This window comes from Equus quagga, chromosome 7 (genome assembly GCF_021613505.1).
Source record: "Equus quagga isolate Etosha38 chromosome 7, UCLA_HA_Equagga_1.0, whole genome shotgun sequence".
Taxonomy (NCBI): domain Eukaryota; kingdom Metazoa; phylum Chordata; class Mammalia; order Perissodactyla; family Equidae; genus Equus; species Equus quagga.
Genome location: NC_060273.1, coordinates 82,774,466 through 82,896,361, shown reverse-complemented (window position 1 = coordinate 82,896,361; position 121,896 = coordinate 82,774,466). Strand labels below are relative to the sequence as shown.

Genomic DNA, 121,896 nt, shown 5'->3' with positions numbered 1-121,896 from the left:
AGCCTCCTTTTCATTAATCCTAAATCTCCTTAATCCTCTGTCCTATTGGCTTTTCATGCACCTTCAAATTGTGTATGGAGGGTATGGAGAGAAGTTAATGAAGGAAAGGTTTGCTATTACACAGCTGGGGGTGAGGGAGGGAGGTAACCAAATGATGACTGTAGTGACCAACTCTAGAACTGTGGGCTCTTTCATCCATGTAGTTCATTGTCTCAGATCTTCCTGGACCCAAAGGCACTTAAGAATTTACTATACAAAACCATGGCAACCTACTTGGAATATAAGAATCATCCATAGGGTCAGATTGATGATGCATCTTTCTGTCTAACAATCTCTCTTTGAAGGGCACAAGGGGACTATGATTACTCCACTAGAATTGTATAACTCAAATAATAATGGCTACCACTTTCAAGTGCTTGCTGTGCACCAGGCTCTGTGCTTATCACCTTACATCTCATTTAATCCACGTAACTCTATATAATTTCATCCCCATTTTACACATGAAGAAACTGAACTTTACATAACTGACTGATCATATACTATTATAAATATTGGAGCCAGGATTAACTACATGGCCAAAAACCCCAGGTTCTTCTTTTTCTTTTTTTTTTTTTCCTGAGGAAGATTAGCCCTGAACTAACATCTGTGTCAATCTTCCTCTGTTTTGCATGTGGGTCCTGCCACAGCATGGCCGCCTATTAATGGTATAGGTTCACACAGGGGAACTGAACCCCAGCCAACTAGGGGGCACTGAACTTAACCACTAGGCCATGGGCAGACCCCCAGGTTCTTTTTAATGTTGTTGTATTTACCAATGGCTCGAATAACTATCTTTGAAATCTATTTCCATGTTTTCAACCTCTTAAAATAAGTTTGAAAGCTGCACTCTGCACTGATTTAGCACTGGTGGCTGCTCAAAACTTGCTTTATTTGACTTTAGGAGGCCCTCCCCACTAAAATACTCCGCTGACAAGGAGAGTAATCCTTTTCATTCCCTTCCAGAATTTTCTCTTAGATTCCCCCTCTGTCCCTTTGTTAGAGAATGCAGAGTCCTGTCCCCTAGTAGGACACTTCCCCTCCTCATCCATGCCTTCTTCATTTTAGGCCCTTTCCTAACTTTAGGGTCACGGTGACTCCATCTCCTCCAGGACTCCGCCTGGGGCTGGTTTCGGGAGGGAGAGAGTGCCCTGCAGGTGAGATAGCTAAAACCAACCGCCAACAAAAAATCCTGTCCTGAGTAGACAGGTAGGGGTAGGGTTTCCAGATGATAGCAAATAAAGTTACAGTACACTCAGTTAAATCGGAATTTCGGTAAGTCTCTTACAGTAAAAAATTATTGGTTGTTTATGTGAAATTCAGATTTAACTGGGCATCCTGTATTTCATCCAACAACCCTAGGTAGGGTAGCACGGGTATGGCGCCGGATTCAAGATTTGCACCTGCACGGGGCACCTGCGAGACCAGGCGGCTTCTGGGCCCTTCTGGCCCGTGAATGCAGCGCAGGGCGGGTGCAGCGTGCCGCCAGCAGCCAGGCCCCGACTCGCGCGTGAAGAAAGACGGCCACAGGCCTCTGCTGGAGCACTGCCCAGGGTTTGGAGTCAGGAAACTAAAAAAGCCACCCGAGATGAAAGGCGCCCATCTCCTAGAGCCCCGAGCCCTGCGGCGCACGCCAAGGGCCACAGGCCACAGGCAGGCTGCCCGACTCCAAAATGGCGCCCGCAGCGGCTGCCAGCTGCCAAGATGGCGGCGCGGGGCCGCGCGCGCGCTCCCGGGCTCCCCTCCCCCAGCCTTTTCCCGGCTGGGAGCGCGACTCGTCTCACCGTGCGCCGGTTGTCCTTCGGCCTGGGCAGGGGTCCCGGCGGCCGCAGCCCGTGCCATGTGGCTCCTCGGCTGGTGGCAGGTCCTGTTATGGGTGCTGGCGCCTCCTGCCCGCGGCCTGGAGGGTGAGTGCGGGCTGGGGCCGGGGCCGTGGCCGGGGCGGCGAGCGGCGGTGCTGGGAATGCGGGGCGAGGCGGAGGTCGGCACGGGAGACGCTCTTTTACCTGCGCGAAGGGCCGGGATGCGCGCCTGACGCCCCCTGCTGCGCCTCTCCCGGCGTGGTCCCGACCGCTTTCCCCGCTGTGGTCTCCCGTCCGGGTCTGGGGTGGGGGACGGCAGAACAGGGAGCCCCAGAGGTGACCGGGCCACGTTCAGGTCCCCACAGCAGGCACTGTCGGGCAGGAGTGACCGTGTATTAGCGCTACTGAGGCATACCCTCAGATGGCGAGCATTTCATTATTAATGGTAATAATCATAAGGAATAACCAACAGTTGTGGTGTCTTTTCTGGGGTCCAGGAACTGTGCATAGTGCTTTCCATCATTATCTCATCTAGTCCTCCACCGACCCTGTGAGAAAGGTTTCATTAGCATTTCCATTTTACAGATGGAGATGCTGAGCTCTGGGAGGCTACCCCATCCGCCCAAGTTTGCACTCCTGGTAAATGGCAGAGCCTGTCTCTCTGACTGCAGAGGCCACACTTTACTCTGCACCCTGCTGGACACTTTCTTAAGAGGCCCACACTTGCTCAGATGCCTGGATAGACAGATAAGAAAAACACAGGAGACTCCGAGGGTAACCAGCTGCCTGCCAGGGCAGGCTCTCAGGGTCAGGCTCTCAGGGTCCCCTCAGGTGGAGAAGGCAGTCACCCTGGAGGCACAGCTGAGTGCAGGGGTGGAGGCCTTACTCATTGCTCGTTCGCCCACTCCTCACAGTCCTATTAAAGTTCAAACCCTTTGGCCTTGCTTGTCATTCAGAACCCAACAGGAATTTCCAGGCAGGTCTTTCCTTTTCCTGGGGTGTCCGGGAAGGAGGCAGGGCAATTGCCTTGCTTAGCAGGGAGACGGGTGAGCAGTAGTAACAGTTATCATTGATGAATGCACTCAATGTGCGCCATGGGCTATGCTTAGTGCTTCATGAGCATCATCTTATTTAATCTTTAAATGCTTAGGAAGTAGATGTTGTTATTGTCTTTGTTTTATAGATGAGTAATCTGAGACTCAGAGTCAATGTCTTTTGCCACAGTCATACAGCCAGAAGTTGAGGAGCCACGATTCAAGCCCGTGTCTGCCTGACTTCACAGTTGAACCTCTGTCTGCACTTCTCTGTCACTGCACTTAACCCCCAGCCTGAGAGAGGGGACAGCATGTGCTGGATATCTTCTGTTTGTCTCCTAGATCATTCTCCAGCCTTCTCCACCCTGCTCTGTGCCCTAGGTGGCTGCCTTGTATGGAATAACAACTGCTTCTCCTGTCTTCTGGCTTCTGTTGGCTTGGAGTGAGGGGAGAGTAAGGTCAGGGTATTGATTTCCTCAGCTCTCTCCCTCAGGGATATCACAGGTTGGCTGTGCCCCTCACCTGAAAGTCACAGCTTCTAGAAGGCTTTCCTAGCTGTTTCAAGGTCCTGTGACTGCTTCTGCCTCTGGACTCTTAGGGTCTGTGAGTGGTAACTGGCCCTCCCTCTGCTGTTGCTGGCCCTGGGGTTCCTTACCATTGCTTTTGGTTTCTCTACACCCAGGCCACATGTTGGTTGTCCCTTTATTAAACTGTCTTCAAATTGCCCAAGTTGAATGTGCCGTCTGTTTCCTGGCAGAACCCTGGCTGATTCAGGGGACTTGCTTATTGTTGCAGTCAATGTGAGCCCACCTGGCAATCAGGGTCACATTCATGCAGACCCCAGGAGAACACGAGCCGTGGGTGGGTCATGGGTCATCATGGTCAGGCCGTGGGTCATGGGGTGAGGACAGAGGAACCTTCACCAGCTGGTTACTTTTCAGGGTGGTTGAAAAGCCAAGAATTTTTTCCTGCAGAAGATACCCCTGGCAGATTAGCAACTGGAGGTGGCAGTGCTGTCCAGGTATCAAGAAACGGGAGCCACCTCTTGGCTTTAACACCTCCGTGCCATCTTTGCTAGCCAGTCAGCTAGCAGGTTCTTACTGTGCAGTCATCATATACCATATGCTCTGCTGGGCACTGGGGGTACAGTGGTAAGTGAGACAGGGAAACAGGCCCACCCTCCTATCTGATGGGGAAGGTAGGCATTAAATGACTACAAATAATTAAGTAAATTACAAGAGTGGCAGAGATGCTTCAGGGAGAGTCCGAGGACATTATTGGATGCTATATTGGGAGACCCTACTGTGTGAGGGTAAAGGAAGTTGAAGTTCACCTTACAGAGGTGAAGTTTAGGGTAAGATCTGAAGGCTGAGTTGGATTAGCCAGAAGAAGAGGGGGTGGAGGGCCTTCCTGGCAGAGAAACAGCCCTTGGGACAACTCTAAATTAGGTGGAGGAGAGTGTGAGTGATCCAGGACCAGAAATGTCTGGTGGCACCAGTTGAGGGTGTGGAGAGGGGCCACATCACGTGCGGCCTGGTACCCAGGCAACAGAATGCACACTTAGTCACAGGGCAGGAGGAAGACGTTGAAAGGTTTTTATCAAGGGAGTGACATGATCAGATTTGCCTTTAACTTTCAATTCCACTTGGGTTGCTGTGTGGAGTAGTGTCCAGAGGTGGGAGAGAAGGCCATCCAGGCAGACCAGTAAGGTGGCTACAGCAATTGTCCAGGTGAGAAATGGCTGTGGCCTGGACTAAAGGTGTGAATGGGGATGGGAGCAGTGGATGGATCCAGAATGTATTTAACAGAGGAATTAATAGGACTTAGTTATGGTGCCTGTTCATCTCTTTGAATTGTAAACATCAGTCGTTATCATGATCATCATCGCTGCAGCCATTTATGGAGTGCTTACTGTGTGCCAGGGACGGTATATATACGTCTTTTCTCATTCAGTCTTCGCAGTAGCTCTGTGGATTTCTGCATTTTGGTGGTATTTTCTTCATTTGTTAGATGAGCATACTGAGTGTTTCCTATGGAAAGTATCAGTTGCTCCCCCTCCAACCCCTGGCTGTTTTGGGTCCTTCCCCCTTTGACTCCCCTGCCACAGAAGCCATTGTGAAAAAAAACCTGTGGCTGGCAGAGAGCCCTCTGAGAAAAACTGGAAGGGTATGAAGGAGCTAACCTAGCCTGAGGCTCCCTGGCAGAGTTGGCATGGTGCCCCACTCTTGTTTCAAAACATCTTCCTTGCTACCAGTAAGGCAATAATTTTCGCTTTGTCCCTGGCCAGACTGTAATCAGCTGGTTTAGGTTAAGAAGCAATCTCTTTGGAAAGGTGCGTTACCATGGGAGGGTTCAGTGGGTCTCACATAGGAGGTCATTTCTATCTTACTGTGGAGTAATTCAGTGTTTCCTTTCTTCCCGTTACCCAAAAGAGAACAGTGGTACCTGACAGTGCATGAGTTTTTTGTTCCTACTCTGTACTGTGTACTTAAATATCTTCACAGGAGAGAAAAACAACACTCCTCGACTTAAAATGCCAGCTCTTGGCATGACTCAGACTCTCTTTAAATTTTCTGTGGGGGACATCTATCCATTTTTACATGAGGGTAATCAGAGAGAACCAGATTCTAATCTGTGCCCTGGTTTTTTTCTCCTGAGATTCTTTCAGGGTGTTGGCATTCTCCATTTGCTTATTGGACCTAGAATGTTGATTAGATTCAGAGAGAGCAGATCTCTGTGGAGCTGGGGCATTTGGGAGTTTGGGCCTCCAAACCTGGCACCCTTTGTTCTTCTCCAGACTTTCAGCCTCTCTGGCTTCATTTCCTGCTCTGTCTTGTGGACGATGCAGCGAACATGTTTGGGTTTTTTTCTGGTTACACAAGCAGTACATGCTCATCAACCAAACACCTACAGAAAGACTGCCAGTGTGACCCCACCCCCACCAAATTGGAGAGCTCCTTGCCCAGGTGCCCCGCCCCTTCTCTAGGTTGTAGACATGGAAGTGCTCGACCCTCTTGCTGTCCACGCCCTGTGCTCTGGAGCCTGTCTAACCTATATTGTCGCCTCTCCTCCTTGTGCACTTTCCCATTGCTTTTTATATCCTTAAATTTCACGTATGTCCTAAAAACTGAAATGGAGACCTCTCTTAACCTCTTGCCTGCCCATAGCCACTAGCCCATCTTTCTTGTCCTCTTCATAGCTGGAATTTCAGAAAGAATAGTGTATATTTATCCATGTAGTTACTATTTCTGGTGCTCTTCACTCTTTTGTGTGGATCCATATTTCCATCTGGTCTCATTTTTCTTCTGCCTGAAGGAGTTCCTTTAAGGTTCTTGTCGTGTGGGTCTGCTCGTGATGAATTCTTTCAGCTTTTGTGTGTCTGAAAAATTATTTATTTTGCCTTTGTTTTTGAAAGGTATTTTTGTTGGGTATAGAATTCTAGGTTTATAGTTTTTTCCTTTCAGTACTTTAAAGATGCTGCTCTTCTTACTTGCGTTGTTTCCAACGAGAAATCTGCTGTCATCTTATCTTTGTTTCTCTGTACATAGCGTGTCTTTATTCTCTGGTTGCTTTTCTTTTTTTGTAAAGATTGGCTCCTGAGCTAACAACTGTTGCCAATCTTCCTTTTTTTTTCTTCTGCTTTTTCTTCCGAAATCCTCCCAGTACATAGTTGTGTATTTCAGTTATGGGTCCTTCTAGTTGTGGCACGTGGGATCCCGCCTCAGCATGGCCTGGTGAGTGGTGCCAGGTCCATGTGCAGGATCTGAACTACGAAACACTGGGCCGCCACAGCAGAGCATGCAAACTTAACCACTCAGCCATGGGGCCAGCCCCTCTGGCTGCTTTTAGGATTTTTATTTTGTCACTGGTTTTGATCATTTTGATTATGATGTGTGTTGGTGTAGTTCATTGAGCTTGGGGTTTGTTGAGCTTCTTGGATCTGTGGATTTGTAGTTTTCATCAAGTTTGTAAAGTTTTCAGTTATTTTTTCTTCCAATACTTTTTCTGTCCCTTCTACTCTTTTCTCTCTTTCAAGTACTCCAATTATCTGTTTGTTAGGCCATTTGAAATTGTCCCACAGCTCACTGATGTTCTTAAGTTTCGGATTCTTTTTTTCACTGTGTGTTTCATTTTGGATAGGTTCAAAATGCTTTCAAGTTCACTACTCCTTTCTTCTGCAATATCTAATCTGCCATTAGTCCCATCCAGTGCAGTTTTCACCTCAGACATTATAGTTTTATTTGCTAGAAGTATGATTTGGGTCTTTTTAATTGAGATATAATTGACCTGTAACATTATAGTAGTTTCAGGTGTACCACATAATGATTCAATATTTGTGTACGTTACAAAATGATTACCACAATAAGTCTACTTAATGTCCATCACCATACATAGTTATAAAATTTTTTTTCTTGTGATGAGAACTTCTAAGGTGTACTCTCTTAGCAACTTTCAAATATATGATTCAGTATTAACTATAGTCACTGTGCTGTACATTTCATCCCCCTGGCTTACTTATTTTATAACTGGAAGTTTGTACTTTTTGATCACCTTCACACATTTTGCCCACTCTCACCCTCTACCTCTGGCAACCACTGATCTGTTCTCTGTATCTGTGAGCTTGCTTTTTTTTTTTTTTAGATTTCACATATAAGTGAGATCATATGATATTTTTCTGACTTATTTCACTTAGCATAATGCCCTCAAGGTCTATCCACATGGTTGCAAATGGCAAGATTTCCTTCTTCATGGCCAAATAATATTCCATTGTGTGTGTGTGTGTGTGTGTGTGTGTGTGTGTGTGTATTTCTTTATCTATTCATCCATTGATGGACACTTAGGTTGCTTCCATATCTTGGCTATTGTAAATAATGCTGCAGTGAACATGGGGTGCATATATCATTTTCAGTTAGTTTTTGTTTTTTTCTAAAGATTGGCACCTGAGCTAACAACTGTTGCCAATCTTTTTTTTTTTCCTGCTTTTTCTCCCCAAATCCCCCCAGCACATAATTATATATTTTAGTTGTGGGTCCTTCTAGTTGTGGCGTGTGGGATGCCACCTCAGTGTGGCCTAATGAGCAGTGCCACGTCTGTGCCCAGGATCTGAACCGGCGAAACCCTGGGCTGCCAAAGCGGAGTGTGTGAACTTAACCACTTGGCCATGGGGCTGGCCTCCTGAGTTAGTACTTTTATTTTCTTTGGATGTATACCCAGGAGTGGAATTGCTGGATCATATGGTAGTTCTATTTTTACTTTTTTGAGGTGACTCCATAATGTTTTCATAGTGGCTGCACCAATTTATATTCCCACCAAGAGTGCACAAGGGTTCCCTTTTCTCCACATCCTTGCCACCGCTTGTTATTTCTTGTCTTTTTGATGATAGCCATTCTGACAGGTATGAGGTTATATCTCATTGCAAATTGATTTTGACTTGGGTCTTATTTTATATCTTATGTCTCTATATCTACTTAAATTTTTGAACATATGTAATATGGTTATAAATACTGTTTTAATATCCTCATCTTATAATTCTGACATCTGTGCAAGTTCTGGGTCAGTTTTAATTGATGGATTATTCTCATTATGGATCATATTTTCCTGCTTCTTTGCATGCCTGGTAATCTTTGATTGGATGCCAGACATAAATTTTGCCTTGTTGAGTGCTGGATATTTTAGTATTCCTATAACTATTCTTGAGCTTTATTCTGGGATACAGTTAAGTTGCTTGAACATGGTTGGATCCTTGTTTTTAAGGTTTGCTAGATGGGAGCAGAGCTCTGTCTACTATAGGGTTAATTGTGCCCCACTACTGAAAGAAGTCCCTTATGTGTACTCTCCCTAGTGCCCCGTGAATTATGAGGTTTTCCAGTCTAGCTGGTGGGAACAGGGACTGTTCCTAGCTCTGTGTGCGCGTTGGGTACTGTTGCATCTAATCCTTTTGGGTGGTTCTTTCCCCCCTTTGGGTAGTTTACTCACGTGTGTATGCTGACCCGTGTACTCGCGGGGTCCGCTGTAGATCTCCAGAGTCCTGTCTCTGCAGCTCTCCTGTCTCCAGTATTCTCTTCTGCCAGCTCTAGCTTTCTCGGTCTCCTTGGACCCTGAGCTCCATCTCCTCGACTTGAGGAGTCTGCTGGGCTCTGCCTGGGTCCCCCTCCCTGAGCCATGGTGGGAACTCCCTCAGGCAGTAAGCTGGAGAGCAATTTTAGGGCTCTCTTCATTTGCTTCCTGTTTCTCAGGGATCGCTGTCCATTGGTGCCTGATAGTCTCCTGAAACTGTTGTTTCCTATATTTGGCTGTTTTGAGGTTGTTTGAGGAGGGAGGGTAAATATGGTCGCTGCTAGTCCATGTTAGCCAGGAGCATAATTCCAGGGAATAGTTTTCGATTTCTGAATGAATCTGCACATCTCTATGGGGATATTCTTTGAGACCTTATAAAATGTGCCTACCTTAGGAAGCTCCCAGACCCTTCCCCAACTTTGAAGCCAGTTGGTCATTCACATGCTGGTGTCATGCTCTTGGCGTGGCAGAGCTCACTGCACAGCTGGTGGCTCCTCCCACAGTGAGCTTGTCTGAGTGCAGCTGGGCTCATTTGTTTCCTCTCGTCTGTGCTTGGCGCAGAGTCTGGCAGCTGGTGTTGAGTTAATGAGAGTTGGAGGGCAGAAGTCGTTGTTACAGAGTAGAGATTGCTGAGTGGACGTATGCGACTGCCCCAGACTCTTCCCTTACCTGAGTATTTTGCCCAAGCCCTGTCTCGTGGCTGCAAAGTGGAAGGGAAGTCTCCCTGCTGCCGCCCCAGCAGTGCTCAGTGCACCCCCAGCACTCCCAAGGGAAGTAGCCCAAGGGCCGTGGGAAGGAGAGCAGAGTCCAGCTGTAGAGGCCGCCTCAGGAAGGAGCTACTTCATGGCTTGAGCAGTGTTCCTCAGGCGGCGTGGCCCAGCAACCCTTAGGTATTGTGGGGGGAGGGTAAGGTCCCTTCTAGAGAGCAGTCAGAGGCCTCCGCTCCTAGACCTGGCTCTGCCGCTTACTAGCTTGTGTGCCCTTGGGCATTAGCTGAACCTCCCTCTGCCTCAGCTTGGTCATCTATTAAATGGGAGTGATACCCCTTGTCCTGCCCATCTCACAGAGCTATTAGAATGTGTGTAAAGATAGTTTGCCATGGTAAAATCTTCCATAAAGCCATCATTATTTTCTTGGATATTCTGATCAAACAAACAAAATTGTTGAAGTGTGTTTGGATTATATTTTCCCAATTGGATCTGCACTGGGATGTTTTTGTCTATAATCCATATACAAGCAGTGAGTTTTGCATAAAGCTCTGTATTTGTCCACTTATTTACTTGGAATTCATTAATCTAGTACCTCTTTGTGACCTTCTTCATGACCTGGAGAATGGCGGGTGGCTCTCTGATAGTTTAATTAATGGAAAGGGTAACTTTTTTTCTCTGTGGGGGAAAATTTCGTATATGAGGAGAACTATAATTTCTTCGGGGATCACTTATTTTGAAGTCAAATATGTCTGTGAACATGCTGGCATGTTTTAGTTGCAGAGGAGAGTGGTCACTTATGGTCAGAGGAGCAGCCTGCTCACCCTCTCCAGGTGGGGTCTGTGTACATGAGTGAGGAGGAGCCTTCACGTGGCCCGATGGGCCAAGACACATCCGCAGAAGAGGCTGACGCAGTGCTGGGGCTGGACACCGATGGTGACCACATGGCGATGTTGTCTGTGATTCCCGGGGAGGCCGAGGACAAACTGAGCTCAGAGTCCAGTGGCGGAACCTGCAGGGCTGGAGGGGAGGAGGACTCGCGGTGCAGCCTTGGAGAGAGCGTCTTCTCTCTGGACAGCACTGGGGCAGGCTTTCCTGAGAGAGAAGAGGAGTATTACACAGAGCCAGAGGGGGCGGAATCGGACCCAGCCCCACCAGAGGACTCCAATAACACCGAAAGTCTGAAGTCCCCAAAGGTGAACTGCGAGGAGAGAAATGTGACGGGATTAGAAAATTTCACCCTGAAAATTTTAAATATGTCACAGGTAAGAAAAAATTTCTTAGTCCTTTCCAGCACACTGATTTACGATTTAATATTCTATCAACTTTCAAATGGAGGGTCATAATCTTTATCGTATTGTAAGCATTTAATGGCTGCATCAGTGAAAATTGACTTTGCTCTCTGTGATGTTTGCAGGGAAAGGAGGCAATATAACTAGCGTCGATTATGCTTTTTTAGGTGCCTTAAACCTAGTCATCCTTGGGCTAATCTTACCACCAAGTCTCATAAAAATCCCAGTAGACAGATAGGTGCTTGGCCTCAGAATCAGCATTTTTCTTCTTCCAAATGAGATATTTATTATGGAGGCAACTTAAAAACGCCTGAATTACTAAAATTGTAATCTAGTATTGTTTCTACCAGGAATGCCCATGGGATATGTTATACTGACGAAAAGTTTCTTTTGTCCAAAGAGTGTGAATTCAGCGTTTACTCTGGAGTGAAAGCTTAGACAATTGTCCCAAATCCAGCCATGCTTTTCCAGCTAGTTCTATAAATGGGGATTCCAAAGAGAATACTGGGATAATGATTGACAGTGTCTGTAGGATTGTTAAGCCGGCTAGCAGGATGAATGCAGGCTGCTTATGTAAGAGAAGAAATCCTTGCTCTGAAAGCTGTGATTGCTTATCTTAGACGAGGGCACATGTGGTACGTTGAGTGCACGTAGCCCCTCCAAGAGCAGGGGTCAGTGCTGGCCTCACACCCTCCCCTCAGTGCCGGGTAAACTCTGTGCCTCAGCTCTGCAGGACCGTTTCACGGGTGTCACAAACATGAGCAGAGGAGAGCAGTCTAAGCAGGCTGGGTTAGGGTGGTGGCAGGGGTGGTGCACCCTTGAATTGAACTAACTTTTGGCCAAATACATTGATCCAACTGCTTAGTACAGACTTGGATCTGCCGATGGTAGTTTGGGCCTGAGATAACAGTGCTTTACTAATGCCATTAGACTGTGTGAGATGCACAATTGAAAGGTTGGGACAGTGGCCTGTACCCTGTGAGTACTTAGTATTTGAATTGATGAATTAGGAAAAATACTAAAATTGCCCTATATTAATATTAAGAAAGCTTAGAGGCAGGCTTATAACTTGTCATTTGACAGTACTTTTCTGCCGATTCATGGATTCATATGGCTCTAAATCCAAAAGGTTCTTAAGGGGGTAGACTGCAGTCTCCTCCTAGCCCTGCCCCACCTCCTCCCCCTGGAGGCAGCAGTGTTTCCTGTTTCTTGGGTATCCTTCCAGAAAAACGTGCATGCACATTTACTGCTGACTTAACACTTGTTTCTTTTACCACAGGACCTTATGGATTTTCTAAACCCAAATGGTAGTGACTGCACACTAGTCCTCTTTTACACCCCTTGGTGCCGCTTTTCTGCCAGTTTGGCCCCTCATTTTAATTCTCTGCCCCGGGCATTTCCAGCTCTTCATTTTTTGGCCTTGGATGCATCTCAGCACAGCAGGTATCGTCCCTTAGTGGGATTTGCGTTTCTTCCTTTTGGATTGCTGGTTGTAGTTATTTGAAGTTGTAATCAGCTCAGTTAGACGTGGAGGAGGGAGGCGTGAGCTTTGAAATGGAATCGAAGGAAGGGAAAGGCAGGTGTGAGTAGTGAGGATTGTCGGACTCCCACGGAGCTGCTGGCCTCGCTTTTTGGAGGCCACCTGCAGAAGAAAGACTGTTCTCTGCATGGTGGAATGTAAAGGTGGCTCCATCTGATGGCAGGGGAGTGGCTAGAGGACTTTTTAGGGTCCTGGCCGGACTGAATTAGCAAAATTAGTATCACAAGTAGGATCTTCCTGTGGAACTTCATCTATAGTTTAGGTCCCCACCCCGGCAGCCTAACCCTTGGCACTCCCAGTCTGTGTCTACTTAGGATTTCTTTCTTTCCTTCTTTTATTTTTTTCTTTCTTTCCTCTTGCTTATATTTATCCTTGCATGCATGTTCCGTAGCAGACAATCAATAAATTAATTTAATGAATTAACTTAGCCCTTTAGAATGACATTACCCTTGTTTTCTTTCTTTATATTGTTCACTGGGCTTTTATCTTTTTCGCATGTTCACTAAGATACGTTACAAAGAACTCTGTTCAGATGTTAGATGTTTCCCGTAGGTGCTATGGCTGTGCCTGGGTTCTATACTGTGTGCTCCCCTCCTCCTCTAAATCAAATGCTCCTTAGCAGGTCACAAGGTGATTGTGTGTGAATAAATTTGGAAAGTCTGGAAGATGGTCAAGTTGGTGGTAAAAATGAGTAAAGCTTTACTGATTTCTGCTCCACTGATTGTCAGTGTGGGTAGTGTAACTGCTGATGTTTACATGAAATTGTTTATGAAGAAAGAAATTGCCCAGCAAGTTAGTAATTCTCTTAAGGGCTTCAGGGAAGTATCTAAGTGGCCTGGCCCAAGGGAACAGACGGATTGGAAGGACAGTCCAGGTCAATATCCAGCTTTGACTGGACCATCCACTGCCCCCAAGCCGGCAGGGCTGGCTCCCAGCACCTGCTCAGTACTCTAGGGTTTTGGATCTGGTGCTGTCCCCGCTCCCCCAGCCTCCCCCCATTCCCTGCAGGCTTTGAGCATCTGCTTCATTGCTTCTTCCTCCCCATGCATCCTTCTCAGTGCCTGCTGTGGGGCCTTAATTGTGGAGGATAGAGGATACTTGTTCTTATTATGTGGCTGGGACATGTGTTTACCTCATTTGTTAATATTTAAGTTACATCTTGTTTACAAAAGATAAAATCCTGATTATCCAATATTACCATTTTACTAATGGAGGAAACTGAGCCTCAAAGAGGTTAAGTAATCTGGACAAAGGTCACACAGCTGGGTGAGTGGCAGAACGGAGGCTTGAACACGGAGTGTTGGGTGCTTATACCACTGCTCTGTATTATGTAAGGTGAAACAGTTCTGCTCAGGTTATGTTACTTCTCAATCATCCTGCCCTAACTGTGGACTTCCTGCTGTGTTTGTTAGATCATAGATGTCCCAAACCGATTGCTTACCGAAAGTTGAATCTTAGATGAAGGATGGAGATGGGCATTCTGGAGAGTTTGAAATTTCTTCTGTCAAGTAAATTGACATAGTGTACTTTGTTCATGAATTAGAATTTTCTGGTCTGATCCATTTTGGCAGGAACTTAAATAGTGGAATAATTGTGTCATGGGTAGTTCCATATTGTAATAGAAAGCAGCTCAGCAGAACAGGAATGCCCTCAACCATGACCCATAAGGAAAGAGGTCAGAAACAACTACAAGCATATAGTTGGAGTATCAGAAACTCTGTAGGTCACATGAAACTTATGTTAGCTCATTTATTTCCATCCATTCTGATATGGTAATTGTGTGAGAAAGCCCACTGTTAATTCAGGTTTTCTCATGGATTTCTTTTTCTCATAGCCTTTCTACCAGGTTTGGCACTGTAGCTGTTCCTAACATCTTGTTATTTCAAGGAGCTAAACCAATGGCTAGATTTAATCATACAGACAGAACATTGGAAACGCTGAAAATCTTCATTTTTAACCAGACAGGTATGTAGAAACAATACGCTGTAGACGACGTTTTATTGCTGGGGGTCTGTGCCTTCTGGGGGGTTCCGGTCTGCTGTTATCCATAAGTGAAGGGTTCAAGATTAGCTTTGAGATGTAAAACTTCTTTTCTAATGAACTCTTGTGATCCTGTTAAATGCCTGTCAATCAGTGGCAAGCTTAACATGAATAGGTAATTTTAATATGATTATAGATAAGTTTTCTAAAAAAAAACTTTATTGAGAGATAATTCTCATACCATACACCTGTAGATAACTTTTTATATACAATTTTAAGTATATTTACATGAAAATATGCATTAACCATTAGTGTCCTAGGTGATGAATTTTCACAAAGTGAACAGCTTGGGTAACCAGTACTCAGATCCTGAAAGAGAACATCACTACCCCTCCTTCAGCACTACTGCTCCTGCCCTCACGGATAACCACCATCTCGACTCCTAACACCATAGCCTAGTGTTACCTGAATTTGAACTTCATATTATTGGAGATGTACAGTATGGATTCTTTCATGTCTGGCTTACTTCACTCACCATTATGTTTGTGGGATTCATCTGCATTGTTGCGTGTGGTTGTGTTTTGTTCATTTTTGTTGCTCTGTAGTGTTCCATTTATTAATCCATTTGCAGGTGCTATTTTAATTCCTTAATATTTGCCAAAACATACGGCCTTATTTTTTATTCCATAAAAGTTTGAGCACTGTATATTGAAGAAATTTCCTTCATTGGTAAAGTTCATTCCGCAAAAGCTTCAGCACCTCAATTATGAGCACCCCACTTCTTCCTGAAGTACATTCACTGGAAATAAATACAAATTATAACATACCTTCCACATATGTTAAGTTGTATGTAATTACTTAAACGTAACACTAAAGAACCAAGACCTGAGTGACCTCATAGGAGTGAAAGGCTTGTTCCTAGGTGGTGAGCTATTCCAGGTCTTATACCAGACCCTGATTGCCATTCAGTTGATATGGAGAGAGGGAGTCATTTTCATCAATGCCCTAAGAAAACCTAGAAGACAAGTGACATCTAGGAGTCACCGCATCTTTGGCAATCACTGATCCCAGTAGTGGCTCATTGTGCTAACAATCCTGTCAGTACATTGTTTTAAAGCATTTTAAATTTAGCATTACTTAACCTGTGAAAATGTTCTGTAGACTCTTGAGAGAAATTTTACTAATTATGTGTTGAACTTTGGTCTCAAAAGAGAATAAAAGACAACTCTTACGATGCACTGACTTAAGACCCCTCTGATGGGTTCACAGAAATTCCAGTGTTTTAGCTTTGAACAGCTGAATGGATTCCTGTTCCTTTGATGTGGTGGGGAGAAAGGCAAGTTACAAATTACACCGACAGGCATGTGAAACTCATCCCAAATATCCTAGTGGTGGTGTTTATTTCAAGACTGCACATCATTTTGCATACCATGCAAAATACTTCAGAAAGATCTGTAGCTGCTGTGTTTTCTATCTGATTTGAAACAACTGATTTCTCTTTCAGGTATAGAAGCCAAGAAAAATGTGGTAGTCACTCAAGCTGATCGAATAGGCCCTCTTCCCAGCACTCTGATGAAAAGTGTGGACTGGTTGCTTGTATTTTCCTTATTCTTTTTAATTAGTTTTATTATGTATGCTACCATTCGAACTGAGAGTATTCGGTGGCTGATTCCAGGACAAGAGCAGGAACACGCGGAGCAGTGATGGACTGAAAGGAGTTGGAAAGAGGGATTTCAGTCCTTCATTTCAGAAAATACTGCAGTTTCATGCATTTTCTCCAGTGAAGTGTTGACTTACAACGTCAGTCAGATTAAAAGAATCATGCATTTGAACTGCTGAATGTGTAAAAACATTATAAACTGGTGTTTTAACTAGTATTGCCATAAGCAAATGGGAAAATATTCCATAGAACTTCCCATTCTTGTCTTTACTACTGGAACAGAATCCGATGTCTTAGGGGAGTCATCCAGGTGCAATGTGAAGATGCGTTCTGCTGGAATAGTGAGTAGAATGGCAACATACTGACTTTATAGAAGGCAGAAATAGGACTTCCAGATTCTAGTTTTAGAGTACTCTGGATTCCATATCTATGTCTAAGAGGTTGGTTTTCTGTTCATTTGCAATTTCTCTCTCTGAGTCTGTAAGCAGGAAAGTGTTCTGTTGTGGGAAGAATAACTAGAATTGATAAATGTGACCTTACAAGTAGCAACTGATGGGAAAATAAAAAAGTCAAATACTTTGGTGTTTGTAATCTCCAGTTTCACTGAAGGCATTTGCAGTGGTTTAAGAAGTTGTTTCTGGGTAAGGCAGATGTTAGGAGAAAGTAAATGTTACCATCATAACTAAAGCTTATTTAGTATCAGTTCTATACTAAAGCGTAACTTAAATTTTAGTCATAGTTCTCTAACCAGCATGCATTAATTAAAACTTAAAATATTCTTTAGCACTGTGCTAGGTTTAGTGAGAGCTAAAAGAAATATAAAATATTGTTCTTGCCTACAAGTTGACTCTAATCTAGTTTAGGACACATGTAGGACAGAGACAATAGTAATTCATACATACTTTTTGAAAAGCTGTTTCTAAAAGATCTTTTAAATTCAGATAGAAGACATATGACTACATAATAATGTTGCTTTTATACTGATTGTTTCCAGTGTTTTGGATAGAATAGCTCATTTCATAAGGCACCCTAAATTCTATGGAAATAGGACCTTAAATGAGTCTCCTTCTCAGAGTGTTTTATTGGATAGGAGTTTACAACTTTATGTGTCATGTTGTGGACGGCTGTGGCTGGAATACTCACTAGCGGGAGGGGACCATGGCTCAAAACAGTACCATTATTTCCATTTTACAGATGAACAAAGTGAGGCATAGAGAGGTTAAATAACTTGCCCAGGTTACACGCATAGTAAAAGTTGATGAAGATGGGATTTTGAAACTTCACATGTATCTATACTTACAAGAAAAAAACCCTCCAGTAATTCCATCTCTTATAATAATAACTAACATTTGAGTATTACTATGTGTGTGCCAGGTACTGTTTTAAATGCTTTACATATAGTTTTTCATGAACTGGTACTATAGCCCTGAGATTGACACTACTATTAAATATCTCATTTTACAGAAGAGTAAATGAGGCCCCAAATAACTTGTTCTTGGTAATGCAGCTTCCGGTAGTGGGATCCAGCTTCAAACCTAAGCATTCTCTGGAGCCCCTATGTGGGATGGTACCCTGCTCTGCTTCTATGCCTGAGTGACCATTGTATGTATTTCCCTCTAGTCTTCCTCCTGTTTCCCATAATTGTAGTTATAATTAGCACCTTGGTTTTTTTTGCTTAATAAATGATAAATATTTCACTGGTGCTAATAGTTTTCCTAACCATGGCTACATAATAGGTCTTTGAGTAGGTTTAGCATTACTTTACCTAACCTGTCTTCTTCTGCTGGGTTTATGCTTATATATAGTCTCCTGTCCTTGGGGGCAGATTCCCAGAGTGGGAGTTATCCTATCAAAGATACAGGCATTTTCATGACCTTTGATGTCTAATGGGACCCTACTTTAGTCTGGGGGAGGAGGAAAAGCTTCCAGGATGACCAACAGATCGGTGGCTTTGCTTCTAACACTTACCTGAGACAAGCTACATGGGGTTCCCCTGGAGGGAAACTGGAGCAGGGTTGTTGCCTCCAGGAAAGGTTCAAGTGAGATGGTTACCCGGGAAGCACTGGTGCTGAAGGAGAGGGAAGTAGAAGGGAGAAGGAAGTGGTCCAAGACCGGCTAAACCACCCCAAGCCCAGCATGGTGTCTATTGAGCAGAACACCAAGCAAAACACTGCCGCAGCAGTATGCAATGGGGGGGGGGGGGGGGGGGGTGGGGTCGGGGGGACACCTTCAACTACATAGAGGATAGCAAAGGTCATCACAATGCCAGCCACCAGGGCCAACTACTGCCCACTAATTCTTTTTATTTTTTTCCCCTGCTTTTTTTCCCCAAATCCCCCCAGTACATTGTTGTGTATTTCAGTTGTGGATCCTTCTAGATGTGGCATGTGGGACGCTGCCTCAGCGTGGCCTGATGAGTGGTGCCATGTCCACGCCCAGGATCTGAACCAGCGAAACCCTGGGCTGCGGAAGCAGAGCACGCCTCCACCACGGGGCCGGCCCAGCCCACTACTTCTTGATATCAGAGCCACCAAAGAAAACAACAGTCAAGAACTGGATGGAACAGCATTTTTATTCACAGAGAAGAGACAGAGCAAGATCAGCTCGAATAGTGTGCATCAGTCCCTCATGGCTAGCGGGTGCTCCCTGGCAGCCAAAGGCCTATGAGTGTCCCTCTAGCAGGACCCCTCCCCCTCCCCCATGGAGTCTGAAATACTGAAAGGGAGGGCGTGCCCCAGGGCTAATGACAGACATGCTTAAGCAGAACAAAGGAGCACACACTGAGTCTGAAACAGGGAAGGATATCCCCATACAAGGTGATAAGCCTGGTACAGGCTGTGAGGGCTCTTTGTCTATTGGTAAGGAAGTGTTCCAGGCCCAAAGCCCATTCTTATGTGGCTGGGCAGGGCTTGAAAGACTGAGCAGGAGACTGCTCTTCCCAACGGTGTCCACTACAGAGGACATGCCCAGTAAATCTTTGCTAAGGGATTTAAATCCTATTAATTGGAGAGCAGCATGTGAAGCTCTCCCTATCCCCTAAGGTGGACATCACTTCCCCTGGGCCTTACTAGCATCCTGCTGCTGGTGCTTTCAAGACTAGAGCTGAGATGCCACAGTATCATACAGTGGATTTAGGGAAGGAAAACAATGAAAGTAAACTTACTGAAAATGATGAGGGGTCTCTAACTTGTTACTTCACACTTACCAGTTCATTTTTCAGTTCTCACTTTGATGAGCAAGTTTGCAGAGCATTTCTCATGATCATATACACCCAACGTAAATATTGGAAATACTACCTTTAATTCCACCCCTAGTCTCTGTTCACCTGAGGCATCAGGCAAAGGAAACTAGAGCATCTTAGATAAATGCCTTGAGACCAGGGACATCTAATCAGGGTCTCTAGTGAGATTTCTCCCCTGAGTTTTGTCATGTGAGCAAAAGGGAAGAAGGTGGGTTGGGCCATAAGTCCGAATTTTAGGCTATTTTGAGGTAGGTTTTATTTTTTTCAATCCATATGGGAAATAAAACTGCTAACAACTAAGTTGAACTAAATTCTCTCTCTTAAATATTCTCAAGTGTCCTGCTATGTCCTCTGCAAAAATGGTTATATTATTAATTTGGCTAAACTACTTAGTAAAAAAAATAAGTGTATATACTAAAAATCAGAGAATTATACACTTCAAAGGGTAAATTTTATGTGAATTACATCTCAAGAAAAAAGGCAAAAGTAATGAGAATATTAATACACACATATAAAAGAATACCTCTCTTCTCCAAAAAAGTGATGAGAAAACTTATCCAAATCTGTCCACATGTATCTCCGGAGTGCCTACTGTTGGCTGCGCCTGTGCTTTTTAGAAAGCACTGACCTAGGTATTCCAGATGCTCTTACACAGGCAAATGCAGATGAGCCAGCTTGCCCAAAGCCTTGACAGCTAGGTAATGACACATTAGAGCTTACATTCGAACCCACGACTCCCTGACTTACAACCCCCTGATCTGAGTCACTATGGGTCACTGCCCCCCCGAGAGCAGAGAAGGAAATGGTCCCCAAGCATCCACCGGCAACGCAACAATTCCAGCCCCTGTCCTCGACATCCTCCGCCGGCGCAGACGGTTCGCCCCACCGCCCGGGAAGGAGCCCAGCACAGTTAGACCGTCCGCGAGCCTGCGGCAACCCGAGGATCAACATCGAGGCGCAGAACCGTAGGTCAAGCCTAAGCGCCGAGAGCACCCTAGCGTCCCGCCGGCCGGCCTACCACCCCAGCCCGAGCGGAAACCCGCACACGCGCGGGGATAGCGCGGAAGCGGCGCAGAGCTGGATCTGAGAGCGGCGGGGGCCGGCGGGGGCCGGCGGGGGCCTGCGGGGGCCTGCGGGGGCCTGCCACACCTCGCCCGCCCGGCTGCCCGCAGAGTTGGCGACCATCAATGCTGCTGGGGGCCTTCCGGGGACGGGCTGTCCTGGGTCTGCGCGGTAGGGCTGGGCCGTGCGGGGCAGCCGGGCCGGCGGCTGGGAGCTGGCCGCATGGCCCCCGGCTCGGGACCGGCCCCGCGGACAGGTGGCCGGGGCGGCGGGCAGGCAGCGCGCCGGGCAGCCCTCGGCCGGCGGCCATGGCGGCGGCGCTGGGAGCGCGAGGGGCGACGCGGCTCTTGTTGGCGGCACTGCGAGGCCGGAGCCCGAGCCTCGCGGCCATGGTGAGTGCCCAGGGCCCGCGGTGCGGGAGGAGGGCGAGGCTCCGCGGCGCCGACTGAGGGGCGCGAGGCGCCGGCAGGTCCCGAAGTGGGCCCGGCTTTCGGCCTCGGACTCTGGGCAGTCACGTTTTGGGCACCGGGCACTTGCCCACGCGCTGGCCGGAGACCGGGGTGTCCGCAGCATCTTCCGGTTTCCCTTGGCTTAAAAGCCCCTCGTAGTCTACGAAATTGCCAACCGGAAAACAAACGAGGACGAGATTTGTTAAAAAAAAAAAAAAGTAATCATGAAAAGTAATTATAAAAGTATTTGATGCTTAGGGTCACTTGATGTGACTAGAGGTGCTGTTCGGTCCTCTAGATTGTACGCTCGCTGAGAGCAGGGACCGTCTCCGTCGCGGGGCGCTCGCTATAAACCAGGTGACTGAATGTTGAGTTAACTGATTTGTTTTGGTGTTAACTTTTGGAGGAATTATTAATAAATTATCTTTTTTGGTGACACATGTCTTCTTTCCTCTTCTGAGGCGCGTTCGGTCAGTTTTCCTGTTTTACAAATCAGTATATTGGGGCCAATGAACTTGAGGGAAAGTTTTAGCACGCAGCGCCATCTAGTGGGAAGATGGTGCATTAAACTCACCGTTTCATTTTCCTAAGGTGCAGCAAAGGCCCATTTGGCAGTTTGAAATTCTTTAATAGAGGAAATTTAAAATAGTTCGATGAAGGAGTAAGATAAACACTCTGCTTCGTGGCCATTAAGGTGAGAACACAAGTGCTTACTGTCACCTAGGTGTGTCCCAAGGTGTGCCACTACCCACGGTTCTGGTGATCAAGTAAAATTATGGGGTTTGGGGAGGAATGAGCAAATACGTGATTGGAGTGGCTGCCATGTGCCAGGCTCTATGCTGAGTGCCCGCCTTCACATTCAAGATCCCTTTAAGCCTTTGAAAAAATCTCAGCAGGTAGATATTGGAATATCCCCACTATGGACATGAGGAGGCTCAGTGATTTTTCAGCATCCCACAGCTAAAAGTAACAAAGCTAGGTCTTGAATCAACTTTACTATCTCCAAATCCTCTGCTTTTGCCTGTCCCTCCCCCTAACTCCCACAGAAAAAAAATTAAACCCACCACAAAGTGTTGTGCAGAGGGTGTATCCCCAAGGGAACCTTTTGTGTTATGTAGCTGAACTGGCTCCGTTTCACTGTCCTGGACACAATCCCTGTTTCTGGGCAGATGTCTTTGATGAGCACAGAGTGACCTCCTTGGGGATGTGGATTGCAGAGGAAAACAGCCCAGCACATTCTACAGACTCCAGGTGACTGCTGCATTACCCACAGCACAGTTAATAGTTTTCTTTGCAACTGCTCAGTGTGGACACAGATGATTCCATTTCTTTCCCAAAATACTGTGAATTGACTTAAAATATTTAAGTGTTTGATAAGAATTTTAGACTATTTCCTATAATAGGTGTTTGTGTGAAATTTTTCAGAACCATCATTGTAAAACTAGTAACAGGTATTTTGTTTCTTAATAGTAAATGGTTTTTGATAACAAGCCTTTAATATTTTTATTTAATTAAGAGGTATTTTCATTTTTCTCTTTTGTTAGTTGTGGGGAAGGGTAGCTGACCTAGCAAGGAAGAGAAACTAGAAAATTGGTTCATTACATTTTTTTCCCCTCTTCATAGAATAAGTTGTCTTTAAGTTTACTTATTTTGCCCTCTTAATTACATTAATGTCAGTGATACAAGGGTTTAGGATTTCTGAAGTGGGAGTGGGTTGTAGTGTCATGGTGGAGGATTCACCTCAGCCCCTGCTTGCTCTTTGATGAGAGGCCCTCATGTTAGTTCAGTCTTTCTGGGCGACAGTCCCTCTCTCACCTGAGCCTACAGTAGCCCTGCAAAGAGGTAAGGCAGGAGGTGTTGGTTGGCATTTATGCTGGAATAAGAACGAAGCTCTTCTCACTTTTACTAGAGTGTCCTTCTTTCTCTGACCATGACGTTTAGAGTTCTTTCAGTTAAAAAGCAAATAGCGTGGGAAATGTGGGCCTGTTAACAAACAGAACTCTGGATTTGTGAATTTTATCACCAGAGGGAGTAGGAACAAGGTGGACGGTGCACACAGTGCTCTGGCCAGACTGTGGAGGGAGTGTGTCTTACTGGGACCCTGAGAAAACTCACTGCACTAAGGCAAGGGCTTTTCACCTGTAGTCTAGAGAGGCTGTGGACCCCCAGAAGTTGTTATACAAAATCCTATGTAAATGTGCATTTGTTTTTCCTTTCTGGGGATTGGTTTTCATCAGATCTGAAAGGGTACAGTGAACTCACATAGTTAAGACTCATGTGAGGAAGCAGTGAAGGCCACTAAGGTGGTGCAGGACCTTCCGAAGAGCAGTAGGCCAGGCGCTTAGAGCCCTGAGTTCTAATCCTGGTCCTGCCAGTGGACTTTCAGGGATTCCTGGGGTGGGTGTGTTTACTTCAGTTTCTCAAGTCCTAGAATGCTGGCCATTGGTAATGGTCATTGGTAAGAACGGCCAGTGGTGGTGATAAATCTCAGTTGTATGGATAATAAACCAGAGAAACTGAATTGTGAAGTCTGAGGCAGTGGTGAGGGCTGGCGAGGCAACATACCAGGGAGGCAGCTTATTTTGTACAGAGCTAACAGTGTTTGTGTGTATTTTTTGAGAAATTTGTATTTTGAGAACAAAGGAACCAAAGATGGTTGGAAATTGTTGCTTTTAAGACTTTTTCCCTGCATCTCTACATAACGTAAAGAACTGTAAGTTTGTTTGAGTTTAACTAAACCTCTACATTTCAGATATTAAGTGTGATGTTTCCATAGTCAGCAGACGCTCACCGGTTGACAGCAGAGGAGAGGACCCAAGTTATACTTGATCTTAAAGCAGCAGGATGGTCGGAATTAAGTGAGAGAGATGCCATCTACAAAGAGTTTTCCTTCAAAAATTTTAATCAGGTAATTATTACATGTTCTTGCTAATGCCATAGTCTATTTTTGTCACCTTAGGCTGTAACTCTTTCTAATACTACTGGTTGTCTGGTCCCGTGTGGATCCAGGATCCAAATCCTCTCTTCCTCAAGAATTCAGTGATAGGGGCCAGCCTAGTGGTGCAGCGGTTAAGTTTGCACATTCCGCTTTGTCAGCCCAGGGTTCGCCAGTTCAGATCCCGGGTGCGGACATGGCACTGCTGGGCAAGCCATGCTGTGGTAGGCGTCCCACATATAAAGCAGAGAAAGATGGGCATGGATGTTAGCTCAGGGCCAGTCTTCCTCAGCAAAAAGAGGAGGATTGGCAGCAGTTAGCTCAGGGCTAATCTTCCTCAAAAAATGAGGAAAGAATTCAGTGATAGGTACTCCATGCTTTTTGACAGGTGCTGCCTCCACTGGGTGATTCTCAGCTCCAGGGGAAGGGGATGGTTTGTATGATTTGGAAAATCAAATTCTGAAACCACTATTGCTTTGATTTGGTGTTGGTTAGGATATTTAGTTCCTTTTCAAATTCTAAATACATTCAAATGGAGTGTGAGCTTGTGTGTTTATCAGAAGGGGGCATGTATAAAACGGTTGAGAAACATACACCTGCTTGACTGATTTCCTCTACTTTTCTTAGATGGTTGTTGAGTTTTCTTTCTCCCTGTAGTTGTATGTCTGTCTCCAAATCATCTCCCAAGGTGCACCCTCTTCTCTGATTGGCTCATTTTCCCCAAGCCGCATAGCCCAATTGAAGCTTTGCTTAAAAGCTGACCTCCCCCTTGGACACTCAGCCGTAACAAGGTAACTGTTGCACTAGGGCCCCACCTTGTTTAGAGAGTCATCTCTGATGACTTCCCCTTCAGTTCTTACTCCATTGCATTTATGTAAGGTCAGTGCTTTTGACTATTTCACGTTTGTTCAGTTAGTTTGGCAATCCTCTGGACAGATTTATTGTTTTTATTTATATTAGGTGTCAGCATCTAGAAGGCAGAGACCGTGTTTGCTTAAATAACTCTCTATTGTACTTAACAGTTCTGGGTACAAAACCGGCATTTGATAAATGCAGACATTGATTACAGTGTTTGCTAGTTTCTGGAAGGGTGTGTGAGGACCAGATTTCCACCAGAGAAACTTCTGACATGTTTTCCTAGTAAATGCCGTTGGCTCCGCTGAGCTGCATGCCCTGTTCTGCTCTCCGTCCATCTGGCTGCCAGCCTTCCACCGTGAGGCTCCAGATTCTGAGGAAAGTGGACCATGCCGACTCCCTGGCCCTGCTGCCCCATGTGCTCGACAGCTCTTGTCAGGGGCTTAGCACTCCGTGGCTGGTGGCAGGGAATCCCATTGGTACAGTAAGCTTGTGTATAAGCTCTAGGTAGCATTTTCCAAGCTTATTAAAATTCTTACATGTGTACAGCCTGACTTCTTTAAGCCTGGGCTAATTTATTGGGCTTGAACATGTGGCTTAAAGTACTTGAGTAGTGTTGCCTTAGGCTCTGCCCATGAGTCAGTCCTTCAGCCCCTCTCTAACCTTGTGCTTAGGGTGACTTTTGGAAATGGAAGGGAAGGGAAGCTGTACCGGGCATCCTTGATTAATTGTAACATTATTCACCAGGACATTTAATTAACTTGACTTTTTTTTTTTTTCCTTCACTGGCTTTTAGGAGAAAGAGGCAGATGATAAAATCAGCGGATGTCAGGGAATGTATCAGAGAACCAGCACTGAGATTGTGTGCTGGGATCAGTTTTCCAGCCAGGCTCGTATGACTTCTGCCTGTACATAACCTGTAATGGCAACTGAGTCATGACAACTGTCAGTGCCCACCAGCCAAAGACCACCAGGAACATACCAGTAGTTGAATAAGCTGGGGTTATTGTTTGTTGCAGCAAGTGAGAACGGACACCATAGGGAACTATGGGCATCTCAGGGAGACAGTGTTAGAAAGACTTATTACAGGATTTGGACAGGATTTGGTAATTTTGGAGGGTTTTTAAGGAATTAGGGTTTTGCTCTGGATTGGATGCTGTCAGAAAATGAGTAATTCTATAATTCAGTATTTTAATAAATACTACCTATAGGGAAAATAGACTACAGTGGGGCCAAAGCTGAAATTGATAAAGAAGCAATAGTCACTTGTTAGCCAGGAGTGGGATATGTATAGTATTTTATGTTTTGGGCAGTGTTCATGTTTTGTCTGTGTTCAGTTATCATTACAGAGTGGTCTTAGTTCTGTCTTAATCCGTCATGGTCACAGAGTGGCCTTGTCTGATGTTTATGTACAACATCAAGGCCCAGGAGTGAGTGCCAGGCCAGCTCCTAGTAACACCAAGCCCTAGTTGGCAGTCCCAGGCCAGCTTCCATGTGCCAGGGGCTGCTTTTCTCTTTCTTACAACTGATCTATGCAGTGGTGACCCTCTGCCAGTGACAGGGCCTCACTTAGCTTTCATTTAGGACAGAAAGTCTGTTGTTTTTTATTATAAAACAGTCATATAAAACATTAAAATATGATGTAAATAAAAACAATTTCCCATTTTAACTACTTTCATCTTTTGTCTATTCTCTTCTAGTCTTTCTTGATTAGGTATAGTTTGTTTATTTATTTATTTATTTTGAGGAAGATTAGCCCTGAGCTAACTCCTGCCAATCCTCCTCTTTTTGCTGAGGAGGCCTGGCCCTGAGCTAACATCTGTGCCCATCTTCCTCTGCTTTATATGTGGGATGCCTACCACAGCATGGCTTGCCAGGCAGTGCCATGTCTGCACCTGGGATCCGAACTGGCGAACCCCAGGCTACCAAAGTGGAACTTGTGCACTTAACCACTGTGCCGCCAGGCTGGCCCCTGATTAGGTATAGTTTATTCACAATGTGGCGATTGTACATGCAGTTAAAATTTTTTTTTTTTAAAGATTTTACTTTTTCCTTTTTCTCCCCAAAGCCCCCTGGTACATGGTTGTATATTCTTCATTGTGGGTCCTTCTAGTTGTGGCATGTGGGATGCTGCCTCAGCATGGTTTGATGAGCAGTGCCATGTCCGCGCCCAGGATTGGAACCAACAAAACACTGGGCCGCCTGCAGCGGAGCGCGCGAACTTAACCACTCGGCCACGGGGTCAGCCCCCTGCAGTTAAAATTTTTAAAAATTAATTTTTACTGTAAAAGTAATATTAACTCAAAAAAATATTAAGCATCTTCTCTGTGCCAGTTAGTATTCTAAGCTCATGTTGCTCCCCTTCTAGTGGTGAAGATAGACAATAAACAAATGAATAGATAATAGAATTTGGGGTAGTGATAAGTGCCATAGAGAGGAATAAACTGGGATATTGGAATGGAGAGTAATGGAGGGGTGAGCACACTATTTAAGATGGATTGGTCTGGAAAGGCCTCCCTGGGGAGGGGACATCTGAGGCCTGAATAATGTGAAGGAGCTCAGCATGTGAAGACCCAAAGGAAGAGCATTCCAGGAGGAGAGAACAGCAAGTACAAAATTCCTGGGATGCGAATGATCTTAGCATGATTGAGGAGGAGCCAGAAGGCCAGTGTTCTGGAATGGTCAGGAAGGAGAAGAGACTGGTAGGAGACGAGGCTGAAGAGAGGGAGGGGCCAGAGCACTGGAACTTTGTGGGCATGGTGAGGAGTTTGGATTTTGTCCTATGAAGGAAAGCTATTGGAGAATTTCAAGCAGAGAAATGCCATGATTTGGTTTATGTTCTAAAAAGATCACCCTGGCTGTTCTGCTGTGAACTGATGGTAGGAGGCAAGAGTGGAAGCACACAGAGTATATAGGGTGCTGTTGCAGTAGGCTAGTCAAAAGATGATGGGAGACTATGGAGGTAGCAGTAGAGTAGAGAGAAATGTAGGATTCCTCATATATTTGAAGATAGAACAATCAAGACTTGCTGTTAGATTGGGTGTGGGGGAAGGGAAGGTAAAGGATGATCCCAAAATTTTGGTTCAAGCTATAAGGTGAAGGGTGATACACTGGTATCATTTACTGAGTTGGGGGACATGGGGTGGAGGGTGGGGTAGGGAATTAACAATCCTGTTTTGGATATGTCAAGTTTGAGATACTTATTAGTCACTCAAATGGTGATATCAAGTCAGCAGTTGGCTATATGAGGTTTGAGCTCAGGCTGGAGATGTCAGTTTGAGAGTTGTCAGGGGATAATTGGGAGAGCACAGTCCTGGATCATCAAGAGAATGCAGGGAAGAATGGACAGATGGAGGCACAGGGTAGGGTATGTCCATTGTAATAGGAAAGAAGGCAGAGTATATGCATATAGATGCAGGTAGGTTGCTGCATTTGTCCAGAGAAGAGGAGATAATTCTCTTCTGATTGCTTCTATTTTTTTAGTGAGGTCATCAATTGAGAATGAGTAGGTCTGGAGGGAGGAGTGTTGGAGATCTGGGAAGATAGGAAAAGGAGTGGAATAGTCATCTTGGAGATAGAGACTAAGACAGTGAACTAACCAGAGAAATGTGGCCGGTTGCTGAGCAGTTCTCAGAGTCACTGGAGATTTATGGTCAAACCTTTGAAGTGGAGATTTTGTGTTTTGTCCAGCCATGTTTAGGGGCTTAGGCACAGGCTTGAAGTAGGTGCAGAGTTGGGCTTAACAAGGGCTGAACTTTTGCTAAATGAGTGCAATGGATAAACAGAGGGGCAAGGGAAATAAGGTCGTGTGTAGGAGAGGGAGTAACACCACGGTAAGCTGGTAAGGAGGGAAGTGCAGCTGTGATGTGGGGGATGGAGAGTGAAGAGTGGGAGTATGGTTAATATAATCTTTTTGGAGGGCAATTGGGCAGTGTCTGTCAACTTTTAAAATGCACATACCCATTCTCCTAATCTAGAAGTTTATCTTCTAGATATAGTCCTGAATGTATGCAAAATGGATATGTGAAGATGTTCCTTATAGCCCGGTGGGCCTACAATTTTTTATTGTGTGCAGGCATTTCCAGGTGCATGTGCACATCTTGGTAAGATCTTGCTGCAACCCTGCTGTTAGTGGGAGTTAGGGAAGACCCTCTGTGCAGCATGTGCTCCTGGCAGTGGCAGCACCTTTCCTGGCCTCAACTCTATAAACTGGAGGGAGCCACCATCAGAACTGGTCCCCTCTCTCCCTTAAGAGAGTTCAGCCCACACTGGGTGTTACATATATTTTTTTTCAGTCTTTGCTGAACATATAGGTAAAAAATACATTCTGTTTTGTTTGCTCAATAGGTTATGAACATTTTTCAGTTCTTTTTTTCCTGAAGATTTGCCTTGAGCTAACATCTGCTTCCAATCTTCCTCTTTTTGTATATGAGCCACTACCACAGCATGGCTACTGACAGACGAGTGGTGTAGGTCTGTGCCCAGGAACTGAATCCAGCCCGCCAAAGTGGAGTGTGCTGAACTTAACCACTAGGCCACCAGGGCTGGCCTCGTTTTTCAGTTCTTTATGTAGTCTTTTCATTTTACTTTAATCTTCAGGAGTAAGATTACATTTGGTTTGCTGTTACAGATTTTAAATGGTTTGCTTATGTAGAGTGTGTGAAATAGTATCACAAGTTTGCTTTAGAATTAATTTTTTTTGTTACTATAGAAAATGAACCATATATTTTAGAAACATTTTCAGTGACCCTGGATGAAAAACCTATTTCTCAAAGCTTTGGGTTATTCTAGGTTTTACTATAATCATAAATAGCCAGCAAAATACATTTGAACTTTTTTTTCTCTTAGAGGTTTTATTCCAAGATATGGTTAGTGCCAAATAGTCCACATTCATTTGATAGCTCAGATGGGTGCAAATACTTACAGATTATAAATGCAAAAATTCCCAAGGGATTCTAACAGCATAGGTGGATGCTGTGGCCATAGGTTTTGGTTGCTGTTGGTCCACTGTCTCTCCTTGGTGGTGGATGGCACTGACCTGCAGTGTGCTGTGGGTTGGTGGGCCGTGCGATGCTGATGGTGAGTCTCGGTGAGCAGTCAGAGCCTGGCAGTGCCAGGACCCGAGGCAGGAAGTGTCCACACTGGGAGTGCTGTGATTCTGGCAGGGTGGGGTCGGCATTTGTAAAGGAGTTTTTGTTTTTTTCTGTTCATGAAGACATAAAGAGGGAGAGATCTCTAAGTGACGTATAAACTTATTTGTAGGTGTTTGGCAACTGCGGAGTGACTGCATTAAAAGAATAAAATGCCAGTTAGAAATGTGAGTGTGACCATACTATAAAGATAAATTTTGTTAGGTATTGTCATATATAGGGACAAGTGGGAAGCTTACAAAATCAGGAAAGTTTTAGCTTTGGAAGTAGGTGTAGCAGGTGAGGCTTTGGAACCCAGGAAACAGCTGCTCCAGATGCCAGCAGGTGGAGCTCTGCAGGGCAGGAGCCCAGACTGGCCAGGCAGTGACACAACCCTCTGGGAAGGCTGTCCCCATTCTCTCACTGCTGGATACTGGGACTACCCTTGTTCAGCATGGAAACAAACTTAGTATCAGGAATAAGTAGGCAGTGGTGGTAGGGCACCTGCCCTGGTTTGGTACCTTTTGGGTGAATGAAGAATTCTGGGTAGTGGATGTAAGGAGTTTCCAATTGGCGATGGAGAGCACTTTTGACTCAGGAGAAAGGGACAGAGCTTTGTGGGAAAGAACTGTAGTTCCTGCATTCCTGGAGGAGCTCCTGTACCTTGTCTCTGCTTCCTTAGGCGGGGCATTCGATTTTGTTAGATTAAATCCTATGAACTGGCTGATATTCAGCCAGTTTTGACCTATAGAAATGGCGCTTTTACATGGTTCAGTCTAATAGCTTGTCAAAATGTAGCATCTCATGCAGGGCAAGGTACAAACTTTATTTTTTCTACATCTTGTTCATCACATTTTGGTTGCTGTAGCTGCTGCCATTAAAAGGATTCTGGAGCTGGAGTGGGGAGTGGGGAGGGGCCTTCTGAATGGCCTAGGCCGTGGTGGTGGTGGTGGGGTTCTGTGCATCTAACAGCAATAGTACCATACGTGAGTTTGGGGTTTGTGAAATGTTTCCCTTCCTATGCCTGGAGCTCCTGCTGTAGAGCAGTTGAAAGTTACTGTTGCTTACTTAGTTTATAAAAATGTTTTATTGAGGAATTTGATAATAGGCTTATGGTTAACATTTTGAAACACTTAGTGAAGTCAAGGCTTGATGATACCAGAAGAAAGACAACTGTTCGTGAAAATCTTAACAGTCCTCTGTGGGATATGGGCCTCAGCAGCTGTTACTGTGAACGAATCAGTTCAAGTTTTATTGTTTATTGTCATGCACCAAAATTTGGTGCACATCAAAGTTATGAGTCAGTAATGCAATAATATGAATGTCACTTCTGAGCACGCTTGAAAGCAGATACTTACTCTGCTGTTGAGGGTAGGGAAGCCGTCCCAGAGAGGATGTTCCCAAAGCTGAGGCTAATGCACGTGTGTCTCGGAGCCAGGTAGTGAAAATTTGTTTGGTTATCACACACAGTAGCTTGTGCTTAATATGTGCTCACTGATGGGCTTTGTAACCACAGCCAAGTGGAAACCTGAGGAAGTGTCCGTAGTTGTCATTGGAATGGGTAGTAGACACTCACATTTTAGCCAACTGTACCTAAAATTTGAGAAGCGAATAAAAGTATCTGTGTGGTGTATTCGTGTTGGTGTTCACTTTGGAGTCATCCTGGAGTTCCAGGGAGCCCTGGGCAGGACCATCCTGATGTTGTCAGGTGGTACCAGGCACATCAGTGTTGGTGTCCACCAGGGTAGGGAAATGAGAGCGTAAAATGTTATCATTTGGAGTCTTGCTTCTGCTGTTTATGTCATACAATAGGTTTAGACCTGATGTGTATTCGTAAAAACACGTGCAATAGATAGACGAGGGGAAATGTAAAACAGGTGTCAAAATACAAATATGACACCACGCTGCAGTGTGAAAATGCTATGGTCATTACACCGTCCTTTAATAAAAATGGAGTTTTAACTGCATCGTTTTTTCTTAGTCGTATAGTAAATCTTCTGTTTACAGAACTTAACCTGAGTATTTTGTGAAAGTCAAACAGCCAAGAAATATAATTTCCTCAACAGTCTTTGTCTTGCCCTTATACAGATGGCGTAAAATCAGGTGTGTAAAAAATAAAAAGCAGTTTGGGCTGACGTGAAAGGTATTTCAGATTTATGCTTTGCAGATGATATTGGTATGATTAATGCATTCATTGCTTTTTTTTATTGCTTTTCACAGATAATGTACATGATGCATGGAAAATGTTGTGGGTTTAAATCTTTGCCAGGTTTAGACTGTGAATATCAACAGATGTTATCATATAAGTACTATAATCATTATAAAGTAAAAAATTTGTCATGAAATGCATTGACATAAATTTCATTTATGTAAATTGCTTTCATTAGTACAAAACCTTAGTGTAGCTGTTAGGGTTTGTGAAGCACTTTAGATGAGATTAACGTGGTATAATGTGGTCACAAATGGGTTGCTTTAAATTTAACTGACAAGAAAATAACACTCAAAAGTTAGGAAATTACTGAGGCATTTGTTTTCAGCCTGCATTGCTGGTACCGCTTAAATAGGCTGAATATGAATTAATAGCAATGGACTGCTGGCTCAATAATTACAGAAAATAATTTAAAGGAGACCTTAAATAATAACTTACAAGTATTTTAGTCTTGCTCTTTCTGTTGTGTTTCTGTTTTTCTTTCGTATGCCAGCCCATTGCTTTAGTACAGCCATTATCAATAGTGTTCAGGTTTGCACAGCAAGAGTTTTGTCAATAGAGTTTTGGTGCATTAGGGTCGTGACATATAAACTTGCATTAGGCTGTTTCAAAATATGGAAATTGGGTGCCTCATGGAGCAGCCTTATCAGCTAGTCAACTCTTCTTAGGGGCAAAGACAATGCTGCACTCACCTTTCTGTGGCCGGGTGGTGACCAGTTGCCCTCCACCCTCAGGAGGGATTTGGCCCACCAGTGTGGACAGGTGGGTGAGGGTCTTCTTCCCTGGCTCTGTGCTCTCTGTGTTCTGCTCTTTTTTCTACATCCTTTTAAACAAAACAAAGCAGTACATCCTCTCCCCTGTTTTGCAGATAACCATCATATTGCCCTTCTGATCCAGGCTGGAATGAACCATTTTAACTAGTTCATTGAATTTTACAGAAGGACACTGAACCAGACTGAGATCATGGGATTGCTTGTGGTCACACTGGGTCATGCTACAGTTAGTGGGGGCCAAACTCACATCTCTGGTTCCTACAGCAACATTTTTAGATCCTACTGTGATACAGAAAGATGTTTTTGTTTTTTTTCTAGGAACTATCTTGTTTTCCGAGGACTACCTCTTGTATTACTTTTCTACCTTAAATGGATTTGACAATACTTCCCTGCGAAAGGGACTATTGACCAGCTAAAACAAAGTACTTATTTAGGAGTGACTCAGGTATCACTGTTGAGCAATCAGAGGTCATTTAATTGTATCATTAACATCAATCCTATCAAAGCAGCAAATGCTGCTAATGAGTGGTTGCTCCTGTGCTCTCAGCCAGCAAGGCAGAGTTGTGGCCTTCTACCATATCAATTCATCAAACTGACTTCAAATGCCCTTTCCTCGCTATTGCAGCCCTGGCTGTGGACATGTCCTGGGCACCTGGAGCAGACCTAGTCGGGGCTGGGAGCCACATGGTCTCCCCACTGAGAGCCGGAGAGCCTAGCTCTTGTGGGATCACTGAGCACAGTGAGGTTCTTAAGCTGGTAACCCCTGAGAGGCTAGCACTGCTCTGGGCTGAAGGAAGGAGGAAAATTCAAAAGAAGTACATGAATCCATTTCTGCCCAGAAGAGCTCCCAGTTTTCTTGGGGGTGGTGGCACATCTGAATTGTACAAGATAGTTGATTTTTTAAATTTCCATGTTAATTAGGCACTAAAATGTGAAGTACTAATAAGCTGAAGGAGGTGTACTCCAGGATGACTGCCTGGAGAAGGGGAGTTTTGAGTTAATCTTCAAAGGTCTGAGGGGTTTTTTGAGGGAAGCTGCTGAGGGAGGGGTCAGCAGATGGCATAGGTCAAGGACAGGGCCAAAGAGGGCACATTTTATTTGTAATGTGTTGGGGAAATGAGGGCCCTAAGATTGTTTCAGTGAGCTGGGCTAAAGATTGGCAGGGAGGGTCCTTGTGGTGCTCTCTCCCTGGGTTTAACATTGCCTCAGGCTTAGAGTATCTGAAAGCAAACTCTTGTCTCTCTTTCCTCCAACTTGCTTGCTTCTCTCAGCAGTACCATCATCCTCTAAACACCCATATCTGAAACTGAAGAATTATCTTGGTGATCAGTCACTAAGAACTGGTCAGTCTTCCTGTAGGGTCTTTCACTAGGACTGTGCTTCTGGTCTGGGTGTACCTTCCCTCCCCCTAGAGTTCCTACGGGAGCTTCCTGACAGCCTTTTCCCTCCAGGCCCTCTCTGCCTTCACTGGCCTGCATGCCACTTTGTTGGGACCAAGTTGGTCTCTGCTCAGAAAAATCCCAGTTCCTTCTTATAAGACATCATCTTCTCAGAGGTTTTCAAAGCTGCCCACAATCCGACCATAATCCTACCTCATTACTTCTCTGTAAAAGGCCTCTTTACTCTATTAGATATTAGAAGTGTGAGATACCTGAGAGGTCACCTAGTCATGCCCCTCACTGAAGAAGTGGGGAAACTGAGGTTCAGATAGGGGGAGCACAAAATATTAGTGGCAATGCTGGAACTGGAGCCAAGACCTTTAGCATCTCGTTTCAGTTCTTTTCTACCTTTGTTCAAGCTGTTCTTCTCCCTCCTATGCTCCACCCCACCTGTCCAAGCTGCATTGGTCCACATCCCATTCACTTCTAGAAAGTTATTCCTGACTTATGCACTCAACACTAATAAACAACTACTGCGCACTTACTGTAGGCTAGGCACCGTGCTAGACACTTGGGGTGTAAGTGGTGAGCAAAGCAGCTATTTTCCTGGAGCTTATAGTATAGTAGGGAAGGGAGAGCATAAGCAAAGAAAACAATGAACATGTGATTGCAAATTATGATAAGTGCTATGAAGGAAAATCCTAATAGTTAATGTTTAATGAACACTTAAACTTTGGGCCGGGCACTATATTGTAAGGACTTTACATGTATTTGTTCATTTAATCGTCACAAAACCCTGTGAAATAGAGAAGCGTCCTCATTTTCCAGGTGAGGAAACTGAGGTTTAGATGAAGTGACTTGCCCAAGGACCCACAGTTAGTAAGCAGTGGAGTCAGGTTTCCAACCCAGTTAATCCCTACCATTTACCAGCAGGGGTGCTGCCTCTCCAACAGAAAAGTGTTGTGATAGAGAATAAGCTGACACATTTTCTTTGTCCATTGAGGCATTTTATTTGCACGTATTTATTACACGTCTAGGAAAAGAATCCCAGGATTTTCCCCTCTGTTTTTGTCCTGCTTCTTCATGGTCCATGATGCCACCTGAGGTTGTCAGTACAAGAAACCAAAGAAACCAATAGGCGCAGGTTACTCTCCTGTTCTTCTACATCTTTGAGTTGCACATCAAATCTGGGGCTGATCACCCCAGCTTTTTTAACCTGCCTGTGAGGTTCACAACAATTTCCCCAGCTTTGTGATTATCAGTGATTTCAAATTTGCCAATGTAACCATGCTTAATCATTGCAGTTGCAAACCGGACGATGACTTTGGGGCACAACCTAATAAGAATCTGGCATTTGCCACTCTTTTCTGCATTGTTGATGCTCTTGGGAACATCAGCCAGGACATTCATGCGCACCATTATGGCGGCACGGAAAGATGGCACGAAGAGGACATGAGGGGCGAGCGCTCGGTGTTACGGGAAGCAGAGGGCTATTGCGAGACTTTCTAAGGACCAACCAGGAAAAAAAAAAAAGACTGCCTTGTGGAAGGATGTGGGTGAAGGGCTGATGCATTTTCTTGAAAAGACCAATCAGGGGACTTAGAGGATGGAGTGAAGGCTGGATGGGGGCAGAAGTCGCAGGGGGAGAACAGTCAGGAGGCTATTGTGTTCATCCGGGTGAGACATCATCACTAGGGTGGACACAGCAGGAGATTGTAAACTGGGGCAGTGATAGCGGGGAAGCAGAGAGGTATACAGGTTGCAGCCGTATTTAGGAGTTTGTGTGAGCAGGAACCAGTGGAACCACACCTAACTCTTATAGAAAATGCATACATAAACAGAAAAAAAAAAAGTTTTAGGCAGGAGTGTTGATGGAAGAAGAGCAGGGGGTGTTAAGAATGACCTTCAGATTTAGGACCTGAGGACCTGGGTGATGGGAAGTGCCATTTACTGAGCTGGGGAAGTGTGGGATGCAGAGACCAAGATTTCTGGTTTGGACATTTATGTTAAGTGTGAGTTGCTGTGAGACATCCAAATGTCAACTTCAAGAAGGTAGTTTTATGCCTGAGTTAGGAACTCAGAGTAGAGGTCTGGGTTGTAGATAACAGGGGAGCCATAGAGGTGTATGGAAAAAAGCCAAGGTAGCAGATGAGATTACTCAGGCAGAAATTGTAGTGTGAGAAGAGAAGAGGGCTCAGAACTCAGTCCACTTTGTGGTTGGATAGAAGAGGAGGAGCTGACAGAAGACTGAGAAAGACTTGGTAGTGAAATAGGAAGAAAATCAGGCCAGTGTTGTATCACAGAATCCAAAAGAAGATGGTGTTTTAAAAAGGAGGGAAGAATTGATTCTGCTGAGATGCCAAGTAAAATGAGTACCAAAGGATGCCCACTGGATTAAGCAGCATGGAGGTCATCAATGACCACAGCGAGGATGGTTTGAGTAGGGTGGGGGTGCAGGCCAGCCTGGAGAGGAAGTGGAGCTCTTGTGCCTTATACTGATCTTTGTACCAACATACATTAGTCTCTTGTCTATTCTTTCCATTTAGAATTCAGCCCTTGGGTTATCTTGTTTGTGGTGTCCTTTCAGCCGTGTTGATACTGAACCTGTGAACATTAGAGCTAGAGGGGATGAGGCACCTGAGCCCTAGGGATGAAGTGGTTTGCCCAAGTTAAGAATGAACCAGTGGCAGAATTAGGCTGTGACTAAGTACAGCTCAGATCATGCAACAGAGAATTGTAACTACCTTTGTCTCTTTCCATCTAAGATATAAGACCTTGAGGGCAGAGACTGGTTTTGTGCATGTGTACCTCCCCCGCAGTACCCAGCCCAGTGTTACCTGGGTATATGTTGAATACATCAAGTCTCTTGATTGAGTTCAGTGTAGGTGATCCTAGTCAGTGCCCTTAGCCCAGGGGAACATAATGTTTTTCATCTTTTTGTCTCCTATAGGTTATGACCTAAAACCGTTTCTCACCAGGGACTTTTCTTCTCCCTCATTTCCTTAGTCCTGCACACAGATGGTTCCTAACAGGACCTGCTTGTTTGGCTGCTAAGTTGCTGTGCATGATGGGATGACCCGAGTGCCCTGGTGCACTTCCCAGAAGAATAGCATTGATGATGCCTTTGTTCTGCAGGCAGTTTTAAAGTAGCAGAGAAGGAAATGGGCCACTTGTGGCACCTCTAGTAAGTTGTCTAGTAAGTAATTAATGAGAGACTGAGGTTGGCATTTACTCAGTATTTTGGCTCCATAACTTCAGCCACCCACAACCAGGCTTTTGTGAATTTTGGTGTCCTGAGGGACCATGGCACAGTCTTCCAAGACTCTACAAAGTATCACAGTGGGAGACTGCCATGGGCCTGTTTACCTGCTATTGATTACGCACTCATTTCTGTTTCAAGACAGTTCTGTTAATTGTGGATGCTTTTTTTTTTCCTTTCCTTTTCTGTGACCACTGGTTTAGCACCCTTTGCTGGTTTTGTGTTTGTGTGTGTGTGTGTGTGTGTGTGTGAGGAAGATTCATCCTGAGCTTATATCTGTGCCAGTCTTCCTCTATTTTTTGTATGTGGGATGCCTCCACAGTGTGGCTGATGAATGGAATAAGTCTGCACCCAGGATCTGAACCTGTGAACCCCAGGTCGCCGAAGCAGAGCATGCCGAACTTTACTCAGCCATGACATGGGCCCTACTGACTGTTTTTTTAATCATAACTTGGTGGTATTCTAGATAGAGAAGTATAACAATTTATTGGATACATGTTTTAGAAATTATTTTTAGAAATTTTGATGTAAAAATGTTGCTTTAAGGTCATTCTGCATACAGGTAACTCTTAAAGTTGCATTATTTACCTGAAATGCAGCCAAATCAGTTTTCTTTGTCACAGTTTGGAGAGTCACAAAGTATTTTATGAACTAATGAGTGTAATAGTGTCTACTAGGCATTAGTAGCTCATTGTTAGGTGACCTGTGAAGTAACAGAGGTGGTTTCATTGAGGCGTCCCAGCAGCCTTGCAAGGTTAGGTGTTAGTAACCCAGTTTGCTAATGGTGGAAACCGGGGAGTTAAGGACTGCTCAAACTTACAGAGGAAGCAGGTGGCGGGCTGTCCTTCCAAGGCCAGCCTTCCTGCCCTAGGGCCACAGCTCCTCTTCTCTAACCCAAGCCTGTTTTGAAGGGTTGTGGGATAATTTGGGATGCAGATTGCAGTTCTATTGAGGAATGTCCCAGATCTTTGAATGAACAACTCTGTTTAAAACTGAGTCTGTTTCTTTGTTCTGTTTAGCAAAAAAATGTTTATTTTGGAGGGCTTAAAGGAGGCTACATGTTCTTTGCATATTTTGAAGAAAAGGGTAGCCGCTACTGATAGGAATTTGACCTGTAAATTGCTACATGGTTCCCCATGCCCTGCCCCTGAAAGCATTAGTTTATAATACTTGATTGATCAGTTATTTGTCCTAAGTCAATTACAGATTGGAAGTCAACTTCTATTTGGAGGGGGAAGTCACTTCCAGATAGAAAGTCTGCAAAGAGCAGCTAAAAATCTTTACTTGGCAAATCAGAACTCTGCATAGAGAAGATAAATGTGTCCTGCATTGAGAGACCCCAGCTTTCTGAGCTTCTAACCATACGGCTGTGGATACAGATGTGTAGAAGAGAGGGTGATTGTAATTCTGAATGTCTTAAAGTATGATTCTGTTATGTGAGCTTGAGAATGAGTCTCTTCCATCTTCCTATTTGTTTAAAACTGCAAGCTTTAAATAGAAAGGTTTAACGTTTACGGATTACTCATACCCCACAGAGATCAGCTAGGCTTCTCACTCTTATGGGAATGATGGCACCATGTTAAATTTGTGTGGTATGTTTAACTTGTTAATAAATACAACAGTTTTTTTCCTGATTGCATAATATATTTTATAATTTGGAAAACGCAGAGAAGTACAAGGAAGAAAAATATCCCTGTAATCTTTCTCCTATTTAAAAAACAATGTGTGTGTATGTATATATGTTTGGGGTCATATTGTAGATGTTTTTTGCTCAGTTGCTTTTTTCACTTCATGTATGGTGAACATTTTTCCCTGTCAGTAAAATATTCTACTTCATGATTTTTAATGGTGGAATATATATAGTACTCCATTGAACAGAAAGACCGTATTTAATTTAACCAATAACATTTCTACAGTAACTAACCGTCTCCACAGACAAGGCTTTGTGAGCCTACCTTTTCTCCATATAAATGCTGTCGGTTGATCATAAACGTATCAAGGAGTCATACCAGGTTCTTTTTGCTAAAGATACTCAGGATCTTGATGCCCACTGAGATCAGGCGTAGATCCAGTTACTTTTTAAAAGAAAGTAAATAGAAATCATCACCCAGATTGAATTGATCTGTTGAAGCTAAAAAATCAAGCCCTTCAGCTACTTGAGAAGGTCAGAAGGAAAATATTATGTTATAGGGTTTTGTAACTACTGTTCTCGCAGCTTAGTGCAATGGTGGAGGGAATATTTTCATAGAAATGTTTCTCTTTTGGAGATTTTTTCAGATAAAAAAGGCTCGTTTAATTCGGGAAGAGTTATTTCATAGGAAATTAAATCTTTGTAAATCCTCTATCACATTTCCACACTTGCCAGTTCTCTGGCAAATGATGGCTTTCGAATGGTTCAGGAAAGGTTTCTTAAAAGGAAATAATTGTATGTTTTATGCATATTAATCTTTTTATTTTTGGATTGGATAGGTAAGAGAAACTTGTGTTTTCTCTTTGTATTTGTCTGTGGGTGATATGCCAGTTCTCAAACTCAGAATGGTAATTACTTGTACGGATTTTTAAAAAATTTCACCTGGTGAGAATGTTTTCTTGGGTGTGATGAATGACTCCAAAGAACTTTAAAAACATAACTGGTGATGTTGGCCAGGCGCTGGAGAGTTGTTGCTGCATAGAGATCAGTAATTGTTACATCTTGGTTTGGTATGCTTGGTAGTGTCTAATCATGTCATGTGCTTGGGAACCATGAAAGAATTTTCTTTTCAAGTCTTAGTGCATCATTTTTTCCGACATTGATCAAAGGTTGGAAAACTAGTATTATATACGTAGCCAGGGTATTCATAACTGTCTTACATTCCTAATCTTTTGGCTATTTGGTTGAAATATATCTACGCCTCTTAAATATTGAAAGCATAATATCCTTTAACCTACAACTGCAGAGTTAAAATGAATTTTATGTGAAATATTTAGTTGTGGACCACATCTTCAGCTTTTTATATGCCACAGTGGTCTTGTTTTTTTCCCTTCCATTGTCTGATAGTGAGGTCATTTTCAGTCCTCTGAGAAATTCTATTCCCAGCCAGATGCGGCTCATATATTAAAAGTAGCACCTGTGGCTAATATCACAGCAGCTTACCATAAATTTACATGGTAACTAGGATTATATCTGTCAAGACTGTTAAAAAACATCTAGATTTAATTTGATTTCCAGTATTGTAGAAGCTATCCAACATTTTGCTTCATAACTATATTTTAAAAGTTAAAAATCACTCCATTGTTAAGTTTTATAGCACTCCTAGTGCCCATTAAGTTGATTTGTTCAATGGAGGTCAGAGTAAAGCAACTTGGCTACATTAAGATCGGAAACCAACCCATTTGTGACAAATTTAGTCCTTTCGTGTGAATCTTCTCAACGTCTCTGCACTGATTGGATTCAGGTGTAGCTTATGTCAGTAGCATTTAACCTCAAAAGAATGAGCAGTGTGATTGGGTTGTTGTAAATTATGGAACATTTTGCCTTTGCTTGTTTAAACGTAGCTGTTGACTCTGCTGCCCATGCCTGACTGCTCCACTGCATCTGCCTGTAAATGAATAGTTTGGTTTTAAAGACATCTTGGAAAATTGGAGAACGTGCCCTCGCCCCTTTCCCTCCTTTATGTGACCCTTCCTAAACTGTTTTATTCCCCATTATCCTTTGAGTCATCTCCCACATGTTATGATTTGCACACCTGCAGTTATAAAATTATTTTTCGGTGTCATTATATCATGTTGTTCACCAACTTTCCAGCATTTATGAATACAATAATGATTCACCATAAATCCAAATAATTTACAAGTTACAGAGACTCTGCTCTTACAAATAAGAATTGAATGATTAATTTCTTTGATGTCCTCCCATTTGAACATGAGTCCCTAAAAAGAAACTGGTAACATATTTCTTTTTATATATGAAAAATAACTCACAGTCCAGAACTGAATTAAAGTATAAGTTCAACCTTCTGGATATTTAGTATTTTAAGACATGTCAGCAAATATAAGCCAATTAAGAAATAAGCAACATTTCTTTTGTAATCAGTAGGTGTAATTGCCTTAGCCAATAACCTTGCTCCTGAATGAGAGAATCATAAGTGTTGGCAGTGAGGGTGGGGCAGCATGTAGCACTTCAGCACAGAGTCCATAACCCTGAGTGTGCACACCCACCTTAAGTTGGAACTCAGTGTGGAGGTGCTTTTTGCTCTCTTCATTATCTTTCTGGAGGGAAGTTCATAAGCTTATTTGAGCCTGAGCCTCACCCAGGACGTGGAATGGAAGCCAAAAATTAATATGTTGAAAAGGTTATGGTGATGGAAAAACCAATTAGGAGTGAGGCTAAAATGATAGACATTCAGTGTGTTACCAAGTGAAATTAATCACATAACAGTATAACAAGTTCTTTAATGACCAGTTTGGAGGCTTGTGAAATATTTTTTTGTGAACTGTGACATCTCTTTATTTGTGTATCTAGGATAAATGTAGCTCCTAGGGTAACTTAGGTGGCCCTCTTGTGCATCAGGATTGCTGTTGCAATTTCTCCTTGGACATCTGTGGAAAGGAGGGGTGAGAATATACGGTGGGCGTGCCTAGCACCTGTCTTGCACAGCCCTTCCTGATGACTTCCTTCTCTCCCTCCTTTACTTTCCAGGTCTTCATGGTTGACCTTTCTGCCCTCTCCCACTACACTGTAAGCTCCTTGAGGGACAGGGATGGACTGTGTCCCAGGGCCTAGAGTCCTAGAAGATGCTTGGTACAGAGCGGGAGATTGGTATAAATGTTTATATCTCATACTTTTGGGGGCAGACCGTTAGGAAGATTCTGAAACTTCCAAATACATTAAAGATTTCAGATCCTGTATGGAAAGCAAAAACATAAGAAATTGATAACTTGTTCTGCTGACCACGATTCTTTTTCTCCTTAGTCTTCCACTGCAGTTAGGAGCACATGTGATTTTGTTTCTAAAGGTGTCAGGTGACCTTCTGAAGGGGGTAGGAATCATGAGATTGCTCACGATGACGCTCTCCTTGCCATGTAGCCACCTTCAGGATCCCTGGATTTAGCCTACAAAGGACCCAGGAGCTGCATCTGCCCAATGGCCGAAGACACAACCTTAGAAGGCCGATTTTGAGAATAGAAATGAAACTTATTTTAGAAGACCTGCTTATTTTCAGAGAGAAGTATATTATTTTCCCTTGACTCAGAAATGAGTTAAATCCTAAAATAATCATTAAAGTGCACAGTGCCAGCTTTTATCACTCATTAATGCCATATTACTTTAAGTGGTTCAGAAATGGGAGAAATGGCTAATTTAAAGCCAAACGGACCAATTTTATAGCACTAAATATGTATAAAGTACTTTTGCATGCATTGCTTATGAGGCAATATTTAGCTTGTTCTTTCATAAGTAACATCTCGTGTTGAAAAATGAAAACTGGTATTAACTGCATTTTTATTTAGAATTTTGTTTTAAGCCATACAAAATAGTGTTGTGTAATTGGTTTTTCAGATTATAATATATGAGTGAAGTGTATATTTCTTCTAATGAAATCCTCATTTGGCAAATGTTGACTGTCATAATATAGTTGCTGTTGAATGAACAAAGATACTCATTTTACATGAAAAATTGTTTCATTGGTTATATCAACAAACACTTTTTAAATACATGCAACTTTCCCTTCACTAAATTATTAAAAATAAGTTTTATTTTAAAAGTAAGAAACTTTGTTGTAATGAGACCGTGTTATAAATCTAGTATTGTGATATTCTGGGGCTATAATTAAGAATGAGTTCTGCTAGTAAATGTCGGGAAGAGGCGAAGAAGAAAGTTACAATACATTGCCTATTTACAAATTAACCATTACCTGCCAAAAGCACATCAGACCCACACAGCGGACATCCGCTAATCCAGTGGTTAGCCGTTCCGGGCTCTAATGCACACTGTTTTACACGTTAACGGTTTTGAAGTTCCAGGCCAAAGCTGACCTTTCACATGTGCTCCGTTCACAGTAGGAATCTCCACTCACTGCTTCCTGTCAGAATGGATTATGGTGACACAGCCCAGGGCTCACTTTGGCTACAATTAAGTTTTTGATCAGAATTATTTCGTTCACAAACAATCACATTTGTTAAAATGTTACATCTGCCCTGAAAACCACTGGCAGCCTCTCAGTTTGTCAGTGCGATGTGAATGTAATTCTTCATTTGTTTTTCATAAAATGGCAAACCATCTTATATATGTTATTTAATTTTTTTTCTTTTGCTGGTTTCTGCCTTTCATTTCATTGGGTTTGGAAGGAAACTATGTCTTGAAATTAGTATGAATCTGCTCGTAAACTTTGGGAATTTGAATGGAATTGTCTTTGGTGCAGAACAAAATTATCCATTTGAGCCAAGACTCAAATATTATTCCCCAAAATTGTTAGCGGTGGTTGTGTTTCTCACACGAGGAAATGTTTTAACTTTGTGAGTTTAGGGGTTCCAGGTTTTGATCCTTAGTCTGTAGTTCCCGTAATCTCCATGCCTGCGACATCGCTGCCTTTTGGTATTTGTCATAAAGCACGTCTCAGGGTCCATCACTATGGCCATGGACTTTGGGTGTCAGAAGTGAAACCAGCAGTGGTGTTATTAGCCTTGCCTCTCTTGGTTCTTTGACCAGCTTTTAAAAGTCAGTTTCTCACTAAGAAGTGGCAGCAGCAATATACTAAAGAAGCTCTTTCTCTGAATAACCATTTTGTGTCTATAACATGGTGTGGTATCAGAGGACCTTTTGAGTTTTATAGCTGATTTCCACTATCTGTTGAGTGTTGTCACCCTTTTGTGAACCCTCCCACTTTGGAGAAAAGACTGTTTATGTGGTGGTTTTGTGTGTTGGGGGGGCACTTTGGGAGCACAGGATTAGAGGTTGGATTAGAGTTTGACTTAGAATGGAAGTTAACCTTTGACTTAATTTTGTGTGAGTAGAGGCTGGGAAGCTGGTGGTGAGGGAGTGTTGGGGAGCGGGGGGAGGAGTAGCCTTAGGAGGTTGTGAAGTTAGGAATGCTTGAATGCTATCTGAAATTGAAGCATTAGGTTGAGAAATTTTAATTACTTTTTAAATATATATATATTTAGAATGCTGTTAAAGAAATTTATTACCAGCTTTTAAAAAATTGCATTAAAACCCAAACCATTTCCCATTTGTTTTGACGTAACTAAAGTCATTTATTACTAACTTATAAAATTATAAGTGGCAAAAGAGAGGTGTTGCACCAAAAAACTCTTTATTTAGCTATAATTTTTTAAGCTTTTTAATAAAGTAGGGCCTCCCTATACTTCTAAAATCCAAAGGCTTTACTTAAATGGAGTAATATAAATATTGGCTGTATTAATTTAACCTTCATTTTCTCCATTGTCAGATTTGTGAGCAGATTTTTCTTAAATTAAATTCATTATCGTACGTGTGTTTTTAGCCTTTTAAGAATATCATATTTGGAATATACCTGACAATATTTACTGTTTAAAGGAAATATATTGAAAGAAAATACCAAATAGTATTGAATTTCTAGAGAAAACACCAATCTGGGACCTTCCAAAAGTAGGCATACATAAGTTTCTTTTAGCTGTCATTATTTCAGTACTGCCCTGCCTTCTTAGAAAGTGGTACGCAGGCAGAAGGTGGCCAGACAGAATTTGTCACTTTATTACAAGCTTATGTTAATGTAGCCATTGATTTACTCATATTCGGATTTTTTTTTTTTTTTGATTCTGTATCCGTAACCTGTTGTGCCCATGTAATATATGTGGGACGTCTGCTGGGTCATAGGAAACTTCATGATCTTTGAAAGGGGCTTTACTGAAATCTGAGGGAATCAGGAGGAAGAGTGATACAGACTCAACCCAGTCTATGCAAAAAAACAGAGACTACTAAAATTCTGTGCAGCATCCACCGTCACAATCTCCAGGCCTAAAACCTTCAGTGCATCTCAGGAAGGCAAAAGATGAAACACATAAGGTTCGAAAGTGCTCTTTCTGAAAGGCTGAGACAGACATTTGTGACTTGGGGGTCTGCTCTCACAATATGTGAAACTGAAAGATAAATTGGACACTTAACTACCTTAAAGTTTTACTGGAGCTTGTAAAAACACTTCTGAGACCCCTAATACGTCATTTATGCCAGACAGAGAACTCTAGATTTTTTCCTAACTACCATGAAAAAAACAAACCCTCGCTTCCTAAACAATATGATTGCTGGCTTAGGGAGACCCCAGTCTGTGCTATGAGAAGAATTTTATTTTTTTTAAATCACTGGGGAACACAGCACTTATCTCCTTATGCTGGTCATCAAGCCACACATTGGGAGGAACCCTGCCATCATTGGTCCACCCTCTCCCGTCATGTGAGGAAGCCAAGGCTGAGGCAGGGAGTGACTATCCAAGGTGGGGGTGCTAGGCCTGGACCCCAAGCACGCTTTCCTTTCTTGGTCTTTCTGTATCACAGGGCTATTCAGGCACTTTTCCATAACATTCTGCATGGGCCCAGAGAAACTTAAAGTGGAAGTAGAACACCTCTTTTGTGAAGAGGATGAATTCAAACTGAAAATTGTCAGGCTTGCTTTTCTGAGCCTTAGAGATTTGGGCCAGGTAACTGCTGCAGTCCCTGCCAGTTCCAACCCTGTTGGTCTCGTGAGGCATCGCTCTCTGGATTGTGCATTGCTTTCAGAAACACCCTCGATTTTTATTTAATTTATTTATTATTGAGTGCATAATAGTTTACGACATTGTGAAATTTCAATTGTACATTATTATTTGTCAGTCACCATATATATGTGCCCCTTCACCCTTTGTGCCCACCCCCAGCCCCCTTCCCCCTGGTCACCACTGAACCGTTCTCTTTGTGTGTTTGTTTATCTTCCACATGTGAGTGAAATCATTTGGTGTTTGCCTTTCTCTGTCTGGCTTATTTCACTTAACGTAATACCCTCCAGGTCCATTCATGTTGGTGCGAAAGGGAAAATTTTGTCTTTTTTATGGCTGAGTAGTATTCCATTGCATATATATACCACATCTTCGTTTTTTTTTCTGAGGAAGATTAGCCCTGAGCTAACTACTGCCAATCCTCCTCTTTTTGCTGAGGAAGACTGGCCCTGAGCTAACAGCCATGCCCATCTTCCTCTAGTTTATACATGGGACGCCTACCACAGCATCGCTTTTGCCATGTGGTGCCATGTCCGCACCTGGGATCTGAACTGGCGGACCCTGGGCCGCTGAGAAGTGGAATGTGCAAACTTAACCACTGCGCCACTGGGCCAGCCCCTACCACGTCTTCTTTATCCAATCATAAGTCGATAGGCACTTGGGTTGCTCCCATGTCTTGGCTATTGTGAATAATGCTGCAACGAACATAGGGGTGCATAAGTCTCTTTGAATTGTTGCTTTCAAGTTCTTTGGATAGATACCCGGTAGTGGGAAAGCTGGGTCATATGGTATTTCTACTTTTAGGTTTTTTTTTTTCTTTTTATTAAGATTATGATAGTTTACAACCTTGTGAAATTTCAGTTGTACATTATTGTCAGTCTATTTTTAGTTTTTGAGAAACCTCCATACTGTTTTGCAGAGTGGCTGCACCAGTTTGCATTCCCGTCAGCAGTGTATGAGGGTTCTCTCTTCTCCACACCCTCTCCAACATTTGTTATTTTTGCTCTTAGTGATTATAGCCGTTTTAACGGGTGTAAGGTGATATCTTAGTGTAGTTTTGATTTGCATTTCCCTGATGATTAGTGATGTTGAACATCTTTTCATTTGCCTATTGGCTGTCTGTATATCTTATTTGGAGAGATGTCTGTACATATCCTCTGCCCATTTTTTGATCGAGCTGTTTGTTTTTTTGTGGTTCAGTTGTGTGAGTTCTTTACATGTTATGGAGATTAACCCCTTGTCAGATAGATGATTTGCAAATATTTTCTCCCAATTGGTGGATTGTCGTTTTGTTTTGATCCTGGTTTCTTTTGCCTTGCCGAAGCTCTTTAGTCTGATGAAGTCCCACTTGTTTTTTTTTTTTTTCTTTTGTTTCTCTTGTCTGAGAAGACATGGTATTTGAAAAGATCCTTTTAAGGTCGATGTCAAAGAGTGTACTACCTATATTTTCTTCCAGGAGTTTTATGGTTTCAGGTCTTACCTTCAAGTCTTTGATTCATTTTGAGTTTATTTTTGGGGATGGTGTAAGATAATGGTCTACTTACATTCTTTTGCATGTGGCTGTCCAGTTTTCCCAACACCATTTATTGAAGAGACTATCTTTTCTCCATTGTATATTCTTAGCATCTTTGTCGAAGATTAGCTGTTCACAGATGTGTGGTTTTATTTCTGGGCTTTCAGGTCTGTTCCATTGATCTGTGTGCCTGTTTTTGTACCAGTACCATGCTGTTTTAATTACTATAGCTTTGGAGTATATTTTGAAGTCAGGGATTGTGATGCCTCTGGCTTTGTTCTTTTTTCTCAAGATTGCTTTAGCTATACGGGGTCTTTTGTTACCCCATATGAATTTTAGAATTCTTTGTTCTATTTCTATGAAGAATGTTGTTGGGATTCTGATTGGGATTGCATTGAATCTGTAGATTGCCTTGGGTAATATGGACATTTTAACTGTGTTTATTCTTCCAATCCCTGTGCATGGAATATCTTTCCATTTCTTATGTCATCATCGATTTCTTTCAGTAATGTCTTATAGTTTTCATTGTATAGGTCTTTCACCTCCTTGGTTAAATTTATTCCTAGATATTTTATTCTTTTTGTTGTGATTATAAATGAGATTGTATTCTTTAATTCTCTTTCTGTTCGTTTGTTATTAGAGTATAGAAATGGAACAGACTTTTGTAAGTTGATTTTGTACCCTGCAACTTTACTGTAGTTGTTGATTATTTCTGAAAGTTTTTCCCTGGATTCTTTAGCCACCCTCAATTTATTTTTGACCTCATGCCCACTCCCCATATTCACAGCTCATCATATTTTTTGTTTTATTATAATCTTGGATTTGCAACTAACTGGTCATAATTCTCAAGGTTTCAATGAAGAATACATCTCAGAACACCAGGGTAGGCATGGCCCCCAAGTTCGCACTAGGTGCTGGAGGAAGATTAGGGAGACCAAGAGGGTAATGGAGACTTTGACCTCCTTATGAAACTCTACCAATAACGTAATTTTGAAAACTTAAGATGCAGATCATCTCAGAGCAGTACTCTGTTCTCTAAGCACTAAAGACGGAAATACATAAAGCTCTTTTGCCTCCTGACTCATTGGCCTTCTCACAGCCCCTCAGTGAGTGGTCCTGTCCTGGACAAATAGGAGAGCTGAGTGTGAAAGCTGGGTGACAGTCGTACGTGTGGGCTGGAAGAAGTACTTGAGGCTAGGAACTTGAGTCGCAGAGAAGTCTACTCTGGGGATCTTTCCACAGGGCACACTGCCTGCCGCTGGCAGATTTGATGGCAGCGTCCCTGCCATTTCAAGTTTGGTGGCTGGAGTATTTGTTCTAACAGGTACAGTTGTCATGGTTTTGGCACAGCAGACTGTTCACACCTGAACTAACTGGTTGCTTTAATAGGTGCTCAGCTAAAGAGGACTTTATCATATTGTCTCATGTTTTCTCTGGGCGTTGAAAAAAAGGATTTGAGAAAACGACTTCTCTTTTTCCCTTCCCTAACCCCCTGATTATACAATTGCTCTTCTAATTTTGCCCCTGAAACTCTGCAATGTGTTACTGGTAGAGAATTCTAAGAATCTCTATGGTCAGAAAGTCTGGCTTAGAAAAGATATATTTGGTATACGTGTTTCTCTTCTACATGATTGAACCATTTACATGAAATAGTTTCTAAAAGAAAAAATTACCATTCTCTGTGAGATTGTGCAGCTTCTAAAAATAGGTAAGGAAGACCAGGAGCCACATGGGAAATGAGTAAGGTGTTTTATTGTTATGAGAAGATTCAGAATACACAATAAATGAATATAATCATGACAGTTGTGGATAAAAGGGCACAGGGAGAAAATAAAAACAAAATACGTAATAGTTTTTTTCTTTTTTTTCTAAACCCTCTGTAATGCTTTATTTTTCTCCTATTAAATTTTTAAAATAAAAATTACAGTAAACTTATTTTTGCTATAATTAGCTTTAGGTAAAAGAAAGAAATGAGAAAAGTTTAATCTCACATCAGGGATTTGTCCGAAACACACACATGGAGAGTTTGGAGTTGGACATAATTGGATGCGAATCCCAGCCTCACTTTTCGTGAGGGCGGGTGACTTTGGGCACATCACTGCCCATCTGGAGCCTCATTCTCTCCTCTGATGTGGGAGTGATCAGCCTGTTCCAGGGCTTGTGTGAGTGCCTGGCCTGGAGTTATTTTGTAAATGCCTGTTGTGTTCTCCTCTTTCCTTCTTTGTCTACACAACTCAACAATGAGAATCAGCGGTATTTCAGGCACTTAGATACACTAAGATCCATAGTCAGCAAGAATCAGTTATGTTCAGAAGGTGTTACTTAATCAGAAAAGAGTCTACGCAGGTGTTTCCATGTAAAGGATAAAATAATTTATAGTCGATACTGAAATAATCAGAAAGTAATCAGAGATATCCTGTTCCTTGTGCCTGCTCGATGATGATGCTATTATTAGCTAGTATTCTTTTTTATTGAACATTACTGTGTGTATGAGGGCACTGTGCTATGTGATTGGCACACATCATCTCCTCATACCCAGGTGGGATTCTCAACCCAGCTGGGTCAGGCAGCTTGCTCAAGGTCTGGGTCTAGAGCTCAGGTTTTAGATTCCTAGACTTATTCTCTTCCCATCTCATTGTACAGCTTCTGATATAGGAAATGTATTTTAAACATGTTCTGTTCTTTTGCAAATAAAATAAAGTTTGAGTAAATTAACCACATTTTATCCATTCCTCTATTGATGGACTTTTAGATTCTTTCTGATGTTCATTATTACTGTCAGCTCTGTAGCAAGCATTCTTGTATCTCCTTTTGTACAGGTGTGAGAGTTTCCTTAGGGTATAGATCTAAAAATGGAATTGCTGGGATAACTTTGGTATATAGATTAATAAAAAATGAAGGTTAAGAATTATGAGAAAGTGAGGGTTTGAAGACAGTCACATTGTAGCCCAGTGATAAGGCCCTTTGTCATCAGAGAATCTCTGCTTATGCATGAGGCCATAGTAACCCATGGTGACCTAAGCCCCCGTGACTTCAGAGCTATGTGACCTGATTTTGAAGTGGTTCTGGAAATCTGGGAAAGTATACATAAGGTGCAAAAATCGTGGAAACATGAATTAGCAAATAGGGCCTCATTCCAGGCTGTGAATGCTTTAGGGCAAAAAAGACCCGCTTTTTACCAAAATTCACTGTTGATAGCACTAACTTGGATGTTCAATAATTCTGCAGATTTGTGATCTAATACCTGAAATTTTTACAAATGTGCATAGTGTTAAGTTCAAATCCAAGTTACTAAACGTCTATTTCCTGAAAAAAGATACTCCAAAATGATATTTTCCCAAGCCAAAGTTTCCAGATTGTGACAGAAATGTAACTACTTGCTGTCTTCATTCCTGTACAGATACACACGGACTGAAAAATGATGCTGGTCAAGTTAGCTTAGGTTCTGCCCATTCTGGGACTGGTAGACTTGAGTTAGGATGTTGAGTGTGGACTTGAGTGGAGCTGGGGTTGGGATGCCTAGTATCTGCTAGTCCTGCCTCATCCAACTGTGTTTTAGTAATTTCATTGCTTTCAGTGGAGGCATCCTATTTTACCCTGGTCTTTTTGGGCAAAGATAATTATATATATTTGCCTGGGTAAGCAAATCGATAAACTTGTAATAAAGTGTATCAGACCATTTCTTTGGCAAGACCAACCAGAACAGCTTGTGAAGCAGAGCCGTTTCCAATGGAGCATGAAAAGCTTTGAAAATTTTCAGTAATAGCAGAAAGCAGTATTTGAAACCACCCTTAAACAATTGTTTGTTTTTCTCTTCTCCAACCAAGTTTATAAAAATTTGGTCAGACAGGCGTTTTGTTTTGATTTAAAATATTTTTAGTGAATTGTTATCTGCTGAATGCACATGTGTTCCTGCACTTTTTCTTTCGTGATTGAAACTTTAAACCTTTCCTTTAGGTCCTCCTAAAAACTTCCCTCGGCCCAGTAAGGTTTGCATATGTGAGGAGGAGGAAGGGATTTGGACCCTGGAGAAACCTCGCAATTTGAAATCTGCCCATGCAGTAGTGTACCAGAGATGGCTGTGGGTAGTGCCGTATGGGCTCTTTGTCTTTCTCTTCTACCAAGATCCCTTGCCCCCAAAAGAGGGTGGTTAATTTGGGCGTTTCAGTTTGGTTAATCAGATCATAAGTGCCTGTGAGCATGGCAAGAGGCATGATTGAAGCATTTATAAAAATTTGGCTCATGGTAAGCCCCATAATTTGTTTTAAAGAATTACCTCTTCAGTGACATTAAAAAAAAAAAACCCAAAAGATTGTGGTTTATAACACCACACCTGGTCCAGATTGTGCTGGATGAATCCATATTTGCCTTGCTGTAAATGATTTTGAGGGTGGAATTCTTGGATTGTTTTCTGTCTTGTAAGCCCTTGACATTGTACTGGTACCTGTGTGCGCACAAGCCTCTTGACATGGGAAAGGCCAGCTCAGCCTCCCACTGAAATGCAGGTTGGCTGCATTTATTCTGCATGTTCCTAGAATGAGGAAATGATATGACAATAAACAGAAATGCCCTTGCTGAAGAGAGAAGGGAAGCTGGTGTTTATCTGGTCAGGTGGTTTAGATTAGCCGTGATGCGGCTCTGTATTATGTTACTTTAAATCATTGTGTCCCAACAGGACATAAATTATGAAGATTGTTACAGTATGTTTCATCCTATGTAAGATCAACAAATTGGAATAATTTTTTTATAGGAAAATCACAGTGCTTTTGGCAAGGCTATTGAAGCCTTTAATTTGACTTGAGTATTTCTCAAATATTATTGCCTAATATATGAAGTATGATTTGCATAAGGTATGAAATAATAAACTTTTAAAAACAAAAGGGAAGAATTTCTCTTTAGCAGTTGCATCAAATGGCAGTGCACTCCCGCTCCATCAATATCTACACGCTTTCTTTGTCCCCGTGTTTTAGAGCCAGTTGCATTCTTTTCCTCTGATGGGATTGTAAGCGAGCTCTGCAGGCCTTGGTGCAGAGATGAAGCTTTGCTGCGTGCTGCCTGCCCATCAGCCCTCACCTGCACAGAGGAGGTGACTGCTCTGGTGGAACTGGATGGGAGCCTGCTCCAAGGAGGAGAAAACAAACTTTCCTGTTTATGTATGTTCACGAAAACAAACCATTTTTTTTTCTTTCAGGACTTTGTGAATTATTTAAAAAAAAAAAATCCAAACCAAAAAAACCCTACTTGATCAACAGCTGAAGTTAAGGTAATTTACATAGGAATATTTCAAAAAGAATGCATTTAAGTAAGCGTTTATTCTTTTTAATGTTTCCTCTATTCATTACTGTTTTCTGAGTTATTAGCCTTATTTGTGAATTTTTAACACAGAGACTTACAGTCTTTCATCTGTATTCAGGATGCGACTAAGTTTATTTGGCCACATAGAGCAACTTTCCTAGATTAAAAGAAAATGGCCTAACATTACTTTGTGTAAGAGTCAAGCAAATTGGAAGCTTTTCAGTGTCCACAGTAGCACATTTTCCGTGCAAAGCACTCCGCATGTTTTTGTGAGACCTCCTCAGACTCCCCGTGAAGTTCAGAAGTCGTAGAGCCTCCGATTTGCAGACTAGGAGAGGTGAGAGAGATCCAGGATTCGCTCAAGGCCACAGAGTGCGACAGAGCTGGGATTAGAACTTTTCAGGATGTGTTGACACGCCCGCCAGACCTTGTGAGTCTTTTGATACTAAAAAAATAGTAAGTGCTAAGCTTATTTTACTCTCGGTGTGCCTCAAGCCCTGAGATTTAAAAAAAATTCTTTAGTAATACCATTTAAAACACAAAAACAAGCAAGTCCCTAGTTTCAGTCTATAAGGGTAAGAATAGATCTGTCTTTAAGCCTCATCATAACAGGTTGAGGATGAATTCTGAATATATTTGTGGTTTGCGTCAGCCTAGTGTCTGAAAACTGACAGGTTCAGGGACCTTTCCAAGTTCACAACCTGTGTGTGCACTTTGAAATAAATAAATACAGACGACTTGCGAGATGGTCTCTTTCTGCACCGGGCTTCTTCTGGATTGGCACCGTTGTCTGAGAAGTGGGTCTGGCAGCCTGTTTTCTTCTAGTGATGCATTGCAGCCGTCTATCACTGGAGGTCCTCTGCGGAATTATCAGGATGTCCGACCAGGCTTGAATATTTGGGTGATGTATTTTTCTTGCAGAAAATATTGGCAAATGTTGCCAAAACCGTACTTAAAAACTCTTAAAAGCCGAATTGATTCCTTTTAAAAGTAAGTAAAAGAAAGGATAAGCATGAATTTGTTGATATTGTGCAGACCGTTTTATACCATCAGATATTTTGTGATGTGAAGTGCGATGAGCTTCTGTTTTACAAAATGTGTACTGTTTGCAGAAAATGTATTTACTGTGCCATTAAGCCAAATTAGGTGTTGTTTTGTTTCTTGAAAATATTTTTTGAGTGCCCCTTTCCTATGCTGGGGGAGTGGCGTTCTTTCTGCCCTGAGAGCTCGTCCTCTTCCTCTGTCCTTTTGGTTATTGGTACTGGATCTTGACTTTCAGTTTAATTTAACATGTCCCAATTTGAACAGAAGCTTTTTCTCTCTTTCTTTCTCTTTTTAAAATTAAGTGCATGTAGATTCTTTTTATTATAATGATAGAGCAAGACAGTTTCATGTCAGATATAAACTGGAATTATATAGGGTAAGTAGCAGCTTCTCTTAAAAGGAGGCAGTTGACTATAAAGAAGAAAAAGGTAGGGAGTAGATTGCCGTTTTCCATATTATTCAATTTTTAAAATGTATTTGGAAAAAAAATATATTTGGCCAGATATTCCATATACCTCAGTGGTTTGAATGCATCAAGTTGAAGCCTAGGGATATTTTTCTATATAGATTTGAGTTTTTATAAATCTTCTAAGAATGACAATACCAAGGAGTTTAAATTGTAATTCTTAAAGGGTTGCTAAAACAAAACAAGCAGAAAACTTTGATAGTCTTTGCCATACCTTTCACCTCATAAGACTTTGGAAAGCTAATGAATACAGATTATCAGCAGATTAGGAAGGAAAACCCCCAACAAGACTTTTCTGAGGCAACTGCATGGCCATAATGAACAGCCCCAGTGACCAGCGTGGCATCAGAAGTTATCTTCACATTAGGGAACTCCAGGTAAATGGCTTCTCCGGTGGATTCCTCCCAGGGTGATTTTGAAACCAGTGTTTCAGTCTGCTTTAGGGAGAAAGGATGGATAGAAAACTGACAAAATGTGCTGATTCCAAGAGAGCAAAACTGAAGGATTGTAAAAATTCTAGAAGGAGCTAATCAGACTGAGCCGTTGGTCTGCCTAGTAGTAGCTGATGATGATATGGGGAAATATAGTCTAAAGTTATGTGCAGAGGAATTTGGAAATGAGGAGTGTCTTTTCGGGGAAGAAACATTCTCGGCTTGTGATCGTTTTGGCCAGAATGTCTTTTTGGCACACAGAAGCTGTGTGAGAGCTATCTAGTCAGAGAACTTGCACTCAAATGGAACAGAAGGGAAGGGCTCTTTTTAAAATTGTGGGTAGAGGTGTTTATGTTGGTTAAACTCTGCTGCCTGGAGAAGAGTGGGTTTATACTAGTAGATTTCTAGCAAAGCGTAATCTTTCTAGCCTGGAAATTCAGGAGGAATTTACTAATGAAATGATAAATCCTAATTCTGCAGAGGAAAACTGTTTTGCATCTTGCTTTTTCATTTGACAGTATGTGTTGAAGGTGGTAGCCAGGCCTGGTGGTCTGGTGGTTAAGTTTCGGTGCTCTTGTGCCGTAGCGCAGGTTCCTTTCCCAGTCAGGGAAGCACACCACGCTTCTGTCAGTTGTCACATTGTGGTAACTGCTTGTTGCTGTGATGCTGAAAGCTATGCCACTGGTATTTCAAATACCAGCAGGATCCCCCATGGTGGATAGGTTTCAGTGGAGCTTTCAGACTAAGATGGACCTGGCTACCTTCTTCCAAAAAAATTGGCCATGAAAACCCTGTGAATAGCAGCAGAGCCTTGTCTGGTATAGTGCTGGAAGATGAGAGGATGGTGCAAAAAGACCAGGCGGGGTTCCACTCTGCTCTACACAGAGTCGCTAGGAGTCAGAATCGACTCCATGGCACTAACAACAAATTGAAGGTGGCACTGTGAATTAGCTAAAAGAGCTGCCTTATTTTTCCGAATGGCTGGTTAGGATATTATGGTAATTGCCAAAAATGGTGACTTTTCCCTTTTTTACAGGCTTTAAAATGTTATGTTTCTGTGAATACAGCTTTTAAAGGTAATGTTTAGAAGTGAGCATGCTATCTCACAGGTGGGGTACTTATCACCACTAGCCTGAAGGGGCACTCATTCAGCCTAGGGTACTGTAGAGCAGGCTGCTCTTTCAGTAGCTTGTGGACATTGTCTCAAGTGCCTGGGGAAGCCAGTTTTAATTTCAGAGTTGGATATTCTTGGCCTGAGTTATTGGAAATGTGCTCTGCAGTGGATCAAGTAGAAGGCAGGTAGACTAGTGGCTCAGGATTGGTGGGGGTTGTGTCTGCCCATAGACACACACGCTGGACTGCCTAGGGAATGGTCCTCAGGGATAGCCTTTAGTCTGGCTTCTTGGGGAGACATGAGTCACCTGCTTGGCTCAGATGCTCACCAGCAGATTGCCGGTTTCACTGGAAATCTTTTTATGAGGATACCCACTTAGAGAAACAGTTTTAAATGTTTTTGGTTTTCTTAGCCTTGCAGAGGTGAATTTCTTTGGCCTTCTGAAAGATTTAGAAAGCAATTCTTCCTCTCCAGGCCATAGACACTATAATATTAAAGTATTGATGATGAGAATATTCACTAGCATTAACTGAGTGCCTAATAGAATGCCCCGCATACTGTAAAGGATGTTACGTGAATTATCCCCTTCTTACATACGAGGAAACTGAGGCTACTTTAAATGTTAAATAATTTCTCTGAGGTCATATAACTAGTGAATAGCAGAGCTAGGACTGGAACCTAAGTCTCTGACCCTAAGGTCTCTGCAGTTATGCTCAAAATACTGGTGGCACTTTGGAGGAAAAAAACATGGATCAAATACATCTTTGGATGGGTGTGTTCCTCACATTTCTCATGTTGCTAGTCGAGAATTTCTTCTGTTGCCTACAAATTAAGATCTGATGTTCCCTTTGCAGTGGATAGAACAGTTAACAGTGTTTTCCACAAAAACGTCATGGTGAGATATGTAATCATATTCTGGGGCAAAGAACGCCTTTCCTTGGTGCACCAAGCAATGTTTATGTGATTGATCAGTCACTAACACCAAGAGAAGGTCTTGTCCTATGACATGTGCGTGCTTGGCAATGATCTTGCTGTGCATTTTGCTTAATAATTTTCATTATTTTTAATTAAAGTTGAAGAAGTGCAGACTCTAGCTGAAATTAAGGTAGGTTGTGTTGCCGGAATCTGGTAATTACTTTAATTGATCACAAGATAGTTTCCTTGATCACCAATTAGACTAAATTGCCGATCATGTTTCAAGACGTGAAGAAATGCCCAAACTGATTTATGTAATAGTGTTTTCATTTCTAATCAGACATAAATATCATTTCCTTCCATAGCAATTGTGTTTTATAAAAGAAGGGTTATGGGCCTACAAACATAAAGGTGATTCATAAACAATAGAGTTCTAATTCATTGAATTAGTAAAGGAAGTATTTAGAGGCTTAATGGAGATTGTACTGGGGAAATTACTTTGGAGTTGCTGGTGCTCATTTTCTTAGTGGGAGATATGTTCTTTTTTAGTGCATAATTAAAATAGTCTATAATCAAAATATAAAAGGCAGCTGATTTAAAGAACATATATCAAAGAGAATTGCTCTGAATAATGAAAGATTCATACTGTAAATATGTGCTAGAAGTTAAGTCTTAGGACTTTAATAAATCATACATGTTATTTGGACTGAAGCTGCGTTTTAAATTCAGGGTGCTGTTAAACATTTCACAGATTGATACAAGATTTTTGTTTTGGTTTCATGCTGCATCTGATAGTCTTTCATATTTTCATGGAATAAAATGAAACAAAAGGAACTTTAAGAAAAATTAGAGTTCCCAAAGAATACTTGATTTGGGGTTCATGGAAAAGTCTTTTAATTGCTGATCGTTTGGAGATTTCCAAATGACAAACTTCATTGGCCCAATTTGCTGTGATTGTAATGCTTACATTCCTTAAAATGGCAGAGTGACTTAAAAAGTCATACTTCATCATGCATTCATTGACTTGTTCATAAAATGTTTGTAATTTGCAATAGGGGAAAGACTGAAACTATTATCAGCCATTATATGTTATTTGTTGGCCATATGTTTGTTTGAAATGGCCGTGGCTCAACAGAACATGGCTCATAGACAAACTATGCTGTAAATTGGCACTAAAAATCCACCTAAACAGGTAGGCATATGTTAAGAAGTTAACATGAGCCAAAATATTTTAATATGAACCAGGTTACATACATTGTAGCATCCCAGCTCCCTTTACAGTGAGAGCTTCATTTGCATAGCTTCTTCATTTTTCCCCAAACTAGGTTTTAAAAATAGATCAGGTATATACCTGGTATAAAATTCAAAAGGTACCAAAGAGTATGGTAAGTCTCCTCTTGTTCCTGATTCTCAACCACCCGTTTCCCCGTCTTCCCCCTCCATCACGCACTATTACCAGTTCCCATATATCGTTCCAGAGACATTAGTGTTTCTTTTCTTTCCTTTTTATGCAGTTCATAGACTATTATGCATTTATTTTTTCATTTAGTAATGTATCTTGGAAGTATTTTTATGTCAGAGGACAGATAGTTTCCTCATTCTTCTTAATAGCTGTATAGTATTCCAGTGTATAAATGTACTATAATCTATTTGATGGACATTTGGCTGTTTCAGTCTATGTTTATTACAAGCCAGGCTGTGTGACCATTCTTGTAATTTATGTATGAGTATGTCTGCAGGACAGATTCTTGTCTGCAGACAGAATTGTTTGGCTAAAAATTGTTTGGGCTAAAGCATGTCCTTTTTTTTCCTAAGGGCATAGACATTTTAAATTTTTATAAAGATTTTATTTTTTTCCTTTCTCTCCACAAAGCCCCCTGGTACATAGTTGTATATTCTTCGTTGTGGGTCCTGCTAGTTGTGGCATGTGGGACGCTGCCTCAGCATGGCTTGATGAGCAGTGCCATGTCTGCGCCCAGGATTGGAACCAACAAAACACTGGGCTGCCTGCAGCGGAGTGCGCAAGCTTAACCACTCGGCCACGGGGCCAGCCCCTAGACATTTTAAATTTTTTAAAAAAATTATTTATTTAATTTTTTTCATGTTTTAAAAAAATTTTGTTTTATTTTATTTTTTTGAGGAAGATTAGCCCTGAGCTAACATCCACCACCAGTCCTCCTCTATTTTTGTTGAGGAACATTGGCCCTGAGCTAACATCTGTGCCCATCTTCCTCTACTTTGTATGTGGGATGCCTGCCACAGCATGGCTTGATGAGTGGTGCTAGGTCTGCACCTGGGATCTGAACCAGCAAACTCTGAGCTGCCAAAGCAGAGCGTGTGAACTTAACCACTACACCGCTGGGCCGGCCCCTAGATGTTTTAAATTTTGATAGATATTGTCAAATTGCCTTCCATAATGATTATATCAATTTATATTCACCAACAATGTTGAGTGCCTTTTCTCCTATATCTTCACCCACTTCTTGATCTTTGCCAAACTGATAGGTTTAACTTAGTTTTTTTCCCTCAGCTTTATTGAGATATAATTGACATGTAACTCAGTTTTGGTTTGTGCTTCGCTTATCATGTATGAGATTGAGCAGTTTTTATGTTTAAGAACCATTTGATTTCTTTTGTTTTTCTTTTGCTCGTTTAAAAAAATTGGTTGTTTAGTCTTTTTTTATTAATTTGTATGAGTTCTGTATATGCTAAGGAAATATGTATTGCAAATACAGTTTGTTGTTTGTCTTTTAATTTTGTTGGTTTTTATTGCCATACAGAAAAAAAATGAATGTAATAAGATTTATCTACTTTTTAGCAGTGGTTTAAAGTTTTCTGCATATAAAATTTGTATGTTGTTAATTTTACTCCTAGATAATTTTTCGTGCCATTTTAGATGGGATCTTTTCTTCCAATATATTTTCTAATTAGATGTTTGTATAAGAGGGCTGTTGACTCTTTTTGGCTTGTTTGTTTTATTCTTGACTTTAATGGGAATACTTCTAGTGCTTCCCTGTTAAGAATGATGTCAGCTTTTGGACTGAGAATATATTCTATCATATTAAGGAGGGGTCTATATATTCCTATTTCATTAGGAGCTTTAATACATAATAAATATTAAATTTATCTAATATCTTTTTAGGACTTATGGAAGTCATTATGTAATTTTTCTCTTTTGATTTATTAATATGGTAAATTATGTTAATATATTCTTTAATGTTGAGCCATCCTTGCATTCTTAGAATAAATCCTATTTGCTCATAGTCTTTTGTTCTTTCAATATGTTTTGTTTATAATATTTCAGTTAATATGAGATCAGTCTATAGTTTCATTATTATATGCTATCTCTGTGGGAATATAGCATATAATATGATATGCTGTATTATATGATCATTTATATGATCATATAATAGCTTATAAAAATGATTTGGAAATGTCCTTCTTTTTCTGTGCTCTGAAACAGTTTAATTAGTATTAGAATTAACTGTTCCTTAAAGGTTTGGTAGAATTCCTCTGTGAAATGACTGGGAATTGTTATTTTTTGGTGTCACTCTTAGACAGATTTCTCTTTTATAGTCATTTAATTATTTAGATTTTTTTCTCTTCTGGGGTCAATTTTGATAATTTTTATTTCTCAGAGAACTATTTCACCTATGTTTTAAAATTTATTTGTATAAACTTCGGTAAAAATTTTGTTTGTATGTTTTATATGTATTTGTAGTTACTTCCTCCTTCTCATTTCCTTTTTTCTTTATCTGTACTTTCCCTACCTTTTTGTTTGCTTGTTTTTAGGTGAAGTAACCAATTTTCTATTATGTTATTTTTTCATATAACCTGCTTTTGAATTTATTAATTCTACCATTTGTCTCTTTCCTAATTCATTTACTTCTGCTTTTCTCTTTATTTATATTCATTCCTGCTTCCTCTCTAAGTTTATTTTGTTATTATTTATTTACCTGCTTGATTAGATGCTTAATTTATTTATTTTTATTCTTTCAAGTTTATTAGTTTAAGGTAATTTATTTAAAGATTTTGTTTACTCTGATTATTGCTTAGATGTATCCTATATGTAGTCTTACATTATTAATTTCTATTCAGTTTCAGTTCTGATTTCTTCTTTGACCCAAGAGTTTTAAAAGAAGGATTTAAAAAAATTTCCAGGTAGTACTTCTTGTTCCTTTTGTGTCTTAGTTTGTTTTAAGTTTTATCAGAGAATGTTGTCAATACTGTTTCTAGTTTTTGGAATTTATTGAGATTTTCTTTGTGGGCTACTATATGTTCAATTTCTGTGAATGTTCCATAGTTATTTTAAAAGCAATAGTCTCAGTTTTTATGATTTAAACTATATCAATTAGATCTACCTTTTAAATTATGTAGTCCATAAGTTAAATTTAAGCAGTCCATATTGTTACTTTTGTTTGCTGTCATGGGTTAAGAGATATGAATTAAAGTCTCCAACGACAAATGTTTCTATTTGTCCTATATTTCTTGTCATTTCTGCCTCATTGATTTTGTCGCTATGTTATTTGTAGTATAGATAGTCACAGTTATTCAGTCTTCATTATCATATACTTTATAATTGTAAATTGCCATATGATTTCATTTTTTTGTTGAGGAAGATTGTCCCTGAGCTAACATCTGTTGCCAATCTTCCTCTTTTTGCTTGAGGAAGATTCACGCTGAGCTAACATCTGTGCCAGTCTTCCTCTGTTTTATATGTGGGTTGCCACCAGAGCATGGCCTCTGACAAGTGGTGTAGGTCTGCCCCTGGGAACCAAACTCAGGCCGCCAAAGTGGAGCACGCTGAACTTAACCACTAGAACATGGGGCTGGCCTCTCATGAATTCTTTTAGGAAATTTTTACATTTGTCTGTGTCCTTTTATTTCTGGTGTTTGAGTTTTGCTTTGTGATTCCACTGGAAAGTTTTCTCTTCTTTTAATTGGTTGGATTTTCTTTACATTTCTTGACATTTATTGATTGTCTTAAAAACTAAGACAGAACCACTATAATTTTTTCTCCCTTAATTTAAATCATTATATGGATTGTGTTTTCTTTGCTTCATTTTAATTGTGTTTCCTCTTACTTAATTGTGACAGTTTCTATTTTTATCTTGGTTCTTTTTGTGGATACCATTATACCTATAATTTTTACATAGTAAACTTAACCCTCTCTTTCTTTACATAGGATCTGTGGCCTCTCCACTAAGCAATATTGAAATTATACTTTTGCTTTTTCCTACTCTCCCTTCACCATACAATTTTAATTATTATTTTTTGTTCTAGTGCTTATGTTTTAGACCTTTAAATATACTTGTATCTCTAACATTTATCTTTCAGCTTGCAAAGATTTTTTACTTTCATCTACCTTTCCCATTTATTTCCCTTTCTCTTTCAACCCATTTAATAGTGTATAACATTTACATTACATTCTGTAACTATAATCCCTGCAATTGTTTTAAATGTATTCCTAGAGCTGAATGAATTTGTTGCTCCTTACAGTATCTTTGGTATAGTTTCACCATTCACTTTTTAGTTACTTGTGTTTCATCCTTTAATAGTTTCCTCAAAAAGGATGAATGGAAATTATTCCCTGAGTTATTGCACATTTATGTCTGTTGCATTAATTTTGAACAATAGTTTAGCTGGGTATAAAATTGTTTGCACCTTCATTTCCTAAAGTATTTATAGGCATTGCTCCTCTGACTTCTATGTTGAATGTTGGTATGTGGAAGTTTGAAATCCAGCCACATTCTTTTCATCCTTATAGGTGAATTGATTTTTTGACTCGATGCCAAAAGGATTTTTTTATCTTCAAAGTTCACTAACTTTACTAGGATAAACCATCGGTAACCATGTGTATACATGGTTGAATTCGTACAATCTATAGATTTAAATATTTTATTTCTGGAAACTTTTCTTGAATTACATCTCAAATTTTTTTCTGTTGTTCTCTTATTGACAACAATTATCTGTATGTTAGATCTACTTTGTCTTCTATATTTATTATTTTCTAATTCTTATAAACTTTTCTTGACTTCTACTTAATTTTGCCCATTTTCTCAGTGTTGTCCTCTAAGCTTCTTACTGGGTTGTTAGTGGTGTCTGTTCTCCCTTAGGCTGTTTCCAGCTTTCTTTGATGGAATGGTTTTAGAAAGCCTGTACTTTTAGCTAGCTTAAGGCCTTTAGATTCCAACTGGCATCCTGGTAACAAGTAGCTAGGGCTGCAAAAATAAATCTTTGAAAGAAGAGATGGATGCTTTTCACCATCTGCCAAATTTGCTGTTTAGTCATATTTCTTCTTTTTTATATTCCAGATAATTGAAATTCCCCTTTGAAGTTTTGGTTTTTCCCTTTCCTATCCACTTACGTAACTTCCTTGCAGAAATTCTTTTGCTTTAATTTGAATGTGTAGTTATGGATATTTTTAATTTGTGGATTTAAAAATAAATATTTTGGGGATTATTTAGTTCTGTTATATGGAAAAAGGATTATGGAATTGTCTCCTTGCTCCCACAGAAGACTGAGTGTTCTTTCCTTAAGGAAGAATTAGGAGTAAATCCTGTGTAAGTGGTTTTCAGACTTTGCAATATTTTATTAAGTGCAAATATTAGGTGACAGTTGAAGAGAAATGTGTAAAGCCTAGGCAGATACTGATTTGGAGGGTCTTTGGGTGTGTTCCTTTTTTTTTTTTTTTAACCTTCTGTGTAGATATGGTAGATGCTTTTCCTTTGATCAGTATACTGCTTAGGATGTGTGTATTCTCTTTTAAGTCTTATCTGTGATGGAATAGATTTTGATACTATGCTGGTAGTCAAAGATTTGAGGAGCACTTCTGACCATGTTCAGATCATCCACTTGATCTATTTGGGTCTTGGGAAATGGTAAGGGATTCTAAGCATCACTTTAGACCTTTTAGGATAACATGGCTCAAAGAAATTGTGGCCACAGGGTTAAGAACTTGGGCAGTGACTGACTGTGGCCACAGGGTTAAGAACTTGGGCAGTGACTGACTGTGCCCACTTAATTTCTTGTTATTGGGCTGTTTTCCCCACTGTGCATCGTGGTGTTACCCAACAGCATATTATCTATTTGTTTGGTATACGTGTGTGGGTCTCTCTTCATGGCACATGGGAAAAGGAAAAGGCCATTCTTCCGGGAGACACAATTGGAATCTTAGGTTCTCAAGGCTGTGGGAGGGCTTTTCACCTGTCATTAGGTTTTGTAAGGGTTATCCAGAAGCAGTAGTGGTAGCAGGATGTGCCATTATTGATCTCTGACTCTGTGCCAAGTGCTGTGCTTAGTGCTTTTATATCCCCATCTCATTTTTTTATTAGAATGATTACATGAACTCTTTATTATTATCTCCACTTTACTGATAAGAAAACTAAGGCTCAGAGTTAAGTCACATGACAGTTAAATAGTAGAGTTGGGATTTGAGTCCAGGACTTGTAAGCTCTAAAGCCCATGCCCTTAATGACTGTATGACTGTCTCTCAGGGGTGGCGATTAGTCTTGTAAGTCTTCTACAGCTGAACAAGAATAGGGCATCGTAGGGAAATAGAGTAAAAATTCTCATTATATATCATTTAATATAGGTTTACTCTGTGTTTGAATAATTAAAACAGATTTTCACATTTGATTTGTCCCTTCCCCTCATAATGTAGAGAATCAGATTATGAAATGAGAAGGGTGTGGGAGTGAATATTGTTTTCCCACTGATAATTCCTTACATGGTTAAATGGATTTTGCTTGAATTTCCTTCCTTTTCCTAACAGGGAAAACCTTCAGGCCTTAAATGTCAAAATGGAAATCTTTATCCTGAATAAAATTGGTTCTGAGATAGGAACCATTATGAATGACATAGAATCGTTTAAAATGGCATCTTCCATATTTCTCACTGTTAACTTGAAATGCGCTCTTATGTCATTTAGTGATCCAAAAAATATAGCAAAACTAACATCAGATTGGTCTTTCTAGATAGGAGTGATGAAGTTAAATCTTTATTTACATGCTGTAATGGGTATTGTCCTGTGAGGTCCACTGTAATGTTCTAAGTAATGTACCATTACCTTAGAGTTTTACCAAGTATTTCTGCTTTCAGGACATGATAGAGACAGACTCTCCTATTGTTTGCAATTACCCTCAAAAAAATTTGAAAGCAAGCAAAAAAAAAAATGTTTTTTCCCCTCTCAGGACAAGTTTGCCTTCTGCTAAACAAAATTAGGTTTGTCCTTTCCCTGTGGTATGAAGACAGAGCCCTGCAGGGCCACACTTGGGCCTGTGGCTGGGTCTGCAGCCCTCTGCCCTGCAGCGAGGCGCTTTCTGCTTGGAATGATGGTGCTGGGCAGTAGCAAGAAGACCCTGAGCAGGCAACCCAGTCTTTCCTATTTCACTCTAAATGTCAATGAAATAGTCTTTCATCCCGTCCTGTCCTGCCTGGGAGACGGGAAGGGGAAGGTGTTCATTTCTGCCAGTGCTTTTGCTTAAGATACACTCAGAAGACATTTTTCCATAGTCTTGTGGTTGATACCTTAGTTAGCAACCCAATCACTAAAAACAAAAGGAGCAGCGCTGCAAGAAAAGTGGCTCCTAAGGTCAGGGCCAGGTAGTGAGACCCAGGGCACTTGGTTGAAGGGAAATTATTCTTGGGCTATTTTAGAGAGTCTCGTCCTGAGGACAATTAAAGAGTCCAGACAGGTCACTGGGTGAGACCAATTTCCTGGTTTGTTTATTTGAGCCTGATTGTTTTTCACCATCGAACAGCAGGTCATAATCCTGCTATACTGTTACCCAGCTCTGCAGAGAGCACTCCCATTCGTATTTGGTTTCTCCAGGCTTCCCTAAGGATCCTCGCCCTGTCTTTCCCTGGTTGCATTGCTCTGGTGTCTCTCAGTTCCAGGGCAGAGGGCAGTGTCAGTAATCACTTTCGACTTCATCTCATGCAGGCGTTTGGCTTTATGTCCCGAGTTGCTCTACAAGCAGAGAAGATGAATCATCACCCAGAATGGTTCAATGTGTACAACAAGGTAACTAAAGTGCCTTATTTTGGGATCATGTTAATTATGGAGTTTAAAAAACATCTTTTTTCCTCTCTTCTTTATCATCCCGTGCAGCTAAGTGTCCTTGTGTTTAGGAAAGTATTCTCTGATATTTCCTTTCAGAATCCCTGTATATTATTGCACATTAGTAATAGATTTTCAGATCTGCTCAAGAGAACAGTGACCAGACTCTTTACTTTCATGCTTGTCTTCTGCTGAAACCAATATGAGAAAGTTGGGCCAAAGTAGGCGCCTGAATTAAACTTGAATATCAGCTGTGCAGATAAATTTTTAAGCCCTCTTAAGCTAAATTATTGAAAGAAATGGTCGCAAATAAGAAAGATATGACCTTATTTATCTCATTGAAATAAATTTGCTCAAGAACTGTGCTTTAAATAATAACTATTAAATTCTGTATCCTCAGGGGGAACTGACCTTACTTAAGACAAAGAGCAGACTAAAAAGACTTCAGCAAGTAGTTTCAAGGGGGCACAGTGAGAAGAGTCTTCAAAAAAAGTGTCACCGCTCCAAAAAAGTGCCCTTGCCTTTATGGTCATGCCATTTGGGATGTCTTATCATCTAGGTTTCTGTGGGCTTCTGTTTTCTCTTTGAAAAAAGAGAAAATTTCATGATATTCTTGTGGTTTATTGGAATAATTCGGAGCATGCAGGTACAAGGCTAAACTTTCTTCCCCCTAGTTGTCTCTCCTTGCCTGTAATTTTGCCTTTGCTTTTTAATCGATTTGTCAGGAAGCAACGGTCTGTTCCTCCACACCCGCCCGCACCCCTCTTCCCTCATTTGGAGATGGGCTTTTTTAACATGGTTGCTAAGATATTACATTTGATAGCTTAGTTTTTCTCAGTGGCCTGAAAATAGTTGGGGTAATTAAAGTAATGGGAGTTAAAATGGAACCTCAGTCTGTTTTTTTTTTTCCAAGAGACAAGATTTGAGATTCTGGCAGCTGAATTGCCCTTCATATGAGAGAACCCTTTTATCCCTGGGCGGCTGCCGGGTCCAGCCTGCAGCAGACTGTGCCCCTGGAGTTTACTGGGTTTTGGAAATGCTGTGCTTCCTCATAATGTAGTATTTTCTAAATCAATTAATCTCCCCAATTCTCAAATATGAATGTTGAATAATAGATTGATTTCTGAACCACCAAAGGAGAATACCATGAATTACAGCTCAGGGTTTTAAAAACTGCTTCTCTCTTTCTTAGGTCCAGATAACTCTCACCTCGCATGACTGTGGTGGACTGACCAAAAGAGATGTGAAACTGGCCAAGTTTATTGAAAAAGCAGCTGCTTCTGTGTGATTTCTTTCAGAATGCGTATAAATCTTATACACATCTTAGCTGCAATGTATTTTGATGGCAATTTACATGGACAAATTAAGTTGTAAATTCAGTTCAGCCTTTGAACTATCGCATTTTATAAAATCAGTGCTTAAATACAGAATAATTTAAACTGAGCCTGAGGTGTTTTTCATTATATCTAATCGCATACAGGTAATAAGGTAAACCAACCGAGGTAATTATATTAATAGTATTCAGAAAGAGAAATAGCATTCTTAAAAACCAAAAATTGCGATGGAGAGTGTTCACACTTTTATAACCTAGAAATTCAAGTGATTATAGTGACTTTACAAATGCGTTGTGTTGGAGAATAGTTATAAGGTAGAAAAAGAATGATGAACTCAGTGAGTAAAGGGTTTTAACCATGTATAAAAGTTCTTATGAAGCTAAAGTTGATTTGGATTTTAGCTACTATTAATTAAGTAGTTAATTAGATTACAAAAGTCACAAAATTGGATGAGCTATCTTGTGTTTTATCCTTACTTTTCAGACAAGGAGCTGAAGGAGAGGACAAGTGTCTTGTCCATGGTTTCCAGCAAGGTGGGGCCATATAAGGATTCACTGTCACAGTGACCAACTTGCCAGGTCATTATTTGACTTACTGAGTTGAGGAGAAACCAAGGGTTCTTTTTTCTGACATTTGCATATTGTGACCCCTGAGCTGAGGGTCTCTAGCCACTAAGCTGGAAGCTACTTGGGTATTATCCAGGAGTAGGCTCTGTTTACATCGTGTGTCGCTGACAGGAGTAAAATGAAATATAAGGTAATCTATTATTTAAAAATTACAGTAACAGTAGTTCTTTGAAGGAACTCAGGAATGTACTTATTAATGAGATTAGAATGTATATTAAAAGAACATGTATATCCATCCAAGGGACATGTGTTAATCCCTTAAAGCATTATTGTGGTAGGATTTAACAGGGATCGTCTTTGTAACCCACTTTACTTTAGAGGCAAGAAAAATCACTCCATGTTACAACAAGCAAACCTCCCTCTCCACCCCACTCCCCGCCCCTCCCCCAGCCCGGCCCCCAGTCTGAGCTCTCTAAAGCCAGTTCTTGGCTGGGTCTGTTGGCCTGGGAAAAGCAGGTATGGTCAGTTTGCCCTGTGGGTATGGAGTATGCAGGGAGGGAAGAGAGAGAAAAGCCACCCAGGCTCTGATGGCTGCTGGGAGAAGGCATTAGGGGCATATGACCAAAGAGGCAGTAGGAGTATAGGAGGAGCTGATCCCTGAGGGAGAGAATGTAGAGTGAGAAGATGAGGCTAAAGATGGAGTCTTGGGGACATTAATCAAAGTGATTCTTAAAGCTTTGCTGTTGATGATTTTAAGTGGAAAAATTGAGTAAATAAGATGTCGTTTTCCAAGTCAGGATATTGGTTGCCTAAAGAGTATTTTCTTACCAGGAATGGCCATATACACTTGTTTTAGAACATCAGGGACAGCAGAGGTGGTGGGGTGGTTACACCCTTGTCTTATGGCCCAAGAACTTAAGTTTCCAGGAATTTGACCAATTTCACCACTAAACGTTAAATTCAACATAGGGCTACCCAGATCCCTCTATCTTGCTTTGTCTTGAGAGCTAAAGAGTTTAGGAAAAGGAGAGTGAGGAGAATATATTAATCCTAGGAACTGAACAAAGCAAAAATCCCTATTTATCGTGTACTTAAAACATTTCTACCACATGGGCTCTCCCTGACATTTTATTTAGGGGTTCATATTTGCGCATTCCTTGCCCCCCAGTTAGCCAGTGCTGGGCATGGGGAACCTTCTCTGCTCCTCCTGTTTCTTGTCTTCTAGCACCATGCTTATCAAAATCTTTCCTTGTCCTTCCAGGTGTTTCCAGTGCTGTGCCCTGGATGTGTGCTTTTGCTCTTAGAACCCCAGAGAACTTTCCTTTCCCCTCTTCTACGACCCTTAGCTTATTCTAGCACATTATTAAGGGCCTTTGTCTGTCAGATGGGGGCACTTCTTGAAGAAGGAAGGGCTTTTGTCTGGCCTATTGCTGGTGTCTCCCAGCTTTAGCCAGGAGCTTCATAATTGCTGGTGCTCATAACTCTTGCTTAACTGAGGTGCTCAGTCTCCTTGGGGAGAGAGGATCTTTGGATAGACCAGCTGGGGAGCTCTCCCCTCAGGGGCCTGCAGGCTAGTAACGTACTGGAATGTCCAGGAGTGATCTCATAAAGCACGGATTCTCTTCGTGGACGCTGCCCTGCGGCCTCTCGGATTCTGGACGCCCAGGAAATCCCTAAGCAGAGATTTTCTGTTAGATGATAAAAGCAAGGAATAAAACTTGAAAATTAGGAAAATGTCTCAACTCTTTCATCACCAGAACCACAAGAGAGCCATTACTAATTTGCTGTCAGATAATGCATCGGTGATGTTCTGTGGGAGTTGCAGGAAATTGCAGTAAATATTCTCTTTTTCTATTGCTTGTTAAGAAATGTACAAATCGCAGTTTGGGGGCAGGGTGCCAGCGTTCTCTTAGCTTCCTCCCAAAGGGTTCATCCACTTCCAAAAATGAGGTGCATGTCCTTGATAATCTAGTTTCTCTGACTCATGAGGTTGGTGAAGCCTCAGCCAAACAGTTTGCTTCTTCAGCTTTTATGTCATGATGCCTAGTTGAGTCAAACACTCAGACATGCTGTTATTTGACCTGTAGACTGAGTTGACTCCATTTTGTCCTTTTGTATTAGCTACTGTGTTACATAATTTGAAGGCTTTTTTTTTTTGATAGTAGATCCCACCTTAAATCAGATAATGAAAATTTTACCTCTGGTTTTAATGGATTATAAAAGCATATACATTCTGTATTTTTTTACTGTTATGAGAATATGTTCATTTGTTACATGTAATGGGAAAAAAGTTATACATACTCTGAGGAAAACTGCAAAACACAAATAAATAAAAATAAACAGGAAAAAGAATCACCTCTAACCTCACCATCCATAGGCAGACAGTATCGACATTTTGACCTATTTTCTGCTGAATTTTTTTCTACCTCTGTTTGCACAGTTGGGATAATTTTGAGTTGAAAATTTTATATCTTGTTTTTGTGTTTTGCTCTCCAGTGGGTCATAAAACATTTTTCTAAATCATGAAAGAGGCATGGGTATATTTTAGTGTCTATATAATGTTCCGTAAGATAGATATGCCATAATTTACTTAACCAGTCCTTTTTGTTAGACTTTTAAATTGTTTCCATTCTCACTACTGTAAATAATCTAGGGTAAACATATTTAGCTAAAGTCTCTGTTTGCATTTCAGATTGTATTCTCTTGGGGTAGATTCCTTGAGTCAGAGGATATGAACAGTTCTAAGGCTTTTCAGAAAAATTGGTCAATTTACATTCCCCTGGCAGTTTATGAGAATGCCCTGTCACACTACACTTATGTCAGCATTAAATATTATCATGTTTAAGCTTTTGCTAATTTTATAAGCAAAAATAATGATTTTACTTAATTTTCATCTCCTTGATTCATACTGCTACTGAACATTTTGGGGGAAGTTCATTGCTCTTTATGTGTGTTTCATGAGTTGACTATGTGTGTGCCCATTTTTTCTTAGAGTGTTCAGTTTTTTGTTGTTGTTTTTTTTTTTTTTAAGGAAGATTAGCCCTGAGCTAACTACTGCCAATCCTCCTCTTTTTGCTGAGGAAGACTGGCCCTGAGCTAACATCCATGCCCATCTTCCTCTACTTTATACATGGGACGCGTACCACAGCATGGCTTTTGCCAAGCAGTGCCATGTCCGCACCCAGGATCTGAACTGGCAAACCCCAGGCCGCTGAGAAGCGGAACATACAAACTTAACCACTGTGCCACCGGGCTGGCCCTGAGTGTTCAGTTTTTTATCATTGATTTGTAAGAACTTGTATGGGTGATTATTTGACTATTACAAGTTTTTGCTACTAGACTGACAATATAGTCATGTGCTACATAACGATATTTCATTCAGTGATGGACTGCATATATGACGGTGGTCCCATAAGATTAGCACCACACAGCCTAGGTGTGTAATAGGTTATACCACCTAGGTTTGGGTAAGTATTGTAGGGGAGGAGGAAATCCACCCTTCTAGTTTCTTCTAGCGGATCTAAGGATCAAGTTGACATGAGACAGATGAACAGGAGAAAAACAAAAGTTTAATAACATGTATACATCAGAGAAACCCAGGAAAACTGAGTAACTTGCCAAAATGACTGAAGCCCTGACCTTTATACCATCCTCAGTTAAAGACAAAAGAAGATGTTGGGGGTGAGGAGGGTCAGAGACTTCAAAGGGAAGGAAGGTAATTCACAGGTAGGTGAAAAGGAGAAAATGTTTGGAAAACAAGTGTTCGGCCACACAGAAACAGAAGAACACAGAGGGGAGCCCAACAAACAGGCTCTTCTAGGTTCCTCCCTGTCTGCCACCTAGTTCATGTTATACTAAAGTGATAGGTCACTTCCTGAGACAGGTTTTTTAAAAATCTTAATTCTTTTAGGCAGTTAAGGGAAAGGTAAAAAAGCAAACTTTCTGGCTCTTTGTTTCTTAAAAATAATCAGCCTAAAATAATTCTCATGTTAAAGAGATATGTTTTAGGGTGGCAAATTTTGTTCCTTTTCAGTACACTCTGTGATGTTTGCACAATGATGAAATTGCTTAGGGCTGCATTTCTCAGAATGTATCTCTGTCATTAATGACGCATGACTGTATTTAGTTTTGCTCATGTGATATCCCCAGTGGCTACTGTATTGCCCAGCATGTAGTAGTCACTCAATAAAAATTTGTTGAATGAGTAAATGACTTGAATGATAGTCACTCAAAAATTTCTTGAATGAGTAACTGAAGATGATGCTTTGTTTTACATGAGAAGGAGTGGTGACCATTCTTTTTCAGAGGTCTAGGGAGAAGGAACTGAGTAAACCGGTGGGAACAGACCATCAGTGATCACCATACATATTTCAGTGGTCATTCAGTTAGCATTTCATTGCAATTTTAAAGTATATGTATGTTCAGAGAAGGGGGAAAGCAGACTTTAGTTGCTACAAAAAAAAAAAATGCATTGTTTGGGGAGGAAGCTATAGGGAATATAGCTGTGTTGTAAAATACTCATACTTCTTATTCAACTTTTTGACAGGAGGAAAGATACTGAGTGTCAGGAATTTGTGAAGAGAGTCATAATGAGCCATCTCTTTAAGATAATTATGATTAGCACTGTCTCACTGAATGCCTTTTTTATGGTCTTGTGGACTGATTATAAAACAAGATACAAATTGTTCAGACTTTTTGAGGTAAGTAGACAAAATGGGTCCATTTTCTTCTGTTTCCCCTGTTTTATTTCTGAAAATGTTATAAGATTTTCAGGGCATTTTGTTCAAGACAATTTTCTGTAGAAAAATTCTAAGGGCTTTTAAAATATACTTTTAAAATCTGAGAAGATGGCAGCAGCAGTAGCAGCGGTGACATGGTTTTTTTCATTTTCCTGAGTCCGCTCTTAAAAAAAGACAGCAACCAGATAGAAAACCAAAAACTTGTGGGCAGCGGTTGCATCAAAACTAGTTAACAAGATCTCCTTACTAAGAGCCACAACTGCTTAGTGTTAGCCTCTGTGGGAGAGGAAGCAAAAGGAAGTCAATAGGGATTCACTGGAAAGTACGATGGGCTGACGTGAGAAAAGCCGTTGATGTGAGGAGGGTGTTGCCTGATACTAGGTTAGTGCAAGAGGTTCCTGGTAATTTCTGAAGAGGCTAGAATAGTCCAGACCCTAGGAACTTTCAAAACTGACCAGCTAGGGCTCCCTTCAAGGATGAGCCCCCACACTTAGCAGAAATACTGGAAGTGGAATAAAGATTGAGCAGGTTAGAGACCCAGAGATGAAGGAAGAGAAGGTGCAGATAAAATTAGAGAAGGGAAACAGAACCAGGAAACCTAAAAAATCAAGCTACTGGATTTTAAAACATGACACAAAAAACAGAAGAGGGAGCTATGTGAAGTTAGAACCACACTTTCTAAAAGTTCAGGAAAACTAATTTCAAATAAAAAAGTACAATAGAAAAAGCCTGAGGTAAAATTCTATATAAAATTCTCATAAGAAAAAAGAGAATAAAGTGGCGAATAATATCCCTGTAGATAATGAAAGCCCACTACAAAGATATGTCCAATAAACAGATAAAAACTGTGGCATATTATTTCACACAAGGTAAATGTTTAAGAAAATGATACAAGATAGGAAAGAACAGAAGTGAGATGACAAAACTTAGGAAAGAATTAGAAATAAAAGAAAAATCATTTCAAAAATGAAGACTAGACTAAGAGCAATTAAATACAACAGATAATACCTTAAGAGAAATATAGTATTAAATGAGGAAATCTTTAAAAATTAATAAGAAATGAAGAGATAAAAAGGATTCAAGAGAAAATGATAAACATTGAAGATGAGGAAAAAAGATCCAACATAAGGATAATAGGAGTCCCTGAATTTGAAACAAAAACAAAGGAACAGAACAAACACTAAAATCTATAATCTAAGAAAAGTTACCTGAAATAAAAGTATTGAAATGATATCTTGAAAGAGCACACATTGCATACCTGATAATGTGGACTTAGAACAATAAACGCCAAGACGAGTTCTGGTAAAATGATTAGACTTTAAAGGAAAGAGGGATGAAGGAAACTGTAAGCATCTAGGCAAAGTGGCTTATGAGAAAAAGAAAATTAGTTGTTATCAGACTTTGCTATGGAAATGCTGTATGCTGAAAGAAAATGGGGTAACCTATTTAAGCTACTTAAGGAAAGAAAATGTGAACCAAGAATTCTAGATCCAGCAAAACTCACTTTCAAGATAAAGGGCACAGAGAAACTGTCATCAATGCTAAAAAACTTGGGTAATATTGTTCCCATGAGCCCTTTTTAGGAATCTAGTGAAGAATAAGTTTCAGCTGACCAAAATGACTACAGAAACATCAGCATTAGGACGGTGGTAGTATTAAAAATATAATTATTTGTAGAACTAACACTAATTGTGGGTTAACAAGGAGAGAATATAGCATGTAATGAATATATTCTCTGACAATGAAGATATAGTATGACTGAAAAATGGGGGAGAATGGGTAAAGTCAAGGAAAAAAGTTTTTAAGCCATTTTCAGAAATCAATGCAGTGGTGATATTATTAGTTGTGTAATTCTGAGACTATTGTGTGTAATACAGGATAAAGCGGATGGGTAATTATGGGACAGTTTAATTCTGTTCTTCTCTGTGTGCTTGGGAATCAGGATACTCATGGAAGAAAGGAGATACAGATGTAATAAAGAAAAAGTTAAGTAAAAACCCTGTAGTTATGCATTTAAGTCAGAAGTATCAATAAACTACTAAGATGTTTTTATCTTTATCCGTTGAAAGACCTAGAACATTGACCAACTCAGCAGTTATCCATCATTAATGTTTATAATGTTGAAATGTCATTTCTCACTAAAAGAAACTAGAGATTCTTGGAGACATGGCTTATTGCAGATCTAGGGCAGAAAATATACCAGATAAGCCAGGAATATCTTCTCATACACATAGCAAGGAAGCTATCAAAGATTGGGGTCATGTGAAAAGGACTCAGGAGACAACTTGAAGAGGCTCCTACTGGCCAAAGATGGGCCAATTTCAGCTTCAATAAGGACAATAATTACAATGGATTGAAACTCATAAAATAATCCATAAGTTTATAATGATGCCAAAAAATGATACTAACTGGTCACTTTTGGAGGGTGATAAGGAAGTAATTCTTTATCTCAAAATCTGCTAAATTAAAGGAAAGAATAAAGCATTACTGACCTTTCTTATATGAACTGTATTACTGAGTAACCACACAGTAGGTAAGGGGAAACATCTCTATAGAAGTGTCCCAGTCAATAAATGAAAAATAAATGATAGAATGTCACATTTTTCAACCCCCAATGAATTAATGGATCTAAGCACTGAGTATCAGCGGCTGCTACCATCATAAAAAGAATGACAACCAGACATTTTGTGCCTTCTGTGAAAGAACAGAACCTGTAATCTTGCCAAAGGGATCAAACCTGAATCTGATCAAGTCTTTGGATCCAGCTGCTTATTTCTAGGAAATAGAGGAACATGCTGAGCTGCACCATGTGTGTGCAGTTAACAGTATTCAGACTGGAAAAAATCTGCTCATCAAACTGCCTGGGTTTTCAACAAATAAGTTTTAAGGAAAGAAAAAAAAGAAATGGGAGACTTAAAAGACATATCAAAAACATGTTATAAAAGTGCAAGGTGGGGGCCAGCCTGGTGGTGTAGCGGTTAAGTTCACATGCTTTGCTTTGGTTGCCTGGGGTTCATGGGTTTAGATCCCATGCGCGGACCTGCACGCTGCTCATCAAGTCATGATGTGGTGGTGTCCCACATACAAAATAGAGGAAGATTGGCAACAAATGTTAGCTAGTTCTAGGGATGCATACATGGGTTTCTATCTTTAGAGAAATATAAGGAAGTGATTACTATGAAAATCAGGGTAGTGGTTAATTTTGAAGAAAGGGAGGGGGTTGTGATTGGGATAGGGCACATGGAGGGGCTTCTAGGATAGCTCACAAAGTCCTCCTTCTTGACCTAGGTGGTATTCACAGGGATGTTGGCCTTGTAACAATTCGTTAGGCTATATATTTGTTCATGTGGTTCCATATGTGTATTTTATTGTACAATGAAAAGGTTTAAGATGAACTCTGTCTTCATTTACCATAAATAAAAAAATTCCTTCTTGGTGGTGAAAAGGTTTAGCATCAACATAATGTGTGTCAGAGCTGGTGCAGATGGTGGAATACCCTAATCAATTCCTGAAATGTGCAAGGTCTGCTTGGCACCGCTTCTGTGAACATGTTGGTATGGCAGTGTATTCCATACCAGCATTCCACAGAGTTTGGTTATGGACTGTAAAATATCATGTTGGGTATAGGACTTGGTAGGAATCAGGGAAAGAGATGGGTTGAGAAATCTGAAGCTTCTGATTGCCCTCCAGAGGCTATATGGGTCCCTAAACATGCCTTCTGTAGGGACCCTGGTTTGCAAGCCTGGGGAAAGTTCTGTGCTGTGGAAAGGATGCAGACTTTAGTGTCATGCAGATTTGAGTTCAAGCTGCAGTTCTACCTTCTTACTAGCTGTGAGAATTTGGGCAAGTTATTTAACATCTATGTAATTCAGCTGCAGCATTTGTAAAATGATGTTATTAATACATACCTTACAGAGTGGCTGTGAGTGTATATTTTCATTATGAGTGGTGTCAGTGCCCCTTGTTGACTATGAAACTCTGAGAAATTATTAACACTTGTGGGGATCCCAATGAAGGTACCTGAGAAGGCCCTGATCTCTCACCTCCAGCTAACCTCGAGGCTCTGTGCATGCAAGAAATGGAGGCTAAGGCAGACTTGTAAACTAATGGAGTATTAAATGCATGTCCCAACACGCACAGCCCTTGGCAAAGGCTGGCAGGCTATTGGTTTCAGGCATTTAAGGAAATATCTGTGTAATCATTAACAGACCATTAAGCTACCTGAGCAGAACCTTTGGTGGCCACACATGACAAAGAATACCAACTTTACAGAATTTGTTCAGGAAAATCACTTAAAAAAAAAGAAAGAATGGCAACAACAACAAAATCCTGGGTTAGGGGAGGGGGATGAGGATCTAATTTCCAGAGTTCCAATGTTATATAATTTAAAATGTCTAGTTTTCAACAAAAAAAATTCATAGACATTCAAAGAAACAAGAACATATGGCCCCTACACACACACAAAAAGCAATCGATAGAAATGGGCTCTGAGGAAGCCTATCTGTTGGACTCACGAGACAGAGATTTTAAACCAGCTATTATCACTATGTTCAAAGAACTAAAGAACTAAAGGAAAGTATGAGAGCAGTGTCTCACCAAATAGAGAATATGAATAAAGAGATAGAAATTATTAAAAAGAGCCAAAGAGAAGTTCTGTAGTTGAAAAGTACAATAATTGGAATGGAAAATTCACTAGAGGAATTCAGTAGCAGATTTGAGGAAGAAAGACTTGATGAACAGGAAGATAGGCCAATTGAGATTCTTCAGTGTGAGAAAAAGAAAGAAAAAAGAATAAATAAAAATAAATAGAGACTTGTGGGATACCACCAAACATATAAATATGCATGTAAGAGATGTCTCAGAAGGAGAGAAGAGAGAGGACAGAAGGAATATGTGGAGATATAATAGCCAAAATCTCCTCAAATTTGATGAAAAACATTAATCTGCACATCCAAGAAGATCAATGAACTCTAAGTAGGATAAACTCAGAGAGCCACACCTAGACACAACATAACCAAACTCTGGAAAGACAGAGAATTTGAGAGTACCAATAGGAAAGCGATTCACCACATACAAGGGATTGTCAATGAAATTAACAGCTCATTTCTCATCAGAAACGACAGGGGCCAGAAGGCAGTGGGATGTCACATTCAGAGTACTGAAAGAAAAAAAGACTGTTAACCAAGAATTTTATGTCCAGAAAAATTATCCTTAATAAATGAAGGAGAGGAGTGATGTCAGTGAAAATGGGAGAGTAGGTAGCTACAAGGGTTAATTCACCCACAGAAACACCTAAGAAACAGGCAAAAACTATCAGAACTCTGGAAAATAGCCAAAGGTTTACAGCAACTGAGGGAACACTGAATCAAGAAAGGGCAATTCTAAAAAGATAGGAAAGTTTTGCAGTAATTTTACTTGCCTTTGACGCACCCCCCTCCCCAGAATGGTGATGGTCCTGAAGAAAGCAGCCTGCATTCCCAGTATGGGGCCCTGGTCCCTGGGTCCAGAAGCAGCAAAGCAGACCTTGTTCTTAAAAAATTGTGTTTTTCTATTTTGACCTCTCTGAGGGCTGCCTGAAGGACTGATGCAAGGCTATTGCCTTTGTTTTGCCTAACTTGGAACTTTCTCAAGGCAGAAATGTGGCTATGCAGAGGGCATTTCTCAAAAACACTGAAAGGCAAGTGAATCACCCACTGCCACCTGGGGCAAAAAACTAACAGTTGAGGCAAACAATAGAGATGTTGAAAGCCTGGGAGGAAAAGCCAGGGAGAGGGGTTCTTTGGAAAATGAGGGCACTGAAAAGATCTCATGTATGTGGGCAGATTTAGAAAGCAATATATGCCCAGGACAGGACACATTCTTAGAAAAGACCTGAGAAGATCACAAGCTTTCACATCTGACTGATCTTTAGGCTCAGTGCAAGCAGGAAGCAAAGGCTAAGGTAGGGTTGTCAGTGGTCTGGCCAAACATCGAAAGAATTCTCCAACACAGAGCCACTCTCCAAAGACTCAGAGAGTTTTTCTTTTTTCTTTTCTCCTTCTCTCCCTCCCTCCCTCCCCTCCTTCCTTATTTTTGCCTGAGGCTTTTAGGAAAATGTTTGTCAAAACGCTAGCTGACCAACAGCTAAAGGAAAAGAGACTTCAGAGACCACACTTGACAAAGAATACAGTCTTTACAAAACAATTTTTAAAAGTCACTATACAAACAAACAACTACTACCCACCGAAAGCAACAAAAACAAACCCTGAGGAGAAGGAAGAATCTGATTCCCAGAGTTACCACATTGTCATATTTAAAATGTCCAGTTTTCAAAAAAAAATATTATGAAGTATGCAAAGAAACAAGAGAGTATGGCTTTTACACAGGAGAAATGAACAGAAACTGTCCCTGAGGAAGCATAGACATTGGAATTACTAGGCAAGACTTTAAGTCAACTGTGTTAAAATGCTCAGAGAGCTAAAGAAAACCAGATGATCAATGTCTTAACAAATAGAGAATATCAATAAAGTGATAGAAATTCTAAAAAGGAACCAAACAGGTATTCTGGAGCTGAAAATACAATAATGAAAATGAAAAATTCACTAGAGGGTTCAAGAGAAGTTTTGAGCAGGCAGAAGAAATCATCATTAACTTGAAGACAGATCAATTGAACCTATTCAGTCTGAAGAGCAGAAAGAAAAAAGAATGAAGAAAAATAAAGAGTCCAAGAGACCTGTGAGACACCATTAAGTATATCAACATAACCATAATAGGAGTTCTAGAAGGAGAGAGGAGAAAGGAAGAGGCCGAAAGAACATTTGAAGAAATAATGGCCCCAAACACCCCAAATTTGATAAAGAATATACACATCAAAGAATCTCAGTGAACTCATAAAAATAAGGAACACAAAGAGATCCACACTGAGACACATTGTAATCAAGCTGTCATGAGCCAAAGACAAAGAAGAGAGAATCGAAAACAGCAAGAAAGAAGCAACTTGTCACATGCAAGGAAGCCTCAGTAAGATTAACAGCTGATTTCTTCTCATAAACTGTAGATAACGGAAGGCAGTGAAATGACATAGTTAAAGTACTGAAAGAAAATTACTGTCAACCAAGAATCCTATATCCAGCAAAAAACTACCCTTCAAAAATGAAGGAGAAATTAAGATATTCCCAGATAAACAAAAGCTGGAGTCTGCTACTAGTAGACCCGCATTACAGGAAATGCTAAAGCTAGTCTTTTAGGTGGAAATTAGACTAGGTAGTAACTTGAAGTAATATGAATAAATAAACAACACTGATAAAAGTAACTAGCTAGGTAAATATAAAAGCCAATACTATTGTATTTTTTGTTTGTAATTCCTTTTTTTCTATATAGTTTAAAATACAAATGCATAAAACAATAATTATAGATGGTTAATGGGCATCCAATGAATGTCTAAAGATATGTTTTGTGACAACAAAGGGGGAGGGATGTAGCTGTTTAGGGGCAGAATTTTTATATAGTATTGAAGCTAAGGTTGTATTAATTAAACATAGATTATTATAAATTTAAGAGGTTGATTGTAATCCCAAGGGTAAACACCAAGAAAATAACTAGAAAATATACAGAAAAAGAAATGAGAAAGAAATCAAAATGGTACACTACAAAAAAATCAAACGCAAAAGAAAGTAATGGAAGAATGGAGGAACAAAAAAAGTGTGACATATAGAAAAGAAATAGCAAAATGGCAGAAGTATTTTCTTCCTTATCATTAATTACTTTAAATGTAAATGGATTAAACTCTCCAATTAAGACAGAATGGATTATTTAAAAAAATCCAAATATTTGCTGTCTACAAGAGATTCACTTTAGATCCCAAACTACTAATACATTGAAAGTGAAAAAATGGAAAAAGATATTCCATGCAAATAGAAACTAAAAGAGAGATTGGGTGGCTATACTAATATCAGACAAAATAGATATTAGGGCTAAAACTGTTACAAGGACATTGTATATTGACAAAGGGTCATCAAGAAGATATAATAGTTTTTGTCAATGGCAGAAGAGCATTCTCCAGGATACACTATATGTTAGGCCACATAACAAGTCTCAACAAATTAAAAAATATTGGAATCATACAAAGTATCTTCTCCAACAATAATGGGATGAAACTAGAAATCAATAACAGTAGGAAAATTGGAAAATTTTCAAATATATGGAAATTAAACAACACACTCTTCAACAATCAAAGAAGGAATCACAAGGGAGATTAGAAAATAGTTTAAGATAAATGAAAATGAAAATACAACATAATAAAACTTATTGGATGCAGCAGAAACAGTGCTCAGAGGGAAATTTATACTTATAAATGCCTGCATTAGAAAAAAAGAAAGATCTCAATAATCTAACTTTGTGCATTAAGGAACTAGAAAAAGAAGGGTGAACTAAACCCAAAGTATATCAGAAGGAAGGAAATAAAAAAGATTAGAGTAAGATAAGCAAAATAGAGAATAGAGAAGCAATAGTGAAAATCAAGAAAATCAAAATTTTGTTCTTTGAAAAGATCAACAAAATTGTCAAGCCTTTAGCTAGACTAAGAAAAATAAGAGAAGACTCAAATTATTAATAACAGAAATGGAAGTTGGGACATTACTACTGACCTTTATGGCAATAAAAAGTGTTGTAGGAGACTACTATGAACAATTGTATGCCAACAAACTAGATAACCTAGATAAAATGGACAAGTTCCTAGAATCATACCAACTACCAAACCGACTCAGGAAGAAATAGAAAACAGACCTATTGGAACAGACCTATAACAAGAGATTGAATCACTAATCAAAAACCTCCCAATAAAGAAATGCCCAGGATGAGATGTCTTTACTAGTTAATTCTACCTTGCCTTTATTTATTTTTTAAAAGATTTTATTTTTCTTTTTTCTCCCCAAAGCCCCCCAGTACATACTTGTGTATTTTTAGTTGTGGGTCCTTCTAGTTGTGGCATGTGGGATGCTGCTCAGCATGGTTTGCTGAGCGGTGCCATGTCCATGTCCAGGATCTGAACCAGTGATACCCTGGGCCGCCAAAGCAGAGTGCATGAACTTAACCACTCAGCCATGGGGCTGGCCCCTCTACCTTGCCTTTAAAGAATAATGAACAACAATCCTTCTCAAACTCTTTCAAAAAATAGAAGAGGAGGGAATACTTCTGAACTCATTCCATGAGGCCCAGCATTACCCTGACACCAAAGCCAGACAAAGACATCACAAGAAAAGAAAACCACAGATAAGTATTCTTTATGAATATAGATGCAAAAATCTTCACTGAAATACGAACAAACTAAATCTTGCAGCATACTTGGAAGGATTATACAGTATGACCAATGGGATTTATCCCAGGAATGCAAGGGTGGTTCAACATACGAAAATCAATCAATGTAATACACCAATAGAATGAAGGGGAAAAATCTACATAATTACCTCAGTTGATGTTGAAAAAGCATTTGACAAAATTCAACACTCTTTCATGATTAAAAAAAACAAACTAGAAATATGAGAAATTATTTAGCCTAATAAAGGATATTTATGAAAAAATCAACAGCTCACATCATACTCAATTGTGAAAGACTAAAAGTCTTTCCTCTAAGATCAGGAACAAGACAAAGATGCCTGCTTTCACTATTATTCAACATTGTACTGGAAGTTCTATCCAGAGCAAGTAGTCAAGAAAGAGAAATAAAAACTATCCAAATTGGAAAAGAAGTGAAATTATCTTTATTTGCTGATGACTTGGTCTTACATATACAAAATCCTAAAGAAGACACACACACAACTATTATAGCTATTAAACAAATTCAGGAAAGTTGCAGGACACAGGATCAACAATAGAAATCAGTTGTATTTTTATACATTAACAATGAGCAACCTGAAAAGGAAACTAAGAAAATTCCATTTACAGTAGCATCCAAAATAATAAAATACCTAGGAATAAATTTAACCAAGTTGATGAAAGATGTGTAACTGAAAATTATAAAACATTACTGAAAGAAATTAAATAAGACCTAAATAAATGGAAAGACATCCTGTATTCATGGATTAGAAGATGTATTAAGACTTGTTAAGAAGAATATCCAAAGAGATCTACAAATTCAATACAATACCTATCAAAATTTAAGCAGCCTTTTTTTTTTTTTAAGAAATTGAAAGGCATTTCATCAAATTCATTTTGATATGCAAAGGGCCCTGACTAGCCAAAAGAATATTGAAAATGAAGAGCAAAGTTAGAGGATTTGCACTTTCTGACTTCACAACTTATTGCAAAGATACGGTAATGAGAACAGCATGGTATTGGCATAAGGATAGATGTAGACCTATGGAATAGAATTGAGACTCTAGAGATAAATCCAAATATCGATAGCCAGGTGATTTCTTTTTTTCTTTTTTCTTTTTTTTTACTGAGGAAGATTCACACTCTGTTTTTTAGTGTGTGGTCCATCAGCACAGCATGGCTGCTAACAGAGTGATGTAGGTCCATGCCTGGGAATCAAATATGGGATGGTAAAGCAGAGTGTGCTGAACTTAACCACTAGGCCACTGGGGTTAGTCCTGTAGCCAACTGATTTTTAACAAGAGTGCAAAGACCATTCAGTAGGGGAAATAATAGTCTCTTCATCAAATAGTGATGGGACAACTTGATATTCACATGCAAAAGAGTAAAGTTAGACCCCTGCCTCACACCATAAACAAAGATTAACTCAAAATGGATCAACATCCTAAATATAAAAGCCAAAACTGTTAGAAGAAAACAGGGGTAAATCTTCTTGACCTTGGATTTGGTGATAGATTCTTAGATATGACATCAAAGGCACAAGCAACAAAAGAAAAAATAGATAAATTGGACTTCATCAAAATTAAAAACTTTTGTGAATCTAAGGGCACTATCAAGAGAGTGAAAAGGTAACCCACACAACAGGGGAAAATTTCTGCAAGTCATGTATCTGATAAGGGGTAAACATCTGGGACTATATAAAGATCTTCCACAACTCAACCTCGAAACGAACAACCCAATTCAAAAAGGGGCAAAGGACTTGAATAGACATTTTTCCAAAGAAGATATACAAATGACTAACAAGCACATGAAAAATGTTCAACATCACTAGTCATTAAAATGGAAAATTCAAATCAAAACCACAATGAGGTACAACTTCACATCCATTAGGACAGCTATTATAAAAACAAAAAACGATAAAATGGAGAATAACAAGTGTTGGTGAGGATGTGGATAAATTAGAACCCTTGTACATTGCTGGTGGGAATGTAAAATCATGCAGCTGCTACGGAAAACAGTTTGGTAGTTCCTCAAAAAGTTAGACATAGTAGGGGACCTCAGCACCCCATTAACTCCAATGGACAGATCATCCAGACAGAAAATCAACAAGGAAATTATAGAATTAAATGAAAAATTAGATCAGATGGACCTAATAGATATATATAGGACACTTCATCCAAAAACAGCAGGTTACACATTCTTCTCAAGCGCACATGGAACATTCTCAAGGATAGACCATATCTTGGGAAACAAAGCAAGCATCAATAAGTTCAAGAGGGTTGAAATAATATCAAGCATCTTTTCTGATCATAATGCTATGAAACTAGAAATCAACTACAAAAATAAAGCTGGGAAAGGGCCAAAAATGTGGAGACTAAACAACATGCTACTGAACAAACAGTGGATTATTGAAGAAATTAAAGAAGAAATCAAACATTATCTGGAGACAAATGAAAATGAAAACACACCATACCAAATGATTTGGGACGCAGCAAAGGCAGTCCTAAGAGGGAAATTCATTGCAATACAGGCTCACCTCAATAAGCAAGAAAAATCTTACATAAACAACCTCAAACGACACCTAACGGAATTAGAAAAAGAAGAACAAACAAAGCCCAAAGTCAGTAGAAGGAGGGAAATAATAAAAATTAGAGCAGAAATAAATGATTGAATCAAAAAAGACAGTAGAAAGGATCAATGAAATAAAGAGTTGGTTCTTCGAAAAAATTAACAAAATCAACAAACCCTTAGCCAGACTCACTAAAAAAAAAAAGAGAGAAGTCTCAAATAAATAAAATTAGAAATGAGAGAGGAGAAATCACAACAGATACTGAAGAAATACAAAGGATCATAAGAGAATACTATGAAAAACTATATGCCAACAAATTGAACAACCTAGAAGAAATGGATAAATTCCTAGACTCATACAACCTACCCAAACTGAATCAGGAAGAAATAGTGAATCTGAATAGACCAATCACAAGTAAAGAAATAGAAACAGTAATCAAAAACCTCCCCAAAAATAAGAGTCCAGGACCAGACGGCTTCTCTGGAGAATTCTACCAAACATTCAAAGAAGAGTTAATACCGATCCTTCTCAAACTATTCCAGAAAATAGAGGAAGATGGAGCACTCCCTAATACATTCTATGAAGCCAACATCACCCTGATCCCCAAGCCTGACAAGGACAACACAAAGAAGGAAAACTACAGGCCAATATCACTGATGAACATAGATGCAAAAATCCTCAACAAAATTTTGGCAAACCGAATATAGCACTATATCAAAAAGATTATACACCATGATCAAGTGGGATTTATACTAGGGACACAGGGATGGTTCAACATCCGCAAGTCAATCAACGTGATTCACTACATTAACAAAATGAGAAACAAAAACCACATGATCATCTCAATAGATGCAGAGAAAGCATTCGACAAGATCCAACATCCATTTATGATAAAAACCCTCAATAAAATAGATATAGAAGGAAAGTACCTCAACATAATAAAGGCCATATATGACAAACCCACAGCCAACATCATACTCAATGGACAAAAACTGAAACCCATCCCTCTCAGAACAGGAACAAGACAAGGGTGCCCACTTTCACCACTCTTATTCAACATAGTACTGGAGGTTTTGGCCAGAGCAATTTGGCAGGAAAAAGAAATAAAAGGAATCCAAATAGGCAATGAAGAAGTAAAACTCTCGCTGTTTGCAGACGACATGATCTTATATATAGAAAACCCCAGAGAATCCATAGAAAAACTATTAGAAACAATCAACAACTACAGCAAAGTTGCAGGGTATAAAATCAACATACCTAAATCAGTAGCATTTCTATATGCTAGCAATGAACTAGCAGAAAAAGATCTCAAGAACTCAATCCCATTCACGATCACAACAAAAAGAATAAAATACCTTGGGATAAATTTAACCAAGGAAGTGAAAGATCTATACAAGGAAAACTACAAGACCTTCTTGAAAGAAATCAACAACGACATAAAGAGATGGAAAGACATTCCATGCACATGGATTAGAAGAATAAACATAGATAACATGTCCATACTACCTAAAGCAATCTACAGATTCAATGCTATCCCAATCAGAATTCCAATGTCATTCTTTACAGAAATTGAACAAAGAATCCTAAAATTCATATGGGGCAACAAAAGACCCCGAATTGCTAAAGCAATCCTGAGAAAGAAGAACAAAGCTGGAGGCATCACAATCCCTGACTTCAAAACATACTACAAAGCTACAGTAATCAAAACAGCATGGTACTGGTACAAAAACAGATGCACAGATCAATGGAACAGAATTGAAAGTCCAGAAATAAAACCACACATCTATGGACAGCTAATCTTTGACAAAGGAGCTGAGGGCCTACAATGGCCTACAATGAAAGAAAGTCTCTTCAACAAATGGTGCTGGGAAAACTGGACAGCCACATGTAAAAGAATGAAAATCAACTATTCTTTTCACCATTTACTAAAATAAACTCAAAATGGATCAAAGACTTAAAGATTAGGCCTGAAACAATAAGTCTTCTAGAAGAGAATATCGGTAGTACACTCTTTGACATCAGCTTCAAAAGAATCTTTTTGGACACCATAACCCCTCACATGAGGGAAACAATAGAAAGAATAAACAAATGAGACTTCATCAGACTAAAGAGCTTCTTCAAGGCAAAGGAAAACAGGAATGAAACAAAGAAACAGCCCACTAATTGGGAAAAAATGTTCAGAAGTTATTTATCCGACAAAGGGTTAATCTCCATAATATACAAAGAACTCACACAACTTGACAATAAAAAAATCAAACAACCCAATTACAAAATGGGCAGGGGACGTGAACAGACATTTCTCCAAAGAAGATATACGGATGGCCAATAGACACATGAAAAGATGCTCATTATCACTAATCATCAGGGAAATGCAAATCAAAACTACACTAAGATATCACCTTACACCTGTTAGAATGGGAAAAATATTCAAAACTGAGAGTGACAAATGTTGGAGAGGCTGTGGAGAAAAGGGAACCCTCATACACTGTTGCTGGGAATGCAAACTGGTGCAGCCACTATGGAAAACAGTATGGAGATTCCTCAAAAAGTTAAGAATAGAAATACCTTATGACCCAGCCATCCCACTACTGGGTATCTATCCTAAGAACCTGAAATCAGCAATTCCAAAAGTTCCATGCACCCCTATGTTCATCGCAGCATTATTCACAATAGCCAAGTCATGGAACCAACCTAAGTGCCCAGCAACTGATGATTGGATAAAGAAGATGTGGTATATATACACAATGGAATACTACTCAGCTGTAAAAATGGACAAAGTCGTCCCATTCACAACAACATGGATAGACCTTGAGGGTATTATGTTGAGTGAAATAAGCCAGACAGAGAAAGACGAACTCTGTATGACTCCACTCATAGGTGGTAGTTAACATATGGACAAAGAGAACTGATCGGTGGTTGCCAGGGGAAAGGGGGGTGGGGGGAGGGCACTAGGGGTGAAGTGGTGTACCTACAACATGACTAATAATGATGTACAACTGTAATTTCACAAGGATGTTAACTTTCATAACCTTAATTAAAAAATTTAAAAAAAAAAGTTAGACATAGAATTAGCATAGGATTCAGCAGTTCCACCTTCAGGTGTATACTCAAAGGAATTGAACGCAGGGACTCGAACAGAGAGACTTGTACACTGATGTTCATAGCAGCATTATTCACAATAGGCAAAAGGTGGAAGCCACAAGTGTCCATTGACAGATGAGTGGATAAAGAAAATGTGGTATGTAAAATGGAATATTATGCAGCCTTAAAAAAGAATGAAATTCTTGGCTGGCCCCGTGACCGAGTGGTTAAGTTCACGCGCTCTGCTGCAGGCGGCCCAGTGTTTCGTTGGCTTGAATCCTGGGCGCGGACATGGCACTGCTCATCAAACCACGCTGAGGCAGCATCCCACATACCACAACTAGAAGGACCCACAACGAAGAATATACAGCTATGTACCTGGGCGCTTTGGGGAGAAAAAGGAAACAATAAAATATTTAAAAAAAAAAAAAAGAATGAAATCTGATACATGCTATGATGTGGATGAACCTTGAAAACATTAGGCCAAGTGAAATAAACCAGACACAAATGGCAAATGTTGTATGTTTCCACTTATATGAAGTACCTAGAATAAGCAAATTTGTATAGACAGAAAGTAGAATAGAGCTTACTAGGAGCTGAGGGTGGTGGTGGTGGGGGGAAGAGAATGGGAAGTTATTGTTTATTGAGTACAGAGTTTCTGTTTGGGATGATGAAATAGTTCTGGAAATGGATAGTGGTGATGGTTGCACAATACTGTGAATGTGCTTAATTCCACTGAATTAATTGCATACCTAAAAATGGTTAAAAGTGATAAATTTCATGTTATGTTTATTTTACAACAGTAAAAAAAAAAGCAAGGGCTGGCCCAGTGGCATAGTGGTTAAGTTTGCACCCGCTACTTTGGTGGCTGGGGTTTGCAGGTTCCGATCCTGAGTACAGACCTATGCACTGCTCATCAAGCCATGCTGTGGTGGCGTCCCACATACAAAATAGAGGAAGATTGACCCAGATGTTAGCTCAGGGCCAATCTTCCTCACCAAAAAACAAAAACAAAAACACAAAACCAGTAATAAATACCCAAAACTAAAAAACTGCCCACTGAATTCTGTACTTTAAAATGATGAATTTTATGTTATGTGGGTCTCAGTGTAAAAAATTAATGAGCTGACCTTTTGGAAAAGAACAAGAGAATAAAATCAAAAAGAAGGAAATAGGAAGCAAAAGTAGAAGGAAGGTAGAAAGAAATAGTAAAGATAAGAGCAAAAATTAATGAAATAGAAAACAAAGATGCAATAGAATGAATAAAAAATCGAAAAGTTAGATCTCAGAAAATAATTATAAAATAACTTCCTGCATGAGACAATCCAGATAAACAGAAGCCCTGAGTTGTGTTAGGAATTAAAAAGAGAAATTACAGATAGAGTAGACATCAGAAATCTAATAATTTTATGCCAATAAATGTGAAAACCTAGCTGGAATAAGACAAGTTTCTAAAAACAAATTCACAATGCTGACCCTCAATAAAAAAGTGAAAACCTGAAATAATCTTTATATGTTCGTGTATATCCTTTAATGGCTATAAAGTGTTGAATTAGTAGTTAAATTTTCCATCTCTCAAAACAAACAAACCTGGACTAGGTGGTTTTATATTCATGGGAGATAGATTTCCAGACACATGAAATGTTTCCAGTGGTTAGATAAGCGAGTATATCTGCTCTGCCCACAGACAATTCATTTTGAGAAGTTAGTTAACCTTCCTGCCAAAACTAGACAAGGACAGTTTGAAAAAAGAAAATTACACCCGATGTCATGAACTTGGATACAAAAATCCCAAAAAGGATATTAGGAAACCAAATTTAAAAATGTATGAAAAAGGGGCCAGTACCCTGGCGGACTGGTTAAGTTAGCTCACTCCGCTTCGGCGGCCCTGGGTTTCACTGGTTTGGATCCTGGGCGCGGACATGGCATCGCTCGTCAGGCCACGCTGAGGCGGCGTCCCACATGCCACAACTAGAGGGACCCACAACTAAAATGTGCAACTATGCACTGGGGAATTTGGGGAGAAAAAGCAGAAAAAAAAAAAAGTAAAAAGAAAGTTGGCAACAGTTGTTAGCTCAGGTGCCGATCATTAAAAAAAAAAAGTATGAAAAAGATAATATACCATTGCCAAATTGGATTTTTTTCTAGGAATGCAAGTATTAGGAAAGTCTACACATTTTATTAACCAGCTTAAAATATTAAAGGAGAAAAAAACCCACAAGATCATTTCAAGAGAGGCAGAAAAAAAAGTTTATCATGAATACCCTTCATGTTAAAAACTTAGCAAACTAGGAATAGAAGGGTTTATTTTTAACCTAATTAAGGGTATCTATGAAAAACCTATATCAAAATTTACACTCAGTGGTGAAACTTTAGCAGTATTCACTTTATAGTAGTATTCCAGTTATTATTGATAAGATTTTTATTCATGTCTTAGCCAATGTATAATACAAGAAAAAGAAATAAGCATTAAGGATTAGAAAGAAAGTTTTAAAAAACTGTCATTATTCACAGGTAGTATAATTTCTGCATAGAAATCCTGAGAGAATCTGAAAAAATTATTAATTAATAAAGTTAAATAAATAATAAAGTCCAGCAAGTTTGCTGGATACTTGATTAATAAATAAAATTAATTGTATTTAATATATCAGCAACAAAAATGATGTCACTTCTACTAACAAAATACTAAAAGTACTTAGAGATTAATAAAAGATTTGTGTGATCTTTAAGGAGAAAAAAATGAAAATGTATAAAGGTTGTTAGAGAGGACGTAAAGCAATGGAAAGATATCAGATCGTGGACAGAAAGGCTCAGTTTCTTAAAGATGCAATCTCCCCCAATTAGTCTATAAAATCAATGCAATTTCAATAAGAAGCTTGGCAGGATTTTTTATGGCTTATCAGAAGCTGATGCCAAAATTTAGATAAAAGAATGAAAGACAAAGAAAAACCAAGATGATTTTGAAAGTTAAAAGGGAAGAAGACTTGACTTACCAGATAGTAAGACTTTCCATAAAGCTCTGGTGATTAAGGCAGGATGATGAGGCATGGATAGACAAAACTCCAGTGGAACAGCATAAAGTGCTCAGAAACAGACCCCGGCTTGTGTGGAAACGTGGTACATGCGAGATGAGTTGTGAAAGGGTAGAGTCTTTACTGAATGGTACTAGGATGATTGGTTGTGATGCGGAGAAAAAATAGAGGTGGATCTCTACCTCACAGCATACTCAGCTGGATTAAAGACGTAACTTGAAAAGCAAAACGTTAAAATGTTTAGAAGAACATATAGAATATATGATCTCAGGAGGGAAAGGTTTCTTAAGATGCAAAATACATACACCATGAGGAAAATGTTTGGTTAATTTGATTCCATTAAAATTTTTAACTTCTATTCATCAAGTGAGCATTAAAGAGGTGAGAAGACAAGTCAGTGTAGGAGAAGATACTTGCAACACGTAGAACAGTCAAAGGATTAAGAATCAAAATATTTGAAATATTGATTGTCTTTCAAATAAATAAGAAAAAGATGAAACAACCCAGCAGAAAAGTTGGCAGAAGATTAGAAACAGGCAATTTATGATTTAAACATATAAGATGCCCAACTTCATTAATAATTCAAAAAACGACAATTAAAATAAAAAGTAAGATACATTTCATATTCATCAGACTGACAAAAATTAAATCTGACAGTAGGAAGTATTGGAAGGACTTAACACAATAAGAAGGCTGCTGATCTTAAGCTTCAGAAAACAATTTGGCAATATCCAGTGACGGTGAAGATGCTTATATCCTACAACCCAGTGATTCCACTCCTACGTCGATAATAGAGAAACTTTACATATGAGTACAAGAAAACAAATAAGAATGGATGAAACGTTTTGTACTATTATACTCTTTGCGATAGTAAAAAATTATGAACAAACTAAATGTCACTCAGCTGGTAACAGAATAAATAAATTGTAGTATTTTCGTAAGTAGCATTGCTCAACAGTGGTGAAAACAGTAGACTTGGTTTACACATATCAACACGGATGAAATCTCCTAGACATAATTTTAAATGAAAAAAAAACAAATCGCTGAAGAATACTTTAGTATATATGCTATTTATATATAAAAAATGCAAAACAATACCATGTATTTTTAGGGATCCATATGTGGTAAAAGTATAAAATACATGAGCAGGACATCCTCTAGATTTATAATAGGAGTACCTTTATAGGAAGAGAAGGGGATTCGAGGAATGAGGGATCCACAAGAGACTCTGCCTGTAATGGGAATATTTTATTTCTTAAACTGGATGGTAGTATGGTTGTTCATTATATTACTTTTTATACCCTTTTGTGTATCTTAAATATTACATAGTAGTCAAAAAAAAAAATAAAAGTGTATGTAAATGGTTGCCTTGTAGAGACTGCAAATATAAGTATACAGGACAAATAAAAACATCAGCTGCCCTAATGTTATCTAAAATGATAGTTTGCGGCTTGAGTTATAATTTCTAGTGACAGCGTCTGACATATTTTTAAAAGATGGTATATATCTCGAAAGCTGTTCTGTTTCTTTTCAGAAACTATCTCTAGGCCCCTTCAACCCACCCCAAACTCATCTCAGCTAAAGGCACCACGGTTTACCCAGTTCTGTCTGAAACACTAGAGTATTCCTTGACCTTCTTTCTTCCCCGTGCATCCCTGAGTCCATCAGCAAGTCCCGTGGGTGCTGCTCACAAAATACATCTGGAACCTGGCCTCTTCTCTTGCTGAACCCAATCCAATTGAACCTTATCTCTTGCCTAGACGACTGCTAGAAATAATTCTACCACTGTCGTATCCTCTGTAACCTGCCTCCCAGTTGCTGTTCTTGCTAGCTTCCCCAGTCTCTTTGTCCACCAAGATCTCTTAAAAATGTAAACCGGTTTATATCACTCCCTGGCTCAAAATCCTCCAAGGCTGAGGTTAAAATTCAAAGCTCTCATCAGGCCTACAAGGCCCTCCCTACACAGCCTACCTTTCCAGCTCCATCTCCCGCCCTGCGTTTCCTTTGCTGTCTACCCATGCTGACTTTGTGGTTCCTTGAACAACCCATTTCTCACCTTAGGGCCCTTGTACTCGCCATTAGGAAGCATTCTCCCAGCTTATTATGGCTCCATTCACCACCTTACCTAAAATAGCTGCCACGATTGTCTCTCCCCAACCTGACCAGGCCCTATGGCCCCTTTGGCTATTTCATTTTCCTCCTATTAGATGTTATATTATATATGTATTTCTGTCTCTCCTACCAGATTGTAAGCTTCCTGAGGGCTGGGGATTTTCTGTCTTATTCACGGTTGCATTTCCCAGGACCTAAAATGGTGCTTGCTTGGCACTTGGTAGATGGTCAATCAAAGCCTCTTCAGTGAATGAATGCATTGATGATAAGGAAAACTTAGATGACTCAGAAGTGCCTTTTGGTAAAAACAAAGCCACTGGAGTTGTAGATGCATGAGAAGAATTTGAATAAGATTGTTTCATAAGATTTCAATAAGTTGTTTTCCACTTTTATAAACTGGAAAAAACACAATATTCTTCAGACACAGATTAGTTAACTGATTTTAAGTGTGTGTGATTAATAGAGTAAATATAAGTAGATATTTGAGTATTTCATCTATATTCCTAAAAGTTTGGACCTTCAGGGTGGCCAGAAAACGCTAGAGATCTTCTCTTTGGGAAAACTTAGCATGTTGAGTTGCCTTATACTGGAGCCTAGGTAGTCATTCTGTCAGTCAGTTGGTCATTCCCAAGCACCCTGGGGCAAACCTAGCCCCAGGCTTAGGGCCACAGGGTAGGGAAGACACAGAAGGAGAAGAGAATCAGGCACACTGTGTGTCCACTGTGTGCTTGGGTTCTCTCTCAGGTGGGTGAGTTAGGAGCACCCTGCCCCCAACAACACAAACACCTGATTGGGTGACCCAGTCAGGGAGAGAGCCAAGACTCTAAGGCTCTGCAGCTTGATCTGACCCTCCAAATCTTGCCACCCCTGCAGGTCTCAGAGCTCATCTTTGTGTCCATCTATAGCTCCGAGTTCTGCATGAAGCTCTACGTGGACCCCATCGACTACTGGAAAGATGGCTACAATGTGCTGGATGTGGTCATTATCATCACTGTCTTCATCCCCTATGGTCTCCGCAAGTTCAAGGGAAAGCACTACCCCTACCTTAACATCGCTGATGGCATACAGTCCCTGCGCATCCTCAAACTTATCACCTATAGCCGTGGTATCCGGGTGAGGAAACTGGGGGTGCCCTGGTGCTGATGCAGGCGATAGCGCCCATCTGCCCACCAGCCCTTGATGAAATAATAATTCTACTACTCTCATCCAGTTATTGAGTCCTACTGTGTGGCAGGTTGATCTTTACCAATATTATCTCATTTAATCTTTAAAAAACTATAGGGAAGTATTATTAGCTCCATTTTACAGATGAAATTGAGGCCCAAGGTCACTCAGCATTTAGATGCCAGAGCTGAGATTTGAAAGGTGTGTTTGACTCCAGAGGCCATCTGAACTTTTCCTCTCTTCCGTGCTGCAAATTAACTGATTTTCTTATGATACAGACTCTGAAATACATGCCCAGGAGCCTCCAGCTTTTTGGTAGCCCTGGTCACTCACTGCTTTCTCTAAACAGCTAAATATATGCTGCTTCTCTTGATGGGAATAGTCTCATTAATTTGTTCAGGTAGCTCTGGAAATGCTGCTCCTGCTGGGAAGTCTTCCTGGGTTGTTGGAAGTCATGGGTGACCAGCTTTTCTTGGCTCAGAAGGTTTCAGAATGAACCTCAGAGCTGACCCAACCATGCCCTCAGCATTCATTCTGGACACAGTGTGTTTGCCCTGGCTCTGTACCCAGTATCCGTGCTTCTCCAGGAAGGGGCTGGTTTGGACCTATTTGACCAGTTAGGGTGTGTCAGCCTGTTCTGTTGAGAGATTGCCCTTAGCTTGCCTGGGTATCTGTCTGTCTAGGGCCTGGACCCGACACTCAGGAAGCCCCAGTCCCAGGTAGAGACGATAAGGAGAATGTAAAAGAGCTCCCCCTGTTACAGACCCCATTCATTTATTTCTTGCTATCATGTACTCACACTCCTGTGTGTGTGTCCCCTCCCGGTGGTCCAGCCTTCCTTCTCCTTTTCTTCATCATGAGCCTCCTGGAAAGAGGTGTCTGTACTCCTCGTCCCCCTTCCTTATCTGTCACATATACCCTGGTTTCTCTTCTCCACTCCAAGGTAACTAGCCTCTCTGAGGTTGCCAACAGCCTCCTTGTCACCGAGTCCACTGGCCATTTCCCTTGGCATCCTTGTCACCGCTTTCTCTTGGTTTTCCTCCAGCCTCTTGGGCATGACTTCTCAGGGGCATGTTTTCTTTGCCTGGCCCGTAAGCGTTGTTTTCTCAGGACTGCGGCCTGAGTTCTCTTCTCACTCTAGGTGATCTCTTCTACTTTTCAGGGGTCTTCACTTCTCCAAGTCTCTCTCTTTGACCTTCAGACCCAACTGCCTCCTGGACATCTCACGTGCTCCTCCAACTCAACATGTCTAAACTGAAAGTCATCATTCTCCCCATCCCCACCCTCAAGTCTCCAAACCTGGCTCCTCCTCCCATATTTTTGTCTTTTGGTGAAGGGTTTCCCCCACCCCCATTCAACTGCCAAGTCATAAATTTGAGTGTCAGCTTTGACTTCTCTTTCTCAAAGTCCTATAACATGGCCTCTTAAATAGTTATTGACTTGTCCACATATTTTCACCCCACAGCCATCATCTTTTCTCCATCACCATCCACCTCTACCTGGATTCCTGCAATGGCTTCCCACACTACTGAAAGCCCTGGAGCAGAAACGCCCCAGCAGCTGGGAGGAATCTCTAAAGTGTCCATCAAATCATGGCACCCTTCCTTTTAAACTTAAAAGTGGCTCCCCTTGTTTTTAGGCTACAGACAGACCCTATAATGTTTCTAGAAGGGAGGAAGGGGAGTGTCTGAGGTTCTGGGCATTGGAGTTGATGTTAGGTAGAGAGGAGAGTAAGGTAGGTGGATAAGAAAGAAGACTGAAGGTCCTGGGAGGTAAGTGCCAGGTGGTGGACACCTCAAAGTGAGGAAGTGATCAGACAGTGGGAAGTGTAGCCTTGTTTTTCCAGGTGTTTGGCACCAAGGGAACAGGGACCTGAAGTGGTGCGAGGGTCACTGGAGATGAGGAAGTCAAGGGATGAAGAGGCCTAAGGGACAGTTGGTATTTCATAGAGATGCTGAAGGCCCCCAGGATGATAGCAGGATGGGGTGGAGCCCAGAAGCAGAGATTCCAAGATGCGAGGAGGAGTGGGAAGCTGGAAGGTTAGCCCTGCCCAGAAACAGTGGCTTTTGCCCATAGAGATGGGGGCTCTGGGGCTAAGGCAGTGAGTGGCCTCCTGAATCAGGTCAGTGTGGGATAGACAGCCTCCCTTGAGAGAGCTGCTGAGGAGTGATATCCTCAGGCAAGAAAGTATGTTTGGGTGAGGCCAGGAGAGGGATTATCATGGAATGAACCTGAATGAAACCTGCGGAAGTCATGTGAGGAAGGTGGTGATGGCAGCGGGCTGAGGGAAAGGAAGACCAGGGCTGTGCAGGGAGGAGGGAAGCAGAAAGGACTGGTGGGAGGAGCGGCTTCCATCTTGGGGGTGAGGGGAAGGGCAGTGACCTGGAATAGCACCTGGCGAGGCTGAGGGCACTAGCTGCCTGCTAAGTGCATCGTCTTGGCCATGTCGTGGCAGCCTGGCGAAGGCCTGAAGGTGCCTGGGGCTTAGAGCTTGGCAAGAACAGCCCATCCTTCCAGCCCAGGGATCCAGTGAAGGAAGCACAGCCTTCCCCGCTGGCCAAGGTCTATCCCAGAGCTCAGCCTGGCTTGCTTGGTGACTGCAGGCCTCTGCTCAGTCTTTGGTCCTTGTAGACGTGCATAGAGACCCACGGACATGTAGACACGACATGCATGTAGACATATGTCCTATGTTTGACCTCACTTTTCTGTCACTAAGCAGAGCCCTGTATCCAAAAGTTGTCCTCTGGGGACCACCAGGCCCTCTGGCTGTGGCTCTTCTGCAGCCTTTGTAATGTCATTGGGCCCCTGATCCCCAGAGGCACAGAAGTAACTCTGGATTACATGCCCTCTGTACTCTGGCCTGGCCAGCTGGTGGGGGGGTGCTGGAGGTGCCAAAGGTAGGCACCTGCACCTCTGTGCTAATTTATACTCATTGAGTCTCAATGAGGCTTTAACAGAGCAAGCAGCCTCAGTGCCCAGAGCTGGCACTCTGCCACATTCTTGGCTCCCATCCCCTGATTAATTAAAATGACACTCTGCTTTCTGCCTTATGGCAATAAACCTGCACCACGAGGAAATTGTGCCTTGTTGTTTGGCACACGGAGAAGTTCTCTTAGCTGGACACCTGAGGGCCACAGTCCCCATGTTTATCTGCATTTCAGCCTGAAGAAGAACCTTCAGAAGCCAGGCTGTGGTGGGAGCACCAGCCTCGCCTTTATCCCTACCTCCCCCTCCTTGGGGCTCATCACTTTCTGCACATCAGAGCAGCCAGGCTGGGCACCTGCCCTACCTGGAGGTGCTTTCCATACCCAGAATGCCCCAGGACCAGAAGGGCAGCTGTGGTTTGACCCAGAGCCTAGGAGAGCTGAACTGGGGTTAGGAATTCCTTCCCCAAAGAATTTGGGAATTCAAAATCTGGTACCTACTGGGAAGCAGGCTGTAGGCCTCAAAAGCCCAGGACTTCCTCAAGGAAGGAGCTACTGGCCTATGGGGATCTGGGCAACCATCCTGGAGACTGGATTTCTGCACCTTCCAGTCTGCAGACTAATGGGGCCTGCCTAGATTGTGCTTGAAGAACGTGGCCAAGGCCAGCTGTTGGGAGTCAGTCCCATGTGGGCTTTTGGAGAGCATTACCTCTTCCCCACGGCTGTTCTCAAGGCTGCTTGGTTTTGACCTCAGGTAGCTCTGGGCCTGCGGGCTGGCCTGGAAGTCAGAGACCAGCCAGGGCCTCACCCCCACCCTTCTCCAATACCTCAGGTTCCACTGCTTGGTGCACCCCCTCCCCCACCGTGCAGACCTCATCTGCAGACTGCATCCCATTGCAGCATTTCCCTTGAGGACTTATCTCTTCAGTCTTAGCAGTTCTTGGGGAAGAAGTTCTGTCTCTGTCTCATAGGGAGAGGAGGCAGTTTTTTACATCTCAGCTCTTTTGGAATTAATTCCAAAACATTGATTTTCTTCCCCTGAGGAAAGGAGAGAGGCATCTGGCATGCATTCACCCCTGCAGGCAGCTGCCCAACCAGTCCACATGCAGGGCAGCGCCAGTGCCCTTGGGTTGTCTCTCTGCTCCCCAGATTACCCCAAACTGTCAGAACTTCACTGTCCTGTGTCCCAGATCTCTCATGTACCTCCTTTCCTAGTGTTAAGCCAAGAAATGGCTGGTCCCAGCTCTGCCATTGTACTGGAGTGTAAGCCTGCCAAGTCATTCTGCTTCTCTGAGCCTCCGATCCCTCATCTTGAAGTGGGAAGAAGGCTAACACCTACCTACCTTCAAGTTATGTCTGTGACTGCATCGAGGGAGCTGAGCATGTATTGAACACCTACTGTGTGCAAGACTCCAGGGCATGAAGAATGAACAACGAGGAGCCATTCACTATGCTCCCCAGGAGTGGGCAATGTAGTGGGAGATAAGACAAACGCCCATTTCACAGGGTGAAGACTGAGGTCATGAGATGGAGACTTGCCTGTGAAATGGGGCTCAGAAAGAATGGGAAGCCACATTCCTCTCAGTCCTCTTCGTTTCCACTCCCGGGGTGGCTCCTCTACTCCTCCTGGGCCTAGAAGAACATTCAGGGCTGGCCCTCAGCTGAGAAGCAGGAGCAGAACACCTTGGGATGATTACACAGCCAGGCTGGGGGTCAAGTAGAGCGGTTAGTGGTGCTGATGGGGCGACTACCCCAGATCTAAGGCAGCACGCTTCATCTGCCCACAGGTGACGAGAGTGGAGTTCAGGCATTGGTAATTATTAGAATCTGGACCAGTGCCCCCACCTCCCCTCTTTCCTTCCTCCAAGTACTGATTGAGCATCTATCATGTGCCAGGCGTGGCACTGGATACTGGGGACAGCTGTGGTCTGGGCAGACTGGACTCTGTTCTCTGAGCGCCACCCAGCCTGGCAGCCTTGCCTAGCCCCGGTGCCCCTGTCTTACAGACGCTCATCACCGCTGTGGGGCAGACAGTCTACACCGTGGCCTCTGTGATCATCCTGCTCTTTGTCCTGATGTACATCTTCGCTATCTTGGGCTTCTACCTATTTGGAGTTCCAGACGGGGGTGACATGAATAACTGGGGGAACCTGGCTGTGGCCTTCTTTACCCTCTTCAGCTTGGCCACGGTACTGTGTTTGGGAACAGTGATGGGGGAAGGGGCCTTAAGAAGGGCTTGCCAGCTGGAGTGAGCGTGAAGACACGCTGGGCCTCACAGGGGGCCTTCCCCACGTTCATGTGCTTAGCTGGGCCAGGGAAGCTGAGGGCTGGTCTCCCAGGACTAAGCAGAGGCCAGTGCCCTGGCCAGGAGTCCGTCTCTGCCTCTAATTTTGTGACTCCCTAGAGCATTTCCATTTGTCCAACAGGGTTATAAAAATTTCAAGAGTTCTCAAAAGATAATTCATTTGGATTAAGTTTAATTTAGAAGTGAAACCCATGTCACATAGCCTTTTTTGGAACAGACTGTCACAAATCCAACCAGAATGAGCCTGCAAAGCCTGAATTAGAAGTCTAGACTCTGTTGGACTCTGGAAAGACTAGGGTCTTTCCAAAGGAGGGCCTAGCAGAGAGGCAGTGTCTTTTTGGGGAGGAGGGGAGGCATTTTGGAGGAGTCCCCAGAGCACCTTGGCCAGAAGTGCCCCCACCCAGTGGTGCCCTGCATCCCCAAGCCACCATCTATGGACTGAAGTCAGTGGATTGGGGGCTGTTGAGGGCCTGATGTGGAGGCAGGGCCAGCCTCCTCCTTGGTGGGGTTGGGGCTCCCTGAGGCTGGGTGAGAAGGAGGCCTACCCCACGAGGCCTTGACACTTGGCATACCCTCCCCCACCCGAGCAGGTTGATGGCTGGACAGACCTGCAGCACCAGCTAGACGCCCGGAATTTTACTCTGAGCCGGACGTTCACCATTGTCTTCATCTTGCTTGCCTCCTTCATCTTCCTCAGCATGTTTGTGGGTGTGATGATCATCCACACTGAGGTGAAGTGGCACTTATAAGGATCAGGGGTGGGGTAGGTGTGGTAGGTGGAGCTGTGAGGCAAGTCTCCTGGTAGAGCCCTGAGCTGTGTCTCTCCTGAAGGGAGGGGAGGTGGCCAGGTGGGCCACTCCCTACCCCAGCCCAACTCTTCTCCCTGAGCCAGTGCATTTCCCTGCCTCATGATGGTGGCCAGCAGGACAGCGGCTTGGGATTGTCACTGTAGCTGCAGTTGGCAGCTTGAGTTGGGGGCTGGCCCTGTCTGGGGGATGGAGGTCCTCCTGCTGAGGGGCTTGAGCAGCAGTGCAAGACTAAGGAAGATGGGTATGTGGTGAGAGCCCACGCCTTACCTCCATCCTCCTGCTCCCTAGGACTCCATCAAAAAGTTTGAGCGGGAGCTGATGGTGGAGAGGCACATGACACTCATGGAAGAGAAGCAGGTGATTCTGAAGCGGCAACAGGAGGAGGTCAGCAGGCTGATGCAGAGACGGGTAGGTGATCTCCACAGGCAGGTGGACAAAGATGGATGGACAATCAAGGCTGAAGGAGTGGCCAGGAGAGGAGCCTTGGGGCCCATGTAGAGGCCAGGTGGCCTCAGGCATCTGTGGCCTGAGGTAAGGTAGGTACCTACCCCCTGTATTTTCCAGAGGTGGGCTTTATTCTCTGCATTGTGCATTTCTCTGAACCTCTTAGAGTGCTGAGTGCTGTAATTGTAGTATCTTCCTCCTTTGTGGGCAAAACTCCACTGCCGGGCCCTTTGCCTGGAGCACTCTTGTTACCGAGACCTCACTGGGTGCTAGGCAGGCATGGCCCCCGTCCACGGCATGGGTGGGGCCACGGAGGCCCTGACAGGTGTTACTAACCTCAGGTTTTCTAAACCAAAACAAGAATGAACACAACAGGCTAGAGATTTTCTGTCAAGTATGATACAGCTGTGGCAGGCAGTCTCAGTGCTCTGTGCTCCCTGGGCTGGGTCCTGAACCGCTGCCCCTGCCTCCCCTTGTGGTCACTGCATCTCTCCTCAGCCTCCTCTCTGAGATGGAGACATCTGCCTGTCTTGACTGTGCCCAAGGTTTGTCCAGGGCGGGGTGAGGCCATGCTGAGCCACACTCAGTCCTTCCTGTGTCACCTGTCCTCATGTCTGTGATGATGTCTTACGAGGCTACCGTGGTTGGGGGTCCAGGCTCAGCAAGGGTCAGGGTGAACCCGTGACTAGGCTCAGGACTCACCCAGGGGCTAGAGTCAGCCTTTGCCTGGGCCTCCTCGTGGAGGGTCCCCAGGTCTCTGTGCATCTTGGGTGTCATCTTCTTATCATTGCTCTCTTTATGCTTCCCTCACTAGAAAAACGTTGACTACAAAAGTTTCAGTGAGCTGGTGGAGAACTTCAAGAAGACACTGCGGCACACTGACCCCATGGTCTTGGATGACTTTGGCACTAGCCTACCCTTCATTGATGTCTACTTGACCACTCTGGACAACCAGGACACTACGATCTGCAAGTCAGTCCCAGCCCCACCAACCCTGGCCCAAAAGAGGCCAGGCCTTTCCTGGTGCCTGGGCTTCCTTGAGGGTGGGGCCATGTCAGATGGTCTTGGAGGGCGAGGGGGTGATGGGCAATGTGTAGAGTGGGTAGAACGAGGCCCTGCTTGGGGGTGCAGGATTCTACATATGCACAGAGGCTGGGCTGCTGTGTGGACAGGCCTGTGGCTGGGGAGACTCTGCTCCCCTGTCCCTCCTCAGCCCACCCTGACTCGTATTTAGATGCTCACTCCTTTGACTCTCCAGGCCCCTCCACACTAACCCCTTTTCAGAGGGCAGAGGAAAGAACACTGGCTGGCAAGTCAGGAGCTGAGGCACCTGGCCTGGTTCTGCCACTACCTTCCTGTGTGACTCTGGGCAAGTCTCTGCTCCTTTCCCACCTGACACCTGAGGGGCTGCTGAGCCGATTCTATGAAAATAGTGTATGTGAAGCTCTGAGCTTGGCTTGGCCCAGGGCTGTGCTCACTTAACTTCTCTGGGTTATAACTGGCCATTACTGAGCAGGAAGGGGAGGGGCGTGGGGACTAAGGAGCCACAGTGGGCTCTTGAACATGGAAGGACACGATCAACCTCACTTCTCGACAGAAACCCCCTGGAGGGCTTCATGGACTGGAGGAACTAAAAGGAAGGGATCATAGAATGCCTACTTTTGGCCTAAGAGTGGGTCAGGTAGTATCTGGGCCCCTCCACACAGTCACCTCACTCAGAGCCTGGGAGTTTATTGTCTCCAACCTGACATATGCGGTGAAATAACTTACTCCAGGGGCCATAGGTAGAGTGGCAGACCCGGATTCCAGCCCAGCCTGATCTGGCTCTGAAGCCCTTGCTCTGCCCTGACCCCACACCTGCCACGTGTGGTGAATGTACAGGTGCCAGTGGGTGGTAGGTGGGGCCTGGGTGGCCTGGAGCCCAGTCTTGGGCTCAGGCCTGTCTCCTGCTGCACTTCCAGGCTTCAAGAGCTGTACTACGAGATTGTGCACGTGCTGAACCTGATGCTCGAAGACTTGCCCCAGAAGAAGCAGTCCCACTCCTCAGAAAATGTTGATGAAAAGTAGCTGGACGTGGGCATCCAAGCACTAAGGGCCTCACAAGCTGTGACAGTCCCCCCAATAAACGCAGGCTTTCTGTGTTGACCTCACATGGTTGCTGTGATCATGGTGTTTCCCCACCTTTGGGGATTGAGCCTGGTGGGTGCCCGTGAAGTCTGATTCCCCAGACACCCTCCCCACTCTACCACATGACACAGCCGGGCCAAGGGAGTGGGGAGAGGAGGGGCAAGACTCACCCTGGCCAGAAGCCACATCCAGGGGCCACACTGTCTCTCTCCTCCCTTGAGCCCAGCAGCAAGGACCCACTGGGCTCCTGGGGAAGCCACCTGAGGACTCCAGACCATCAGTCCTCCAGCAGTTCCATCAGGGTGTATGGCTCCTTTGACCAGATGTGGCCTACTTCCCTCTTGGAACCTCCGCTGGGCTCCTTTATGGGGGTGTCCCCATGCCCGGCAGAGCGGCATGTCTCTCTGTGGGCCCACTGCTGTGGGGACCCCTCTTTGGAAGTCTACTCTGCTTCCCCCTGGGCTCACAGTAGTCATGGTGCTCCAAGGGGTGCAGTGTGACTGGCAGGATTCTGTGTGTGGGCTGGTCTGGGGGAGTTGCCTACAGCAACGCCCAGGCACCTCATACAGGGGTCGGAGGAGGGGCAGCATCAGGCGCTCAGGGCTGCTTACGCCCTACTTATGGTTAGTTAGGACTCTTCACTTAAAAGGTAGCATTTTCTGTGTCATTTCTGGCCAAGTGACTGCCAGAGTTGCCAAGGTCCTGGCACTACCTGGGTTCAGCCATGATGGAGCTGTCCAAAGGCCCAGGTAGGGTAGGGTAGCTGGCCCCCCTTGCTCCCAACTGGCCAGGCCAGAGGCCCTGCAGTGCCCCTTGGCTCCCATTGCTGGGAAGTATCCTGAGGCCTATTATCTTGGCAGTGCCATCTCAGACAGAGGGAGAAGGGAGTTCTGGGTTGAGCTGGGATGGGAGACAGCACCTATAGCTGAGTGCAGAAAGGCCCCAGACCCACACTGGGAGTCAGGACAGCAGAATACACATGAGGGCGAGTTGAGAGTGGCTGGACAGAAGGGTCCCATGAGTGGGCCCATGGGCTCCAGGCCTGGGTGATGGCACTCATGAGGCCACAAGACAAGGGCAGCAGGAAGCCTTTACTCACAGTTTTGTTCATACATCTGACTACTATTTACTGAGCTCTGCTGGGTACTGGAGGTTGTGTGATGAGAAACCCACAATCTAGTCATGGACCTCTTGGTGCTCACAGTTGTGTAGACAAGACAGTGATCCAGCCATACTGGACGAGAGAAAATTCCCTTGAGGAAGTAATAATTGTTTTAATGCAGAAAGCATGTGTCTTCTAAGATACTCTAATCATTTCCATTTGCAAATGTTCAATCTCTCAGGACCAAATTGAGAATTATATAGACAATGCTGAGAAGGATTGCTCTGGAGCGTAGACCCATCACCGTGCTGTTGGGGAGCCCTCTGAGGGCAAGGCATGTAGCCCAGCTGCTTCCTGGAATGGAGAGAACTTTGTGCTGATGCCCTTGGAGGTGGGCCTGAAGTGAGCAGGGTGTCTGTGCCCTTTATAACAGGGGGAGGAGCTCTGGGTCTTATGCATCCAATGTCTACCCATGAAGGCTGGGGGCTTCCAGGGGTGCTCTGGCGGGTGCAGCCCAGTCAGCAGGGTAGGCAGGCCCGCCTCAGGCAATGGCGCTGATTCAGGGTTGGGGCAAAGCAGACGCTGCCAACTGCTTATACGGTGTGTGCCAGCATTGCTCAGGGGAAAATGGAAACACATCCCCCAGCTTGCACCAGGAATCTTGGAATTGCCATAGGCATCTGAGAGTGAACAGAAGATTTAAAAATTTGCCTCAGGGAGGCAAGTTAGAAAGTGCTATGATTTTGGAGACAGGAAGCCTGAATTCCTTAATCAGATGACCTTGGGCAAGGTGTCCTGTCTTGTAAAATGTCTATTTCCTCTGAGAAATGGGCTGATAAAACTGACCGGCTACAAGGATTCAATAAAAGACACAATGAGAGGGGCCAGCCCTGTGGCCGAGTGGTTGAGTTTGCGCTCTCTGCTTCAGTGACCCAGGGTTTTGCCAGTTCGGATCCTGGGTGCAGACATGGCACTGCTCATCAGGCCACGGTGAGGTGGCGTCCCACATGCCACAACTAGAAGGACCCACGACTAAAATATACAACTATATACTGGGGGGATCTGGAGAGTAAAAGAAAAAAGCAGAAAAAAAAAAAAAAAGATTGGCAACAGTTAGCTCAGGTGCCAATCTTTATAAAAAAAAAAAGACACAACGAGAGTGTGAAAAAAGACATAGTCAACTTATGGTTTGTGCTTCCTGGCTGTCAGCTCTACCTCAGCTGTGCGGCCAGCTGCAGTGGGCTGTGTCACTGCCTCACCCTTCAGCAAGCCAGGGGCTTGGAGGGACTGGGCCAACGTGAAGGTGGTGAGGATAGTATGGAGCTGAGAACAGGAAGCAGAGGCCAGGAAGCTGCGGGGAAATGGGCAGTGACAGGGTCTCCAGGTGGAGCTGGTGCAGGATGGGCAGACAGCATGTTGGACCTGGAAGGCTGAGTCCCAGGCCCAGCAGGGAAGCTCCGGGCCTGGGCCTCTGGGCTGCGGTGTGAGATGGCAAGCTGCCTTTAAGGGTGTAAGCAGAAGCCTGTCACAGAGCAGAGAACTGGGAGAGGGTGACGTGCAGAGGGCTGGCCTGGTGCTGCTGGCAGAACAAGCCGATGGATATTTGGCGCAAAGTCCCAGAGCAGCATTTCTGTTTGGCCCTGTTTGCCTGCAGAGCAAACACTGGCAGATTAGAATTCCCACTTGGGCTCTCACCAACTCAAACAGGCTTGGCCAAGACTTTCAGTTGATTTGCTTGGGGCAGAAGTGGCTTTGCTTGCCCAGGCCTGGCTGTGGAGAGCAGGACCCTTCTCCTAACCCCCCAACCCTGGGATCCAGCAGAGCTGTCCCCAGATGGCTTGCTCATCTCCATCCTGCTAGCCTGGTGGTTTGGGGGCTGCAGTGGGATGCAGGGGACCAGGGTCTGAGTCATCTGGCCACACCCAGGCCCTCACCCAGCTCTTGTGGGAAGGATCTTGAATTGGAGGCTGGAGGTGTTTGGAAGGTGGTGGGTTTTTTTCTTTTTTTTAAACTGCTTGTTGATTCCTCCAGCAGGAAGCAGTCCTTCTATTATGGTGACCCAGGCAGTGATTGAGACCGTAAGCTCTCCTGTTCACGCAAACAGCCCTTAGAAGTCCAGTACTGAGACGGTGGAAACTGCACACCTTAATGTTTTCTTTAGGAGACAGGACACCTCCTGAAACAAGCTGCCCTTCTCAGGTCAGGCTCTGCTCTCAGTGGCATTTCTACCTGTTTTGGTCTCTGTCCCTGGCCCCAAATTGCCTGGGCCTGCTCCACTGTCCCACAGGCTCTCGAGAGAGAAAATGGCTCTGAGTTCCTCACGAGGCTCCTCAGGAAGGGGAGGGTGTTGTTGCTCAGTCTAGTCACCAGGGTTGGAAAGTGGGGAGAAAGGAGCAAATGTGACGGAGCAAGATGGACCAGCATATGCGTGTCCCCCTCTTCCCTCCTGTCTGCCACCACGAATTCCGTGTGTGCGTGATCGGCCACACGCCTCCCCTCCCCTGAGTTCTAGCTTTGGTTTTACTTTAGGCTCCGGGGGACGCAGTGCCAGGAGATGGGGGGGAGCCAGGACTGGAGAGCTGGAAGGAAGGCGGGTATTCGTGCTCTCTTGGTCAGCTCCTGGTTCTCCTCTGTGGTGGAGAGTCAGGGTAATGGGCAAACAGAAAGAAAACTGAGAGGCCAGCAAGGCTTGATGGACCTCCACAGTAAGGAGCTGGGATGGGGGAAGAGGGAGTGAAAGCTGAGGGCTGGAGTCTGAAACTTTTGGACAGAGGCCCTGACACAGCTGGAGCGTGAGACCTGGAAAGGGGAGAAATGGGGACGACAAGTGTGCCTGTGGGACAAGAACTGGATCCTCCCGGTGTTCTTTGAGAGAGGCAACTAATGACTGGAATTATTTAAACGTGATTTTTTTTTTGTTTTTGCTGAACCTTGCCTTTTAAAAATGGAACCCCATGTACAGATTCAACCATGTGGAGTCTGGATTATATTTGGGTGACATAAAGATCGCCCTGTGTAACAGAGACCTCTCAGGCTAAAACTGGGAAATGTTAAGAGGGCCTTAGAAACCACCGACTGGGCCCGCAACTGGGGTCAGAGTCCTCGAGGTGAAGGACCCCAGAGGGTGGTGGTACCTAGTGTGGCTGGACTTTTGTAAAATGAAACCGAAGTCTCAAAAGGAAGTGTGGAAGAGGTGGGGGAGATGAAGAGTCTGTTCTAAAACTCTTGAGCAACTGGGGATCGACCCCAACCTTAATCGGGTGACCTTGGGCAAGGTGTCCCGTCTTTTAAAACCTGTCTATTTCCTCCGAGAAATGGGCTGATAAAACTGACCAGCTATAAAGATCAAGTAAAATACACAATGAGAGTATGAAAAAAGATGTCATCAACTTATGGTTTGTGCTTCCTGCCTGTTCAGGAACAGCTCAGCACAACTGGCTCTTGATCCCCTCCTTCCCTGGTGGGACCTTGAAGCCGGGCATTGGGGCCGGAGAGACAAAGCCCTCTTGAAAACTTGCTGCTGGACCAGAGAAGGATGAGTCCAAGCAGAGGTTAGGCCTAGATTCCAAAGGGACTGACCCCTCTCTTTCCTGACTGTGGAAATGCTGCTTTCAGTTTCGTCAGCATTTCTGTTTACAAGATACTTTCACATACATGATTTGGATCTCATAACACTCAGGTATTTTCATTATTCCCATTAAACAGGTGGTAAAACTGAGGTTCAAAGAGGTGATGTAACCTACCCAAGGCCGTACAACTAAGGGGGAGGAACCAAGCATGTCTGGCTCTATAACTCTCTGCTGTAATGCTGTGCAACAATCTTCTAGGGAACTGTTATCTGCATTTTATAGGTGGGCAAGCCGGCACTCTGAGAGACTGTCACTTGGCCCAGATTGTCATTAAAGAGCAGAATCAGTGTTTGAATGCAGGCCACACAGGTACTCCTCTGCTCTACTGCCTCGCAGCAACCTTGCTCTTTTTTTTTATCAAAGCTGCTTTTGGAACTTGAAAAAATCAAGCCATGATTCTCTTCTGAGCAGGGCCTGACTCTGGGAGGAGGGAGGGTGGTCCCTCAGACAGCCTCGGTTTGCCAGTTCCCTGGCACTTTCTGGCTGCCTGGTCGAGGCTCTGAAGTCTGCTGGCCCAGTGGCTCCTGGCTTGGCCCTGGGAGCTCCAGAGATGCAGAGGACGGCAGGAAGCAATCAGTGCGTGCGATGGGGTGGTGACTGTGGTGCCTAATTAGGAAATTACGGCCTGGGCAGAAGAGGGGTTTGGCTTAGAAGTCACCCTTCCCTGGGTTTCAGTAAAGCAGGGCCACAGGGAGGCTTGGCCAGCAGAAGGGATGTGCAGAGCAGGCGTGAGCTCAGCAGGCAGGAGGAGCCAGCCTTGTGGGTGCCATGCCGAGCTGTCCCACGCCCGGATGGTCGGCCTCTTGGGTGATGACATTGAGGTCCGTACTTTCTGGCCCTCTGCCTGCTCCTGCACCCACTGATAACTCAGCAGCAAGGCAGGAAGTTGTGGGCATCCAGGAGGGGTGCTTTGGGAGGCTCTTGGCCCAAGTAGGTGGCTTTTTACCTGACCCTGGAATGAGCAGGTGGACAAGGAGTGAAAGAATGCTCAGGTGGAAAAAGCCAGCTGCAGAACTGTGCGTACATGACACCATCTGTATTAAAAAATAAAAAGGAGAAATAAATAAAACCACACACACAAAGAGGCAGAGAGAGATTTTTTCTCCTTCAGCTGGTGAAGATGACGGACAAGACCTAGTACTGGCCAGCGTATGAAGCACGGGCAGCACTGCCCACTCCTGGCCGTGCAAAGAGGTGTGGCCTTCTCATGCGGCCAAGTGGATTACATTTTATCTACGTGTTCCTATGGCCAACAGTTCTGCTTCTTGAAATTCTCCTAAGAAGCCAAATGACAAATGCACAGAGACGCAGGAATATGGATGTTTACTGTGGCCTCTGATAATAGAAACACAGTGAAAGAAAGCAGGGAATTACCTAAATGCCTGTTGGTGAGGAGGCTGGCTAAATTACTATGAATCCATACATATGGCCCTTAAAAATAGTGATTTGCTAATAAAGATAGAGGTTCTTGATACTATATTGAGTGAAAAAAGTGGCTTCTAGGATGACGCTCTAGACATGATGCTCATTATGTGATACGACGCTCATTATGTCATAGTGAGCGTGATAATGTATATGTGCACACACGTGTGTGTGCAGAGAGATGTCTTGGAGGACAATCATATTAACAGTGGTTTGGTTGTCTTGACTTTTGTCCTCACACTTTTGTGAACTTTTTCAATTTTAAGAATGAATATATATTGTATAATCAGGAAAAACAAACACAATTTTCACCATGAAAAAATGTTAAGCAGTGTGTGTGTACGTGTGTGTGCTCCTGCACCTGTGGTGGGTGGAAGGGCATTCCCAGCAGAAGGAACCACATGCACAAAGGAAAGAGGGCAGGAGCTGGCAGAGAGTTTAGGGAGTGCTGGGATGTAGCTGTGGCTACAGCCTGTAGTGTGGGGTGGGGCATGGGGGGATTGGGGAAGTAGATTAGAGCCAGAGCCTGAGGACCTGGAGTGCTCAGCTGGGCAGTTTGGACGCAGGGCAGTGACCTGGCCAGATTTGACTCTTGTTGCCTCTCCGAGAGTGGCTGTATGCCTCTCACCTGGCATTTAAGGCTCCCCTATTCTGTGTCTCCCCATATCTCCCAGGGCTCCCCTTTACCTGGCTCAGTCTCACCTCCACTCCTGCACACCCATTCCAATCCTGTGTGTTCAAGGCTCTGTGCTAGGCCCCCTCTAACAGGAAGTCTTCCCAGATTGCTCCGGTTAGCCTTGATTTCTCCTTTCTCATACTCTCACCCTTGACCTTTCATACCTGACCTTATATCAGACCTTAATTCCTCCACCCGTAGATATTTCTTCTCCAAGCATCAGCCAGGGAGGGCTGTGGACTGAGAGGTCGTACCCTGACACCTGGATGCCAGTGCTGGACTGCCTGAGACCTGTGAGCCTTAGAGTTCTGATGGGGGGAGGGGGCAAGCAGCCAGCAGAGACCCGGGAGTTATTTTGAACCTTTTATGTCACAGGCACAGGGCCGAGCACTGTACCTACCTCTTCACATTTATCCCCATTTTACGGATGAGGAAACTGAGGCTCAGAGGGATTATGTGGCAGGAAGTGGTGGCACTGTGAGTTGAACCCAGGTTCCATCTAACTCCAAAGCCCACGCCCTTAACCTCTGTCATCTACTTGTCTTGGGCACTCGTCCCCCTGGAGGTTGGCTGGCCTGACCCTGAGGTGGGACCTTCTTGTGCCTTGCCGCCACCGGGGCCCAGTGAAAGTGGGCTTCAGGGTGGACAGGTGATGCACCCAAGTGGTAGTTCCTGACCCCGGGCAGGGCGTGGGAGCAGTGCAACAGTCCTGCCGAGGCCTGGGGGTGCCATTAGCCCCAGTGAAATAAAGTGGGATATTTCCCCGTGGGGCCAGCTGGCAGGGGCACTGCCCGGGAACCTGAAGGGAAGGGAGGCCAGGCATGTTGACCAAGAAAGAGCTTCCCCGCTTAGAGATTCTTCAGGGATAGGAGGTCTGTGAGATGATAAAGGGCGATTTTGTGCCTCTGAAGCACCAGCTCACCTGAAAGCCTTACATACTGGTCACATCCAGGGTCTCTTCGAACTCTGACAGCAAACCCCGAGAGGCGGGCGGGCAGGTCCAGTGTCCATCAGACGGAGGGGAAACTGGGCTCTGGGAAGGAAAGGCCAGGCCCCAGGGAGAAACCCAGTGCAGGCATTAGAATCCAGAGGGGCTGTGGCCTCCCCAGGCACCTCCACCAACCTGGCTCAGTGGGTGTCATTGCCTTGAGGGGCTGGGCGAGTCTCTGTGAGCCTGGGGGCTGCCAGGGGTGGCCTCAGCAGCCCCACCCTGGGCCCTGGACTGTGGGAGAGTCAAGAAGCTTTGGAGGAGTGGCCACCAAGCTCGGCAGAAGCCAAGTGTTCCCCACGAGTTGTGTGTCCCATCCTCACTACCAGCCTCGGTGACTCAACAGGAGTGCCAGCTTGGGGGATGGAGGAGGGGTCCTTGGCCACACTGTGTGTGTGTCTGTGTCTGTATCTTTTGTGTAAATATATGCTTTATTAGATCAGGGTTACCCAAAGGGAGAGAGAGCTGTGTGCATGAAAAGGCTGGAGCAGGGGTGGGGATAAGCATCCATCCCAGTGTGTCCTGGAAAGTTCCCAGATAGGCCACAGGCGGGAACAGTTTGGGGAAAGCCTTGCCGGGCCTGCCACAGTCTGGCAAGCGGCAAAGTGGCCAGCCGCTTTGTGGCTGCGATGTCTTGGAGGGTTTGCCAAGCACTTTCCGTGAAGTCACTGGGACGTTAAGCCCTTGGTTCAATTAAATGGGTTAATATGCTTTGTCTGATTCTGACGATGATAATAATATAATGTGATAATAGCAATAATGGTGCTGTTAGCTGTGACTATCACACGTGCCTGCACTGTTCCAGGCACAGAGGGGAGGTGCCGCGCACATTCCCGCACACTCAGGGCTCATTTTCCACTCATAAAACCCCATTCTTCAAAGCCTTTCCAGCCCAACTCCCTATATCCATTTTCTGGACAAATTACCAACACTTAAAAAAATTGGGCCATTTTGCGTGAAGGCCAAGTCCAAATTACTGTTACTTTCTCCTTTATGTTTTGAAATTTGAAAAAGGGTAGGGGTGGGCAGCTGAGGGGGACACAGGCGTGGGGGAATGGAGAGAGGAAAAGGGGGGGGGGGAAGGGGAGAAAAGAGTGTGAACGAAGAAGAAAAAAACAAGCCTTCTTGTTTCAGTATAAATGTATTTCTGGAATGATGTTTCAGTTTACTCAGGCAGAAAAATTAGAAATGGTGTGCTTATTAAACAGGTTAAGTAAGCATGACTATTTTTAGTAGTGTAGTAAAACCTTGGTAATTTGGACCTCTTTAATAAAGATTCCATGATCATGCTGGCTGGCAGGCACACTGTGTGTGCGTGTGTGTGCATGTGTGTGAAAGCAAGGCAGGAGTGCAAATAGGTTGCTGAGTTGGAGGACTGGGAGAGTGGGGAGGGGACGGTGCAGCAAAGGGACGAAGGGAAGAGGGTTGGACTCCGTGCTTACGACAGCTGGATTTAAAGCTCTCTTTGCTCGGCAATAAAAGATGATTACAAATTATTCCTCTCTCTGAACATTCCTCTTGGCTGCTAATTTGACATCTGATTAAAGAAGAATGCATTTGAAAATAAAACTTTCATTTCTGTAGAAATCTCTCAAAGTTTACTGGACACCTGTCACGCAGGCCTGCCCCTTAAAGGAGGCTGAATCCTGCAGGTTGGCCCATCATCCTGGGTAGGAGATGACTGACACCTCTGGGATGAGGACAGGGACCTGTGGACAGAAGCCCACTCCCTCTCCTGAAGATCACCGGTCTCTGTATTTTTAAAATAATACTTATTGTCTCATTTCATCATTACTCAGTGCAAAAAACTTGGAAAGGACAAATGAAAAAAAGAATCCCTCATTTCCAGCCCCCCAAAGGTAGTTGGTGTTAACACTTTGTGCACATCCAGAAATTTCTCTGTGCCTGTATAAGAATTGAAATGCTACTGTACTTATATACCACTTTGTAGCCTGCCTTGTTTAGTTTTTTGACAGAGAAGCTCAGTAAAAAAAGAAACAAAAAACAACGCAGTGGCAAACCTATTATTTAATTTTATGCTAATCGCCCCAGTTGCTCTCTCTTGGCCACACAGTAGACACTCAGTAGGGGCAGTGTCCTTAATGGGGTCCCACTGCCACGCTGCACAGAGGGGTGGAGAATGGGGTGAGGGCCATGTGGGGGTCAGCTGTCCCCGTGGCCTCAAAGGGGCTGCCAAGTGAAGAAGGCTGCTGGGAAAGTTTTCCCAACAAGCAGCAGACCAGCTCTGGCAGCAGGCTCAGCCCTGGGCCCTGGGCACCAGGCTCTGAAGCCTCTCTGGGTACGGGAGGGGCTTAAACACAGATGCACTTTTAAAGAAAAGTTGTGGAAAAATACACATCACATGAAAGTTACCGTTTTTAACTTTGTTAAAGTATACAGTTCAGTGACATTAAGTATAATCGCATTGTTGTGCACCCATCACCACCAGCCGTCTCCAGAACTCTTTCATTATCCCAAAATAAAGCTCTGTACCTGTTAAAGAACCCCCCATTACCCTTTCCCCTGCCAGTGGCAACCACCATCCTATTTTCTGTCTGTATGAATTTGCCTATTCTAGGCATCTCGTATGAGTGGAATCACAATATTGTCCTTTTGTATTGGGCTTATTTCACTTAGTATAATGTCTTCAAGGTTCATCCGTGTTGTAGCCTGTGTCAGAATCTCCTTCTGTTTTAAGGCTGAATAGTACTTCATTGTACATATACCACATTTTGTTTATTCATCTGTTCTTGGGCACGTGGGTTGCTCCCACCTTCTGCTATTGTGAGTAATGCTGCTATGAACATGGGTGTACAAATATCTGTTCAAGCCCCTGCTTTTGTTTCTTTTGGGGGTAGACCCAGAAGTGGAATTTATGGATCATAAAGTAATTCTATGTTTAATTTTTTTTAGGAACCACCATACTGTTTTCCACAGCGGCTGCACCATTTTACATTCCTACCAGCAATGCACAACAGTTCCAATTTCTCCATATCCTCACCAACGACTATGCTCAGAACAGCCAGCCTAGTGGATGTGTAGTGGTATCTTACTGTGGTTTTGATTTGCATTTCTCTAATGACTAGTGATGTTGAGCATCTTTTCATGTGTTTTTTGGCCATTTGCATATCTTCTTTGGAGAAATGTCTATTCAAGTCCTTTGCCCACTTTTGAATCGGGTTGTATTTTGTTGTTGTTGTTCAGATGCACTTTTAAAAGCAGTGCCAAGAGCTGCCTGTACAGAGAGGGAGAAGTGAGTGAGTAAGAAGCAAGAGAGAGGAGAGAAAGGAGTAGGGAGAGGGAAAAAGGGCCAAGACATGTTTTGTGGAATGAGGGATAAGGGAAGGCAGCTCCTCAATTCTTTTATTCAGCAAACACTTATTGAGCACCGACTGTGTGCAGACACTTCTCCAGGTGTTGCTGTTTATACCTGTTTGCCTCTACGTTCTGGCTCTCTGACTGCAGCGACCCTGCCCAGCTACCAGTGCCCGGCCCCCAGGAGGCCGTGCTCACAGTAGTTAAGTCACAGGCTCTGCAGTCAGACTGTCTAGGATCTGAGTCCCTAAAGCTGTGTGCCTTTGGACAAGTTATGTGACGTCCCTGAGCCTCAGCTTCCTCATCTATAAAATGAAACTAATAAGAGAAATAAAACATGTACAGTGCACAGCAGGGGATGGCACAGAGTGAGACATGTGACCACATGACCAAGACAGCCAGAGCAGCTTTCATCCTCCATGAAGGCCATCCTGCCCTCTGCTTCCACCTCGCTCCAAACACAGCTTCCTGCCCCTTCACCTACTCCTCTGTAGCGTCCTAATTCATGGGATTGTAGCCCCTCCAATCTGGCCGGGCTCTGGTGGCCGCATCTCCTGGGTGCCCTACAGTCCCTTGATAGGTGGACACCGACTCTGGGCAACACCAGCCAATTGGGAGGCAAGGTCCAGGGCTCTGCAAAGGCAACACAGGAGTGTGAAGAATGGGGTTCCCATGGTGAGAGGGCCAAGGAGGCAGGCCAGCAAGGGCTGGGAGGAAACCTGGGAGGGTTTCTGGAGGGAGGCAGACTGGAAGCACCCATCTAGGAAATGAGAAGCTTGTAATACTGAAAGAGACAGGAGTTCAGATTTAATGGTTGCTATTCCACGGCCCTGCCTTCACCAGGAAGCTTCTCTGGGCCCCTGCCTGCCCACCCCATTCTGCTGCATGTGCCCCAGGGCTTCCTCAGTCCCTACTGTCACCCGTGCCCTCTGCTGCTCTCCCACACAGCCGAGTGCAATTGGTGAAGGCATATCCTGGGGCCTGGGGCCTTTTCTTTCTCTCTCCCAGAGCACAGCTGAGCACAGCCACTTGCTATGAATTAAACTTGTTTATTTCCCCACTCCCACTTCCCCACCCCCGCCCAAATCAAATGTGATTGACGTCAGGAGAGTGTATAGTGCAGCAGATGGAAGCGTGGGCCCCGGTCAGAGGGCCTGAGTGCTGTGTGCCATCTCGGGTGAGCCATGATTCTCTCTGAGCTTCAGTTAAGAATAACAAGCTCCTCCCTTCTGTGAGGAGCAAAGCCCTAATTCTTATAAAATGCTTGCGTGGGGCCTGGCGCTCAGTAAGGACCTGATGTTAGCTATGGATAAGAGGATATAACACAAAAAAGAGTGTTTAGGCATCTTCATCCCACGTTGCCGGGAGCCCTTAGAGGAGAGTTATGGGGTGAGTGCCCCTCTGCTCCTGCAGCTCCTCTCAGGGCAAGGCCGGCCCTCTGCCTCTCCCCGGGCCCAGTGGACAGCAGGGATTGGGCCCGATTCCTGTGGGTCTCCCAGGAACTGGACCACAGGACAACAAGTCGGGTTACCAAGGGCCCCCGGTTCCTGGGGTCATGGGATTCCTGGCATGGACTTGAGAAAGTCAGGGGGGCGGGGTGGGGGAGTCAGCAGGACTGTCAATCATGACCCACTCTCATGACACCCAGCAAAGCTGCAGGAAAAACCAAGTTGGGCCCCAAATGACATTTTCAGAAATACCTGTTGAGAAACTTAGATTAATGGAGAATACAGGAAACAGGGCCTTCAAGAGGACAGGCAGGACATCTCACTTTAATAATAATAATACTCATCAATAATAACCAATTATTGAGCACTTACTACATGCCAGCACCACCACTAACACTTTATGTGCATTATCTCATTTAATCCTTTAAACAACTGTGTGAAGTGATTGTTGTTATGTCCTTTTTCGGAAGAGGAAACAGAAGCTCAGAGACGTTAATTAAGTCTCTTGCCCAAGGCGACTCAGAAGTGAAGCCAGAACTCAAACCCTGGCTCTCAAAGACCACGGCAGAAGGTTCCTGTGGATGCCAGAGCCAAGTAACTGGCCCAGGAAATGGGGAGGTCTATGGGCAAAAAACCACTCTCATTTCCCAGACTGCCCTCTTGGTGACTGAGGCCCCACTGCTGTTTCAAGGGGGAGCAGCAGGCTCAGGCGTGTGGAGCTGAAGGGCCACACACTGCCACCTCCAGGACCTGGACTCCCTGGGCAGTGCTCCCTGGGAGGCAGATCTTCCAGCTGTGACTCCCCCCTTCTCCAGATGATGCTGGATGCTGGGCTCAGGGATGCTGTGGGCCAGAGGGAGGCCTGCAGCCTGGCTGGGGCCATAAAGCTAGGAAAGGTGACTCCGTTCCTCTCCCTCAATGACCAGGCACCCCAGGGGTTGTGCACAGTGGCTCATCCTGCTTTCCTTTGGTGCTCCACAGTGTCTGTAAACAAGGATTGGGCCCCAGCCTCTTGCCCTCCTATCCCTAATTCATGGCCTCTCTAAGCCTACAGCAGCCCTTTGTGGTCACTTTGTCAGGACCAGGTGAGATCAAATCTGCTCTTCTAGTTCCTGGGGGCCAGTCCTGTATTACCAGCAGAAATTATGATCTTTTTAATGTCAAATACCGCCCCCCCCCCATTGTCCATGGTGCTTGGCACGGGGCAGCCCAGTGCATAAGGTAGAGAGTGGGCACTGACCAGGTCTAAATCCACTCTATCACTTCCTGCTGTGTGACCTGACCTCTTTAAGCCTCAGGGGCCTCAGCAGGGAAAGAGGATAATGAGGACCCTTCCTCATAGGGTTGTTGTGCAAGTAAAGGGGCTCATCAGTGAGGAGTGTACACTGAGCACAGGGCCCTGGACCCCGAACGGGCTCAATAAATGAGTGCGCTCGCCACTGAAGACAGAGGCGGAGCGATCTCCCTAGAACAGCCTTGCCCGTCCACTCTGTTTAAAGCAAGACTCAGTTTTTCTTACTCATAGCACTGTGTTCTTCTTCTTCAAAAGCACTCAGCCCAGCTTGTAATTATACACGTGTTTGTTTACTTGTCCATGAGAGCAGGGACTGTGTCTGTTTTCCACCGCTCCATCCCTAGCACCAGGGCAGGAACACAGTAAATGTTGACTGAATGAATGACACCCCCTCCCCAGTCTTCTTCAAGCAGAGCGGGGCTAGGACTCCCTGCCTTTCCTCCGGGGACTGGGCTTTCAGAGCCCGGTGTATTCCTCAGCCCTCCTCCAGAGATGATCTCACAGCTGATGGAGCTCCAAGGGGCTGGATACTCTGCAGCCACAGAATAACTGGGTGGGGTCTAAGGCTGGGTCTGACACTCACCTTGCTGGCTGTGGCCCCTGATGTCTGCCGAGGTCTTTCTGGGACTGCTTCAGCCCTTCCACGCGTCTGCAGATGTTTGGCCTGCGGCCCCACGGTCACGCTGAGTCTCCACCAGAGCCCCTCCTCGGCCTCCTCTCACCTGAGGCTGGGCCTGACTCTCAGGAGAGGCCTCTCTGCCTCCTGCTTCCCTCCAGTCCCACCTCCTTCTAGGTCTCCCTGCCTCCTGCCCTCAACTGAGACCAGGGCCCCTGGCCTTGGCAGATGTGTGAGGCTGGGGGAGGCACTCTGAGTCCAGATGTGATTGTGTTTATGTTTCCAGAGAGTGAGGGGTCGGAGCTCTGGACTGGAGCCGTTGGGGGAGGGGTGGTCTGGCTCCAGCCCCCTGCCCCAGCCGTCCCTCCCCCCACCTCCCTCCTCTAGCCTGTGAATCTGGCCCTGTCCTTCTCAGAACCCCACACTCCAAGTCCTCCAGCATCAGGCTGGGCCATCCTCCAGAAAGGACCGTTCCTCGCTCCTCAGCTGAAGGTGGGAAGACCAGTGGAAAGATGCCTGGCTTAGGAATCTAAAGGCTACTGATTCAGTGTGACCTTGGCCCAGCTGCATAGTGTAGCGGAGCCTTGGTTCCCTCATCTGTGTAATAGGGACAATATTCCTGACTGCAGAGGCTGTGTTGACCTGGTTTGAGACTGTGTGCACAGGGCTCTCCAGCTATTAGCTCATGACCAGGCCCATGGCTGAGCCCTTCTCCCAGCTAGGGCTTGCCTGGGTCCAGCTCCAGGGCAGTGCCAATCCCCGTCACAAGGTGACTCGAAGGCACAATACAGACCCCTCCTAACTCCCCCGCTGCAGCTGCAAACATTTTGTTTTGCCATTAGAAGCGACTTACTTAAAGGAAGCAGAATTTTACAGGCAGTTTACAGGCTGGTCTTGTTCAGTAGTTTCCAAAAGCTGGGGGAGGGTGGGGGCAACCGGAGCCTCTGGTAAGTAGGGATGGAAGGGAAGCGAGAAGGGAGTTCTGTGTGATGGACACTTTCTCCAGCACAGCCGTGTGCCCCAGGGTGGGATTTGGGCTCAGAAAGGCGGAGGGAGGCCCTGGTGAGACTCTGGCAGCTCCAGCCTCCTCAGTCCTCCTGGAATAGCTAGGGCAGGGTTCCAAGGTAGGGGTACGGGGCCCACAGGAGAAAAGGCAACCCCAGACCTAAAGAGGCTCTCAGCGGACCCCACCCCAACGCTCCAGGGGGACAAGGTCCCCGCAGACCCCGCCTGGGAAGAGCCTGGAGGGAGAGGGCTCTGCTAGGGCGGCCCGCGCAGCGCTGAGAAGCTGAGCGGCTCAGGCGGCGAGCAGCGGGCGGGAGCAGAGAGGGGGCTCCCAGCGCCCGAGAGAGATGGGCTGAGCAGGTCGGGAAAGGCGACGGGGAAATGGGGGTAGGGGGGAAATGGGAGTAGGTAGGGCACCCCCCCCCCACCGGCGGGGACTGCCTGGGCCCTTCCTCCTACCCGCAGGGCCCTTGGTGGCGCAGTTCCCTTTCTGGCCTCCTCCCTCCTGGGCCGAAGGAAGCAGTCAGGGCTCGGCAGTGGTTAGCACGCTCGTACTATGGTTTTAATAGACGTACATGGACAAGTCGATATAGACAGATTTATAATTCTATACAGTCAGTCCAACATACACAGGGACGCTGTAAACAGGGGTGCGGGCCGGAGAGCGGGTGTGCAAAGTGGGCGCGGCGCGGGGCCCTGGCCGCGCCCCGAGCTCTCCCGGCTCGACTCTTGCACGGCGGGCAGTGAGGAGGGGGCATTTCGCCGCCAGGACCTCTTAGCCCGGGAGCGGAGCAGAGGGCCTGCGCCGAGGCTCGGGTTCTGGGAGGTCGGAAACGAGCCTTCCGCACCCTCCCGCCTCGTCCGCACCGCCAACCTCGGCTCCGTGGCCTTAAAATAGGACTCCGGGGCGCGGGGCGGGCGAGGGCTCTTCGGGGCGCGCCGGGGCCGCTAGAGCGGCTCCGCGGCGAGTCCCGGATCCCAGGCTGGGCACCGTCATCCCCGGCCCAACGCCCGCTCCAACTCGGATCCGAATCGAGCTAAGGTACGCTCGGCCGGGCCCAGCTCAGAGGGGCATCCTGGTTCGCACGGGGCCGGGGCCAGGCTTGCCCGGGCTCCACGCTCCAGTTCGCAGGCGCGGCCGCAGTCCGGGTCCAGCGCGGCGGGAAGGCGCGCGGGCTGCGAGGGCGTCCTCTCCGGGCCGCCCGCCTCGGCGCTCGCCGCCCGCGCCGCGTTCCCTCCCCGGAGTGGCCGCCGGGGCCCGACGGAGCGAACACGCACCACCCGCGCCATCCCGAGGGAAATTGCAACTCATCCGTTTTTTCGCGGCACTTTTCTCCGACGTCTTTTTGCTTTGTTTTGTCTCGTTTTGGAGGGCAGAGTGGGGTCCAGAAAAGCAAACACAAAACCAACCCGGAGGAGGGGAGGTGGGGAGGAGGGGGCTGCGCAGGCGCGAGGTCCGCGGCGCGGCTAGCCCAGGCCCTGCGCGCGTCCTCCGCGCGCGCCCCCGCCCCGGCCGAGCCGGCCGCCGGCCCGCGTGGCCCGGCGGGGCGGTCAGCTGTTGTACTGGCACGCGTTGAGGCCCGAGGCCGGGCCCTGCAGGCTGCCGTAGCCGAACGACGAGTGCTGCTTCGACTTGAGCCGCAGGCTGGCTAGGCTCGAGTTGCACGTGTCCCGGTAGACGCTGTAGGGCGAGGCGGGCGTGCCGTACGGGCAGGCGCCCGGTGACATGGCCGAGTTAAGCGAGGAGCCGGTGAGGTTGTTGATGTTGTTGAGGCCCGAGTTGGGCATGCCGGGCACGGCGCCCGGGCCCATGCTCGACGGCATGGTCATGGAGGAGATGGAGCTGGGGGCCGAGAACATGGACTGCGACGACAGCGGACTCATGGAGTTGAAGAAGGTGAAGCTCTTGGTGGAGAGCGGCGCTGGCGCCAGGCTCTTGGCGGCCCAGTTGTTGTAGGAGTAGCCGGCGGCGTACACGTCCTCGTAGGGCTGCACCAAGCCGCTGAACTGCGGCACGTAGCCGCCCTTGCACAGGTCCAGCTGCTGGTTACGCTCGCGCTTCCGCCACTTGGCTCGCCGGTTCTTGAACCAGACCTGGGAGAGGGGGCAGGAGAAGGGTCAGGGCTGCCGAGGGCGGGAAGGCCCCTCCACCTCCACCCCCCAGCCCTCCGCCGCGTCCTCCTCTCCGAATATCGTTTCTTTTCTTCGATATTTCCGCCCCTGCCTTCTCTCCATAATAGTTCCTTTCCTGTCCCCAGAATATATTAGTCTTTTCCTTTTTGATCTTATCCTCTTCCCCAAATCAAATCCGTTTTCTTCTCCTAGTACGGATCCTCTTTTGTTTTAACAAATATTCGTTTTCTTTCTTCCTCTCTCAACCAGTCCATCCTCTGTATTCTCCCCCAAACGGGTCCCCATCTGTCTCCTAAGTATTCGGTCCTTTTACTTCTCCCTCGAATGCAAAAGGTATTTTTCTTCCCTGAAACATAGGACCCTCCGACTTCCCCCATGGTTCAGTCTGTTCCTCGTTCCTTAAATAGTCTGTTTCCATCTTTATTGGCAATATTTGATATTCTCATTTCTGCCCCAAATGTTTATTTTCGTTTGGTCCGCCCCACTATCTGAACGCTTTCTTCTCCCTCAGACAGTCCATTTTCTTCCTTATCCCCCATTTTTAATCCTTTTGATTCTTTCCCAAAAGATTTAGTTTTTTTCCTTCTTTCCAAATATCCGACCTTCATTGTTTCTCTTAAATAGTTTTTCATTTTTCCCAAATACTTGATCCTTTTGCTTCTCACTTAAATATTTCTTTCCTGCCACCTAAATATATGCCAAATATTTCTCTGCAAATATTTAATTTCCTATCACTTCCTACCAGTTTCTCTCTAATCTCCCCTTCCACTTTCTCCCACAAAATTTAGTAAAAACTTCTTTCCCAACTCCCTGTCCTTGCCGATCCTCACCTATCCTCGCACTGCATGCCGTCTGTCCTTCCCAGCCCTCCTCCAGCCCTGGGCTGAGTTTCCGAGCTAGCTTGCCAGACCTCTGTATCTCAGCCTTTTCCAGTCCCCGGCACTGACATTGCCTGGTTCCACCCCCACCTCACCCCAACCACCATAAACCCGGGGCAGGATCAGTGAGTTCAGGATTACTGAGTGCTGTCTTCACTCCGGGTCCCACCGGGCTGGCCAGCCTGACTGGGAAGGGGTGAGAGCTGGCGTTATAGCAGGGAGTCTGTGGGCCAGGTGGGACTTTGGTCTGGCTTGGGAGGTGCTCCCAATATCAGATTAAATATTTGTGCACCCAGAGAAGAAATGATTTTCTTGCTGCTCTGGCAGGAAAGCCTTGCTCAAGGAACCAAAGGGTGAGGAGAGGAAGGGTCCTGTCTAGTCTTGGGTTGGAGACCTTACATCTCCAAAGGGACTGGGCCTGAGGGTCACTTGTCCACCAGAGCTGCCTCCCTCACCTGACCCCAGCCCTGCAGGAAAGGGCATTAGGGAAAGGGTCCAGCTACTGACTGGCTGAATGGCTGGGGACCAGTCAGGCGGAGAATATCCTGAGATTCTGGAGAAGCCAGCTCGCATGGGACCACTGCCCCGGGGAGTTTCGAGACCCCCAAGCCTAGGCACCTTGCAGGCCTCTCCCGGCTGCCAGGCAGGACCTGCCTTTCTCTTTCGTTTTCAGGGGAAGGCGCCAGCAGCTCCGAGGTCCCCAGCGGCGGGGAATCCTCTGCGCGGTCTAGGGTGGTAACATCGAGTGGGCCCTGGGTCCTACGGGGCACAGGAAAGTCCTCTGGGGCCACAGGTCTTTGGGCTGGGGCTGCACTAGAGCGCGAGAGTCAGGTAGGATGCGGGGCAGAGGGATCCGAGGCGGCCGTAGCCGAGGGGTGCTAGCGGCCAAAGGGTTTAGCTGCGGCTGACCGGAGCCTAAGGTGGAATCTCCTCCGGTGGAGGGAGCGAGAAGG

The 121,896-nt window shown here is 43.5% G+C and overlaps 4 protein-coding genes across 6 annotated transcripts in view; 3 read left to right on the top strand and 1 right to left on the bottom strand.

The window, feature by feature from the left end:
* The first annotated feature begins 1,609 nt into the window (after window positions 1-1,609).
* On the top strand, window positions 1,610-16,687 carry TXNDC15 (thioredoxin domain containing 15). 2 transcript variants are annotated; one of them, XM_046667980.1, is made up of 5 exons: window positions 1,610-1,943; window positions 10,420-10,901; window positions 12,208-12,371; window positions 14,303-14,433; window positions 15,953-16,687. In XM_046667980.1, the coding sequence occupies exons 1-5, from the start codon at window positions 1,625-1,627 to the stop codon at window positions 16,150-16,152; spliced, it is 1,296 nt and encodes a 431-aa protein (XP_046523936.1). In that variant the 5' UTR covers window positions 1,610-1,624; the 3' UTR covers window positions 16,153-16,687. The 2 variants fall into 2 exon arrangements, with proteins under 2 accessions (XP_046523936.1, XP_046523935.1); XM_046667979.1 differs by having other exon boundaries at window positions 10,414-10,901.
* A 2,994-nt stretch (window positions 16,688-19,681) lies between these two features.
* On the top strand, window positions 19,682-67,383 carry PCBD2 (pterin-4 alpha-carbinolamine dehydratase 2). Of its 2 annotated transcripts, XM_046665310.1 has the most exons (4): window positions 20,489-20,803; window positions 23,637-23,768; window positions 65,824-65,904; window positions 67,133-67,383. In XM_046665310.1, the coding sequence occupies exons 1-4, from the start codon at window positions 20,537-20,539 to the stop codon at window positions 67,226-67,228; spliced, it is 576 nt and encodes a 191-aa protein (XP_046521266.1). In that variant the 5' UTR covers window positions 20,489-20,536; the 3' UTR covers window positions 67,229-67,383. The 2 variants fall into 2 exon arrangements, with proteins under 2 accessions (XP_046521267.1, XP_046521266.1); XM_046665311.1 differs by lacking the exon at window positions 23,637-23,768 and having other exon boundaries at window positions 19,682-20,803.
* A 596-nt stretch (window positions 67,384-67,979) lies between these two features.
* On the top strand, window positions 67,980-102,431 carry CATSPER3 (cation channel sperm associated 3). Its single transcript, XM_046665312.1, has 8 exons — window positions 67,980-69,674; window positions 72,387-72,540; window positions 93,538-93,777; window positions 98,759-98,941; window positions 99,648-99,788; window positions 100,155-100,274; window positions 101,125-101,282; window positions 102,272-102,431. Exons 1-8 carry the CDS (start codon window positions 69,574-69,576, stop codon window positions 102,375-102,377), a joined length of 1,203 nt encoding a protein of 400 aa, XP_046521268.1. The 5' UTR covers window positions 67,980-69,573; the 3' UTR covers window positions 102,378-102,431.
* Window positions 102,432-118,578: 16,147 nt separating this feature from the next.
* PITX1 (paired like homeodomain 1) overlaps window positions 118,579-121,896 on the bottom strand; it is a 6,401-nt gene continuing 3,083 nt past the window's right edge. Inside the window, exon 3 of the mRNA XM_046667967.1 lies at window positions 118,579-120,026. Within this exon, the coding sequence (XP_046523923.1) occupies window positions 119,484-120,026 (543 nt within the window). The 3' untranslated portion in view covers window positions 118,579-119,483. The remainder of the gene's footprint in view (window positions 120,027-121,896) is intronic.

Bases quoted from the DNA above. Each gene is read 5' to 3' on its own strand.
- TXNDC15 (XM_046667979.1), top strand. From the start codon at position 1,625: ATGAAAGGCGCCCATCTCCTAGAGCCCCGAGCCCTGCGGCGCACGCCA. The intron at 12,372-14,302 runs GTATCGTCCCTT...TTTTTCTCATAG, and splicing joins GATGCATCTCAGCACAGCAG to CCTTTCTACCAGGTTTGGCA. The intron at 14,434-15,952 runs GTATGTAGAAAC...TTTCTCTTTCAG, and splicing joins CTTCATTTTTAACCAGACAG to GTATAGAAGCCAAGAAAAAT.
- PCBD2 (XM_046665310.1), top strand. From the start codon at position 20,537: ATGCTGCTGGGGGCCTTCCGGGGACGGGCTGTCCTGGGTCTGCGCGGT. The intron at 23,769-65,823 runs GTAATTATTACA...CATCTCATGCAG, and splicing joins CCTTCAAAAATTTTAATCAG to GCGTTTGGCTTTATGTCCCG. The intron at 65,905-67,132 runs GTAACTAAAGTG...TCTCTTTCTTAG, and splicing joins GGTTCAATGTGTACAACAAG to GTCCAGATAACTCTCACCTC.
- CATSPER3 (XM_046665312.1), top strand. From the start codon at position 69,574: ATGTCTCAACTCTTTCATCACCAGAACCACAAGAGAGCCATTACTAAT. The intron at 93,778-98,758 runs GTGAGGAAACTG...CCTGTCTTACAG, and splicing joins CCTATAGCCGTGGTATCCGG to ACGCTCATCACCGCTGTGGG. The intron at 101,283-102,271 runs GTCAGTCCCAGC...CTGCACTTCCAG, and splicing joins CAGGACACTACGATCTGCAA to GCTTCAAGAGCTGTACTACG.